This window comes from Xyrauchen texanus, chromosome 15 (assembly GCF_025860055.1).
Source record: "Xyrauchen texanus isolate HMW12.3.18 chromosome 15, RBS_HiC_50CHRs, whole genome shotgun sequence".
NCBI lineage: Eukaryota > Metazoa > Chordata > Actinopteri > Cypriniformes > Catostomidae > Xyrauchen > Xyrauchen texanus.
Window position 1 is genome coordinate 18,334,486 of NC_068290.1, and position 131,990 is coordinate 18,466,475.

Genomic DNA, 131,990 nt, shown 5'->3' on the forward strand with positions numbered 1-131,990 from the left:
CTGGTTCCGCCCTGATAGTAAAACAAAGCATGATTGGTTGAAGATAGAATGTGCTATGATTGGTCCGAGTAATGTGGCCATTATCTGACTGGCTTGAGTAGACAATGTGTGGAGTCCACCTATTTGTAGATTTGTGTACACGCCTTGATGCTAGATTTGTTTCAAATTCGACAAATGCTTGTAGCGATCCGCAAAATGCACAGGAAGAAATCCACAAATAAATGTGAGAGTCACAAATAAACACTGGACAGAGTAGTGTTTGTGAGTTAAACAATATATTTGTCAATCATCTTTTTATTTACAAATCTCATGTTATTTATTTGTGAATTCACTTTATTTTTGTGAAACTCCTAACATATATTTATAAATCTCGTTCTTTTTATGTGTGAATTCATTTCATTTTTGTGAAATTCCTTACATTTATTTGTGGATCTCATTCAATTTATTTGTGAACCAGCTTTCTATTTGTTAATCTTTACATTTGTATATTAATATGAAGCAATTCCATCTCCATAGAAAGCTGACAATGCTTCGGGTAATGCACAGTAATGCGAACGCCTGTTTCCCGAAGCGGCCTCTGCGACCTTCGTAAAGACGCGAGGGGGCAAAGACATGCCGAAGGGGAGGACCTTGTACTGATACGCCTTGCCGTCGAACGCGAACCTTAGAAAGGGTGGATGTTGAGGCAAGATTGAGACATGGAAGTACGCGTCCTTCAGGTCTACTGCTGTGAACCAATCTAGATGCCGGACGCAAGTTAAGATGTGTCTTTGCGTGAGCATTTTGAACGGAAGTTTGTGCAAGGCCCGGTTGAAAACTCGCAAATCCAAGATCGGTCGTCAGCCGCCGGGGGGCAGAGGCCTGGCAAACTGAATTGCATAACCGAGTCGGATGGTCCTGGCCAGCCAGCGTGATGGATTGGGAAGTGAAAGCCACACATCCAAGCTCCGTGCTAGGGGCACTACGATCGTTTTTGACGTACCCGGCGGGGCAGAGCAGCGAGGCAGAGCAGGTAATACGGCGTCCCGAGGCTCTGGTGCTGAGTGAAGGCTCGAAGCACTTACCTTGCACCGCACACCCGGCCCCATGGAGGCATCCTCTAGACTTGTCAGAACCGGCCAGCCGGGGGGAAACAGTCGTGGGTCTGGAGGCGGGAGGTCCGCATCCGATGTGCTGGGACTGTTGAGGTGTGGCAACGGGGGTGCCGTGAGAATGGCATTTGCGGGCCAGGTGACCCAGAGAAAGAGGAAATTGCTCCTTTATTGAGAATGTGGGTACTACAGCCTGAAGGAGGTGCGGCAAAGAAAACAAACTGAACTGAGGTTTCTCCTCCCGGCCCTCCACCGGGGGACGGAGTGGTCTACTTACCAGCTCTGAAGCAAACGTCTCGATCTCTGGGTCGTCCGTCTCAGGAATGCTTGAGAGCCTTCTGGGTCCTGGAGAATGTTCATGAGACGGGGGGCGTACGCTTCCTGCAGGGTGCTCGACGCTGGAGCTGAGAGCTGGGCGTGACTGTGAGCGGCACCCAGACACGAGAAACCAATCATCCAGCCGCGAAGGCTGTGGGGAGGACGGAGGGTTCCAGTCCAACCCCACGCTGACGGCAGCCTGGGCAAGCATGTTGGCCATCTGGGCGTCAGCCTCTGACTAGGCGTGCTGACCCGAGGGTGGCAGCCCAATCGGGTCTTTTGCGTCAGACGCTTGAACACTCTCCGATGCAGCGGCGAGCTCATCATCCAGCTCAGGGGGGCTCAAGAGGATAGACAGACACTGGCCGTGAGGCAAGCCGTTGTCACCCCGAGCCCGGGTGGAAGTCAACGAGCGTGTCGGGGAGCTGGTGGTTCGTGGGGATGTCCCTGGTGAAACCGAGGCCGCTGCCATCCCCAAATCGCCTCCATCGCCAGCCAGGTCGTCCTCAATCCCGTGGGAAGGAGCGATGCGGGGGGCAGCTTGAGTGGCGTTCCTTTTTAGAAAAGGAAAGCCGCGACCGGAACGTTGCTAGGTAAGGTTCTCGCAGTGAGAACACGAAACATCCACAAACGCTGCCTCGGTGTGATCATGGCCCAGACACACGAGGCAGCGCCTGTGACCGTCAGGAGCGGAGAGAACTTGACCGCATCCAGGAACTACACAAGGGCGGAAGAGCATCTTTATAAAGACAAGTCCTGAAAAGGACGTTCAATGCCGTTGTGTATTGCTTTTTTAGAGAATCAAACTCTTTTACAAAATTCTCTTTTAGACAACGCTGTCGACGCGCACAGGGGCAAAGCTGCACTGCCGTGCAGAGAAGGAGAAAGCCGCTGATATGCGCCGTAGATCCAACAGCATACGCTCTTAGAGATTAGGTGAACAGTTTCGTGAATCGCAGCTTGCTGCTCACACAACCGGTTGCACAACCGGTGTACAGAGCATAAATTCTTATATTTCAATCAAAAATTGTCAGTGGCCACACAAATACATCAAGTTAGATTATAAATAAAATGACTAAATAAAAAATTTATTAAAACCTTATTCTGTACAAAAATGTTGCTGATGCGAGAGAGGAGGTAAAAAAATTTTGCCTTGGTATCAGACTAGCAAAACAGCAAGTTCAGTTTGGTCCTCAGGTTGCCACTTCCTCTTATATATATATATATTTTTTTTTTGTTATAATTTTGTATTATGCATGACACTTGTGTTGAATGCCTGTATTTATTCAATTACTATAACAACAGAAATCTGGATGCAAATGTTGTATCTCCTTTATGTTGTGATTGTTTACATTATACTTTTGCATTGACTGTTTGATGAACACTGCATTATTGCCATAAAACACATACTTTGCTATGGTAAACTGCAACAAATCAGATAAACTCAAGTGACCTAAATAAAACCTGTTAACACTTAAACGCCCAAAGACACACACCTACATTCAGGAAAGCCCACATACATTTGCGCTCGCACATGCTCACACTTGTAAACACACAGAGATGGAAGATAAACCAGGAAGCAGACACAAGCATGACATACCATTTGAACTACTTGGTGTAATCCTATGCTGTGATTTAAAATACTCAGTTCAAACGCTACAAAGAGACAAATAAGTTCAAATGAATTATTAGTGATCAAGAACACAAATGTAATATAATGTGAAAAAGTAACTCAAACAGAAGAAAATTAGAGAGTCTTTGTCCCAGATTTGGGTATGCAGACGTTCACATTTATCTCTGGCTTCTAACTTAGCTAAGTATCTAACATGTTTTTCACTCTATTTCTGTAAAACATTACAACAGAGACTATTTAGCAGAGACAGGGCACTTCTATTTAAATGAATTGGAGAAATTGGAATGTCAAACCAAGGATCTCTAGTGCACAATGGTCATCGCTTGAAGAAAGTAAGTCCTGCCTTACTGGTAAAAGAGCCAATCAACTTTTAGATACAGAGATTGCCTGTCAATCAACTCAAGAACGCACATGTGCATTAGCTATACAAGCCGGGAATGTGAGGTAAAGAAGCACATTTTATAATACCAGAGTTGTCAGATTTTACGGCTGATTTAAAATATGCTCTTTGATCATAATCTTGACCAACCGTTTTTGAGATTTCGATGTTCCCCCATACAAGTAGATAGGAGCTGCACTAGCATGACTAGAAATAGCCTCCTGGGAACATTCTGAAGATGGCTAACAGTGGACTGACTTGCTAGAAAGACTTTCCTTGTGCACACACAACATGTCAGATATCATTCAGCATATCACTAAGCGATAAAGAGGAAGCATCAGGAAACCGCTTAAGTGAAACTTCCTGCCTGTTGCCTTGGAGACAAGCTTAATTCTTTCTTTGCCTGAACACTCTAAGCTTTGCAGAACACGGATATATTGTTTTCAAAAGTTGTCTGTCCCATCATTTGTTTAAATTTACACAACTGGGTAAGATATCTATTCTAACATTAGAATGCTGTAAATTCAGCTGAGGTGAGGATCAATCCTACAGCTTGTAAACAATCTTTATTTTCAGAGCCAAGCATAGATTTTTTTTATAGTCCATATGCATTAGTGCTCAAGCCCATATGGTTTCCATTCAGATAGCAGGCAGATAAATAGCCAACTTTAGTATGGAGACTGGGCTTCCATTACTAATGTACACACATTAGCCCTAAGGATGACTTTGTATAGCACTGCACCAATTCATTGTACAGACATTTCTAATTTTAGTGACTAAACAAATATTCGATTACATTAGATGGGGAAAATAAACTGCTCTTACCACTCAGGTTTCCATCAGTGACCACACTTCACCCCTCCTATGTATTTTGTGGCATGCTTGTGTAATATATGGATGTTGTTGGTTATATAGTATACAGTTATATAACAATTATTTTGTTGGTTTGATAAAACAGATCATAAAAATCCATAAACTAAGACCAAAAATTCAGATTGTAACTCATCCTAGAACTTCAGGATGCATGTACAGTACCAAACTCGGCACAGTCCTTCAGACTGCTCTTACTCGGGTTGCTATTCTGTCTTTTCTAACTGATCAGACTTACAGTTGTCCCGAAGCAGCTTTCAAAATTTGCACATGCTTACATTGACGGAATGTTAAACTCTGACTGTTAAAAAGTTTAAACAATCATCACATCTATCGATCCATCCATCCATCCAACTAACCAACACCTTAAAATTATATTTTAGACAAGACTTTGTAAAGCCAATATCAACATACCTATATAGTTTCAATTGAGATTATTATTTTATTATTTTATTATTATGCATCCAACATGCTCTTAACAAAAATTCACAAACACAACATTCTATGAACTGAGACTGTCAAGACAAACTTAATGTGGTAAAACTATGTGTATTCATTAACCTGTTTGAACAATTATTAAAAAGGTCTTCTGTATTAACAGAGTAAGATAAATCATAAATGAATCAGTTATTTCTAATTGGTTTGTGTGCATCTGCATTGCCTGATAACAGGAAAAAGTGCCCTATACCTCCAAGATATAGATTTGTTTACTAGATTAACTAGTCAAAAAATCTATAACAGTGTATTAACCCTCCGATGCAGTTGTAAACAGCCACAACCAAAATGTCCGGACCTTCCATTTGCATAAAATCAGATACATTTCTGTGTGCTTTTGATAGGTAAACAAATAGCTGTCCAGGTCATGCAAAGTGGGTGTATTTATTTTATTCTTTTTTTTTTTTTTCGCATTAAAATAAAGCTGATTGAAACGCACATTATCGCTAAAATGTCGACGTAATATTTTTATATTTTGTAATGTCGATACATCAAATATCACGAAAAACTGGTTTGGAAACACATTGTATGTGATTATGGATTGATCTTTACGGCATATAAAGCCGATCTTCAAACGTGACACTTCCTGGAGTGCCAACCGATATATCTTGTGCACATTGAACAATGAATGGCCACTGTTTGCGACTCATTTAAATCGCAGTATCCATCCGTTTATTTATTAAAGTTGCTTTTTCTCACCATTAAAAAATAGATGGCAGTCATGGAATTAGCTCGCAAAACATAAAACAAATTATTTCTGTGCACAAAGATGTTTTAAATTAAAAACAAATACACAATACTAGGAGAAAAGCATCATTGCTTTTTATTTTTTTTTTGGAACACTTACAGCCCAATTCTATTAAATTATTGTTTAGATTTACTTTTGAAAAATTAAATAAAATAAATTACCAAACGAATAAAAAATATATATATTTTTAGACCTATATATGCCTTTTCTTTACACAAACTTAAATTGGTTTTACCCTGTTCTGTAGATGAAAACAATCGGCTGAATGCCGTTCTCATAATGTTCTGCACTTTTATCAAGACTATAAACTATCAGAACTATTTGTCCAATGCTGAATTCACTTTCAGAAAACAAACTTTTGAACATTTTAAAATGTTTAAATACTTTAAATCTAACCATCTTTACATCGGATCACATTTACTGCTTCTTCAGAAAATGTAAATTTGCATTATGAAGCTAAAATAAACGTATTACAGGGACAATTCCCCCGGAGCAACCTGGAGTTAAGTGCCTTGCTCAAGGACTCAATGGTGGTGGCTGTGGGGATCGAACCAACAACCTTCTGCTTAACAGTTTAGTGCTTTAGCCCACTACGCCACCACTATTCCCGTTTATTGTCAAAGGAATGAGCGTTACACCGAGGCCTGTACTCTGGAGTGGTATCGATCTGGAGGTAGAGGGTGCATCATGGTCTGGGGCGGTGTGTCACAGCATCATCGGACTGAGCTTGTTGTCATTGCAGGCAATCTCAACGCTGTGCGTTACAGGAAAGACACCCTCCTCCCTCATGTGGTACCCTTCCTGCAGGCTCATCTTGACATGACCCTCCATCATGACAATACTGCCAGCCACACTGCTCATTCTGTGCGTGATTTCCTGCAAGACAGGAGTGTCAGTGTTCTGCCATGGCCAACAAAGAGCACAGATCTCAATCCCGTTGAGCACGTCCTGGACCTGTTGGACTGGAGGGTGAGGGCTAGGGCCATTCCCCCCAGAAATATTTGGGAACTTGCAAATGCCTTGGTGGGGTAACATCTCACAGCAAGAACTGGAAAATCTGGTGCAATCCATGAGGAGGAGATTCGCTGAAATAATTAATGCAGCTGGTGACCACACCAGATACTGACTGTTCCTTTTGATTTTGACCCCCCTTTATTATTCCATTTCTGTTAGTCACATGTCTGTGAAACTTGTTCAGTTTATGTCTTAGTTGTTGAATCTTTTTATGTTCATACAAATATTTACACGTTAAGTTTGCTAAAAATAAAAGCGAGAACATTTTATTGAAAGTGAGAGGATGTTTTTTGCTGAGTTTATACACATATACATGATTATGTTAAGTGAAAAAGACATGCAATGATAGTGATTACAGTGGCTGCATACCAGATCACAAAGAGACTAAAACCTCCCCTTTCACTGGGCCGCATCCAGGATTACTGAATTCTTTACAAGGGTTGCACTTGTTAGGGCAAGCAGATGCACCATGTCAGCAGCTAACACACACACACACACACACACACACAGAGAGAGAGAGAGAGAGAGAGAGAGAGAGAGAGAGAGAGAGAGAGAGAGAGAGAGAGAAGAGAGAGAGAGAGAGAGGCACACTCAGGGGTGTGTCTTACACATTTAGTTCCTCAAGGAAGTACAAGTCAAATAATTTTGTTACAGTGGTGTGAGCACAAGATAGTGTTTGTGTAAAGGATTTGGGTCTGCTTTTACCTGTCCAGGGAGATTATTTCATCAGTCGGGCAGTGGATTTTAACCACTTGATCTGAACACAGGCGAAGGAGAGAGAGAGAGTTTGAAAGGAAGTGGAAGAGTGAACTAGAGAAAAGGCAGGTGAGTTCTCCTAGGTCTTGACCTCTGCCCTCTTCTCCATCATATTTAAGACAACTGTGATACTGTACACATAGGCAGAGAAAGAGCTGATGTTACTTAAAGTGACCTTATAAACTTAAAAAACTAGCACTCTGTTAAAGGGGCTGATATAAAAGTATGCTGATATCTTTTTCTTTTTTTTATCTCATCACCAATAGAGTTACTTGTAATGTTAAGATGATAAAGATTTGCTTTGGTTGAAAGTGTCCACTTTAAAAAAAAAAACATGGAAGTTTGTAGACAATCATTTTAAGTTGAAACCTGTTTTTCTGTTCAACCACTCCCATGTTAAACATATAAAAGGCTTGGATAGTTGATGTTTCATTGGGTGGATCGTTCATAAATCTCATTATACTGTATCTTCAGTCTTTTTAAATTCTTTTGAGCCATTTAGATTACAGTGATTTAAAGAAAGCACACCTTATAGTGGAGTTGATTCCAATTATATAAAACGTGTGATACCTCCGTAACTCCATCATTCCAAACACTGAATTATCCTGGGTCAACAGTTTCCAAACCTCAATGAACTCACAGTAGCAGAACGTTTGTGAGTCTTATTGGTGACAGTCAGAAGAGATAAGCTATTATGTGTTTAACTGAAAATTTTCAGGGTAAAAGCTGTGTCAAACAAGGAGTTTCACTTCCTTTGCAATAATTTATGCACATGGTTTGGTCACCTAAAAAACTGCAGTTGAGACTCAGTGAAAGTGTCATACACAAGCAAAAGACTGTTAACATTAGAAATGGAGCCAATATACTGGAAGTTTTACTAAAACATACAATATAAATGTCAGCAAATTAAACTGTGAAAAAACAGTCAGTATTGTTTATAAAAGCAAATTTAGCACAATAAGTGACATCACCACATCGGATCTCTCTGTTCATGTGCTGTGCAGAGACACATTACAAACAAGCTGAGAATAAACACCAAAGACCACTTTTTTATGAGCTGTGTTAGGGTGCTGAAATGATCAAAAAAGTCGGGGAAACATTACAGGAGTAGTTCTGGAAAAGGTAATTATCTTTCATAATTTACTCGCAATTATGTTTCTCCAAATCCGAATGACTGTGGAACACCAAAGGAGAAATTCTGAGAAAATGTGCTGTCTGCTGTTTTTATGCAATTACTGAAACCGTAAGCTTCAAAAAAGACATAAAAAGTGCTTATAAAAGTGGTCCAAATGTGCTATATTCCAAGTTTTTGAAGTAATTTAATAGCTTTCAGAAAAGAACAGGCCCAAGTTTAAGGTGTTATTCGCTGATCATCTGCAACAGGATCATGGAATCAGAACTCAATTTTAAGCTTTTTTGTTCCACCGAAGAAAGTCAATGGATTTGGAATGACACCTGGTTGAATAAATAACAAAATAATTTTCATTTCTGGGTAACCTAGTTCTTTAAGGCATTGGACTTTGAGAAGTCAGGTTTTGCTAATGTCATGTTGTCCCAAAAGCCTGTTGTCACTGCATAGGCTTTGGTCCCTCTCCTAATCACATTGAAACATGCACAACTAGCCTCGAGCCAAACAGAGACAAATTTCTCCCCACTCACACATAAAACAGGACTTTACGCACTCTTGTTTTGTTGCTGTAAAAGTTAGGTATGTCCCCTTTGAATAAAACACACACACACACACACACACACACACACACACACACACACACACACACACACACACACACACACACACACAGAGTGGGCTGCAAGCAGCTAGAAGCTGAAATGCAATGTAACTCAGAAGCAGGTTTTGACCTGTCCCTTTTATGATGTCACTGGGGCTTGAGCTGTGACTTGCTGCATGGTTGTGACAGGGTATACTGTGGTCTCCAGGATGGTGAAACAGCGTGATTACTCACATCCTGTAAATCCCCTGGGATTTATTTTCATAAATACACACACACTTACACTTAGAGCCCCAGGCCATGCACTTAAGTCATCTATGGAATGCTAAATATTTTCCTTGTCTGCGACAAACCTTTCAGTCAGAAGAGAGGATACAGGAGGTTATTTCAGCTCATGGTAAATGTAAATTAAACAATCACAGGACTGTGGAGTTAAAAGAAATATGAATTTGCTTGACCTCAACTAACTTACTCTTTAGCAAGGGGTTTATAATAGAAAGTCAATTTGTTTATCACATTGAGGTAATGATGTCCATATCTCAATTGTCAGGTTGAAACAGGAACCTGGTCTAGGCCTTATGAATACAGTTTAAGTCAGAAGTTTACAAACACTTAGGTTGAAGTCATTAAAACTCATTTTTTTAACCACTCCTCATATTTCATATTAGCAAACTATAGTTTTGGCAAGTCGTTTAGGACATCAACTTTGTGCATGACATGAGTAATTTTTCCAACAATTGTTTACAGACAGATTGTTTCACTTTTTATTGACTATATCACAATTCCAGTGGGTCAGAAGTTTACATACATTAAGTTATCTGTGCCATTAAGCAGCTTGGAAAATTCCAGAAAATTAGGTCAAGCCTTTAGGCAATTAGCCAATTAGATTCTGATTGGATAAATATAATCAACTGGAGGTGTTCCTGTGGATGTATTTTAAGGTCTAACATCAAACTCAGTGCCTCTTTGCTTAACATCATGGGAAAATCAAATGAAATCAACCAAGGCCTTAGAAAAACAATTGTGGGCCTCCACAAGTCTATTTCATCCTTGGGAGCAATTTCCATATGCCTAAAGGTACCACGGTCATCTGTACAAACAATAGCATGCAAGTATAAACACCATGAGACCACACAGATATCATCCCACTCAGGAAGGAGATGCATTCTGTCTCCTAGAGATGAATGTAGTTTGGATCCAAAAGTGCAAATCAATCCCAGAACAACAGCAAATTACCTTGTGAAGATGCTGGAGGAAACAGGTTGACAAGTATCTATATCCACAGTAAATTGAGTCCTATATCGACATAACCTGAAAGGCTGCTCAGCAAGGAAGAAGCCACTGCTCCAAAATCGGCATAAAAAGCCTTACTTAGATCATACTTTTTGGAGAAATGTCCTCTGGTCTGATGAAACAAAAATGTAACTGTTTGGTCATAATGACCATCGTTATATTCGGAGGAAAAAGGGTGCGGCTTGCAAGCCGAAGAACATCATCCCAACCGTGAAGCATGGGGGTGGCAAAATCATGTTGTGGGGGTGATTTGCTGCAGGAGGGACTGTTGCACTTCACTAAATAGATGGCATCATGAGGAAGGAAAATGATGTGTATGCATTGAAGCAACATCTCAAGACACAAGCCAGGAAGTTAAAGCTCGGTCACAAATGGGTCTTCCAAATGGACAATGACCCCAAGCATCCCTCCAAAGTTGTGGCAAAATGGCTTAAGGACAACAAAGTCAATGTATTGGAGTGGCCATCACAAAGATATATATATGGTCTTCTGCTGTTGTAGCCCATCCACCTCATGGTTCGATGTGTTTTACAATCTGAGATGCTATTTTGCTCATTACAATTTAACAAAAAGTTATCCGAGTTACCATAGCCTTTCTGTCAGCTCAAACAAGTCTTGGCATTCTCACTGACCTCTCTCGTTAACAAGGCATTTCCGTCAGCACTTTTGTTTTTTGCACCATTATGAGTAAACTCTAGAGACTGTTGCGTGTCAAAATCCCAGGAGATCAGCAGTTAAAGAAATACTCAAACCAGCCCGTTTGGCACCAACAAGCAAGACAGAGTCGAAATGACTGAGATCAAATCTTTCCCCATTCTGATGGTTGATGTGAACATTAATTGAAGGTCCTGAACCGTATCTGCTTAATTTCATGCATTGCAGTACTGCCACACGATTGGCTAATTAGATAAATAAAAGTACCCACTAAATATGATATAGCAACAGACATTAGATCAATTACACTGTAACCAGATATACTAACAGAATAAATAAGAAGTTGTTAGTGATAAAACTCCAGGATTATGTTGCTTTTACAGTTCTACAGGAGTGTACAAAATGCGGGTTTGTTCAAATCTGCATTCATGCAGTTGTGATGTTCCATTACATATAACTGATTGGGTGTTCTAATGCACTTAGAGCTTGTTATTGAAGATAATTAATTAAATTAATTAAAGTTTATTTTAATTAATAAAAGGACCAAAGGTTGGTCCTCCATAAAACAGAATTGGATTTAAAAACAAAACACAGCTGCTGGCCGCCTAGAGATTTTACTACTTTTCGCTTCACATTTTTGTATTGTTTAATTAACTGTGTAAAAGAATACACAGTGCATTTTTACATTAATGTACTTTTCAGTTGTTGTATTAGTTCATCTACGTAGCTTTAATAAATGCTACGCAAAAAGCTAATTAACAATGACAAGCACCTCTTGGCTTTTTGCACTCTACAGTATAAAAGAAGGTATTAACACTGAAGAAAGGAAGACATTCTCTAAGCACATAGATGTCTTTACACTATCTGTAGATTCATGTAGAAACTTGTGAGTACAATGCAATGAGCTTCTCTCTCATACTTGTCTTTGCACGTTCAACTAAAGAAACGACTACAAAAACTCTGAAGCACTTCTAAGCTATGCTGTGTTAGAATACTTAGAGACTACAGCCTAACTGGAAAATATAAGTGAATATAAATGGAGATATTTCATGAAACTGGAAACATATTTTTATCTAATTATACCTATTGCAATCGGTATTGAAGCACCTGCATTATCATGAAATATTTAGCATTATGTAAACACACTGATCACAGATATTTGGATGTCATTGTGTCTGTGTAGTGCTGTTGATGATGACATGTCATAAGAGTCTTGAGAACAATTTGTTTTGTTTATGTGTGGGCAATGATGGCAGGAGCTTCACCCTGATGAGCATGTGTTAAACTAAGGGTACTTCCCTATGGTGGGACTCTAAAGGGAACTTCTCCCAGGCTAAAAATCTTACCAACACACAAACAGAAAAGAGAGTACTAAGGGAAATGTACAGAAAATCATAAATAATATTTACTTCAGGACAAAGATTTAATATTGGGCATTACGTGGCAACCCAACACTGTAACAAAACATTCCCTTAAAATTAAACATAACAATGTATTGATTGGTTTAATATTTATTCCTAAATTACAATTTAATTTGGATGGTTTCATGCCCTCAGCAGACAATAAGTAAATTCACAAAACCATGTTTATCTTATTTGCATTTGACCCATGTTTAATGTTGTCTAGGTTAGGTTTTCTTCTACATTAGTAAGTTCAATTCATACGTTTCGATGATGTGGACATATCAGCCAGCTTGTCCAAGTTGGGATCAAACTAATTTATATAGCTTCTACCAGGTTACCAGGCAAATCTGAGCCAAAAAAACCATAGTGTTTGATTGATCACACAGCCTTTGACATCACCAACAATAGACAAGCAAAGCATTTTCTTCTTTCTTTTAAATGTTACTAAGCCTATTTAATTTGCTATCCAAACTATGCACAATTACAGAGTTAGTTGCATTTGAATTATTTGCTTTTAGCATTGTTTTACCAAGCTTTCTGTGACCCTATCAGAATAGACTACCTGTTGCGAGACACTGCCATAAACATCTCAAAAACTGGTGTTAAGTCATAGGCATATGCCATTTTACATACAACATAATATTCAAAGACTTTTAAATCATGTTTCTCATTGTTTCATCGTGTTTTATTGATGAAATCACTCAGGTTCACTGAGATACAACAATAAATATTAAATTGCTTGAATTACTGTTAATCTCCTTCTTCTTAAGACATGGAGACGTTCAACTCCAAGGAAATGGCTCTGAAGGCCCAGAAAAAGATCCTGAGCCAAATGGCCAGCAGGTCTATGGTGCAGATGTTCATCGATGACAACAGCAGTGAGATTCTAGATGAGCTTTACCGCGTGTCAAAAGAGTACTCTGGAAACCGTTCAGAGGCCCGGAAAGTGGTAAAAGACCTCATTAAAGTGGTGGTGAAGATTGCAGTCCTTTTCAGTCACAATCGCTTCAGTGATGAGGAGCTAAAGTTGGCTCAGACCTTCAAAAAGAAACTGCACCAGGGAGCCATGACAGCCATCAGCTTCCATGAGGTAAACAACACTCACATCTACCTTACACTTTTGATCAGTATTATTTGAGTTTTATGCTGTATCTGCAATGAAATGTCTGGGTGGACATGTACTGTAGCTACTACTAACTCAGTTAGTTCTCTTTAAATGGAGTTCATGTAAAAAGGTAATTGGGGCAATTCTTTGTAAATTTCATTTATAATTGGCCTACTAATTGATTGTAAACTGTTGCAGCCTATGAATGCCATGACACAAGGTGATTAGACAATGATAAATTAAGTGACCAATTAAACATCAATAATCAATTAATAAAATGTTTATCAACAACTGCTTCACTAAGCTGCAAAGAAAAATCAGATATAGAATCAGATGATAAGCTACCGCACCTGTCAGTGACCTCTACAAATGCAAACATAACTGTGAGAGATAGTATCATCAACCAGCTATGACCATTGACAGCTTATTTAGTCTCGTGTAGCATGCCAGACCTTTGACTAAAGACAAAAATATAGTTTGTTATTTATGCATACGCTAGTGTATGTGTACAGTCGTCGAATGCTATAGCCTTTCAAAATATACTCCATTTGACCATGTGTGCAAACACTGGCTCTCGAGACATTCTCCTCAGGGGTTTAGAGTCTTTAAAGATGTTTTTATAGACTTTCAGGCTCTAGTTATGCAAATGCATGTATCTACTGACCTCCTCACCGATGCACTCTTGACTTGCACATCCACTGTTGTTGTTTGGGGTAAGTTAGTGGGTAAGCTGACCAACTAAATTTTTCCAGTGAAACACTGAATAAAATTCCACAATAATTTTTTATCTATAATTTGTAGTCTATAATCGATTTATTTATCAATTATAATCTCCTACTTTACTATTGTTTACTTTAAAGGAATATTTCCGGTTTCAATACAAGTTGAGCTAAATCGACAGCATTTGTGGCATAATACTGATTACCACAAACATTTATTTTTATATTCTTTAAAAATATATATATATATATATATATTTAATCTTGGTTCAGTGAGGCACTTATAATGGTAATGAATGGCGGCCAGTTTTTTTACATTAAAATACTCACTGTTTTAAAAGTATAGCCACGAGACATAAAGATATGTGTGTAAAAATTATTTTTATTTGATAAAATCACTTACTAACCTTTTCTGTGTAAAGTTATAGCCAATTTTACAACTTCGTTACCATGATGATGCAATGTCAACAAACCCTAAAATGACTGTGAAAATGACAATTTAAACAACTTTACAGCTCAAATAATACACAAACTTTAACGAAGAATTACTGCATTCTTTTATAAAATGATAAGCTTCACATTTCTGTATTTAAACCCTTAAAATATTGGCCACATTCACTTTTATTGACCCCATTCACTTCCATTGTAAGAGCCTCACTGAAAAGAGGGAGGAGTCCAAAATAAATTTGTGGTAATCAACATTGCGCCACAAAGGGAGGCCGTTGTGGCTCAGCATGTAAAGACTTGAATTCGCAAGTTCGACTCCAGGGCATGCTAAGTGACTCCAGTCAGGCTTCCTAAGCAACCAGTTGGCCCAGTTGCTAGGGTGGGTAGAGTCACATTGGGTTAACCTCATCGTGGTCGCTATTATGTGGTTCTCGGTCTCTGTGGGGCACGTGGTGAGTTGTGCGTGAAGCCTCCAAACGCGCTAGTTCTCTGAGGTAACACGCTCAACAAGCCAAGTGATAAGATGTGCGGATTGACGGTCTCAGATGCGGAGGCAACTGAGATTCACCTTCCGCCACCCTGATTTAGGTGAGTCAATATGTCACTGCGAGGACTTAGAGTGCATTGGGAATTGAGCATTCCAAATTGGGTAGAAAATCCAAAAAATAAAAACATTGTAACAAATGCAGCCGATTGAGATTATCTTGTATTGAATTCGGAACATTCCTTTAACATTGAGGATTGTTATTGCATGTAAATGATGGAATGATTTGGATCAATCACTTACTATAGCCTACAATAAATACTAATAAATACTATAAATAAGTATTTACCACAAGATATCAAATCTACAGGTATTGTTTTAACTTTTAACATTATATGAAAAGACATTTTGTTTTAGAACAAATTCGTTTCGGTAAAAACCAGTGGCTCAACTTTCCCCAGACTGTGTGGTTTATTTTGCACCATAGTGATGATTTTTGATTAGCACAATATTGGCTAATATTGTGCTAATCAAATAAAGGGTATTTTTAGGGCGAATTCCAAACTTCATTTTTGCACACTTGAATGGCAAGGGGGACACCACACAAAGGGGTGTTCCAAATGAAAGTGTGTATTTCAAGCCCTCCATGAAGGGCCCTTCCACAACGCTGGGACTGTTAGCTAAGGGTGCATGCGCTGGTTTTCTACTTCTTCTATTTTATGTAGGATTTCAACTTAACAGTGCATTACTGGCACCTACTGTTGGCATGGACCAGAATCCCTTAACATCCTCTAACTATCCTCTCTCCCCTGCCTTTTGACTTGACAGAGCCAAAACTTTTCTCAAAAGTTTCTACTAAAGTTTCTGTTTATCCATCAATATCTTCATCTTTAATATATTCCCATCACTTAAATCCAACCAATAAACCTGTGCTTTCCAGGATAAGGGATTGGGAACCGCTTTTGTATATGACACGTTGTTGTTTTCCCTCCCTTTCTGCACTTCAATTGCTCTCTTTCTGATCTCACATTCTCCATAAGCAACACTATGTGCTCCACCACAATTGCAACACTTCAGCACCCTCTTTATATTTCCCTTAGGCATGCTCTTCTCCAACACGTGAGCATCTCTTTTTGAACTTGCATACCTTAGCAATATGTCCATATCTTTGACAATTGTAGCACCTTAAAAGCTTATTTGCATATGCTCTCACAGGATAACTGATATAACCTATCATAATCCTAACTGGCATAACACCGCTGTTTCGAACCTCAACACAACAGAAAAGCTATCCAGTTTGTTACCTTCTCTAGTCACCAGCAAAGGCCTTGCATCTACTACCTTACCTCTCTCTATATTTCCTTTAAATTCCTCCATAGATACTCCCAAAGCTACTCCTGTGATCATTCCAATAACCCATAACTTTTCACCAACTGGCTTACAACTCACTACCTTTTGATTACACACTTTTCAATCTCATTGCTTTATTTCTCTGATCATTGCTACTACATGACACCAACAATGCCCCATCCTGCAGTAATTTAGCATACTTAATAGCACCTATTATCTTTCCCAACTCCTTAGTCAATGCAATTGGGCTAATCCTTCCATATCCTTCTTTAAATCTTACCACCATTTTAAATTCCTCACTCATATCACCCTTTCCACCACTATCCCCAATGCTACTTACCGACTCTTCCCCACTATCTTTTTCCTTTTCGTTATTACTTTTTTGTGAATCTTTCCTCCTTCCTTTACCTTTGTCTATCCTATATCCATCCAATCCTCTTCCTTCTGTAAATTATTAAATTTTTTTCACTTCGATTTGGAATTAATCTATAATACACTGGATACACACACTGATGTATATACAGAACTGGATTGCTTATGACGTCAAATCAGTGAAGCCACTGCGCCACCATATTTCTATGCCCAAACATTCCAATGTCCCTATCGACTTAATAGGTAAACATTAGTCATTCAATCAATGATTTTATATGTATATGTATATGTATATCCCTACAACACAAATGTCCTACACATGTAATTATTTATTTATTTAAAGTCTGGAATTTTTCCTGTTTCTTGAAAGCCCAAGCAAGTTATGGGTGTCTAGTCAAGTCAAGTGGTTTTTATTGTCGTTTCAACCATATACAGTTCTCTTACGAGAGGTTCTCTCATATTGCGTAAGCTAGCTTACGCTACGGGAAAGATTAATCTTTTCTGAGATATTGAAGCCAAAAAATTATCCTTAATTTTGTATCCATTGTCAACGCAGTGCAGCAGCTGCATGCCTTGAGCGGGCTAGCTAACGAGCTCATTAGTTGCTCTGCGGCAACTGCTGCAGCCTATAGACGAACTTGAGTGAACTTGCGTCCAATGAGAGGCGCCCGCGCCGTCACTGTATCAAAGCCTGCCAGAATGGGCGTGGCTAGAGTGCATATAAGCGTAAGTTCGTAGGCTGGAACCCTGATTTTCATCTATTCAGCGAAGCTCTTCGCATCTCTGAACTGCAGAAGCCGCGTCGCCGTTCGAGGGGCATCTAGCAAGCTTGGACAGCGCTCGAAGAAGCCGGCCGTCTTCGCCACCTTCAACCATCCTGCGAGCTATGCCATCCGGCGACGTATCCTTTTTAGAGCAAGCTAGTTCCTCAGCGAACTTCACAAAAAGAGCAACGAGCGTCTTTTTAAAGATGCCTCGCACCACCTGCGCCTCATGCCGCGCCCCTCTCAGCGCTGGAGACCGCCACCTCATCTGCGCTCTCTGCCTGGGACTGGAACATGCAGAGCTCGCCCTCGCTGACGGCGGATGCGACCTCTGCGAGGAGCTTCCGATGTCAACCCTGCGGGCTCGACTCTAAGCACTCAAGACCGAAGCCGCCGCGCTGCCTTTCGTTTCGCCGCGCAGAAAGAAGCGCCGCTCCCAAAGGCTGCCGGAACCAGTGTTAGAAGTGACTACCTCGCCAGAGCCTCTCCCTCGAGCCTCGCTTTCACCCTCCCCGCCCCCCCGGGACGCGCAGTTGCCGCCGAGCGGCCGCACTGCTGCCATCTCGGATGACGAGGTGGAGGATAAGGGCTGCTGTTCCATCATGGCTTCGGACAGCGAGGAGTGGTCAGGCTCCCAAGCCTCCTCCTCGGCCCAGGAATCCAGCAGGACCCGCGCCGGAGTAGAAGAAGAACTAACGCGCCTCCTCACACAGGCCGTCGACCGCCTCGGGCTCGAGTGGTCACCGCCCTCTGAGCAGGCTCCCAACAGACTCGACGGCTGCTTTCTTCAGAGCCGTCGCCGCGGCGCCAGCGGCCGGCCGCTCCCTTCCTGCCGGAACTCCACGCCGAGCTCTCTAAATCATGGAACGCGCCTCTCTCGGCCAGGAACCGATCCCATGTCTCCACCTCTCTCGCTTCAGTGGACGGCGCCACCGAGAGGGGCTACTCTTCCATCCCCCCGGTCGAGGATTCGGTAGCAGCACACCTTTGCCCGCCCTCCGCAAGATGGCGGTCTAAGCCAGTGCTCCCGTCTAAGGCCTGCAGAACTACTTCCGCCTGTGTTGGCCGCGCCTATGCCACCGCTGGCCAAGCCGCATCTGCTCTGCATTCCATGGCCGTCTTACAGATCCTCCAAGCGGACCTTCTTCGAGAGTGGGATGAAAAAGGCAGGCACCCAGAGGCTGTTTCAGATCTAAGGAGCGCGACGGATCTCGCCCTTCGCGCCACCAAAGCTGCAGCTCAAGCCCTAGGGAAGTGCATGGCCACGCTGACTGTGACCGAGAGACACCTATGGCTAATGCTAGCCGACATGGGAGAAGCTGAACGCTCCACGTTCCTCAACGCACCGCTCTCTCCGTCCGGTCTCTTCGGTTCCGTGGTGAGTGGCATTGTTGACCATTTCTCGGAAGTCCAGAAAGCCATCCAAGCCATGAATCTCTTCCTGCCTCGTCGCGCTAGCTCCTCTGTAGGCCGCCCACGTGACCAGCCTCCTGCACGAGCCTCTTCACAGCGCCCAGCTCAGCAAAGCCAGACTTCTCAGTGTCGACAGGGCGGCCGCCCTAGATCGCGCTCAGACAGCCGCCGCAGACCGCCGCCCCCCCGCGGGCTTCGGCCTAAGATTGCGCTGAAACCTGAGCAACCGAAGTCCTCCTAGCTTTGTTGAGGAAACGACGGCTCAGTCCCGCCGCGGCCGGACCACCGTCAAAGCTTCGCCCCCTGTCAGTCCCCTTCTCTCAGGCTACTGCAGTGGTGGATTCAGCAGCCAACAAGCCAGTGATACTACCCGCTTGCCTGCACTCAAATGCCGTTTTCACGGCGACCCAAAGAAATCTTGTAAAAAGCAAACATGCCTTATGTGTAGAAAATGTGCCCATAATCCAGTGTTCACCCATACACACAAGCATTACTCTTCCCGTGTCCCTATCAGAGCCCACTCACATAAAGCGGGCACAGCCAGCTCGAGTGTTAGAGTCAATAAACGCGCCCACGAGTCCGTGCGCGTGCCCCTTCTCTGCCCGCTCTGTCACACGGCCAGCAAACACCTCTCTGTAAGTCCCATGCCCGTGACTATGCTCGCGCATCACTTAACAGATGTGACTCTTTCCCCATTCACCTCAATCGGGAAGTCACTCACAGAACAGCCTGTCCCTGCTGTCTGCGAGCAGTCATGCATAAGCACAGTAAGCGCGCTCACACATTCTGTTCAGCTCGCTGTGTGCGGCAATCAGGGCGACTTGGCCATTCACCCTCTAGCGTTACGCTTCAAAGCGTGGAAAGCTATCCCAGGGATATCCAAATGGGTGTTAAGCACAATAAAACAGGGCTATTAGCTACAGTTCGATCGCCACCCTCCCCACTTCAGAGTGCGGCTCGAAACTACTGTGAACACGGAAGCAGCCTGCATGCTTCGTTCAGAAATAGCAAACCTTCTGTGCAAAAGGGCCATAGAGAGAGTGCCACCTTCTCTGAGCGAGTTGGGGTTTTACAGCCGTTATTTTCTTGTCCCCAAGAAAGACGGTGGCCTCAGACCAATATTAGATCTCAGGGTTTTGAACAAGGTGCTCGCAAAAAGACCGTTCAAAATGCTTACAATCAGGAAACTCCTCGCGATGCAGGGACTGGTTTATCTCTCGATCTGAAGATGCCACTTCAGATTCAGATAAACCCGTCACAGGCCATTCTTGAGATTCGCCGACGGCCAGGTTTATCAATACACCGTCCTTCCGTTCGGCCTGTCTTTAGCACCCCGTACTTTCACGAAGTGCATGGATGCGGCGCTCGCACCCCTCGCGGAGTCAGGGCTTGCGAATTCTGAACTATTTGGACGATTGGCTGATTTTGGCACAGTCACATACGGAGCTTCTGTCTCACAGGACAGTTCTCCTCAGTCATCTGAACAGTTTGGGTCTTGCAGTCAATTGGACCAAGAGCTCACTACAGCCCAGTCAGGCAATTTCCTTCCTTGGAATAGAACTAGACTCCATGGCGATGGCGGCTAGCTTATCTACACAGCGCAGCGCCGTGTTCAGCTGACTAGTCGCGTCCTTTCAGATGAACAGCCTCACGCCTCTGAAAAAATTTCAGAGAATGCTAGGTTACATGGCCTCAGCCGCAGCAGTACTTCAGCTGGGTTTACTGTGCATGCGCCCGCTTCAGCATTGGCTAAACACCGGCGCGTCTCGCCGGGCTTGGGCCACGGGCCGCCAGCCGATCAGAGTGACTCAGACCTGTATCTCAGCTCTGCAGCCCTGGGCAGTGGCCGAATGGTATCAGCGGGGAGTGACGATGGGAGCTGTATCTCGGCGAAAAGTCATCTCGACAGACGCGTCCAACACGGGTTGGGGCGCGGTCTGCGCAGGGCTCTCCGGTTTTTGGCCTATGGTCAGTTCAGGAAAAGCTCCTTCACATAAATTGTCTGGAAATGATAGTGGTCGAGTACGACCACTCCCGGTCATTCAGGGTCACCACGTCCTGGTCCGTTCGGACAACAGATCTGTGGTATCCTATCTAAACCGTCAGGGCGGTGTCAGATCCAGGAACCTCTTCCATCTGACAAAACGCATACTGAGTTGGTCCCAGTGCCACCTGCGCTCGCTGAGGGCGACGCACGTGCCAGGCCACCTGAACGACGGCCCAGACAGACTGTCCAGAGACAATATTTCCCCAGGGGAATGGTCCCTGCACGCTCAAACAGTCCAGAAGTTATGGAGCATATTCGCAGAGCAGAGCAGAGATAGACCTCTTTAGCGTCAGAAGAGAACTCTCACTGCCCAGTATTTTTCTCAAAGCGAGGACGCGCTGGCCCAGGACTGGCCCAACCGCCCACTTTATGCCTTCCCTCCCATCTCGCTATTGCCACAGGTAATGCAGAGGATCAGGAAACGCGTCACTCGGTGCTCCTCATAGCCCAGCTGGGAGAATCAGACATGGTTCCCGGAGCTTACGCAGCTGTCACTGACAGCCCCGTGGCCCATTCCAGTGAGAGCAGATCTCCTCTCTCAAGCTCGCGGCACGATCTGGCATCCCCACCCAGAGCGCTGGGCTGCACGCGTGGGTGATCAGCGACTACCCGTCGCTTTGCCAGAAGGAGTAATAAACACTATCATACACGCTAGAGCCCCTTCCACGAGAAGACTCTATGCGTCCAAATGGTCTGTGTTTTCAAAATGGTGCACCGACAGAGACCTGGACCCACGGACATGGGAACCGTCGGTTCCCATCTGGGATCTTTCTGTAGTTCTCGAAGCTATGAAAGCCCCCCCTTTCGAACCGCTTCAATCCGTGGATTTGAAATACCTTTCACTCAAAACCGTTTTTCTAACTTCCCTGTCATCAGTTAAATGTGTGGGAGACCTTCACGCGCTGTCTGTCAGCGCTGCGTGTCTTGAGTTTGGACCAAGTGACTCCAAGGTCATTTTAAAGCCTAGACACGGCTATGTCCCCAAGGTGATCAGTACTCCTTTCAGAGCACAAATCATTTCCCTATCGGCGCTGCCAGCATCCGATAGCGAACGCGATGCCAATCTCCTTTGCCCAGTCAGAGCACTGAGATTGTAAACTGCGCACTCTGCCTCTTTCAGACGCTCTGAGCAGCTTTTCGTTTCGTTCGGAGGGCGCACCAAAGGTTTCGCCGCCTCGAAACAGACACTGTCTAGATGGATAGTGGACGCTATTGCTGCCGCGTACGCGTCAAAAGACCTACCATGCCCGTTAGGCATTAGGGCTCACTCCACTAGAGGCATGGCCTCCTTGTGGGCATGGTCCAGCGGGATTTCCATTCACGACATATGTGTGGCAGCGGGCTGGGCTTCCCCCTCCACCTTTGTCAGATTTTACAATCTGAAAGTGCCCGCCCTGCAGGCAAAACTACTAGCAGTTTAATACGCTACAGCTCCCCTGGTGAGCTGCACTGACGGGACACGTTCCACACAGACCGGCACCGCCGCTCTGTTTTTCCCTTCCCACTATGTGCTTATGTATTACACACACACTGGCCCGCACTCTTGCCGGCCAAATATTATTCCCCCACTCACAAGGGCTCCCCGGGTCCCCCCCCCGGGGCTCATGCAGTGAATGCTTGGCGCGCACGGCGTTGACAATGGGTTCCCGTAGCGTAAGCTAGCTTACGCAATACGAGAGAACCTCTTGTAAGAGAACGAATCGGTTACCTAACGTAACCTCGGTTCTCTCTAGATGAGGAACGAGTATTGCGTAGCCGGCCGTGCTAGCGCCACGGCGACTTTCGCTTCATTCAATGAAAACCAGGGTTCCAGCCTACGAACTTACACTTATATGCACTCTAGCCACGCCCATTCTGGCGCGCTTTGATACAGTGACGGCGCGGGCGCCTCTCATTGGACGCGAGTTCACTCAAGTTCGTCTATAGGCTGCAGCAGTTGCCGCAGAGCAACCAATGAGCTCGCTAGCTAGCCTGCTCAAGGTATGCAGCTGCTGCACTGCGTTGACAATGGATACAAAATTAAGGATAATTTTTTGGCTTCAATATCTCAGAAAAGATGAATCTTTCCCGTAGCGTAAGCTAGCTTACGCAATACTCGTTCCCTCATCTAGAGAGAACCGAGGTTATGTTAGGTAACCGATTCGTTAGTACAGTACACAGCGAAACAAGACAACGTTCCTCCAGGACCATGGTGCTACATAAAGCAACATAGGACAAACCCAGAACCACATGAGACTACACAGACTAAATAACATACCTATATAATGTGCATGCGCAAACGTGTGCAAAAAGTACGGGACAGTACAATAAATTACTAACAATGAACAGGACAATAGGCTCAGTGAAAGACAGTGCAGCTCCGACCAGAACACAGTAGTGCAAAAAGATGACAGTTTCTAAAAATGCCAAATGTAAACATAATATACTATGAGATAGTGCTCTATTCACATAGCAGTTATTGAGGTAGCAGCCAGTTATAATAGTGACAAAATTAAAGTGCAACTCAGGACACGTGTGTGTGTGTGTGTGTGTGTGTGTGTGTGTGTGTGTGTGTGTGTGTGTGTGTGTGTGTGTGTGTGTCAAACCAGTCTCTGAGTTTTTCGGAGTCTGATGCTTGGGGGAAGAAGCTGTTACACAGTCTGGCCGTGAGGGCCCGAATGCTTCGGTACCTCTTGCCAGACGGCAGGAGGGTGAAGAGTTAGTGTGAGGGGTGTGTGGGGTCGTCCACAATGCTGGTTGCTTTGCGGATGCAGCTGCTCCTGTTTATCAAACAGTCTACCTCCTCTATATCAAACAGTCTACCTCTAACAAACTTCATCGGCGAACAGATCAGCTGAATGCTCAATTGAAGTTCAGTTAAACTGTGGTAGATACAATCATACATTTTCAGAACATCAAACATCGAATTGTTTGTTCAGAGTTACTTGTTTTATATTTTCAATAAGAAGTGACTTGTTATCGCGGTCACTTAAATAAGAGCAATCACGCTCTTCCTCTATAATAACACGCACAGTGGGCATGCGCTGAGATTGAGGGAGAGACACGCAAAGCACTGATGCTAGATTTAAATGGCAAATGAACACATAATTATGGCATGTATCCATCTATGACTACAGAGAGCACTTCAATATGAAAACAAACAAATTCCGGGAATTTAATGCAATTTATAAATCCAAGTCTGACTATTTTTAAGTCCCTTTCAGGGGTAAGGACGTACTGTCACCCTAAACAAGCAGATATTACAGCTTTTCCAACTTACATTACAACTTGAGGACAGTTTTCCCTCTTCTTTGGTGATTGTTGTGCTACACTGATAGACTGAACACCAGGGCAGGTAAATGCTCTGACATCGCAATCCGCATATATCTTCTCCCTCGTAACGAATATTATCCATAAAAAGCTAATTAAACATTAAACGTGATTGACACTAGAGGACGAAATGCAACTGTCATATCCGCAGGTCGGAGAAGTTGAAACGGGGCCTTTTCGCCAGTCAGTCATTGATGCTCTATGAGAGTTTGGGCATACTAAGATTGAACACTTCCGGTGGCTTCACCTCCTGCTAGCACTTTACCATTGCATCAGTGGTTTATTCACCATTATGCATTATATGTAATTGTGTCTCTTAATACATTTGCTTTGGCACAAATCCAAGTCTGACTATTTTTAAGTCCCTTTCAGGGGTAAGGACCAAGAAATTGTGGGGGGTCAGGACCCAAAATAAAATAATACAAATGCAAATGGGGCAACAACTAAAAACCAGCTGGTGTCCCCTTCAAAAATTGCTCTTGAGAATTGTTATGTTTATTGTCCCCGCCCAACATTCTCATGACATTTTCGCCCCTGGGCACAACAATCAATAAACCTCAAATGTAAAACAAATACTTTGGCCAGCAGAAAGCTTGTGGATATCCACTTAACTTGCAGTTACATGCCTCAAATTAAACACTGAATATATTAAAAAGATGTCACTAACTTAGAAAAGCTGTGTGCTTTGGAAAATCCCATACATGGAAAACACCTCACTCTCCATCAGATGTTAGTCTACTTATTAGATTGATAAAGACAAAATTCCGGTTTTGAGTGCAATATGCATTCAACGGTAATGGACGACATCTTATGTAACATCTTGAAAATTAGAGGATTGCTGTTTGGATGCCACCTTCTGATACAGTAAATCAATAATAAAAACGATTTTATATATTGGCAAATACAAATTCAGAAATAATTAAATTGCAATATAAAACATTGATTATTTTAATTTTTTTTTTTTTTACTTTTGTGTTCTCAAATTATTTTACTTTATAAGTAAGGGATAATCCACGGCTAGCCATGCATTAAAGGATTTTAATGCACGACGTAGAGGCGAAGAACCACCCGACGCGAAGCGGAGATTATCCCGCTTATACCACGGTTATTTGCCAAGTTAAAAATAAGTTAAAGTTAAAAAAAGCTCTTTATTGATTAGCAAATTGATATCTTTACTACTTTATCCACAACCATTAATTTTATTATTTTATTTTGCTTTTACTTTGATCCAAATCTGATTAATTAATAATGTATTTGTCTATTGCATAAATGGGCCCCCATTAAAGTCCAGATTTCAACAAGCCAAATCATTAATGATGCTGAACACAGCAGGAAGATTTGTCAAATATCGATGAAATGTACTTCATGCTGACTGAAGTCTCTTCTCTTTGCCACTTTCAGGTAGACTTCACATTTGACAAGGCTGTTATGTCAGAAATCCTGAAAGAGTGTAGGGACATGCTGCTGAAGCTTGTAAACATTCACCTCACACCAAAATCTCATGGACGCATCAACCATGTTTTCAACCATTACTCTGACCCTGAGCTCCTCACCCAGCTTTACAACCCATCTGGGCCCCTCAAGCCCCACCTTACCAAAATCTGCAATGGGCTTAACAAACTGCTGGAGGACGGGACATTATGAAAATAGTGAAGAACTGACAGACTTTTTACAGGTTGGCATGGGGAGCCACCTGTGATCTTAATCTGCATACAATGCAATGAAAGAGGCAGATTGTGAGAACACTGTGAACTGACAGAAGGCACTGAACTTCAGTGACCTTTAAAAAAGTGTTGCTGTGCTGTTAATGAATATTCAAATTCATTCAGTGGCCTGATACTGTTAACAAGGTGATGCGAGCCACTGTCACTGTCTGGGTGAGCTCAGATCAAAATAATTTTATCTGAACACATTTTTTTTTTTTAATCTGCATTGCTCCAGCTGTGTTGCATGGAGGTTTTTCTAGACTACTTCTTTTAATAATGATGTTTAGCCACTGAGGTTCTACCACTAGATAACACTGTATTACCCAATGTTAAACATTTTTGAGCTGAATGCTTACTTCTCAGGACAAAAAATGAACAAACAAACAAACACATATTTTATTTGAGCACTCTTGTACACTGCCATCTATTGTTACCCTAGGCTTGTGGCCATGACATACAAATCTAAACTTAGTACCAAACAGTAGACAAATCTATAGTGATATGAAACACAACACTTAACACCTCTAAGGGGATCTATGTTTTAAATGGAACAACCACTGAATAAATAATTACTTACAGCTCCTTCAATTGCTTTTTATATACTTTACATGTGGTGTTGCAATGGATAAGTTTAGAAACAGAACAAGTTTTTGGCCATCTGAGGTCTAGTATTGGCATCGAGTGAATCTGATATAACAGTTGGATGTCTGCACTGTAAAAATGTCTGTAATTTTAACAGTAAAAGACTGTAAAAATGCTACAGAAATAAAATGTTATTTGATTAATGAATATTAACAGTAAAATATATAAAGTAAAACAATTTTATATATATTTTAAAAGACAATACAGTAGTTTTTACAATAAAATGTAACTTTTTAGATGTAAAAAGACTTTCCTGTATAATTAATGGTAAAAATTTACATTGTTTAACAAGAGAGTATGTGTACTTTTTACAGTAAATTATTGTTAGAATTACAGTAAAAAAACTGTAATCAGTTGTTCCCAGAATTCCCTGCGTGACACATTACATTTCATTTTATGGGAATAGTTATGTTTAATATTATTTTTAATATCAGTTACGTATATTGGGGTGTTCTGTTTTATATTTGATGTAGTTTAGTTAATGTTTACTGCATTATTTAGATTTCACGTGTTACCCTGATGGTGTTTAGTGTTTGTGTGAGTGACACTGAGCACCGTCTCTACATGTTATTGGTCATTGCTGCTGGAAAAGCAATATTGGTGAACTTCATATCATCATGTGCCCTTCTGTAGTTACATTGATTAACATATACCTTATAAAGTAAATAGCAGATTTATACAGTTTCAGAATTCTAATATCAAGTTTATGATTTTTTTTTTTTTACTGTAAATTTAACAGAATTTGTTTTTACTGTGCCAGCGTGGTCATGTAAATTACAACCATTTAAACTGTAAAATGTACAGGTTGTTTTGTAAAGTTGTTTAAATTTTTACTGTATTTTTTAAATAATTATTCTGGCAACCACAAATGCCAGTTTTTTTGTTTTTTTGTAAAAACAACAGGATTTTTTTTACAGTGTGTAAATTATTTGTACTTATGCCAACAAACACAATGTATATACAAAATACTAAGCAACAGAACTGTAAACACATGACTAGTGGAATACTGGAGCAATTATGTTATTCTGCATTTAACAAAATGAACTCAATTCCTGCTTAAGTTACATTGTTTTCTTCAATCCACACGCAAATGATAATCTTTCAATTTACTGCATTTTTTATTTTAAGAATTTGATACCAAGCTAATACCAAGATCTGTTTGAGTTTATGGCATTTAATGTGTGTTCTACTGCATTTATATTTACAATGGAGAGTTGTGCTTTTGAAGTTAACATATCAATGATGGATCAACCTGCATCCAGGGCAAAAACGAAAAGTCTTTTCAATGTTTTGGAATTCACAAATGTCAAATGGCATTAGACACTTTAGCACATTGCAAAATTAACAGATCAAAACTTAACAGCATGTGACTGAAGTGCAAATCTATGCATTGCATTAAAGGAATATTCCGGGTTCAACACAAGTTAAGCTCAAATCAACAGCATATTTGTGGCATTATTTTGATTAACACAAAAAAAATTTTAACTTGTCCCTCCTTCTTTAAAAAAAAAGAAAAACAAATATGGGATACAGTGTGGCACTTGCAACGGAAGTGAATGGGGCCAATCTATAAACTAAAATACTCACCGTTTCAAAAATATAGCCACAAGACATAAACAATATGCGTGTTCACATTATTGTAGTGTGGTAAAATCACTTACTAAACTTTTCAGTGTAAAGTTGGAGCCAATTTTATAACTTCATTGCCATGATGATGTAATGTCAACAAACCCTAAAACGATCTGTGAAAATAACAATTTAAACAACTTTACAGCACAAATAATACATGAGTTTTAGAAGAATTAATTTTATAAAATGATAAGCTTCCCATTTCTGCCTTTAATTGGCCGCATTCACTTCCATTGTAAGTGCCTCACTATAACCTAGATTTTTGCTTTTTTTTTAAAGAAAAGGAGACAAGTCATTTTTTGTGGTAATCAACGTTTTGCCACAAATGCAGTCAATTGCTCTTGACTTGATTTTATCCCAGAATATTCCTTTAACAAGTATGACAATTTTGTATCTAAAAGACATCTATTGGCTCATTCCCAAAACAAATACTTATTTAATTTTCTAAAACTTACTCTTCCTTATATTATGTATTTGTGGGAGAGTATTAAATATAAATTAGCAAGTGTACTATTTGTTCAAGCTAAATTCCTGAACAGTTCTATTGCTCAAATGCAGTGGTAAGCGAGTGCCAAAACCACCACTCCTGTCATTACTTTAACTACATTATAAAAATAAAAACAGCAGTAGGCTGTAGTGTTGTATGGTTCTAATACATGTGCATGTCTAAAGCTTTTGGTAGCAGTTTTATAAGAGCACAACTATAAATCACTATCATCAGATGTAAACTGATAACAATTGAAAGGCATGAAATAAGATGTGAGCACTCTAAAATTGGTCAGTTTTTCTCAAATTGCAAATAACAGTCAGAAGAGCCTTAATGAGCAACCTAGATTAGAGCTGAAAGATCTCATCCTCTCTGTGCCTTAAATTCCTGGTCCGTTTGGTGATGGTAATGGGAACAGCTCCATGTACTGCCTGTTGGGAGGAAGCTTTGCTGGAAGCCAGATTGCCATAATGGAGTTGTTCCATAGAGGAGAACCTATAAACACAGCCAAAGTCAAGGCTTAGGTGATCAATTCATTGATTTCGAAGGTGAACAATGATAAACAGGTGTAGCGAGTTTGTAATGGACTGATACGCATTGTATTAGTAAAACAAAGACAAATGAGTCATGGCACTTCCACTGAATTCTTGTTGAATCTTTTGAAGCACTTGAGTGATGGCAGACAAGCTCCCAAACAATGCAAATAATGGAATCCTGTAATGCCATTATAAAAAAACTGCCGTCATAATTCCATTCAACCAACTTACTGTTTCTCTCCCTCCTGACACGTTTTCACAGCTGCTTGTTTGGACTGACTGATCAAGCTGTCTATCTTTTTCAGGTACTCCACTGGAGAGAGATCAGTATTCTCTTCATGACAAATAGAGTCTGTTTGGCTTGTATGGGTCTCATCAGAAGTCTTTGTGTGTGTTTGTGTTGGACTTGTCTCCTCAGTCAATTTTACTCCATTGCTGAAAGAAGCAGACTCCGTCAACACAGGGATGAAGAGGGACTCCTTTAGGAATATTGAATCATTTGTGTACAGTCTGTTTGCCCTTTTGATTTGCTCCATCTAGAAAACAAAATAAACTGCATTCTATGTTATATTGTTATGCAATAACAATTCATCGATCTGAAAGTTTACAACCTTTTTCTACAAGATAAGATAAAAAAAAAAAAAAAAAAAAAAAGTCAGTAGAACTCCTCGTATTTCTGTTTACTTACAGAAACGCCATACTTCAGTGACAGTCCTTGCAAAGTCTCACCGGGCTGAACATTGTGATTAATTCGTCTTTGTCTAATGGGTGACAGTGAGGACACGAGACTGCCGTAAGACCGAGTCCGCTGGCCGCGGAGGAGGCCATGAGTCCCTGTTGGAGTTTTATCCGCGGACATAACCCGAGCTCATGCGGGATCAAGCCTTAAACCAATAATCAACTGGCAAACTGTAACACACCATCTCCGGCTAGTGAATTCATGAGAATAACATATGTTTTGATACGTCAAATCAATGATAGCAGGTATTACATCAATCCTATTTCAGCAACAACGCGAAATAACCCAGATGTCATGAACTCACCCTGCTGTTTGCATAAACTGGTCATCGAACGATATTACGAACTAGAATGATGCCTTCTAACTCAACTGAACCATTAGCTAAATAACACTAAATTATACTTCCGTACTACCCATTCAATTCTAACACTTTGGCGAATTACTTAGCTAACTTTACTTATATTACAGCAGCATTTTCAAAATGAAAAATGACTGCCATAAAAACGTACATTAACAATTAATCCCAACGAGGACATCTTAACGTACTAAATTCAGGCAATCTGAAAAACGTATAACATCTAAGCTCTAAGCACATTAGCTTAGCTTATGTTGCCATGGCGTCGGGCTGTGTCTTGAAGGTAACAGAGACTACTTTATTATCGTAATAACAACCTCCGAGGCTCTATTGCTAGAGATAGTAACAGTCAACTAACGCGTTACGACAGTAAGTAACCGTTTGCGGATACTATACTAATTAATGGAGAGAGAGTCATAAACTGACACATAACTGTCGCAAAATTGTCCGTGGCTTCTCTTAAAAACAGCTATCGTAGTAAACTCCAACATAGTTCACTCCAAAAGTATTGTTTAGTGTAAACGTGTTGAAGATTGGCGGACAGGCGGTCAATTCATTACGTGACGAGCTTTTACCAAAAGCAGCCTATAACACACTGAAGCTCCATACTTCATAAAAAAAAGGCCTCTAGTCTCCTCGCCAGTTTACCGCCCATTGATCATTGAATGTCTATAGCGTAGGATTTACAGGTATATACGTTATTAGCTGCTTTTTCTATGGACCGCGATACCTTTCTCCAATTCAAAAGCAAAATAAAACTTTATTTTGAATCACTGCATGGACTTTCAAGCCGTAAAGCTATCAGGACTATGGACATCTACACAGGGTTGGGGAGTAACAGAATACTTGTAACGGGGTTACTTATTTAAAAATACAAAATATAAGTTACTGTATTCCACTACAGTTAACATTTAAATCATTGGCAATTAGAATAGTTACATTCAAAAATTATTTTGATTACTGAAGAGATTACTTTGCATTTTATTGTCATTTGTTTCATTTAATATTTAGTCCTTTCAGATGGAAAACATTTATAATGCATATAAATGATGCAATCCAAAGTGCATTTGAACAGTGGTGAAACACTTTCTTATGATGTGTATTCATACGAGCAGACAGAGAAGTTAGATTGGTGTAAATTTGGAGCAGAAGAAATAGAAATAAACCTTGTGTAGATTGTCAGCTTTGCGCTAAGCTAAAATGCTATTTCTAGCCATTTTACATGCCCATGTTACCAGGCACCATCATATTTTTTTATCAACAAAATTCACATTGGATCATAATTTCTTTATTTCTAATAAGACCTTTGATATTAGGGCAAAAATCATATTCTTGATAATAATCTTTGTATTCCTGTAAAAATATCTAAAAATCCTTAAAACAAGATCAAATTGATTTATCTTGTTTTAGAAACAAATATTTAGGTTTTTCAGAGAGTGTATTTTTAACATGTGTAACAGTACTGGCAGACTTTTTATAGTCAAAACAAGTGAAAAAACATCTACCAGTGTTGAAGAAGTAATCCAAAGTATTTAGAATATGTTACTGGCCTTGAGTAATCTAACGGGATACGTTAAATATTACATTTTACAGCAAGTATTCTGTAAACTGATTGTCCAGCCGAATGAGGAATCTACATTGTAGAAGGGCTCTGTAAGGTAATTACCCGGCAGCCTAAGTCTCGCGAGAGTCTCATTCAGTTTAAGATAGGCCCCGCCTATATCAACCCCACAATGCTTCTGTGTAAAACAGGAAATAAACTCTGTTTGTGTTAGAAGTGTGGGATCATCAATGACAGCAAAATAAAAAGCTTAATTAAAAAAAAAAAAACTGGTAGAAAAAGAGAAGAGTCCAAGTCGGCAGAGATGTCTTTCAAAAGGGAGGGTGATGATCAAAGTCAACTAAATATACTGAAGGTACTTTAACATGCTCACTTGTGCACAATACATTCCCATCGCACGTATCTGTGTGTGTGTGTATATATATATATATATATATATATATATATATATATATATATATATATATATATATATTCTGTACATAATTGTGATATTCTTTGTCTGTGTCTTTCTATAAATATATTATTTTATGAATGTGTGTGTGTGTGTGTGTGTGTGTGTGTGTGTGTGTGTGTGTGTGTGTGTGTGTGTGTGAGAGAGAGAGAGAGAGAGAGAGAGAGAGAGAGAGAGAGAGAGAGAGAGAGAGAGCGCGAGCGAGCATTAAAGCTAATTCTGATTCTAATTTAAACACATTCAAACAACATTATATCACCTGTGTACAACATACACAGCCAAACAGCCCCTTTTTTTGTCTCACTGTGTTACTCTGTCTTTCTAAAACAAGAAACGTCGTGTTGCAGATCTTCTATCTAACTTCATTCCAGATGATGAAGCTGCTTTATTGAAAAATGGAAGGTGATTCTTTACTGCTGGTTGATTAAAACATTTCAGAGTTGGACTGTTTACCATGTTCAAGTGTGTATGGCTGTATTTTCTATCCCATTCACTGAATAATATTGTGTCTGTTTGATCCTTCACTGCAGATATACCTGCACTGTGTGTTCTCACCGTCCTGTGTTCGACACTGTTGATATGCTCACGGTACACAGGAAGGGAAAGCGGCACCTTGAAGGTGAGATTGTGTCTATATTTATTCAGTCATTGTATAAAGTGGCACTCAGTATTTAAAGGAATATTCAGTGTTTTATACAAGTTAAGCTGTATCGTTGGTATTTGTGGCATAATATTGATTACCACCAGGGGTTTAAAATAACAAATTACAAATACTCACATTACTGTAATTAACTACTTTTTCCCAAGAATTGTACTTTCTTTAAGTAGTTTAAAAATGGTATACTTAAGTGCTGTAACTGTACTTTTAATGTGCTATTTTCCCACTGTCTGTGTTTGCTACTTCCCTGTCCTGGGAAAGATTGACTACCGGTATATATTTCCTGACGTCTGTAGCTGTACGCTGTTTGATTGATGGGCTATTGTGGGTTTGCGACTACATTATCAAATTCACTTTATAATTCTGCCAATGCCCGTCTTGATGAAGCATTAATGTAAACACAGTCGGTTTTGTCTAAAGTAAACGTATGTTGTTGGACATATCAAATGTTTGACTTGAAGTGTACATTATTGAGCACTGTCTAGTAGGCTGTGTCATATAAAGTCTATTAATCAAACAACAATAACAAGGAAATGAGAAAACCACTCACTACTTTTGGCTGAATAACTGAATAGCTCTAAAAGTATTAATGGAATAAAACGGTGACATTTTTAATAAAAATATTTTTTAATAATATTGATTTATTGAATTTTTTTATAATACCGACCCCTGATGTAGAGATTGTGTTAATTTGTATAATAAATTACCTGGAAAGTAGAGATGATAAAATAATTCATAATTATTCTTGGCCTTTATCATGTTTTTTCTAATACCTGGTGGAAAAGTGTCAACCTTTGTAGAGCAATATTTCAGGCATAACATTCCACCAGTCACAAACTTCAGAAAATTGTACATCATGCATTAGAATGAGAACACAACTATTGCTGGTCTTAAAAGATACAAGAACTAAATCAATGTGGAACACTGTATCTCAAAAGGAGGAAAATGTGGAGATTGACTGAGCAGGGAGAATTTCTAGACAATTTGACTTAAATATTGATCTGTTTCTCACCCAACCTGTCATATATCTTCTGAACACATGGATTAAACCACTGGAGTCACATGTATTAGGCTACTTTATGCTGCCTTGTGTGATTTTTGGAGCTTCAAAATGTTGGGTACTCATTCACTTGCATTGTATTGACCAAAAGAGCTGAGATGTTCTTCTTAATTTGTGTTCTGCTGATGAAAGAAATAATTTACATTTTTGTGTACATTATTTTTTAAAGCCTGATGTGGCCTTGTACCAAACAACTGCTCTACCGCCTCTATTGTGCCAAGTGACCCTGCTTTTTTAGTGTGTTTTTTTTTGTTTTTGTGGCATTCCTTGCATTGTTTTGAACATGTTTTATGTGCAACAGTAACTCTCTCAGTTGGCATTAAGGGAAATTTACACCCTGCACATAAACTGATTTGAATGTAATTTGTTTCATACATTTATGATATTGCAAAAAAAATATCTTATCATTTCTGTAATCATTTATTAAAAAAAATTTAAAAAATCAGATTAATGTAGTGTTTATAGTATGTATTTTAAAATTTGTCAGTCACAAACACCTATAAAACACCTATAATTTATTATAAAGGGGCATAGCCTTCACAACTCAGTACTCAATACTCACTACTCATGAGTTCTTTTAAAATAGCTACTTTTGTACTATTACTCGAGTAGTTTTTAGGACAGGCATTTTTACTCAACTCAAATTAAAAATTTTAAGAAGTAACTATTTTTACTTGAGTATTATTTTTTCAGTACTCTGACCCCTTTCCACCCCTGATTTACACAAAAATTAATTTTGACTTCCACCTAAAGCACAAATCTGGGTTCCAGTGAGGCACGTGCAATGGAAGTGAATGGGACTAATCTATAAACATTAAAATACTCACTGTTTCAAAAGTATAGCCACAAGACATAAACAATATTTGTGTTAACATTATTTTAGTGTGATAAAATCACTTACTAACCTTTTCTGTCTAAAGTTATAGTAAATTTTACAATTTACGATGTAATGTCCACAAAACCTAAACAATGGTAAAAATTGTGAATTAAACAAATTTACAGCTCAAATAATACATGAGTTTTAATAGAATAATGAATGTAAGTGCTTTTTATGAGATTCACATTTCTGCCTTTAAACCCAACACCAAAATTGGCCCCCATTCACTTCCATTGTAAGTGCCTCACTGTAACCTCAATTATTCCTTCTTTTTTTTTGGTAATCAACATTATGCCACAAATGCTATCGATTGGCCTTAAATTGTATTGAACCTGGAATATTCCTTTAATTCTTCCTTAATCTATTTCTTTCTAGGAATGATATGGTTTTATGGCAAAAAGAATAAACTGCAGTGTGAAATTGATAAAAGAAGGCATCAAGACTATGTCAAAGCAGAAGATGATCATCAGGTGACTGAATGCTATCGTGGCACGTACATACACATACTGTAGGCCACATGGAAAATCTGATATTTATGTAATTTAAACTTGAAAATAAAAGTTTTCTGTTTTAAAAGAATTACAACAAAGAAATGTAATGACATAAAATGGGTAAGAAATATTTAAGATTCTGCACATTTTCTAGGCCACTATCAAATAAACAATTTTGTGACATTGACCATGTTAAATCCTTTGTATGGATGGACAGATTTCCTTGCTTATTTTGAAGCACTCAGAATGCTCTTTGGAACATTCACAAATCATGCTGCCATTCTAATGATATAATAGGGAAAAATTGTTTCAACTCCACTGTAACCCTCATTAAAAGCATGGTTATAGACTCAATATTTTATGCTTGTCCTCAGGAACCATCGAGTTCAGCTCCTCTACTCACCCAAACACGTAAAATCACCCATCATGCCTTACTCAGAACTGCTCCATACAGTAGCTGTCATAAGAAGGCCAGGTAATGTTTTGGCATTTAATTGTCCTTAGGTTTACCTTTGCTGTAATATGTCAGTACATTTTTCAAATAAGCCATTCTAGACTGAATATTAGATTATTTGATTACTGTTCACTGTTTTTTCCCCCATTGATTGTAACATCAATGTCTTTGTCATTTTAGTGAACGATCTGAATCCTCTGGATATGGCCAAGAGGACATATATTGTCAAGTCAACAAGATCACCTCAGCATGTAACCATGAACCTACTATTATTAGCACATCAACTGCTGACACAAAATCAGCCACCAGCACAACAGGTACAACACAAATATAGAGTTAATTTTAAGGCAAGTCTCATGTTGTTTTTATTTGTCACCTGCATAGTGTGTAATTGTCATCTGTAGTCCATCAGGACCAGACTGAAGGGAAAGGAGAGACAACAAAAAGGAAAAAAGGATCCAAAACTGTGAACTCCACTGAATGTGAGCCTCTAACAGAGCAGAGACGTAGGGAACTGGAAAGCTACCTTAAATTAAAGAGGTATGACAACACTCCACACAATGACTCCCTTTACCCATGATTTATGTCACTTGCATGACTATATATCTCAAATTTGTACAGCAAATTAATAGTGTTATAGCTTAAAAATGTATTATGTTTTAGACTTTTGTTCTGTGTAAATGAAACACTGCATTAGATCTGCTTTCCTTTAGCGTGTGTCTTGTTTTCTCTCAGCTGTGCATAATAATCATAATGAGTCATGAGACACAGTTGATGATTAAATGCAAAAAAAACCAACATCAGTCATAATAGACCTTTTTCATAGACCGTGATGATGTATTTCCATCTTATTGGTTTTAAAAAATGAATCACTACAGCCATGAGGGTGTTTCTATTACAGCTGCTGAGAGAGTGACATTAAATTTGTCATCTTCTTCCATCTGACTGTCTTAATCCACTGCTTTCTATTTTTTTCCACTTCTGGAAATGGAAACGTTAGAGACAATTTGTATAGGAATTTTTTTTCTTTTGGTCTTGGAGCAAATGGGTAAGTGAAAATAATATTTGCTGTGATCTCCCATTCACTGCTGTCGAAGTTTACCCTGCAAACGTTTACTTCTGCCTTCCAAAACCCATAATGTGAAAAAGGTCTATTCATTATTCAAAATCACAATGATGTAATCTGTCGGTTATATTTTGAATCACATAACTTCTATGAATATAAGTTTGAAAATCTCTCAATTACTTTACATTTACTGAAAGTATAGTGTGTGTGTGTATATAACACACACACACACACACATCACATCTAAGGCTGTATAAAAAAAACAAAGCTGCACATTAGATTCTCACTGTGAGATCATTAAATTACTGTATTCTCCTTATCTAATAATATTTTGGTCATCTTTATCTTTCTCTCTTTTTCTCCTTTTTTATTCCATTGGTCCAGTTCCGGGTGGTTGCAGGACAGAAGTGGTAAATGGGTAAAAGATGAGAATGTCGAGTTTGACTCCGATGAAGAAGAACCAGCTCTGTTGCCTCCTTGCGGTGAATCATCATAGCAGATTCTGCTAAAACAGCTGTCAAGACTGATGATGTTCCATACTATTCAACCACTGCCAAATAAGCTACAGGCTACATTTAAACTGCATGTAGGATGACAAGAACGTTTGGATGGTCGCAGCTCTCATATGACATCTTTACATTTAGGCCTCTGTGACCCAATTTATATACTATTTTAGAAAACGTTTACCTCTTGCACATTGCAGTTTTTATAAGTATTGTGTACCTGGGATCTCATTTAAAAACAATTCCACCAAATTGAGGGGGGTTTCTTTTAGAAAATGCAAAAATAATTTGCATAATACTTTGTAAATAATGTTTTAACTTCCCCAAAGTAAAAAGGCATTTGTTGATTCTTATGCGGTGTAGTTTTACAAATCATTTTGCCTTCATTGTCAGAATATTGTTTGCATGATTGAAAAGGTCCAGTTCCAAATCTAGAACACAATGTGGAATGACTGCATTCTGTGGGTCCTTTGCCAAAAGCAATTAGAGTGAGCTTGGTGTAGTGTGACTCCACATACTGCAGTAGACCTGTGAAGTTTAATCAGCCACGGAAATGACAAGCACTCACACCCAAAAACATCTGTTAACTTACAGTAAGTGCTTGCAGTTCTTTTAAGCAAATTCACCTAATACACTGTCTAACACCTAACACACTGTCTTTTTTAAAACCGAAGTAACATCTAGGGGTTAATTGCTTTATTTGGAGCTTTGTAACTCAAACCCATGAGGCTGAGTTTCATGACTGTGTGGTTTGTGTGTATAAATAGGTTGGTGAAAAGTGGGGTATTGAATAGTTCCACTTGAGTTGTGCAACTGTGTTTGGGTCAGGTTAATCACATAATCGAAGCTATTACCGTTTTTCATAGTTGTATATTTATATAATCAAAACTCAGTAAGTTGTTTGTTTTCATACAGTCAGTCTGTTGACATCTTTTTGTTCAGAAGAGCTGTCTTAAAGGGATAGTTCTCCCAAAAATGAAAAATCTCTCATCATATACTCACCCTCATGTTGTTCCAAACCTGACTTTTATTTCCTCTTCCATGGAACTCATAAGACAGAATGTTACGGACCGACAACTTCAGTAACCATTTACTTTTATTACATATCCTGTCCTTACAATGAAGTTGAAGGTGGCTGTCAGTCCTTAATGTTCTGCCTAACATCTATTACACTTCGCTGTTGACTATGTCGCTGTTTTGGTAGAACAGACCTGGATTAAATGACACTTTTGTAATTTAATAAATCTTTAAAATCTGATTTGACAATATAGAATAAAATATTTTATTTAAAGTATTTACAATTGGGAGCACCATATTGTAAGGAAATGCTTGAATGACACAGTGCCTTTTGTCAAGTTTGTAAACAGAGGGATTTAGGAGCAGGTCAAGTTTATTAGATCAGAGCATTTGATTTGATGAAATCCACAAAAAGCAATGAATGCTTATCAAGATGGCGATAATGATATCCACAATGGCCGTTGATAGAGTTTGTCCTGGATGTTAATGGGGAGTCTGGGACATCACATTAGATCGAGACCTTCGATTCCACTGAGATGAATAACTCTGTCCTCTTTTCATCTTACTCTCTGCTGACGAACTGAACATGGGAAAAATGTGACAAATATCAAGTTCATTGCAGCTGTAAGTGAATGAAATAATGTTCCTGTTTTTGATGAGAGCAATATGAGTACACTTACGAACGTCGTTGTTTCTGGTGATGGCTATGGCAGCTCTTGCCCGTGGACCCTGCTGAGTGAAGTGATAGCCAAACTTGATGATGCTGGGGTTGTTCTCCAACATGGATGCAATCTCCATCTCAACTGAATCACCCAGTTTCTGTCTCTACAAGAACACACGTGACATTAAATGCAAGTTATTTTCAGAGTTAAACAAAATAGTTATTTTGTTATTTTACACCTCTTTCCAGCACATCATATATTTTGGCTAGGAGTTGGAAGTGAGTGTTTTAGTCTCTTACTTGGTTATCGATCTTAATCTCGGTCAGGGTGGAGTTCTCACCCAGTGCCTTGATGATGCCCATCATGCCTTGTGCAGTAATGAAATTAGACTCAATGTTGAGCATCTGCAGGGTTGTGTTAGTTTGTAACATCTCAGCTACAGCCTGACCCACAAGAACAGAGCAAGAGAAACAAGAGGTTAACATCAGCATTCCAAAGTCTTCCATAATATAAACAGAATAATGAGCAATAATTTCATTAAGAATTTGCAACAGGATGAAAATCACATAAGGGTTTTAAAGTTTAAATTAGTAAAATATATTTATTTACTTTATATTTAGATCTAAATATCTCTGAGTGAATGAATCAATGCCAAAAGCCGAGACAAGGCAGCACACTTCAGTACTTACATAGGCCACAGGATCATTACTGCGTGTCCCAGCAATGCTGAGGCTCACCACGTGTGTGTTATGCTTCATGGCTTCAAAAATCTCTTTCAGAGTTGGGATGGGAATGTCCTACAGCAACACAAAACCGTTATTACTATCACTGTTGAATTGATGAAGCAATCCTAAATCTATAGTAATGCTGCCATGTTGTCTACTTGTTCTATTCTTACTGTTAGAGGTATCAGTACAGTTAACATTCTTACCGGGATGTTGTTCAAGTTAACCTCTGTCAACCTGTTGTCATTTTGCTGGATGCAGCAAAGAGTGTCCTCCACATCGGTGTCATTTGGCAGTTCATCAGGATATTCCTTATACACATCTGGTTTCACCACACCTAAAAGAGAATAGACCTGCTTATGGGATAGAGATTTATATAGTTTCTGTTTATGATTCAATACAAGTGACCGTGTTTGAGGATTTGGGCTAGTTCAGGAGTGTCACTACTAACTATTTAACATTGACAATAAATACAATTGACCTCATGTTATGTGTCCATTTTATTGTGTAAATATACAGTATAGCTATATATTGATGCATACATACTGTTGATGCCTTCTGTGTTGGCAATCGAGCCAGTGGTGTTCAGGGCATCATAATACTGCTTGTTGCTCATGAGTGTGTACATCCCCAGGATGGCTGTGAAGAATCAAGCAATTAGTTAATCATTTAAACATCTCATACATTGGGACTGTAAGTATGGGACTTTATTGCAGTATAAATAAAAGTTATGTATTGACATTATTATAAATTAATATTTCGTTTATTTATAATATTTAGGTATCACAAAGGTATTGTTCTTTGCAAGCTCATGTGAACTATTTAGTTAACTGACGTTAATGTATACAACCTTATTGCAAAGTTTTGCCTTTTAAATGAATAGTAATAATACTTTTATTGAAAAGTTTATTTTCTTATTTTATTTAATAATCATGTGTAGCTTGTGAGCAATACTGGCACAAATAATGTAAACTGGGCTTGCTGCAGTGATCTGAATAGATGTGTTTTTTTTTTTTATCTATATGGCTGCAGATGCACAGCAGGTGGCGCTAGTTCACAAGGAAGCCCCACCATTAAAAACTTCCTCCTAAAAACCCTGAAGACAATTAGCATTTTGGAGCCATGGGTTCCATCAGGAATTTCCTGTGGGTTTTTTATAATGGATGTTCAGATTTATAAATAAATAATGCCTGTGGTAAGAATAACTTGAAGAGATTTTAAGTTTTGTTCTAGAACATAAATTACACACAGTTAACCTCAAAAGTTAATTTTGAAGCTACTGTGTTTTTAAAAAATGCATATTGCTATCACAATGCTAATTAAGGACTACAACTACTATCAGCATGTGAGCTAAGTGCCTTACAAAATGAAAGACTGTTGTAGTCCTTCTTTAGCAACATGTTAGCAGCATGCACTTTTAAAAGACACAACGGCTTCAAAATCCACGATTGAGGAATGACTGTATAATATAAGTTCTGGAACAAAGCATACATGTCCCGTCATGTAATTTTAACCACAGATCTTATTTTGCTTGTACTTCTAAAAACCAATGGGAAATTCCTGAGGGAACCCATGGCGAATTGGCCTTTCGGGTTTGCATACAAATTGACATCATGGTGAACAGCTCTATTGGACTGGACTGGCATAGGACACTAGCAGAAAAGACATATAAAAAAATAACACTTGGGCAAGACAAATGCTCTAGATCAGACAGCACCTCTGAATAGCACTCAATGCTCTAAATATCCCTCTTACTTACATTAACTATATTTAAACCTCCAGCACAATTTAGGATCAATTAGACAATCTGTATCGGTTCAATTTCCACTTAGCTGCCCAGCAGCTCAGCAAAAGTGGATTCATCCGTAAAAATAGCAACGGCAGAGTGGCAGACCCCACTGACAGTTTAATCCTGAACTGGATGTGTTCCAGTGATAAAACTGTTCTGAAAGAGGGCTTTGCTGGGTAATCTGCACCCAGTGATATGCTCCAAAACACACGTGTGTGCTACATCAAGACAAAAGCTTTAAATGTGCTTAGAGGGAAAGGCTGTTTATGAAGTGTTCCAACTGTAGTTTTAAATGAACAGCTCAAGGACAGTCAGACCCAATTACCATCACTTTACTATGTTACTTTCTGAGGGTTCTGTAATTAGTGCAGGAGGCACAGATGGATCGCAACATTTGATCTGTTGTATTGCTTGAATATTGATTGGAAAACAAAAAAGCTACACTGCAAAAATTATGAAATTGTAAAAATCCATGAACCATGGCCAATAAACCTGTACTGGACAGAGCAGTGTTAAAAACATCAGAGAAACACATGCCAATAAATTATTGTGGTACACATTCACAAAACAACATATAAATGGAACATAAAACACCACAATGTGCATAACCGATAACAAAAATAATACAACATATGACTATTTAAATAAAAAAGAATCAAATGTGATGCATTACACAGGAAATTCTGGGTACCTTTTTCTATTTTATTACAAAAAACATGATTATAACAATATTTTTCTGTAAGAGTACATGTGTTGTCTCATTAAAAATATATAAATAATAAATGAAATTCTTTTTATATTTTTTTATATATATAAATGAGAAGAAAATCATACCTTTTTCCTTAAAAAAACAGTAATTTACAGTAAAATTACAGGTACTGTCCTTTTAAATGGAATTTCATTTTTCACCATATATGGTGTATATGGAGTAATATAAAGCTAATTTACAGGTAATCCATGTCCAGCAAAGATAAGTAAGTCAATATAGGCACATTCTCAATTCACAAAGAATGACAGGGAGGATATGAATTATGTGTCCCTCGTGTTGCATTTATATGGCCACAGTACGGCATCTGAGTTTCGTGCTTTGTCAGATGCTGTCAACATGCTTTTTGTTGTTTGTATTTTTGCAGTGTCTCTGGCCTACACACCATTCGGCATCAAACCCAACATACAAGCACACACACTTTCTCTTCGTCTTTGCTCATGTTGACTAGTTGGCCCTTGGTGATCTTATTTTGGTGAACTGCTGAGCTTGGAGAAATAGATACTGTGTGGTATAATTCGATGCATGAGTGGGATTTGACCTACACAGTACATGAATCCACATATGAAGTCATCTGGGCTGCTTCTATGAAATGTATTGAAATGTTGCCATATGAGACACTGATTGTTGAACACAAATAGAGCAGATAAAATCAGAAAGGTCTTTGGGTTTGATTGACAGCTGTTGTGCAGGGGATTTTGTGATCAACTGTTAACAGTAGTAAATACGTGATTAGTCCTAAATCAAGGATAAAAATTATGGTCAGAGCCATTAAAGGACATTACAAGTTATAAAGTGAGGATTAGTGTTAGGAGAGTTGTGAGAAGAGCATGTCTTTAGAGCACACCAGTCTTTGGACTAGATGTTATTAACTATTTTATATCATGTGAATTGAAACAGCAGATACAGAGCTGAAATGTTATCTTAACCTCAGTAAATGTTACTGCTTCATGCCCACCTGCAATGTCACACATTTCAGCATCTGTTGCATTCCTCAGTGCCTCCTCAAGCTCAGGTTCCAAAGTGATCTGTTCCTCCTTAGGGATTTGTCCTGCACCACGTTTAGGAACAAATGTTTTACCTACGGAAAGCAGTGAGAGAGAGATTGTTACAGTGCCCACATAAGTCACAGTGCCACAAAGTCTAGTCTGTTTTATTTGTAGAGCACTTTTGACAACACAAATTGTTTCAAAGCAGCTGTACAGAAAATAGTCAAGTCATCTATATGCTAGTGTACTCCTAAACATTGACAAAATTAACTTCTAGCTGACATACACATTTTAAAACACACACTGGTGGCCAAAGTTTTGGAATAATGTACAGATTTTGAACTTATGGAAAGAAATTGGTACTTTTATTCACCAAAGTGACATTCAATTGATCACAATATATAGTCAGGACATTAATAACATGAAAAATTACTATTAGAACTTAAACTACTTCAACGAGTTTTCATCAACAAATCCTCCATGTGCATCAATGAAAGCTTTGCAGATCCTTGGCATTCTAGCTGTCAGTTTGTCCAGATGCTCATGTGACATTTCACCCCACGGTTCCTGTTGCACTTGCCATAGATGTGGCTGTCTTGTCGGGCACTTCTCACGCACCTTACAGTCTAGCTGATCCCACAAAAGCTCAACGGTGTTAAGATCCATAACACTCTTATCCAATGTCTGTGTTTCTTTGCCCACTCTAAACTTTTTGTTTTTCTGTTTAAAAAGTGTTTTTTTCTTTGCAATTCTTCCCAATAAGGCCTGCACCCCTAAGTCTTCTCTTTACTGTTGTACATGAAACTGGTGTTGAGCAGGTAAAATTCAATGAAGCTATCAGCTGAGGACATGTGAGGCGTCTATTTCTCAAACTAGAGACTCTGATGTACTTATACTCTTGTTTAGTTGTACATCTGGCCTTCCACATCTCTTTCTGTCCTTGTTAGAGTCAGTTGTCCTTTGTCTTTGAAGACTGTAATGTACACTTTTGTATGAACTCATCAGTTTTTGGCAATTTCAAGCATTGTATAACCTTCATTCCTCATAACAATAATTGACTGACGAGTTTCTAGAGAAAGCTGTTTCTTTTTTGCCATTTTTGACCTAATATTGACCTTAAGATATGCCAGTCTATTGCATACTGTGGCAACTCAAAAACAAACACAAAGACAAAGACAATGTGAAGCTTCATTTAACAAACCAAATAGCTTTCAAATGTGTTTGATATTATGGAAAATTATTTTCTAGTACCAATTTAGCAATTTAGCATGATTACTCAAGAATAAGGTGTTGGAGTGATGGTGCTGTTTTTTACATCAGTAATGTCCTTATTATATTTTGTGATCAGTTGAATGCCACTTTGGTGAATTAAAGTACCGATTTCCTTCAGAAACAGCTAAATCTGTACATTATTCCAAACTTTTGGCCACCAGTGTACACATTTTAAAACAGACCAAAATAACTGATGACTCATTTTACACATATATTGATCCAATCAAATGCTTTCTAGAATTAGGTTGTTCCTCCCCCTGCAACAGACCTGCAAATAGCAAATCATGGTTCATGGCTGTGATGTAATGAAAGTCTATTGGCTATTTTTTTATTTTTATTTTGTTTGGATATGTCCCATTCAATCTTCCTGTTTCAATAGGTAATAAGTCAACACAGTAAATGTGCTCGAGTTCGGACACGAGTCTGAGTCACAAGTCCAATTTTAATGGACTTGGACTTGTCACGGACTCGGATGCATTTTTACTTGTACTTCACTCGGACTCGAGCCTTTCGGACTTTGTATTTTATTCAGAGTCCAGCTGAGTACATGGCTTTTGTGATGCAATGAAAACAAACAAACAAACAAACAAAAATTATATAACAGGTTGACCATACATCCTCAATTCCCCAGACATGTCCTCTTTTTCAGACCTGAAAAAAGCATCTGGCAGGGATTTAAAAATTACCTCTAAATGTCTGGGATTTGTCTTGGTTTTCATATTGATGTGCTCTCTATTACTATCATACATTCTGTGTATTTGATACTATGCATCAGTTTTCATATGTGTATGTCCTCACGTGTGATTATTCTGGCTGAGAGCAGCAGCACACACTCTTTCAAAGTATTTTTTGAACACTTTCGTCCACGAGCCCGTGCTGTATGTGTGTGCGGGAAAGACATCGCCATTTGCCAGACGTGCTCTGCTTCTCTCATCCAGAAATATCAATAACGTAAGTACACTTTAAAAATTGTTCCCCAACTCTGCAAATGATTAAATAGAACACGTTTTATCAGACTCATGCTTACTACGCAAAGTAATTTCTAACTGAAAATGTATCGAGACAAAATCAGGATTGTATCAGGGACATTTAAACTAGTATGATGAATGAAATAAACCATGATGGAAATTGTACAACTCAGCTCATCACATATTTGTAGCACAAACTTTGTGTGTTACCTGTAAAGCTGGCACTTGTGTTTCAATTGCAAAAAAGTCAGAAAATACAATGAAGAACACAAGTGAGGGGATAAGTCTCTATTCACCTATTATCCATCCTTAATATAATGTGAAAAGAATTAAACGTCAGCCCAAAGTGAGTTTGATCTTGACCTTAGGGATGTAGGCTACACCTGGACACAGCAGGAGGACTGAAAAGTGTGAAGTGTAGTACTGTAGTATATAAATATATTTTTATTTGATCTTTCTGTATTTATTGTATGTTGTTTTTCCATTAAATTTTATGGGTATTATTAAATATTTTAATATTACCATTTATTAAATGTATTTAATCCATAATGTTAGATAAAAGTAAACTTAATTGAATGGACAAATTGAAGATGAAGTAGAAATAAAAACTAAATAAACATTCTAAATAATAATAACTCTGGTTTTAATGACTAGCGCAGCTTTCACTTTCTTTGGTGTATGTTTGTGTGGAGGGGAAAAGCAACTAATAATTGAAAATGTCAACAGAACGCAATAATAAATGTGTTGAAGGATATTTTTGCCTTCACACAGCTAAAGCATATACTTTCATTCTGAAACCACTTTTAAATTTGTTCAGCAGGATACTAATAATTGTATTTTTGCATTTATATTGACAAATTGTTTTTCTTAGTTGATAAGGGTAAAATAAGTTTAAAATATTTATGTTGAGTTTACAGTTACAATTTTAATTCAGATTCTTGAACAGATTAATTCAGACTCGGCTCAGACTCGGTCTTGAGTCTGACTCTGCCTCTTTTGGACTCAGACTTGACTCAGACTTGATTGTTTAAAGACTCGGACTTGACTCTAACTCGAACCCAACACTAAAAGAAACAGCAAAGATATCCAGTTGCCAGCTCATTAATCAAATTTAATGTCTGTTTTTCAATAAATCAACCAAATGATAATGTTAATTGAAGTAAAATGGGACTGTGTGCCTGTGGTACCTCTCTTTTCGCCTGTAAAAGGCACCAGGTCATCTCTGTCCTTGTGTTCTATGGCCTCCTTCTCTAGGTAATCCATTAGGGCGAAGCGATCGAAGGGGCCTGTAGGACTTTTCTTTGTATGGTCACGCTGGCGGAACCCAGCTGGGAGCATGGCGTTCTGAAATACAAAGGGCAAGAGCATTATATGTCAATTTAATAAATGTGCTCAGTGAAACACAAATGATTGTTACTGCTAAAGGCAATTCCCTATTAAATGTTGTGATACAGTATAGCTAACAACCAAAGGCAAAGCATACAAAATGTCAATTTAGTAACTGTTTCCAAAATGTGTATTTGCTTATGAACATTAAAGGTCCATTTAAAGCACATTTTCAGTGTGCAATTTCTGTGTCACTAGTGTCACCAAACAGAATTTCAATTATATTGCTGTTTTCAAACATATTTCAGGAAACTCTTCTCATCTTTCTTTTGTTGTAAAATATGATAGTCCCGCCCCAAACTCACACCAATGGTTGAGCCAACGTTGCTGTATCAAGCTGGACAGGCCACTCAATTAAACAGAGGAATATTTGAAAGCACCACAGAACCAAAAGATTACACTTTTTGGGGGAATTAACTTACAAATGGTTCACCTATACTTGTGTCAGTTTTATTTTTTTCAATACTAGAATTCATGCAACATTGTTGATTTATGATTGTTGGTACACCTAAATTACTGACATAAAATAATTGTTTATTTTAGAACTAAACCATCACTAGGGGTTAATTAAACTGCATACATTTAATATGCACATAGTTTTGCTGGTAATTATCTAGCGCTACATGTTAGCTCGCTAATCAAACAGTTGGTATGTTTTTTTTCCATGGATACTATGTGGAAAAATCTCTTTGTCCATCTATTTTGCTGTACCTGTGATAAGTGGGCCCTCTCTCAATATCTTTAAATACACAACAATGATTGTTTTTGTAATTGTTATTTATAGCTCTACCATACACTATGCACTATGTGGGTTAAGGGGACCCCCAAGAGTTCTGAACAGCTGTCTGGGACATGGGAAAGAATTTTAACATTGAAAAAAAAAAAAAAAAAACACATCAGCTCTACTAATAGGTTACCTAGTTAAAATGAAGTCAACACATAACAGCATTCACAACCACTTCTATAATGTGAGGTATTTCAGTGTGAAACAAGATATTCAACAAGATATTTTTTTTAAGGATGGAACTTGTTTTTATTCACTGTAACACTCAAAAATGCAACTGTATGTTGAAATGGCAGTATAGCGCTGTTCAGCTGTAACATGAATTTTGAAGCTGCCGTGTGTTTTTTGAAAAAAGTATGCAATTCAGTTTGGCTTCAAAATTCATTTTTGAGGTGTGAAAGTGTATTATTTATGCTGTAGAACAAAAACGTCCACGTATCATGAAGTAATGTTTACCACAGACCTTAGTTTACTCATAAATTGAAAACCCCCATTATAAAACCCCTATAGGAAAATCCAAATGGTACCCATGGGGAATTCTCTTCTGGGTTTTTGGACTACAACCTCAACAGCTCTATAGTATCTACAGTATTGTACCTCTGGGTCCATTTCCTGCAGTTCACACTCCAGCAGATCCAACTCCTCAGCACTGAGGCCCCTGAGGATGGCATCCTCGTCAATGTCTCGAGGATCGCTCTTCGACATGCTGGCTGCTTGGTGGTACTCTCACTTCACACAGCTAGCCCAGAGACAGCGAGCCCTGAGGCAGAAAGATACAAAAAAAGTGAGAAATAGATGAGTGAGCCAAATACAGTCTTCAATTACAATGCAATTCAATAGCACAAGAAAACAAAACCGACATTTTCAGAATGCAAAAGAAGGAAAGTTTGCATTAAGATTATATTTGGCTTGCAAAACCCACAATAATGACTTGTTGTTTTATTTCGTTGCCCAAAGCTTTCTGTAGAAGTTCAGAATGAATGGTAAAACCTGCTTTCCAGTCTAAGTCACTTTCAGTCCAGCTAAAAGAGCCAGCACTGAAAGGGCATGATAGGGAACTGCTTACATTGTTAAATGCCACAAAGCCCAACTGAATTAAAAGAACAAGGCTAGCATTTGTTTACAGGACAAACATTTAGGGTTCTGAGGGTACTGTGTATTTAGAGAAACTAGGTGGGCCCTTCTGACATGGTCTGGTTACAGTAGAAGCACCAAATGATCATACTGGACATTTCAAAGGTACTCCCTACTTCTGTTATTTCAAGGCAGATGGAGAGAATCTTGGTTATTTTTAGTTTCTGAATTAAACTTGGGTTTTGGGTTGCAGTAAGGAGAAGGTTAGAGCTGAAGAGTCACTGGCTATCCCTTGTCTAGGTGGCCCAGCCCGCCTGTGAAGCAAACTGATATCATGGGCTAGTTTCAGACCCCACACCCAAACTGGATCTGCAACTACAGACAATACCTCCTAACACATTTTGTGTAACAGATGATGGCACATCCATATGTGAGAAACTACATGTTGGAAATATTGTCTTTAGAGCCAATGTGGTTCTATAGGAACATTAAAGCTGAAGTGTGTAATTTCTGTGGCATTAGCTTCACCATTGGAATATCCAAAAATAATGACATATTCCAGAAAACTCCCCTTTCGTCAATTGGTTGTACAAGCAGATAGTCTTGCCTCTAAACTCATACCATTGGCCAAGCCAATGTTGCTTTGTCAGGCTGGACCTATTAGAGGGTCTACAACCAGGGTAGTGTGGCTCTAATTTGTTAAGCCAGTGACACAAACAGGATCAGAGAGCTAAAGACAGAAAAAAAATTCTAGCTCAAGATTGTAGACATCAATAAAGCCATCACAAGATCATGTGGTACAGCAGATTTACTGTGTCTAGAACCATTATGATCATCACAGACAAAACCTTATCCATTTCAAGACTATCTTTGAGCACACATTGTTTGCAGATTTTGTTGCTCCAACTGTCCTTAGCTGGTGCATTTAAAGGTGCTATAAGTGATTTTTTTTCATGGAAAGGTATGCACAACAATTTGCTAATCCCTGAAATATATGAATGACATAAGTGTCGTATCTGTGACCGCTCTACACTCTGTAAACAGCAAACACTTTCTGCCTGACAATCATTTTGTGCATTCTTGTAGTATTCTAGCTGCAGCAAATTATTGAGGCTTAATGCCAATTTTATGCCATGTTGCTCATAACAGTTGTCAGTTGAGGGTGCTATTTTGCTTCTGTTGTTTTTAACAACTGTTACTGCTCGATTTTAGTCTCGGGCTTATTTGTATTTTTGGAGTGCGGTGTTTAGGAAAGACAGGACATGGCTAATCCAACAGCTTAGCTTTTGGAAATTCTAGAATGCTAAAATCACTTACAGCACCTTTGATTTTGTAATGAGCCACACAATTGCTAAACAAGTCTCAGTTCTTTAACAAAAAGGAATAACATTAACTGATTATCACAAAAATATCTCCCATTATTCCAGTGAGTTTTATAAGGACCCACTCCTAACTGACCTTGTTCTCAGAAATGGACGAAGCTTACACTGGTCTTTCAGGAACTTGTCGGTCAAAAAGATTGATGGCTCAGGGATTATAAATAGCCATTAACAAGTTTGTTTCTTCAATATTACAATAAATATATACACCAAAGCAGATGTTCCACTAGCCAGGTGACTTCTTTTTGTGTCATGCACATATCCCAGGAAAGAGCGGCTGTCGGTCTGTTTTGCACACCTGTTCTCACAACTCCCAAGCGACATCAACACAACTCTAAAAAAAATTATTTGTTGAGTGTCACCTGTTCAGCCTAGCTGGCTTTGAAGAGGGTCTTTTAAATTAGTCCTTCAACGTGGAATCCTTGATAGTCCACTCTTGCAAGGCAGCAGCCAATACATGACATTTCCAAAATGAGATTTCTTTAAACAAATGTATTTTCGTTCATTATTAAAAACAGAAAAAAGAATCATCATTATACTTATAATTGTACTTCATAATTAGTCACTTCTTAGTAATCTTTCTAGACTTTGATATTTTGCAAACATAACTTTTTGGAGTTCTGTTGAAATGACTTGTGTTTATTGACCAGGTCCAAAAATAATTAGTAAAATGTCAAAATCATAATTAGTATTAAAATGTGCAAGTTATTAAATAAAATAATAATGTTTACAAGCTGAACTCCCATTCCTTACTTGTTTCTACTTGTTGCTTCTTGTAAGACAAGATAAATATCTTACAATCTGACCTTCACTTCAGAATAAAACAGAATGCATTTTCAAAAGCAACCTGACCCTGCTCACTACTTTCTTTTTGGAAGTCAAGCTGTTATTATCGACCATATGACAAAACTTTTGGTTGGGTTTCAGAATCCCAATTCCACTTTGGTATTGCACAGAATTAATATTGACACTGACAAGTCAGATACAACAGACTCATATTCAACAAACCCTGAATATGATTCTGACAAGTTGTCTGTAGAGGTCAGTACTCTCAAGAAAGACTAAAAAGACTACTTTATTTATATTTGGGTAAACTCACTGTGGCAGATCAGAGAATAGCTAGAGTTGACCTGCAGCTCTTAAGATTTCACAATATTTGTGGGTTAAATTCAAGTCTCACCGCCCAAGTGTAAAATTCCAAATCAACCCCATATTAATGTTATATTCACAAGTCAGCTTCTTCCAACTGTCTGCAAAACTGCATTACTGTACACAGTAACACTCATAGCCAATGCAAGCAAAGACAGAATATCTGGCTGTAATATACAATATCATGCCTAATAACAATATATCTCTCTGAGGGATAAGAGTCAGCATGTTCACAAATCAACATTTAATTCTTGGTATTTTCTTCAAAAAGAAAGATATGATTAAACCTGCTTAAGGCCCCAAATTGGACATAATCCATAAACTTCAGAAACTAATCAAAGGCATCTCCAGTGGGGATATCATGCAAAACTTCCACCGTCTCACTGTTTGCCATAAAGCCTAATGTTAAACTCTAATCCAAAATTTTTATTCTAATACCAACTCTAGCTTTTATCTAAACAATATAATAACTGTACTCAGGGTTGGGGAGAAACTGAATGTTGCGTATTTAAAATACAAAATGTAAGTAAATGTATTCCACTAAAATTACAATTTAAATCATTGTTAATTAGAAAACAGTAAATTCAAAAAGTTTTTTGATTACTGAAGAGATTACTTTGCATTTTATAGTCATTTGTTTAATTTACTATTTAGTCCTATGCGATCCAACACTTTCTTATGATGAGTTTGAAGTCAGCTTGGAGCAAAAGAAATAGAAATAAACCTTGTGTAAATTGTCAGCTTTACACAAGGCTAAAATGCTATTTCTATCCATTTTACATGCACATGTTACAAGGCACCATCATATTTTTTATCAAGAAAATTCACATTAGATCATAATTTATTTTTTTCTAGTAAGACCTTTGATATTAGGGCAAAAATCATATTCTTCATAATAATTTCTGTATTGTTTTCCTGTAATAAAATGTCTAAAAATCCTTAAAACAAGATACATTTGATTTATTTTGTTTTAGAAACAACAATGCATAAGGTTTAGGTTAGGTTAGGTTTTTTAGAGAATGTATTTTTAACATGTGTATTTTGTCTTACAGTACTGGCAGAGTTTTTATCCAAAGTATTTAGAATACATTACTGACCTTGAGTAATCTAACAGATTACATTACAAATTACATTTTACATCATGTATTCTGTAATCTGTAGTGGAATACATTTCAAAAGTAACCCTCCCAACCCTGACTATACTCCTAATGCTTTACATTATTGGGTTCCCATCTATTAACTACACAAATTGATTGTTTCAGCATAATCAGCAATTCATAAATAATGCAATCAGCAGCTGACTGCAATAATAAGAGCATTTTACACTTGATGAATTCAAACCTAACCACATTATATTCTCATTTAAATAGTCAGTAAAAATACAATTAATCAAAGTGCATAATGCACATAAATTACACATAATAATAGTCAATATTATGTCCATATCATAACAAATGATACAGGCCCTAAAAGACACACAGAGAGACAGATTACAGAAAGAGAGGTTGTGTGCTTCCTACCCTCAGTAAGTGTCAGAGCTGCTGGGATCTTCTGCACAGCAACCCTATGTTTGAAATCAGAGAATCACCCCTCTCCCTCCCTCACTGGTATTTGCCCCCTTTACCCCTCCTCTCGTATTAGCCAGCCTTCATTCTGGGCTGTGCTGAGACAGGGATACTACAACTATTCACAAGGTCAGCATTTCAGTATTTTGGCTTTAAGTGAGTAGTGACTGAATCAAATAGAGAGAGGCTTGGAGTGCCAAGAGGGCACCTGCAGGAGCGAGAATTTCATAAAAATGTTGGGGGGGGGGGGACAATAAACATAACAATTCTCAAGAGCAATTTTTGAAGGGGTTTTTTGTTGTTGCCCCGTTTGCGTTTGTATTATTTTATTTCTTAAACAATTATTTTAAGAATATATCATTATATTATTTACAATACACATATTTTTATGATATTTTAGGGGGGGACAACCCTCAGATGGGGGGTCCTGACCCTCCCGACCCCCCCCCTTTTGGTAGCCCAGGTTTACTTGATAAACTTGTCAGATTTTGGTAGGTGAATGTGTCCTCTAGTGTATAGTGGTGGTATTGCAAGGCAGAGAGACCCTCACTCAATCAGTAGTTTTGATGTATTTGAAGGCTGACATCAGCTATCTCTGTTCATAACTTTAATGTAAAAAGTTGGACATATTCATTATTAGATGCATATCATTAGTAATAGTAATTAGCATTAGTAATATTGATTCCTCCAAAATAAGCAATACTGTTGATTAATCAAATCTGGAACCTTGTAAAATATTTGTAAGATCAAATAATAGTGATCTACAATGCTATTTTGAATACTATTATATATATATATATATATATATATATATATATATATATATATATATATATATATATATATATACAGTGTTGGGAGAGTTACTTTTGAAATTTATTCCACTTCAGAATACATGCTTTAAAATGTACTTTGTAACCTTTTTCAGTTAGATTGAATACTTTCAAAAGTAACTCTCCCAACACTGTATATATATATATATATATACATATATATATATACATACATACATACATACATACATACATATATATATATAGAGCATTGTAGATCACTATTATTTTATCTTACAAATATTACGTCTTCAACACTGGTAGATTTTTTCACTTGTTTTGACTATAAAAAGTCTGCCAGTACAGTAAGACAAAATACACATGATAAAAATGCATTCTCTGAAAAGACTTAATATCTTATGCATTGTTGTTTCTAAAACAAGATTAATCAAATTTATCTTGTTTTAAGGATTTTTAGATATTTTTACAGGAGTGCAAAAATTATTATCAAGAATATGATTTTTGCCGTAAGATCAAAGGTCTTTCTAGAAAAAAAGAAATTATGATCCAATGTGAATTTTCTTGATAAAAAATATGATGGTGCCTGGTAACGTGCATGTAAAATGGCTAGAAATAGCATTTTAGCTTAGCAAAAGCTGACAATTTACACAAGCTTTATTTCTATTTCTTCTGCTCCAAACTTACACCAAACGTACTTCTCTGTCTGCTCGTATGACCGCTGTTCAAATGCACTTTGGATCGCATCATTTATATGCATTATAAATGTTTTCCATCTGAACGGACTAAATATTAAATGAAACAAATTACCATAAAATTCCAAGTAATCTCTTTGGTAATCAAAATACTTTTTGAATGTAACGGTATTCTAATTACAAATTATTTCAAATATAACTGTATTGGAACAGAGTTAAATATATTTTGTATTTTAAATACGTAATCCTGTTGGCCCATATTGATAGGATAGCATCTTGCAGTTGATGGAGATTTGTGGGATGCACATCCAGGGCACGAAGCTCCCGTTCCACCACATCCCAAAGATGCTCTATTGGGTTGAGATCTGGTGACTGTGGGGGACATTTTAGTACAGTGAACTCATTGTCATGTTCAAGAAACCAATTTGAAATGATTCAAGCTTTGTGACATGGTGCATTATCCTGCTGGAAGTAGCCATCAGAGGATGGGTACATGGTGGCCATAAAGGGATGGACATGGTCAGAAACAATGCTCAGGTAGGCCGTGGCATTTAAACGATGCCCAATTGGCACTAAGGGGCCTAAAGTGTGCCAAGAAAACATCCCCCACACCATTACACCACCACCACCAGCCTGCACAGTGGTAACAAGGCATGATGGATCCATGTTCTCATTCTGTTTACGCCAAATTCTAACTCTACCATCTGAATGTCTCAACAGAAATCGAGACTCATCAGACCAGGCAACATTTTTCCAGTCTTCAACTGTCCAATTTTGGTGAGCTCTTGCAAATTGTAGCCTCTTTTTCCTATTTGTAGTGGAGATGAGTGGTACCCGGTGGGGTTTTCTGCTGTTGTAGCCCATCCGCCTCAAGGTTGTGCATGTTGTGGCTTCACAAATGCTTTGCTGAATACTTCGGTTGTAACGAGTGGTTATTTCAGGCAAAGTTGCTCTTCTATCAGCTTGAATCAGTCGGCCCATTCTCCTCTGACCTCTAGCATCAACAAGGCATTTTCGCCCACAGGACTGCCGCATACTGGATGTTTTTCCCTTTTCACACCATTCTTTGTAAACCCTAGAAATGGTTGTGCGTGAAAATCCCAGTAACTGAGCAGATTGTGAAATACTCAGACCGGCCCGTCTGGCACAAACAACCATGCCACGCTCAAAATTGCTTAAATCACATTTCTTTCCCATTCTGACATTCAGTTTGGATTTCAGGAGATTGTCTTGACCAGGACCACACCCCTAAATGCATTGAAGCAACTGCCATGTGATTGGTTGATTAGATAATTGCATTAATGAGAAATTGAACAGGTGTTCCTAATAATCCTTTAGGTGAGTGTATATACAGTGGGTACGGAAAGTATTCAGACCCCCTTAAATTTTTCACTCTTTGTTATATTGCAGCCATTTGCTATAATCATTTAAGTTCATTTTTTTTCCTCATTATTGTACACACAGCACCACATATTGACAGAAAAGCACAGAATTGTTGACATTTTTGCACATGTATTAAAAAAGAAAAACTGAAATATCACATGGTCCTAAGTATTCAGACTCTTTGCTGTGACACTCATATATTTAATTCAGGTGCTGTCCATTTCTTCTGATCATCCTTGAGATGGTTCTACACCTTCAATTGAGTCCAGCTGTGTTTGATTATACTGATTGGACTTGATTAGGAAAGCCACACACCTGTCTATATAAGACCTTACAGCTCACAGTGCATGTCAGAGCAAATGAGAATCATGAGGTCAAAGGAACTGCCTGAAGAGCTCAGAGACAGAATTGTGGCAAGGCACAGATCTGGCCAAGGTTACAAAAAATTTCTGCTGCCCTTAAGGTTCATAAGAGCACAGTGGCCTCCATAATCCTTAAATGGAAGACGCTTGGGACAACCAGAACCCTTCCTAGAGCTGGCCGTCCGCCAAACTGAGCTATCGGGGAGAAGAGCCTTGGTGAGAGAGATAAAGAAGAACCCAAAGATCACTGTGGCTGAGCTCCAGAGATGCAGTCGGGAGATGGGAGAAAGTTGTAGTAAGTCAACCATCACTGCAGCCATCCACCAGTCGGGGCTTTATGGCAGAGTGGCCCGACGGAAGCCTCTCCTCAGTGCAAGACACATGAAAGCCTGCATGGAGTTTGCTAAAAAACACCTGAAGGACTCCAAGATGGTGATAAATAAGATTCTCTGCTGAGACCAGATAGAACTTTTGGCCTTAATTCTAAGCGGTATGTGTGGAGAAAACCAGGCACTGCTCATCACCTGTCCAATACAGTCTCAACAGTGAAGCATGGTGGTGGCAGCATCATGCTGTGGGGGTGTTTTTCAGCTGCAGGGACAGGACGACTGGTTGCAATCGAGGGAAAGATGAATGCGCCAAGTACAGGGATATCCTGGATCTGAAAACCTTCTCCAGAGTGCTCTGGACCTCAGACTGGGCCAAGGTTCACCTTCCAACAAGACAATGACCCTAAGCACACCGCTAAAATAACGAAGGAGTGGCTTCACAACAACTCCGTGACTGTTCTTGAATGGCCCAGCCAGAGCCCTGACTTAAACCCAATTGAGCATCTCTGGAGAGACCTGAAAATGGCTGTCCACTCAACGCTTACTCATCCAACCTGACAGAACTGGAGAGGATCTGCAAGGAGGAATGGCAGAGGATACCCAAATCCAGATGTGAAAAACTTGTTGCATCTTTCCCAAAAAGACTCATGGCTGTATTAGATCAAAAGGGTGCTTCTACTAAATACTGAACAAAGGGTCTGAATACTTAGGACCATGTGATATTTCAGTTTTTCTTTTTAATAAATGTGCAAAAATGTCAACAATTCTGTGTTTTTCTGTCAATATGGGGTGCTGTGTGTAAAATAATAAGGAAAAAAATGAACTTAAATGATTTTAGCAAATGGCTGCAATATAACAAAGAGTGAAAAATTTAAGGGGTCTGAATACTTTCCGTACCCACTGTATATATATATATATATATATATATATATATATATATACTACCATTCAAAAGTTTAGAAATGTTTATTATTCTAAAATGTAGAATTTTCTACATTTTAGAATAATAGTAAATTCATCACAACTATGGAATAATAGAAATGGAAATATGGGAATTATGTTGTGATTAAAAAAATCCAAAATAAATCAAAACTATGTTATATTTGAGCATCTTTTCTGCTCCTCTTAATTATTCAGTCCAAGTCATCAATTTCTATACACAAAAACATTTTTTTTATATAAAATTTTAGTTTTATAATGAAATAAATTAAAAGGTGGCACAATTATATTTTTGTCAACAAAACTAATTTCATACATTTAAGCATACACCTTTACATCAAAAGATTTTTAAGATCATGAGAAACATTTCAGGCAAGTGACCCCAAACTTTTGTGTATATATATACAGTATATATATATATATATATATATTATATAACATAACAGTATGGCAGCAAAATATCAATATTAAAATAAACAATACATTCAAAATGTTTTAGTTGGAATAACACATTAAAAAATGCAGATCAATACACTTACGAATACACTGACAAAACAGACATTTACAGCACACATTTTGACATAGTTGTATATCATCAGTCAAGGAAGGAGGTATTGCCCCAAGTGAAGGAGTTCAATTACCTCGGGGTCTTGTTCACGAGTGAGGGGACAATGGAGTGGGAGGTTGGCCGGAGAATCAGGGCAGCGGGGTGGTATTGTACTCACTCTATCGCAACGTTGTCACGAAAAGAGAGCTGAGCCAGAAGGCAAAGCTCTGATTCTACTGGTCAATTTTTGTTCCTACCCTCACCTATGGTCATGAAGGCTGGGTCATGACCGAAAGAACTAGGTCACGAGTACAAGCGGCCGAAATGGGCTTCCTCAGAAGGGTGACGGGCTTCTCCCTTAGAGATAGGGTGAGGAGCTCAGTCATCCGTGAGGAGCTCGGAGTAGAGCCGCTGCTCCTTTGCGTCGAAAGGAGTCAGTTGAGGTGGTTTGGGCATCTGGTAAGGATGCCCCCTGGCCGCCTCCCTAGGGAGGAGTTTCAGGCAGGTCCAGCTGGGAGGAGGCCTCGGGGAAGACCCAGGATTAGGTGGAGAGATTACATCTCCACACTGGCCTGGGAACGCCTCGGGGTTCCCCAGTCAGAGCTGGTTAATGTGGCTCGGGATAGGGAAGTTTGGGGCCCCCTGCTGGAGCAGCTGCCCCCACGACCCGACTACGGATAAGCGGTTGAAGATGGATGGATGGATGGATGTATATCATCAGAGATGATAGATAGATTTTTATCCTTTATTCTCCATCTCTATCCATTGTCCAGCTTGTGAATTTTTCTACATGCCTTGTTTAATAATGATCTTCTGGCGTAGATTCTTTGCAGTGGTCTCAGTTGGGGTTGTAGTGCCAGTGCAGGGCAGCCCGTGAGCAGCCACATACTTTTTATAGGCCTCCCGGATTATCCTAAATGCCTGTACATTAGCGTATGGAATGTCTGTGATGGGGTCTCGGTAGAGCGCAGGCTTATGGGTAACAGGGCACACCTCTTGGGTAGGTATGCGAGGAGCCTGGGAATGGGAGAAAAAGCGCTGGAAGGTTTCATCATCACTGAATGTGATGTAGGTGCGGGAGCATTTGGCAGCCCCTGGTGGCACAGAAGCGTTTACTGCAGCTGCATTGGATAGGGCACTATGTTTAGTAAGGATTGAGTCTGATTGAGAAGAAGCTTGTGTAGGCTGGGAGCCTGGATTCTGCTGGGCATCTTGGTCCAACCTGTCCATGAGATATAAAGAAATAAAGAACTAAAGAACAGTAAACATTTGAAACGTTATTTTGTTTTTGTTCAAATCCTTTTTCTATCCCAGCTTAATATCTATAAGTAAGCCTTTCATTGGTTAAATAATTTGGTGATGTTAAATACTCATATATTGTTGGTTCTGCCAATTTAGATCAAATGAAAGGATGGTGAAGTATTTGTAAACATAAAGAACACTTTGTTATTTATCTTTGGAGATAAAGTAGATAAAGAACACTTTATCTACACATTTTCACATGCCAGGCAATATAAAAGTTGATGTGTGTCAGCAAAGCACACCCCACTTAACAAAATTAAAGTCTAAAGTTTAATGTTAAGAGAGGTGTGCATCTCTAAAGTCTTAAGCCAAGAGCAGTATACATGTATATTAAGTCATTATAATAAGATGAGAAAGTACCCCTCCACATCCACATTCTCCTCTTTGAGACTGACATCAGACACCAGGGGCATTAGCACAGATTGATACCGGATAACAGAACCCACACACTGACGCTTCATATGGACCTGTCTCTTCTTTTTGGCCTCCAAACGCTCATAATTTTCTGCAAAATAAATACAAATATAGACACTTCACACAGTGCTATTAGCCTTCAAGTTTTAGACAAAAACAATCAATTAACAAAACAATACTCTGTCTTACAGTAATTAATCCTTTAAGCTCAAATGGGCCCGCGAGAAAATAATTATTATGAAAATATTAATAACTACATTCTTGACCAACACAAAACACATTTGAAAGCGTACAAGCTATACTTTCAATGCATGTAGGCATTATGACGAATAATGAAAAAGAGCTTTGAAATTTGCAAATAAATCAGAAGTGTTACATTTGAAAATTAAAAACAAACAAAACATTTCTAAAAACATATTATTGCAATCTCACAAAAAAATAAATTTAAGTAACAGCTAAGTATATAAAAGTCTTTGACAGTTACGTTGTATATGCCGCATTTCGCTTATAATTTCATGAAAAATAAAAAGAACATAAAATCTCACATACCACTAAGAGGAGGCGATTATCTTTTAAATGAGCCCACACACTAGGTAATCAGATGCATAGATCATTTAGATAACCCACAGAAAGCACAATGTTACATATGGCCACCAGGAGATTGCACCAAGTAACTGACACAAACACAATGATGCAGACTCATTGAGTCAAAAGGCACTGATTCTGTGAAATCACATTACTAAAATCATGTCTGCATGCTATGCAAACCTTAAGTCATTGTTGTGTTTGCAGGTGTAATTAGTTTTTATGTACAATTATTGTTACATTTGTTTCGAGATGTTTTTGGACACTATGATCAATTATTTTTGTAATGCTAACTTTTGATTGCTTTGTCATATGAACACAGATACAGTTAACATGACAGGCACAAAACAAAAGCAGTTTTTTGGAGACACCTTATTTATGCCCACAGATATAGAAAGTCAAATAATAAAAATAATAAAAAATGTTTTGGTGATTTTTCAGCAGTTTTGAAGTCTCAGAATGTATCATAATCTATATCATTAAAACACTTGAAAAGTTTTCTTTATAATGTTACCAAACACTTGACCCTCCTTGTGTTCTTTTCTTTTTTTTTTTTTTTGTCAAGTTATATGCCTTTTAATTTTGGGTTTGCCACTGAAATGTGAAATCTTTAAAAACACCTTCAGAGCTTAAACGGTTAATGCATATTTGTGCTGGCAAGTCAAGAGCCAATGTGCCACAAATGTCATGATGTCATGAAATCGATACAATATTAGCAATTGATTCTTACTGTTCCAGTCAAACTTTCTGAAATAACAATGCCAATGTAATTTTTCTGTTCATGTCTGCTTCTCACCCAGTGATCGGAGATTAATCTCTGCTGTGACCTTGGCCTCTGCCAAAAGTTCAGCCTGGGTCAAAGGTCGCTCATGTCTCGTACCTTTCCTTCGGCGGGGAGCAACCTGTCTTTCTTGCAGCCTTAGGTATGTCAGTCGTGTGTGTTCAGTTGTGGACTGACGAACCGACTTCCTGTCTAAGAAAGAGATAATTCATTTACAATTCATTTACAATTCAATTACAACTGAATTACAATCCATCAAACACAGACTCATTTAAGTTCACTCAAACTGAATGTTTTGGTCATTTTACAAACTCTCCAAATGTGATGGAGTTGCAGGGACATATACTGAAATTGCCAAATTTGCTGTTCCAAGTAGAGATATAAACATGACTCATAAACAACTTAGCAAAGGCATTTACATCTTTATTAGTCCACATGCAAATTTTATAGCACTGGATATAATCTAAATCATCTGAAAAACAATGACTTCAGGACTTAATGCTATGTTTATACATACCTGGACTGAAAATTAAATATGCAGTAGGTGGTTTATCTCAAATGTATTCTGATTGGAAAACTCTGTTATCACACTCTATTTACATCCAATTACTTCCTTGTTTTTCATACGAAATATTTTTAAGGCTGTCACTTCCTGGGAAAGGGAGGGCTGGAGAAAAGAATGGCACAACCACAAAAGTCTGTCTTTGGTAATGTCTTTTTACACACAGGATAAACAGTGGAACTAAAGCACAAGACAGCTCTTACTCTTGCTGATGTCCTCTTGTAGTTCAGGGGGATTGTATTTGTTAATCTTTGTCTTGTCTATCCTTCTGGGCAGCTCAGTCGGTTTACGTGGTTTTGGTTTCTGTTTTACCACTTTAACTGGCTCCTACACAAGCACAAAGAATGAGGAACACAGCAGCACAAAGTAAATTAAATGTAAAAAATATTTCTAGGATGACAAGAAAATCTATGGTTTAGTAATTACTTGGCAATGCACCAAATCTGTACAAACTTGTAGCTGCACAGACAGTTTCACCTAAACTCAGTCTTAGTCCTCTCTTTACTCAGGATTGTATATCAGTGTTTAGGGACATTACATAATGTTGTTTGTCTGGTCACAATGTAATAAACACTTTTTATGAAACACTTAATTTTACACAGTTGACACACTGAGATGACTCTAACTGTTTGGTTTCATTAAACCACACAGACTCTCCAAGAATACCTTGTAAGCTTTGGTCACCACTCTGCTCTTCCTCCGTGGTCCATCCTCTTCCAGCTCGCTGTCGGGTTCATCACCTTCATCAATGTCAAAGTCGCTGTCCACCTCATCCTCTGTTTCAGACAGGTCGCCTTTATACTCCTCATCACCTGATTCCTGCAGAAATCAAGTTTTGATGACTAAGTCTCTGATAGTGGAGATACTAGACAGGTTGCATGTTACATATAATGAGACAAAGAACTGAATGTGATGGGAAGGCTGTAAAATTCAGCATTTACCCAAATTATAGTAATGTTTTCATCCTGAAACCAAAGTAAAAAACGTTTTATAAATATAGTGTTTAGTACATTTGATTTTTTCTTCAGAGGATGTCAGGACCCAAATAGTATGAAAATTATGGATGGTTTGTCCATTCACAAATAAAATTTGAGGTTTTGAGCTAATTTTCTTCTTTAACAAAATATGCTTTTAGTTTTTACCCTATTCCCATGTGGTATCACCCAATATTTGACAACTCATGTACTGAGTCTTGATGTTCCTTAGCAAAGGGTTTTCTTGTAAAAGAAAATCAGAAAACTCACTAACTTTTTCTTATGTTTATTTACAAGAAAAGGTTGAAAATGTATCAAATACTAATGATAATTACAAAATAATACATAAAATGTGCTGAATTGTGGTCAAACTGCCAAATTTGGTATGTTTGAAAAGCCAGGGAGACCTCTTTAAAGGAATACTTCACCCAGAAATAAACATTCTCTCATAATTTACTTACTTTCATGCCATGTGTATGACTTTCTTCTGCTGAATATTATTAAGAATATTTCAGCTCTGTAGGTCCTTCCAATGCAAGTGAATAGTGACCAAACCTTTGAAGCTCCAAAATTCACATAAAGGCAGCATAAAAGTAATCCATACGATGACCATTGTACAAAGAGGCCTCAATTTGTTCCTGGAAGGCAGCATATGTCCTAACCAACACCCTAATCCTAACCAACTGTTAATCAGAAGGTTGCTGGTTCGATCCCCACAGCCACCACCATTGTGTCCTTGAGAAGGCACTTAAGGTTGCTCTGGGGGGATTGTCCCTGTAATAACTGTAAGTCGCTTTGGATAAAAGTGTCTGCCAAATGCATAAATGTAAATGTAAATATGGAGCCTGTAAAACTGAGTACCCTGCAAGGAAAAAACAGTCACTTTTCTCCAACCACACCATACAACTCCAGTGGTTTAATTTATGTCTTCTGAATTGATGCAATCACTTTGTGTGAGAAGCAGATCAACATTTCAATAGTTTTTTACTATAAAACTCCACTTTGATCATTGAAATTTTCAACATTGATCTGTTTCTCACCCACACCTATCACATAAATTCTGAAGAGATTAAAACGCTGGAGTCATATGGATAACTTTTATGCTGCCTTTATGTCATTTTTGGAGCTTGAAAGGTCTGGTCACCATTAACTTGCATTGTATGGACCTACAGAGCTCAAATGTTATTCTAAAAATCTTAGTTTGTATTCTGCAGAAGAAAGAAAGTCATAAACATTTGGGATGGCATGAGGGTGAGTAAATGATGAGAGAATCTTCCTTTTGGGGCGAACTACCCCTTTAAGATACACTAGGATTTACAATGGTATGGGCTAAGAGAAATTTAAATAATAAAATGGCCTCTACATAAGACAAACACGAATGGCTGGGTCTCAGGGGGGTTTAAATGGAATAAATAAAAAGCTAAAAGACTCTGTGCCTTGAAATATACCAGAGAATCTTCAACTGTCTGATAGGCTCATTTCAAGAATACAGATCACGGTGACATGATTCTTAAATTTTTCCAAGCTGCATAAATATGTCAGTGCAAGCCGCGCGCGCAGGTTATATTCCATCACTCACATCGTGAAATCCTCCATAGGTGGTCTTGTAGAACTCATCCTCCTCTTCTGCATCCAGCAGTCTGGACATGCGGTTGCCCGCAGTCTTCCGGGGAGCCCTGCTGAAAGCTAAACTCATTCTGACATATGGATGTGTTCCAGTATCAGCTAGGTGCAAATAATACAAATAAATGTATGTCGTGAAAAGTTAAAGGAGTTAAAAATGGACCAGATTTCAATCTGTTGCGTAGCTGTATAAACTCAACCAAATAATTATATCACCGTACATGTTGATCTTTCTAAATATTATTAGAGAGCACAACAGTGCGAAAGATAAAGGCATGACAGCGGAATAAACATCAGACTTACTAGTCTAATGGGCATTGAATGAGTAGTCGATGTAGGGGATCTCGTTCAGACCAAACCAATAGAATTAAGAGATTTATCGCACGGCCGCCAGGGGGAGACACAAGTTCAGTCAGCCTGAAAACCACCGCACTACAATACCCCTGTGTTAAGAAACGATTATTCAAGTTCATCTTCTGAACGTTTTATGACAGTCAACTGTAAACACAGCCCATCGAAATGATCAGGAAAGCATATATAACATTTGAATAGCCCATTTGCTTGTTAAATGTTATGGTTGGCAATGACAATTTGCCAATATGCTAATGTAAACAAAGCTCTTATCTCAAATTAAATCTCAAGGAAACAATTAAATGGAATGTAAGATAAAGTTCTTCAGATATTTTTCACGTGAATTCAACACAAATGAGAGAACACATGTTGGAAATCATGTTGGGGTTTGACATGCCCTGAATCAGTGGTTTCCTTTTCGTGAAGTGAAAGAACTATGATGTCTGAAAAGCACAGATCTATAGTTACATCTGGGAGAATGATTGTTAGTTTAGCAGAACTGTGGAGGATGGGCTGCTCATTCATTCATTTATTTAAAAGGGGTTGAATTGTGAAGAATGATCCACACTTGAGGGCAGAGACCAGTTTTTAGACTGGCCTTGGTACTGCTCTTATTTACTACATGGAAAATTGCTGTCGGTTGATATGGCCTACAGTGACATAGGCCTACATGGGACTTTTAAAAGGCCAAATAGTTTCACCAAAAAATGAAAACCGGACATTTTAATGTCAGGGTACTTTTATTTTTATTTTTTCTTTCTGGGTGTATAACAACAACAAAAGTTTGTAAAAGTCCTATGGGGGGAAACCGAGAAAGGATATGGTCAATAATTTTATTGAGCTGTTGAATTCATTAAAGACAACAAAACAACATAGGTCAAACTCTGTCATCTTTGGATGAGAAAAGGGAACTCATCACTGGGATAAAAAAAAAACTATCTTGAACATTTATTGTATTTTGGCAATGATTTAAAATACCAGTTGTAGATTGCAGGAAGAATTTCCCAAAAGGTCAAGCTTGTGTGTATTCCAAGGTCCCATGTTTGTTTTCCCAATCCTGCTGTGGGAAAGATTGAAGTACACATCTGATTGGCCACACCTGCATTTTCTCTCTCTTTCTCTCTCTCTCACTCACTCACACACACACACAAAGAGAAGTGGTGAATGGCATTCATATGTTCAATATTTCCTTGATGTCCAGTGAAAAAGTAAGGAATTCCAGTTGAGTTCCAGGTTTTTAAAAGAATATACAAATTCATTTCAATAGAGCCAAACATATTTTTTCATCACCTATTTATCATAGACATTAGGGTTTATTTGCTGGGAAATGAATGCAGTGTTGACAGAATGTGGTTGTCCTTGGAACAAAGATGAAGTGTGTGTTTTGTGCAAACATTAAATGTCATTCCGTCTCTACACATTTACATTCATTTGAAAACCAAAAGTAAAACATGTACACACCCACAAACACTGCGTTTTACTCTCCCAACCTGAACTGAAATTGCTTTCCTGGTCTTACATTTACATTTCATTTATGCATTTGGCAGACACTTTTATCCAAAGCAACTTACAGTGCACTTATTACAGGGAAAATCCCCCCCAGAGCAAGCTGGAGTTAAGTGCCTTGCTCAAGGGCCCAACAGTGGCATGTTGGTGGTGCTGGGGCTTGAACCCCTGACCTTCTGGTCAGTAACCCTGAGCCACCACTGAGCCACCACTGCCCCTGGTCTGTCATATATATATATATATATATGACAGACCAGGGAATCCACCATGTGTGGAATAATTATATTTAGGTAACATATATATATATAACTAACTGTATTGAAAGTAAACATACCGCAGTATACCCAAAATAAGTTAACTGAATGTTTTAAATACTTTGAAATCTTCAAGGTTTAAATCATCTGCATGTTCTAAACTATACAGCTTGTAGATTTGCTGAGTGAACGTTGGTGGTTAAACATTTCTTGTTTATGACCATGATTAACAGAGAAAGCATGCTTTTATTTCCTCCCACGCTGATGCTTATTGAAGTTAGAGGTGTGTTTGCATTGTTTCAGAGAAGAAAGAAGGGACAAAGTATAATAATATAATCTCTAACATACAGTGAATCTAATGCAGATGTAATCCTTCTCTGTACCAGTTTACAAAATTTCTCAGAACAAGGTTTTGAAGGTTCTAAAAATGCTATGTGGAGAATGAGCAAGTTTCAGCTTAAAGTAAAAATATGGATGGAGCCATGCCCACAAAGAGAGCTTTGTGTTTGGAAGGGTATTCCGTTTCTTTTTTCTTTGATGTCTGGTTTTCCTGCTCCCTGTCTCTGTCTTCACCCCCATGCAGTCCTGCTCTGTCTTTAGAATACAAAAACGTCTGTGAAACAGAGAGGGGGCACTCTCATTCGCAAAAGAAATAGAAGCATTTCCTAACAATGATGCATTATATTGCATTTTGCATAAATACTGTTTACAGAATGAATTGTGTTTGTTGTTTTGTGGCACAGGGCTCAAAGGCTCTTTAGTGGGCAGTATGATTGGTACCATATGAAGTAGTTGTTTGGGCCTCTCTGAACACAGACATTATTCTAAGAGCTACAGTGGGAGATGATCTCACAGCTTGGGAATGTGAAAACACACTGCTGCTGGTAATCAATCTTTGTGGGGGTGTTACATATCTGTTCCCTCTAAAAACCTGGAATCTGGTATGCAGCCCACATGATACTGAAATAAAACAGAGATGAGGTGAGACAGGACGAGATTAGATTAGAATAGAGGAAAGGAAAGGAGATAAGGTCAGAAGAGAATAGACGGAAATCAAAAACCTCCAGAAATTAGAAACAGACAAGAAAAGTGTTTTTACACAAAGATGTGTGTCCAGCACTGTAATCAAAGGGTGTGAGAGGATCGTTATTTTTAATTAGTGGAACACAATGGACATTATAATCTCAATCCAGTTTAACAAGAATGCATAAATGCATGACCCAAATAGCATAACACATAAGTCAAAATGGGACACGCATATTTCAAGATGTTTAAGTTATGTAACGTTAATGACTCTATACCTATATTGTGCTTTTGTCTTCCTTTGTTTGGCCTGTCTTTCCCTTTTTGCATGCATCCATCTCAAGTGCATTACATCATTGTGTTACACAAGGACAGGGATCCTGTTTGGGCATGTTGAGAGACCAATGTTTTGACCTCAGAACAGAATGTTCTTGTCTGAGAAACCATGGTGACGTTTCTCAGACGTCCAGCCTCCCGCTCACATCATGACCTAATTTTGTCCTGAAACAGAGTAGAATACACCCAAGAGTGCATCAATATCTTAGAGACTTGTCTATTAGTAACAGAAAATGTAATGGAAAAAAACAGACATGTGTGGAATAATTATATTTAGGTAACAGAATCTTTATCACATGAAATGTGTGAAATCACAACATGATGTAAAACTGTTTCATATTTTCAGCCAAGCTTGAATGAAAGACTGACTTTTAATTCCTTTTAAATTTATTGTCTTGTGTTTTTGAACATACAGTTTTAGCTATACATTGTATTAATACAGAAAAAAAGGAATATTAACAAAAACTAGACTTCATAAGTGGCAGTGATATGTTAACATCATTATTGGTTATTACGAGAACAATATACTTATTTGTTATAATTTAAAAAGACCTCTAAACCACACCCATACAACATCCAAAATATACAGAGAAGATTTACTGTCAAACTAGATGGTGCTTGGTCATTGCTTGGGTCTGGCTGGTTGCAAAGTGTTGCTAGGGCGTTCTGGCTGGTTGCTGAGCTGTTCTGGCTTGTTGCAAGGCATTGACAGGTTATTTTCTACCAATTAACACTTTTTATTTATTGACATAGAAAAGAAAAAAATATATTCACAGAATAAATTTAACCCCATTATTCCCTTTCCCCCTCTCAATCCCCAACCCCACCCTGACCCTCAACAATATCCCTGTGCTCACACTTGAGTATATATATATATATATATATATATATATATATATCACACACATTTAAACTACACTTCTCTCACCACTGCCCCTCCCCTAGAGCCCTCCAAAAAGGCTGTAAAGGGATTAATGGAAAAGAGGAGGCGAGAACCGGCTTGACGATATAAATAATAGTTTAATGAAGAACTAAACAAAAAGACAAACACACAAAAGTGTAGGAAAGCTGTCTGTAAATCTCTCTGTCTCTCACTGCAGCTTCCAGTCGACCTTTATCCCTCTCAGAGGCTTGATTAGCCTGATCAGCTAATCCCTAAGCACTCTGCCCTGTCACATTCTTCTCTCATTCTCTCAGGCCGGGGAGCCCCCGGCATGATGTACACGTCCTCTCTCCATGGGGAGGGGCGTGCCTTCCATTCCGTCTACCGGCAGGTCATCCCAGTCTACCTGGATGAGGGAGGGGACAAGGGGACGGAAACTGTGTTGAAAAAATAATTGTGTGGCACCTACACTCAGTAACGGCGATTGTGCCAAATTAACAAAAACTTTTAAAAAATAGAGGGAAAGGCCAACATGGACCGGCAGTGGAAGAGAGAGAGGAGAGACAGAAAAAAAACACGTACTCGCCGGTTCACCGATACGCCGTAGCTTGGTCACTTCTCGGCCACTCCTCCACCCTCTAATGGACGACAGCCGTGCCTCCCTGGACAGATTGGAGGCAGACCTCCGGCCCCTGGCGGACAGAATGCCCTGCCGCGTTTTTGGTGGACGGTAGGGGTAGCAGTGCTGCAGATGGCAGCAGTAACCGCTCCAGGCGGTTGGTTGGGAACCCCTCCTCCCCTCGTGGTTGGTGGCCATTCCTCTGCTTAGAGGCGGCCAGGCTCCTTCATCCTCCAGTGGATGGCCATGTCTGCTCCATTGGGGTGGATGTTAGTGGCAAGAACTCTACTATGACGCATTCCTCATCCTTCCCGGATTTCGGCACCTGTGTAAAGGGATTAATGGAAAGGAGGAGGCGAGAACCGGCTTGACGATATAAATAATAGTTTAATGAAGAACTAAACAAAAAGACAAACACACAAAAGTGTCGGACAGCTGTCCGTAAACCTCTCTTTTTCTCCATCTCTCTCTCACTGCAGCTTCCAGTCAGACTTTATCCCTCTCTGAGGCTTGATTAGCATGATTAGGGGACGGGTGTGCAGACTTGGCCCCGCCCTCCGCCCTGTCACAAACGCCAAATAGCTGCCCCATTTTTTATTAAATGAATCTGAAGTTGAATTTGCTTAGCCTTCTACATGACATTTCCTAAAAATGCTACTTCCCTCCACATCTTTGTGCACCACTCTTGCAATGAGGGCGCTCCAGCCGACTGCTATCCCCTAAGAATAATCTGTCTGCCGATCATAACACTGGCTAGGACCCAATTTATTATGCATGTATCCCCTATATTACTGGCCACCCCATTGCCTAAGAGTCTGGGGCAAAATGAAATTTAAGTGCCCAATAAGTCACACATAAAACTCTGAACACTCAACCAAAATTCTTGGATCTTAACACACCACCAAAAAACATGGGATGTGTCCCCATCTTCTGGTTGACATCGCCAGCATGTGGGTGTTTCTTTAAGACCAAGCCTACACAATATAGAGGGGGTCCAATAGAATCAATGTAAAATCTTAAATTGCATAAGGCGCGCCCTTGCATCTCTAGATGTAGCCTTGATGTTTTTTAGAATCCTAGCCCACACTCCCTCCTCTAAAACAAAGTTGTAATCTTTCTCCCATAATCTCTTGAGAGAAGTGGGACTCCATCCCCCAGAATTAGCAGGGAGGAACATATCTATGCCTCATGACCTTTTCCAAATGCAGTAATCACCACTCCCAGTGTATCTGCCACTTTTGGGGGGTGGGTGTATGCTACTCCCAAAAATAGTACAGAGCAGTTGGTGCAGCTGTAAATACCTGAAGAATTGAGACCTGGGAATCCCAAAATGTTGAACCATATTTTCAAAGGATCAAAACACTCCACTCTCATATATGTCACTGAGCATATTAATCTCCATCATAATCCACTCTGTCCAGCAGAAATGTGACTTCTTAATACATAATTTTGGGTTCAGCTATATACTCGAAGGAATATTTAAATAACTGTCCAAATTAAACACTCTGGACACTTTTGTCCATACCGCTTGCAAATGTGAGATAACGGGGTGAAACTGTAGTTTCAGGGTGAAAATGCCCAAAGAAGGGTGCTATAAGCGAGTTGTAAAACAAGTTTTTAGCTGTAAAGGATGTAATACAATGAAGAGGAGTGTTTATTTTATTAACTATACTCCCAAACCAAAACCTAAACCTATCTATCAATAAAGTAACAATGTAATCTTAGAGTAAAAATGGAACCTCCAAATCACAGTTTTCACACATTATGCGAAAAATATATCTTCCTGGTTTCAATGCGGGATAAGTCCCCGGGTTGCAATGCGCTACTAGTCACACCACAGGAGAAGGTAAACACATTTGAACAGATGCAAAAATGTCTAATGTGAGATGGCCCTTGTCAGTAAGTCAGCACGATGATGCTAATGTCAGGGTATTGGAAAACACAGAGGCAATATGGCAACTGTGATTATGTTTTGACTGTTGGGCTGTATCCAAAAGCTGGAAAATGCTGCCATCGGATACTGTATATGGAGATGGGATGATAAGGTGCCTTTCAAACGGTTCTGAGATCAGTTTCCTTAAGAGTTCCATTTATTCAAAAACACTGTTGGTTAAGCCATTAACAGATTAGGCATTAAGTCAGCTGCCCGAATTTTAGGATGAAGCCTTGGAGTTTGAAATTATAAAGTAATTTTTATTTGCATAGCGCTTTTCACAAAACACATCGCTTCAAAGCAGCTTTACAGAAATTATGCTGTAACAGAAAATGAAGCTGTAATGTCTGAAATGTTTTAAAATCTTCATTGTGCTGTTAGAAAAAAACTTGATTGTGGATTATGCCATAAAAATAGTATTTGTCTTTACACCCACATTGACCAAGCCAAAGGCAACTGTGGCAAGGAACACAAAACTCCACAAGATGTAAGTTAATGGAGAAAACACTGTAAACTTGAGGGAACCCAGGCTCACCAGGGGGCCAGTTCCCCTCTGGCTAAATTCTGTGACAGAGGCATGTTTGAACATTTCATCAATGAAAGTCAATGTGATTTTGGGGCTTTTCAATTGTCAGTCTCTGGAAAACCGCAAGTCTGATAAGTAAGAAAATACATGACACACCAAGTCAGAACAGTCTGAATGTCAGCCAGAGTTGATGGCTTTGGTCTTGGTTTAGGGATTTTGGCAAAATCCTAAACCAAGCCTGTAGAATAACAATATTTTGATTTGTCAAGCCAACATAATAAGCTCATAAACGGCAACATAAACTCACTTATCAACATAAACAGCATATATTTGCAAGTATAAATCTTCATGTTATGATACCCCAAACTGTGAAAAGGTGTCATAAATCAATTTAAAAGTGTCCAACATCAAAGAGTGTGAAACATGCTAGGTACAGAAGTAAACACCACTGCAGGGGAATCTGGCGCATGTGACTGAACCGTGGGCAGTGAAACTGACACGCAGGTGGTTCTATGACTGCAAAAGATATCACAGGCAAACATACATAAATAAATGTACACCCAGTAATGACAATACAGAGTTTACAGTGTGTCAAGCACATACAAACACTCTTAAACACATAACCTGCCATTTATGCAAGTGTTAATGTTGAATAAACAGTGAATTGCTTGAAAAGCTAAAAGCAAGAGTACATTTTACTGTTGAATTAGTTTGTAATTTTCCGTATTTGGATATTTTATTTGAATAAAATTTGCTTTACTACGTCTGCAAAAAGGATCAAACATCCTCACTCTTCTGCAGTCCAGGAATAGGAGTGCCTTTACTCACCTTGAAAAATCTAGATTATTTTAAAAGGGTACGGTATGCTTCCTTACCTTAGTACATACAGGAAGAGACTAAGCACAGGTGTTAGCTATATCTTCAAACTCACATGTGATGATTATCAACAAACAATACTCATGTATCTATTAACAGCTATGGAATGAGAATTTTGAGTAACATGTTAATCTTTAGGGTTTGCCGTCTTACCTTTTGATATAAAAAATAACTCACACACCTATTAGAGCTTATTTTCATTTTTTGTTTGTCTAATGACTGACCACCTGCAAATAACTTTCTTGATAGAATTGGCTTGGTTGGTAAGAAACTGGTTGTTTTTTCTTCTGACATACAGAGTATCCAAAATGTGTCAATACTTGAATATATATAAACATGTATACAACCATACCAACATTATAAGGGATAGTTCACCCATAAATGAAAATTCTGTCAAAATTTACACAAACCTGAATGATTTTCTTTCTTCTGTGGAACACAAATGAGAAGCTGGTTACTTTTGAGAGAATGGTGACCAGGGGCTGTCCTTCAAATAGGTATTAAAGTGGTCGATATTACTCGTAAGCTACATTTAAGACTTCTGAAGCCATATGATAGCATTGGTTGCGAAACAGACTTAAATTTGTCATTATTCACTAAAAATCTTTTCTTGAAAGTCTTGCTTGACAGTATGGTCACCATTTACTTTAATTGTATGGAAAAGAGCAGCTCAGACATTTTGCTCTAAGTAACTACATACAGTCATACAGATTTCAAAAGGAATGTTGGTGAGTAAATGATGATGGAATGTTGATTTTTGGGTGAAGTATTACTTTAAAACACTGGCCAATGCATGTAATCCTTCAGATAACTATGATGAAACAGTGTTATGTAATGGTTCTGCCTTTGATGGAAAACAAGATAAAAGACAAGGGAAACCATGGAATGGTAGGAATGGCAGGCAGGAAGCCAACACATTCTGAAAAATAAAGAAAAGAAGTTCTACAATTACAACTAAATTGTAAAAATGAATCCCTGAAAGGAAAGCAAAGGTTTTACTTTTGAGTGATGTCTTAGTTTTACCTGTTGTTGCCAAGTTTTTTTTATGTTTTGCAAATCTCCCAGGTTGAAGTAGAAAGATTTTTCACATGGGAACAAGATCAATGTCATGCTACAATGCCATCAAATCATCAGGGCGTCACTGCAGACAGGGATAGATTTAAAACAGAACAACCCTGCTGGTATCTTCCTACTTAACAAACAGGACAAGCTGTGTCATGCAGACGTGTTTTTGCAATTTTGCTGCATCATTTCTGCAGCCTATGAAAGAATTCAAGATGCATAAGGTGAGAATGAAAACAAAACCCATGCTGAAAATCATTTTTTAAGTAACTGAGCCCTGCCTGGGAAAATGGATGAGCTGAAAAAAGATTAGTTCATGGGAACTGAACAGTGACAAGTTCCCACGTGTTTATAGTTGACCATTTCACTGTCAAGGTCGAGGTCAATGTCCTAGCGGAGTATAAATGAGATAAGCTCCATGCTTTTGAACACACAGGGAATGAGTTCACAGCACAAAATCATATAATCATAGTCATTTTGGGGGTTTTCTTATAGCCTTGTTAAAGGGGTAGTTTACCCAAAAATTTACATTTTGTCATCATTTACTCATGTTCCAAACCCGTATAAAAAAAAAAAAAACTTGCATGTAAAGCTCCCACAGTCACCATTCACTTTCATAATATGGAAACGGATACAATGGAAGTGGTGACAATGAAAAATATGGCCCAACATCTTTTATGGAAGTTTTTTTTACACAATACTGTAAATAATAATTTTTTTATATTTGGGTGAACTATCCCTTTACGTATTTAAACAATTACTATATTTTCCAGGCTGTAAAACACGAGACATGCATCTGAACTAGCCCTCCATTTTTTCTGTACCTAATTTAGGGAGCTACTTTAGCCAATGGGCACAAAAGTCCTTCGGGAACTATGAAAATCTTGCCTTTTAAATCTGATTTGCCTATACTGAATCTGAGACAGGTAATCAGACACTGTACTCAAGCTGAAAAGGTGGATCAGGATGAAAAACTTCAGCTGAAACTGTTTACATATGTCAAATAAGATCCTTAGGAAATTGTTGATAACCTTGTGTACACAGACTAGAGTGTTTAATAATACACTGCTGCTCTACTTGAAAATGAAAGAAAATTGCGTAATTTGCGTAGGTAGTGGAACCTGTAATACCAGGTTTTTGAAATGTGAAAATCTCCACAACATTAATAAAAAAATATAATTATGCAGTAGAAATATATAATCATAATACTTTTCACACAGTCCCAGTGTTATAAAAGCAGAAACAGTTAAATACTCTAAATATATTTCATAATAATAACAACAACACAAAGAAGTTGATCTAGAATTGTTACCAAAGTCTGCAGATGTTTCTGTCTGTGAACCAACTTTACATGTGGACATTTGCTATAATATGTATTTGGGGATCCTTTACCTTTTTTTTTTTTTTTTAGCTTTACATTATTTGAATTCAGCCTTCAGCAGCACAAAACCCCAGGGCTACAACATTATTCAACATATGCAAAAAAACAGAGACAAGGTGAAAAGGTGGCTTGACAACAATCCCTCTATTTCTCATGTCTCTTTGCATGTGCAAACATTTTATCATGTGCATGTAACATAGAATCTCTATCTTTTGGAGATTTTTTCAGTAGACATAGTTAAATTGTTTTCCGCATTTCTTCACAAGCAAGTAATCTTACCCAGCCCGGAAGAAACCTGCTGCAGAACAAGAACTTTATTGTTTGTCTATTTCAAACCATGACACTTTGCATTTGGACTGCATGCATGGTTATTTCGTCACATTGATGAATGTGTACCTGCACATAGGTATATCTGTTTAAAGAGACAATGAAAAAGTTATAATCTTGCCCACAGATGTAAATAATCACAAATTATATGCTGGGAATTTCTGGTTTTCATTGCTTCCTGAAAGAAGAGTAAAAGGGCATGTTGTTTGGCTTTATACACAGAAATTCCTAAATGTTTAATAGACTGCAAATAGAATCAACCATCTCTTAATTTTACATGCATTTAACAAAATAATGGAACAAATGAAGCTTGTATAAGCTTAAACAATAAAAACTTATAAACACAATTTCTATTTCTCTTTTTTCACATGACAGTATGTGGCAAAACTCCTAATGAGAACCTCAACAATTCCCAGAGGATTGTATTTTTTGTGTTTCGCATTCTAACATGATCAGTCATAACAGTCATATACTAAGAAACAAACAAACATAAAAAATCTATTATGAGTGTCAATGTCATTAATGAATTGTTTTGTTTCATACTAGACTCTCTCTGTCAAGGTTCCTCCCTTTGCAGATTACAAACATTCTCCTTAAGTTCCATTAAAAGCATACATTTAAACATGAGGACAAGCAAGACAAATTTATACAGAAAGCAGCATTTATTGAAAAGTCTTGTAATAAATCAGGGTACAGTCCATCATTTAAATGCTTCTGTGACAAAAGCTGTCAATTGCCATTTACTGTATGTGTTTGTTGGACATTCAAAATACCATTTTATTATTTAACAGAATGCAAGAGCAAGAGACCTGCCTGATTGCTGCTTTGCCTGCAATCAGTCAACATTTTTAGCTGCGATCTTGGTGAAACTTTTATACATCCCACAGACAGACAACTGAACAATTTAAATACAACTCAAAGGAACTTACAGATGTCTGTCGTTGTGTATTTCCCAGAAAAGTGGAGAATTGTACAACTGTACCAATAGTCAAATACAGTTGCATGTTAATCTAAATGTTTTAACACAACAGATGTATACACAAGTCTTATGGTCTTACACATTTGGTTAAGATCTGATATAAGAGTATGTTCTTGTAAACGTCTGTGGTAAAAAAAAGTACCATGAAGTTGATTATCACTTTCATTTAAATAAAAGTGAAAGTTAACAGCTGAACTCAATAGATCTTGATTAAATGTCATCTACCTACGCTAAAGGACTGAAATTAAAAGCGATTGTTATTTGAAAAACTGTTTCTGAAAACCCCAGCGGTTCTATCCCAGGGGTGTAAAAAGTACTCAGAAATTATACTTGAGTGGATACTGAGTGAAACTTTTACTTAAGGAAAAATCCAAGTATCTAGCCAAAAGCTACTTGAGTGAAAGTATGCACATTAAATTGTACTTAAGTATTAAAAAAATAAAAGTTATTTTTTTTCATTTGCAACCTGGTCAACTAATCATGTTACAATTACCAAATTTTTGCAAAATTATTTTTATGTGGTCTGTTGCAGGTAACAGCAATTTCCTGGTGAACACTAGAGGCACTAAAACAACAATGACTTTTATCCCTTTTCACTAAAATCAAGATTAAAACTGCAGATTAACAGTTCATAAACATGTCCATTTCGCTCTGTTCCTCACACAATGCTATCTTATGTCATCTTAACACTTTTACTATAATAGATGACTTATTTTATCATTTGTATTACATAAGCTTGTTCAAGTGTGATCTAATTGTGTGGAAGCTCAACTGATAGTGTTGCACTTGCAATACAATGGACCAAGTTACGAGTCTTAAGAGCACGTGAGTCAACACATGATCCCAAAGTGTCATAGAAGCACCACAAAATTACATTAATTGTGTTTTTCATCTAACTTATGCTCATTTATGACACTATCAGTTAGGTTTAGGATTAAGGTTTAAGATAGGGAGGTTGGTTTTGTTGATTTAAAACTTAACAGAACATTAACATTAAAATCTGTTCTAATCTGTTCGGGAGAACATTTGACTCGCTTTTAGAGCCACAAAGTGGACATTTCACTTGTAAACTGCTCCGAGACGTGTAATGAACCACATCATTTTATTTTTCAAAAATGATGTCACAGTCCCGCAATGTTTGTTGCATGGGAGAAGGCGCTCACAAATTGTGATGTCAGAGCACCCAGCCCCTTGAGACAGAGAAAGATAAAAAAAAAAAAATTAAATGAAGCTTTAAAAAAAGGCAGTAATATTGTTGGTTTTGTGAATTGTTTTCTGAGATTTGCTACCAAAACTTGCTATTGAGCAAATTCATGAATTCAATAAAATTCATAATTAATTTTTACTATTTTTATTATCATCATTATCATTTCTGATTTTATAGTTATGTTTTATATATTATTATAATTAATATTTGCCTAACAACAACAACAATAATAATTCAACAAATGGGATTAGAAATTCAAAGCTATTAGTTAAATATGAAGGCAAGTGTTAAAATAAATGACATGTACACATTTACAAAATTATTTTATATATATATATATATATATATATATATATATATATATATATATAGTAACCACTAAGTTTAAAAATGTGTTATATAAGTGCAGACCATTTACATATATGCATGCAACATGAATTATAATTTTTGACTTCATAACTGTCCAATCTGTAGAAGTAGCAGGTGTTTAGAATAAAGTTTAGGACAAAAAAACATCAGTGTTTCTCACTTCATGCTTGTAGTTTTGAATGAATACATCATATTCAGTTGGGCGGTTTAAAACACGTGTTTAAAACACATACATGAGCAAAATATATCGGGGGGAAAAAACAGGGGCCACAAGCGTATGTTGTGTTTTGGATGTTAGTCCCCTGCATTGGTGTCACCACAAGTGGCCTTAATTAGCTTAAGCATCAAAACCTCCAGCAAACCACCTTCACCAGAAAAAAAAACAGGCTGGTTGACCAGCACTAAACAAGTGCTAACCAGCATAAAATAGCATGGACCTACAAATCGATGCTGTTATAAACAGGGATGCCAAAAAACAGACAAGCTAAATGTATAGTGTATGCCAATTGACAGCTACTCTCGTACTACTCCTTCAGTTGAGTCTTACCTCATGCATTTGTGTACAAATCACATAAAGCCAAGAACACAAAGTGCAAGAAACACAAGTCAAGAGACCCCAGTGAGTCACTTTTCCAGTAATCAGGTGACTGATATAAATAATTAGGAACTTATTACTATTCAATCTAGAAGGTGTATTTAAAATACTTAAATACACAAATCACACATAAAACTATTCCAGTTACCAGGGGTTAGAGGCTGACACTCATTTTCTGACTTCAGAGCTGTTTAGTTTATGACAGAATGCGAAAGTGTCACTATTTTCCCTCTTGAGGAAAGGGCATAGATCTGCTTATTCTCTAACTGCCTACAATGACTAGCAGATATTTCACACTTCCAGTTACTAGTGTACTAAACATGAAACCTAAACTTCCAGAGATGACATGGAAAAAAAAGAAAAAAGGGAAATACAAATAAGCAATAATAACCCCTAAAATTAAATCTTGGCTCTGGGTCTTTTTATGTTTAGATCATATATGTTGGATCTGAGACCTACTGTAAGCAGGATCAACCAACAGTTAAATAACAACATCAAAATTTGGACACATCTTTAACCAGTTCAATCAAAGATACAGTGAGATCCAAAAGTCACACATTAAAAAGAAACCACATTTAAAAGTGAAAATAAAAATCTTGTTTAAGTATTTTTTTTAAAAGATCAACAATGAAACATTACGACTTAAAAGGAAAAAGATATACTTTAAATTCTGCTCTTTTCAAGTCCATTTAAGTTCATTGACCATGTTAACTCACAATGATGTTCAAAGGGTCAGATTTACAGGTTTGGATGCACACAGGATGCACTTTTTAACATTCTCAGCGCCATGTTGTTTTGTCACATGACTCCGTACGTCGAAAGCGTACCCCTTTACTGACAGCCCAGAGTCTCGTGAACTAAGATCAGTCAATTTAAATGAAATTAAATTATGTGTTGCGTATAGCAAAGACAAAATACCACGTCAATGCAGGTGTACGCGGGGTCTCAAGAGGGTTTAGATACTATACACTATATATCTTTTATTCTGTGACAGCATGTTTGTTTGATGTTGCTAATGCTCTTTTAACCTTATCACTGAAGAAGTTTTTGAAAAATAAATTAAAATCTGTGTCCAGAACTTCAGCTGAAACTCCCAGCAATATAATAAATAGAATGTCAAAAAAAAAAAAAAAAAAAAAAAAATTATAAATAGATAAATTCTTGCTTGCTTTTCCCCACAGGAAGCTTCAGGTTTTTCTACTGTGCAAAAGACTACACAGATTAACATGCATTGTCACATGGCTTTACCTGTATTCCACAGAGTTTAACAACTTGTGCTGGCTGGCTCAGGTAACTACAGCAGGTGCTGCTAGTGAGCTAGAGGATCAGGTGAGGCCCTGTGTGTCATTACCATGGTCCTCAGCAGACCCCACCGATGGCCTGTTACCAGACACGAAGCCAACTGAGCAAACAAGCACACTCACACAAATAAATTAAGGAACCTTACCCTTTATTGTAATTTTTACCATTTAAAACAAAATAGCACAGCATGAAGCACACCTGTACTAGGTTTGATGAACTATTATTCAAACAGCACATAATAACATCCAACTAGTCTCTTTCTATTGAGGAAACAAAGAATATTCTCTGTTGGTAAATTGAATACCTGTCTTCTCATTGGACCCTCACTGGAAATCCACAGTCTGGTTCATGGTTCATCAGACACCTGCAGGGATACTTTCCATCATCACACTTTTCAACAGACCTTTCATTATCACAGTATGACTCACACAAATGCAAAATACTCCAAAAGTATTTACGGAATGTCCATGCATTGTGAATCCCCATTCAACTATGGAAATAAAGATTCTTTGTGATCTTTTTATTAAGCTGTAGAAGTTGTTCACTAAGGAAGTAACGCAAGCCCCTAACGTGTTTTGTAGTAATCGATGTAGGTTTTAATTTTTTTTAAGGTATAATCGGACACAGGTTAAGAAACAAGATAACATTCCTAAGACTTATTTTGGGAATACAAAATATTCGTAACTTTATTAAGTTCGAAAAAAAATAAGAAAATAATTGTTAAGAAAAAATGTATTCTTAAAAATGTTTGTAAATCCAACTCCTGGAGTCTTTACTTTTAAATTAGGAAAAGGTGCCTTTTACTGCATATCTAAAGGTTCAATAACATGGTGTGAATAGCTGTCAGGGGGTTGTTAACTGCTAATGTTTCATTGTGCCTTGTGATCTTGAAACAATGAGCATTCAGCATTAAAAGGCGAGTCATACTAAGGAAGTGCATGTCAGTTGAGTAAATCACACGATTCCATTAGGTGACAGTCATAATGTTAACAAAAGCCATGACTTCCACATTACACCAAAAACTAGCTACATCCAGCACCTTCAGTAAAAGTACAGCAAACAGAAAGATTAAGAAATCAATTGAGAAACTTCCCATATAAAAGGAAAGAACATAAACCAATGACAATATAGAGGTCACATTCACTATATCACAGATCTTGTTGATTAGAACAAATAGTCTAAAATCACAATCAAATGCCCTTTCCTTACTAATAAACAGAACAAATTAATAAAAGATGAAAAAAAAAAAAATACTACCGCAGATGTGTGTTTCACATTTTGTGCTTATGTATGCTTCACAAAATAAAACTATTTTTGGGCCAAAACCAGATTATGGAGAGAGGACAGTCCAAGTTAGCAGCTGTTGAGAAGTTTGGTTTCAACAGCAACTAGATACTGGGTCTTGTATTGATGTGGATGGCCAGAAGGGTGGGAGGAGTTTGTATATTAGAATGAAGTATTAATATCATTGGGTCCCCTGGGTGGAGAGTAAATCAACAGTATGGGAGTGAAGCAACACAATGCCCTCTTTGAAATAAGATATGTGCATTTTCCACTCATTAAACGGCCCTTCACAAACATCAATGAATTTCAGTGTCTGTCCTAAAATAGTCCCACAGCATAGTGCCACTTCCTTTTTCCAAAGGATGGAAACCTGATTCTAGTACGACAGCGGTTTACACTGTAAGCTATAGAAAGATTACAAAGACTCTTTGAGCAGTTATACAGCATTGCTACAATAAAACTTCATGACAACAAAAAAAAAATAAAAAATTGAAAAACTTAAGACATGATTAATGGGCCACATAAATAAAAATTATCTTGTCACATATTAAACTGTGCACTGGGGTGGCTAAACTGAAAAGTATAAAAATAAAGTGAACTTTGTTGGAAAAGGATTAAATGTAATCTTCATCCAAGGAATTAAATCCAATACTCCTAAAACCACACAGCAGATTCCAGTATTCTCAAAAGACTTGGTTTAATGTACAGTATTCAATGAACAGCAAATTCAAATGTTGAGTGACATATATTAGCATATTAAATTAATGTGTATCAAAATATGTTTCTCTCTATATATAAAAAGATCCAGAATGTCAAATCCAAGCTAAAGAAAATGAATATTTAGCAGCCTTTTGTGGCAATAAATTGATATCATAGTCCCACATGAGTTATTTTTAGAACAATCAATCAAGCTCGAAGGACTCAAAAAATTCAGATAAAAAGCCTTTAAGACTTATTTAGCAGGTAAAGCCAGATGAAAGTCGACGAAAACTCTGCTCTAAATTAAACATTGTGTGGATTATTATTATTATTACATGATAGAACAAAGACTCCATTCTAGAATAAGATTGTGACATCAAGAAAGTGTTATTACACAATCTTTCAGGCATTTCCCATTTCTAGTTCTTGCCACAAGACGCTTGTGAGTTTTAAAACATGATAGTCTTTCAAAACAGAAGTATTTCAGTTAAACAAAAATTAAATTAAAAAAATGTGTGAACAGAACACATAGAACTCTGAAATTAATGTAATTCTTGTGAAAACATTAAACTATAAACAACTGGTATTGAAAGTCTTCTGGCAGGTCAGCATTTCAGATGTGCACAGCTGAAAAGTATTTTACATTTTCATAAAAAAATAGTTCACCAGATTTTATATACAGGTGCCATGAATGTTGTGGAGAACAATATATTCACAAAAACAAAGACTTTTATCCGTTTTAAAAAAAATGTTTTTGTTTGAAGTCCTGAATCCTTTCAGTTTTTCAAAATTGCTAAGAAAATCCAAATAGATTCACCGTATCCAAAAGGCAAGTGCAGCTCCCAAAGTAGCCACACTACCAAAGGCCATCAGTGCGTTTCTCACAGCTACCTCTGTATCCGGGACATGAAAAAATTCCACAAAACCATCCTAAGGAGAAAAATAATATCCAAGGATTAATGTTAGAATCAGTCATAAAACAACGGCAAAATGCTGAGACCTTAAAACCAAATAACATGAATGGTGCCAAAATTTTAAATTAGAGTAGCCAACATAATGGCCCTGAGACATGAAAACACACTCACCCATGCATTGTTTTTTAGCAGCCAGTCCCGTTGGGCTGAAAGAAGATAGGAAGAGATCTCTTCCGCCATGAGACTCACACACTGGCTCTGTCCTCGGTCATTTTGATACTTGCACACCAGTGCTCCGAAAGCCAGCAAGCTGGCAATACGACCCCAGTTAGTGATTCCGTCGCTGAAGAGCTCCTTTGCTACATTCTTGACGAAGCTCACATCATCTCCTTTCTCCTCCAGATTCAGACGCGTGATCATACCTGAAAGAGCCAAATGTTAGTCTACATCTGAAGTAATATTTAACCAAGCTCGAATCATTATTATGGATATATGTGGCGTGAAGTGTAAGGTGAGGCGGACATATGCCACTTGGCTCTGTTAACAGTGGTTAAACTGCTCATATCAATCGCTGTACAGAATTTAGGGGCATTTCACACAGAACGGGTCCTTGTACTTTAAAAAGGTACGAATACGGCAGAACGCGGTGTCTCTCGAAATGCATTTTTAACAGTTCTTTTTAACTTGACATGGCGTCTACAATGTACATAAAAAACGTTTACAAATAATAGCAGCGAGGACTGACGCAAAAACGATTTACAATTTACAAGCAAAGCGAAAGAAAATCAGCATAAGCAAAATACACAACACTGACTTCTGACATTACCTTTATACGCAATTTCATGCTTTACAACCAGGCTCTCCACAACACTCTTCATCGTTGACAAAACTTGTTTTTTCCCACCCTTAGCATGAGAGAGTCCGGCAAAATCTTTGAAGAAAATGTTAATAATTTCTCGTGTGTCCATAATCAGGGCTGTGTCGGGGGTGGGTGTAAAAACATCATCCATTTCCTCGCCGTCCAACCCAGGAGTGGATTGTTCCGAACCTTGGAGACCGCCCCCTGTCAATCGGTTCTGATTTTGAGGTTTCAGTTCTGGAATTTTCAGTGGATTTCCAACAAACCCACATGACTTAAACGCGTTAAACGTTGCTATTCCGATGCATGGCCATAGCCCGCTGCTGCTCGAATCTTTACTTCCAGTATCCATTTTTGCAAATTCACATCAGTGCCTTTGACCCAGTAAAGCGAAGATGCAGTAGGGGTTGAGGAAAAAAAGTTCGTTCTTCAAAATTTGCTCTTACACGCAAGTCACTACATTTTACACGTTAAAGCGTAAAGCTAAAGTTCCTGGTGTTTTTATAGTCTGCCCAGAGGCTCTGAGCCTGCCTAAAAGAGGCCCGTCTCTAGAAGATACCACCCCCTGGTCTCGCGAGAGTATCATTTTCGCTGTTACTAATGTTCGGTTTAGGTTTAGATTCAGTGATAGGGTTAAGGTTGGGGTTGGATTTACGTTGGGTAGGTGTTAGATTTCTGTTAGACTCCAAAAATAAAAAACACAATAAACACTGTGTGAGTCGCATGGGGTAACCGGAAGTATCCCTTCTGGAGACGAGAGTTGAAGGGGGCTGTCTGTTTCTGGCCAATAACAGGCTCCTCACGTTCTAAACGGTTGGTAGCCGCCTCTGGGAACAGTCAGTGAAAAAACAAGACTTTCGGAACATTGTGTACGTCGAAGTCTGCACGTCATAAACGCAACAAATTCGTGTGTATCCCTCAAATCAGTTACATTGAGAATATTTATACGATCCCCGTGAAACTGCATCAGATTGCATGAACAAGAGGCAATGATGTTTAAAACTGATTTAATATAAAATTGTTTTACCGTTAGGAGAGCAATAGGATTTTATGACCATGTTGCCACAATGCAGACCTAGTCACAAGCGCAGGGTTACTCAGCTTCGGAAAGGTCAGGGGCTGCAAAACAGTTTCCCTGTACCCTCGAGGGCCACACTCTTAATTTGTTGTATATACACAAACTAGTGGCCAAATGTTTGGAATAATGTACAGATTTTGCTTTTATGAAACTAAGTGTGTACTTTTATTTATCAAAGTGGCATTCAACTAATCACAATATATAGTCAGGACATTAATAACGTGAAAAATCACAATTTGGGGAAAAAATAAAAAAATTATTCTTCAGTTCTAATCAAAATATCTTCCACTGTATTCGTGGAGTTGCTTCTTATTCGTGGAGTTGCTTCTCAAACAAAAAAAAAACCAAAGTCCTAAGTTACCTAAAAAATACGCAAGCTGATATATGTCTTCTACAGGAAACACATTTCTCACAATCTACACAAAACAGTTTAAAAACTACACATTTTAACCACTGTTTTTCCTCCTACTTTAATTCAAAACAAAGAGGAGTGTGCATCTTAATAAACAAAAAAATACAATTTAACCACCATACAACCATTTCAGACCCTGAAGGCCGTTTTATCATTATTAACATTTCAATCAATAATAATCCAATCACAATTGGCAACATTTATGGACCAAACTCTGATGATCCCTCCTGCTTTTTAAATTTCTTTTCCTCTTTTTCAAACTTTTCCAGCGGTCCAATAATTATAGGGGGAGACTATAACACTGTAATCAATCCATCATTGGACAGGTCAAAACATACAGGGAAATCCTGGCAGTCCTCCAAAACAATAAAACAGTTCATGAGTGATTTTGGTCTTGGTGATGGTTGGAGGCTACAACACCCACTCGCCAGAGAATACACTTTTTATTCTAATGTCCACAAAACCTACTCCCGCATTGATTTCTTTCTAACCAGTAATTCAATCATACCAAATGTCATAGAAACCAAAATTCATCCCATCATTATTAGTGATCATTCTCCGGTAACTCTCACATGGATCCCACCTGCAATACAGAGGCACCCCACCAGATGGCGTTTTAATACAGCTCTCTTGAAAGATCTAGAATTTGACAGCTACTTCAGGAGAGAGTGGACATCCTTCCTTGAAATAAATGACTCTCCAAAGTCACCAGCATCACTGCTCTGGGAAACATGGAAAGTAGTATTACGGGGAAAAATTATATCATATTCAGTCCATAAAAAAAAGAAGGACAAAGAAAAAGAAGTCCAACTGGAAGAAAAAATAAAAAATGTAGAAATTTTACATGCAAATAACCAATCAAAAACCATCTATAAAGAACTAAGAAAAAATAAATTTTTGCTTAATGAAATAATAAACAAAAGAAACCAGTTTCTGATTCACAGACTTCCTCAAGAAACTTTCCACCATAGCAATAAATCCGGAAAATATCTAGCCAGTCAAATTAAAAGAAATAAAGAAAAAACAGCTATAACATCCATTAGAAACTCAGCAGGGAAGCTAACTAATTCACCAATTGAGATAAATAAAATATTTAAAGAATACTATACAAAATTATATTCATCTGATCTGGACCCAAACCAAGAAGACATAACCCAATTCCTTGATAACACCATTCTACCAAAACTTAATCTGGAACAAATGAACTCTCTCAAATTACCAATCACTGAAAAAGAACTTCACTCTGCGCTAAAACACATGCAAAATAATAAAGCACCAGGACCGGATGGCTTCCCTGCTGAGTTCTACGAACATTTTTGGTCAATTTTATACCCACTATTTAGTAGAACAATAACGGAAATAAAACATAATGCAAAATTCCCATTCCACATGAATACAGCGCTCATATCACTCATTCCTAAACCTAACAAAGACCACACCCTTACATCTAACTACTGTCCTATTTCACTTATAAATGTCGACATAAAAATTATTAGCAAAGCATTATCCCATAGAATTAAAAAAATTATACCTTATATCATCCACCCTGATCAGACCGGCTTTATAAAAGGCAGACACGCATCCAACAATACCCGCAGGTTATTCAATTTAATGCATTACTCATCAGTACAACAGAAAGATACTTTCATTGCCACATTAGACACTGAAAAAGCTTTTGATAGGGTCAACTGGAAATTTTTATTTTATTCACACTGTACAGGGGGACGAGGCAGGGATGTCCACTCTCTCCATCCCTATTCACTATTTTTATTGAACCCTTAGCAGCAGCTATCCGCCAAAACCCAGCAATCAAAGGTATTGAAACACTACAACAAACACATAAAATTTCACTTTATGCAGATGATATTCTACTATTTATACAAGAACCTCTAACATCTACTCAAGAAATAATTAAAACGATCCAGTCCTTTTCAAAAATATCAGATTATGCAATAAACTGGAATAAATCTTCCGTCCTCCCTTTACATAAAACCAAATGGGATGTGGCACCCCACCAATCACCTATACCTATATGTCATGATTACATCACTTACTTAGGCATTAAGATTTCCTCCAGACTGTCAGAGTTGGTAACACTCAACTTCACACCACTGCTAAAAAAAATAGAAGACGATTTGCTTCGATGGCTCAACCTTCCAATCTCCATAATTGACAGGATAGCAGTAATAAAAATGACGACTTTACCAAAAATTAATTATCTATTTTCAATGATTCCAACCCACCCCACACTCACCGGGTTTAAATCACTAGACTCCATTATCACTCACTTCTACTGGAAAAATAAAACACCAAGGATAAAACTCACTACACTACAAAAAAACAAGGTTCAAGGAGGACTAGAAGCACCAAATTGTTATTATTACTCAATGGCTAACCAACTGCAATACATATACAAATGTATCCACCCCACCCAATCCGATACTATATGGCTAGATATAGAACAATCACTATGCAAAGAATTTAAATAGCTGACATACCATTCCTCACCAAATCAATCAAACAACACACATGTTTTAATGCAGTAACTATAGCTGCCACTCTGACAGCCTGGTGGAAATTTCACCAAATCACAAATTCTATACTAGCTCCATCTAACCTCACCCCACTGTGGAATAACCGTGACTTCATAAGCAATAAGAAAACACTGAATTTTGGCACATGGGCTGAAAGGGGTATCACCCACATTAACCATATTTTCAAAACTAACACATTAACAACATTTCCGCAATTGGCCGAGGAGTTTGGCATCGGGAGCAATGAATTTTTAAAATACTTACAACTCAAATCTTCTGTTCTGGCAAAAATAAACATCAGAGCCACAAATTTAGAACTTCCACCGGCAATATCAGACTTGGTTAACAGTTCCTCTCCAAAGAAACGTCTCTCTAAAATATACAAAATTATTTCAAATCAACTTCAGACCATAGACTTACCAACAATAAAATGGGAAAACGATCTTTCAATAGCTCCTGATACCAACTTCTGGACCCAAATCTGTAAAAACATCTTTCTCATGTCCAAAAATGCAAATCTTCAATTAATACAATACAAAACACTTCATAGAACATATTACACGGGCAATAGATTAGCCAAAATGGGTTTCACATCAGAAGTTTGCACACATTGCAATCACAATTCTATAGATACATACATCCATGCAACCTGGCACTGCACTCCAATCAAGCACTTTTGGGAAGAGGTCACACAGTCACTATCCACTATGGTCGGCTACCACATCCCATTATCGCCCTCTCTTTGCTTGTTGGGGACCTCACAATAATCACTGATAAAACTATAAACTCTAAAATGCTCCTCATAGCTCTAACCATCGCAAAGAAAACTATCCTCATGAACTGGAAAACTCAGTAACAAAATACACATTAACCATTGGAAAAATCTTATTACAGACTTCATTACAATGGAATACACATCTCCCCTTATAATTACGCATCTGAAACCGACCTCTGCCATCCAACACTTTCTGATCTCTTACAACTATGAATCCTCTCTCTCCTTTCAACTTCGACTCCTCCCTCCTTTTTAATCAACCCACGGATATTACTATATTTTTGTCATCATTGCCATTATTATCATTATTGTTACTGTTATGATTACTATATATATATAATTTTTTTTTTTTTTTCCTGTTGTTATTGTCTTTGCTCTCATCATTGCTATCACCATTGCCATCATTGTCATCAGTATCATTATTGTTATTATTAATACTATTATTATTATTACCATTGTTAGTACTGTTTTGGAATTACTAACCTGGTGTTTTCACTACTGCTGTAGTTAAATTAATTGATTGTTTCCAAAATTCCCCCCTAATCTTTTCATGTGTTTTTAATGCATCACAACGTAGAATAGAGAGGAAAAGTTTCATTTTAAAATAAAATGTATGTATGTATATATACACTGAAAAACCTCAAACACTTAGGCAGGCAAGACAGGAGAGAAGTGGTTTCCATGGGACAGCATCTCTGTCCCAAGTTGAGACACTCTCACACTGTACCCCTTGTTTTAATGCACATTAAACACTACACATAACATACAGAGAGGAAAAAAAATTAAAATAAATAAATAAAAAAAATAAATAATAAAAATTTTTTAGGAGAAAATAGGGATTGAAGAGATGTGGGGGGAGGGTTATCTTATATTATCTTATTAAAGTATCTTTTATTTTTGAAGAGTGCTGACAATGGTAATTGTTACATAGGAGGAAAGATGGAAATAAGAATAGAAATAAAAATTGACTGATACAATGTTGGCAGCATGTTGGTAGTGAGGAGTGGTGGTGGTGATGGTAATGATGATGGTAATAAATAATAAATGGTTATTTTGCTTATGCACACACACACACACACACACACACACCACACACACACGTTATTTTCACTTCTGGAATTATGGAATTACTATATTGTTCGTTAATGCACTATTTTGGTTTGTATGTCTGTCTGTTAATAAAAAAAAAAAAAAAAATATCTTCCACGTGCAGCAACGACAGTTTTGCAGATCCTTTGCCTACCAGCTGTCAGTTTGTCCAGAAACTCAGGTGACATTTCACCCCACACTTCCTGTAGTACTTGTATTGTCAGGCACTTCTCATGCACGTTACAGTCTAGCTGATCCCACCAATGCTCTATGGGGTTAAGATCCATAACACTCTTTTCCAATTACCTGTTGTCCAATGTCTGCACTCTAACCTTTTCTTTTTGTTTTTCTGTTACAAAAGTGGCTTTTTCTTTGCAATTCTTCCCAATAAGGCCTGCACCCCTAAGTCTTCTCTTTACTGTTGTACATGAAACTGGTGTTGAGCGGGTAGAATTCAATGAAGCTATCAGCTGAGGACATGTGAGGCATCTATTTCTCAAACTAGAGACTCCAATGTACTTATCCTCTTGTTTAGTTGTACATCTGGCCTTCCACATCTCTTTCTGACCTTGTTAGAGCCAGTTGTCCCTTGTCTTTGAAGACGGTAGTCTACACTTTTGTATGAAATTTCTTTTCAGGAAGTTTCAAGCATTTTATAGCCTTCATTCCTCAAAACGATTGATTGACTGATAAGTTTCTAGAGAAAGCCGTTTCTTTTTTGCCATTTTTGAACTAATATTGACCTTAAGATATGCCAGTCTATTGCATACTGTGGCAACTCAAAAACAAACACAAAGACAATGTTAAGCTTCATTTAACAAACCAAATAGCTTTCAACTGTGTTTGTTATAATGGAAAGTGATTTTCTAGTACCAAATTAGCAATTTAGCATGATTACTCAAGGATAAGTTGTTGGAGTGGTGGCTGCTGGAAATGGGGCCTGTCTATATTTGATCAAAAATGACATTTTTCAAATAGTGTTGGTGCTGTTTTTTACATCAGTAATGTCCTGTCTATATTTTGTGTTCAGTTGAATACCAATTTGGTAAATTAAAGTACCAATTTCCTTCTGAAACAGCTAAATCTGTACATTATTCCAAACTTTTGACCACCCGTGTGTGTGTATATATATATATATAAAAAATGTAATCGATTGACAGCCCTAATATATATATAGATATATATATATTAGGGCTGTCAATCGATTAAATTTTTTAATCGAATTAATTACATGGTGTCCCGATTAATTAATCACGATTAATCGCATTTAATCGTGTATACAAATATTTGAGAAAGCCCTCATATAACAATAATGCTATATATAATGATGAAATAATTATACATAGATATCTTTAAATATTTAAAAATTATATGTACTATATTTATTCAGATAATTAAAATGCATTACATTCTTGTAGCATAAGAGTTAATAATTGATAAGACAATACAAAAAGTGGCTTTAGAATACAATGTATTGTTTACTACCATATTATTGAACATAAGCCAATCATTGGCATACAGTTCACAGCAATCCATTTCACAAGTGAATTTGTCAATCAGTTGAAGATTTATTATGAGGGCTTGTTTAAGGACCCATCAATCTACACCTGCGTCAGACATGCGTGTGTAGCTTCTTGGATGCGTTGCATCATAAACATAAAATTTTTAGATCACTGTGTCAAGTTAAATATAGTTTCATACTTAGAACACATATTGAGATCCCTTAGTTCGGATTTGCGCTCCATCAAGTGTTTTGAACACAAGAACGTAACGCATGTCTGTGTTGTTCTGCTGCTCAAGGGTGTTTTTCTTCGCTGTATAAACTGCGCATGGCCACGCTGCTGAAGTTTCACTTACTGCCCTCTGGAGTAAACAGGTGGTACTACAAGCTAGCATTTCTCAGTAATCTTCCATATTAAGGTCCGGGGCATGAAATTAATGGTGTTAATTTTGCTGCTGTTTGTTGGCGGCACGATAGGGACCTACACAATATTACGCAGGGAGTTTTAATGTTGTGGCTGATCGTGTATATATATATATATATATATATATATATATATATATATATATATATATATATATATATATATATATATATACAGTATCTCACAAAAGTGAGATATAGAGTGTATCTAACAAATCTTTTGATCTGAAGGTGTATGATTAAATGTTTGAAATTATTTTTGTAGACCAAAATATAATTGTGCCACCATATTCATTTATTTCATTATAAAACAAAAATTTTAATAAAATAAAAAAGTTTTTAAATTGATGATTTGGACCAAACAATAAAGAAAAGCAGCCAATAAGTGCCCAACATAGATGGGAACTACTTCAATACTGTTTAAAAAGCATCCCAGAGTGATACCTCAAGATGTTGGTTGAGAAAATGTCAAGAGTGTCTGCAAATTCTAGGCAAAGGGTGACTACTTTGAAGATGCTAAAATATAACCGTTTTTATTTATTTTGGATCTTGTTTAGTCGCAACATAATTCCCATTTCTATTAATACATAGTTTTGATAACTTTATTATTATTCTAAATTGTGATATATATGTTATATATATAATAAAGAACGAGTAAGTGTTTCAAAACTTTTGACCGGTAGTGTATATATAAAATGATAGGTTAACATTTTTATAGGAATGTTGGAATGTTAGTTTATGGGTAAGTTGGATAGTTCACCTAAAAAAAAATATTTTCTCATAATTTTCTCACTTTCATGCCAACCCAGATGTGTATAACAATATTTTTTTCTATAGATTTTCTAACAAAATATTTTTTACTAGAAATCTCCAATTTCAAATGTAAAAAGTGAAACTAAACAGGAGCCACTTGTGGCTTACAGATGTGAAAGTGGAGATTTATAGTAAATAAGGACCTAAAATATATCTGTTTCTCACCCACACCTATAATTTACTTCTAAAGACATAGATTTAACCACTGAAGTCATATGGATTATTTTATGCTGCCTTTATGTGCTTTTTAGAGCTTCTATGTTCTGGACGCCATTCACTTGCACTGCATTGGCGTACAAAACTGAGATATTCTTAAAATCTTCGTTTGTGTTCTGACGAAGAAAGTCATCTGGGCTGGCATGAGGGTGAGTTAATGATAAAGTACCTTTTTGGGTGAAATAGCCCTTTTATTATTTTTTTAATCATAAGGGGTGTAACAGTTCGATTTTCTGATATAGATCAGTTCTGTTGTCACTGCGATTGTCAACAAACAAACATCATGAGTGTTTAACATCACATACACCAGAGATATATCCCAAATTTGCACAAAAGTCCTTCAGTAACAAGTCATAAATATTTGCGCAATTGAAAGTAGATCGATAAAATATTTGCGTGAAGGCGTCTCAATGCCGTCACTGCCGGAAAAACGATCCTGGAAATACCATTGCCATGACGAGTACATATCTCTGACGAGCTGTTCAAGAGATTGGACAGATTCGCTCTGTGTTGAGTAACTCTCAAGTGAGATTGTGAGCGCGCATGTACTGTGTATGAACGCGCGCTCAGACCGACCGCCGCTCTCACATCAGCCATGCTTAGATATGATTTGTTGTTTTTATTTATATAACATCCTCTTGCAATTGTATTTTCAGTCTAAGGTGATTCAGCAATGTAGAGAACTAGCGTAAATCTTCATGAAAATTGGCACCTTACATTTCATACAGGTTTGATAGGCTGCTAATAAATAGATTTCTGATGATTATATATTAACGCAAAAGACCGCTCGAGGACCGCATGCGGCACGCGTGTTGAGTAGCGCTGACGTATTTGAGTTAAAAAAAATCGCCTTAGCTCCACATTTATTTTTTTAAGCATAGTGCTCCCCCTAGTGATAAGCACGGAAGACGTCTCTGTAATAGCCTTAGGCCTATATAGGATTTATTGCACTTTTAATTAATTCTATCCACCTAGCCATCGCTCTATTAGTGGTCTCCTTACAACCAGTGCACGCATAAAACAAAACATAAATTGATATTTCGTTAGAACAATCGCAACATATGCTATAATTAAAAAGCTTCACAAATTCCACAATGCTACTTCTGCTATTAATGTAAAATTTTATTTGAGGTTCTGACATTGCTCCAACATTTATTTTAAACATCTATTTGCTTTGAGTCCCCATCTTTCCATGTAAATATAATTTTGAACTGCCCAGATGACACTGTAACCTTTTCAAACAAATAATTCAAGTAAAAAATCTGAAACAATAATGCATTTATAAAGTGAACACAAAAATTATATAACAAATGCTTCATAAAGTATTTAAGTCATGAATAAATATTTGTGTGTCTGTTTATAGAGCTTTAAGTTGAGTTTACAAGTAGATACAAAGGATATTACATTGCAGTATAGTGGAAGGTTTAACATCATGATGGTTTTTAGTTTATAACTGTCTGATTTTAATCAAACAATTTAAAAGTGTGTGTGTGTGGGGGGATTGAAACAGATATTCAACACAAACTTTGTGAATAGTAGAAAGCATATTTTCTAAAGACAATGGAGTCTGATACTGCAAGACAAATGCACAATTATGACACCAGATGCAGTTTAATTATTTACAATTTGGCTGCAGCACAAATAAGATTATCTCCTAGCATTGTGCAATAATGCATTCCTCAAAGGAACATTGTACATCCACACATACCATCAAGTCTAACTGTAAAACCATCATATTTCCCTGATGTATTGCCAACTTCTGCCAGCACAACCTTATTTGAAAATAATAATAATAATAATAATAATAATAATTAAATCCCTAGTAAATTCCCTTATAGTTAGATAAGTATTTTTTATTTTTGTACCCTAAAATAACATGCAGTAATATACATGTTTTTAAATTAACCTTCAGGCCATGTGTAGGTAAAATTTGGTTTTTAATTAGACTATGCAAATACTGAAACAACCCACACAAAAATGGGTCAAATGATATAAAATTCCCCAAAGCCATTGGTACGTCTCATGTTTGTTCATAACTCTCATCTCATGTCACCAATGAAATGTTTCATGGTGCAAAAGCAATAGATAGGTAATATTTTCCAATACTCAGAGGATGTTTAAACAAGTTTGAACATGCAATTCCAGTGACAAGTTCAAGTAGATAAACACTATCCAGATTATTTTGTAATTATTCTGCACCTCAGACCTCAGGATACTCACTAAGATCAGTCCTTTTGATAAAACAAGCCAGATGCTCTGATCCTATTATCTCAGATGATTAAATGGGACATCACACTACATAAGAAAAGCATAGGATTTCACAAAATAATCCCATTAATAAATAAACAGTAGTTAGTTTAAAAGGAACATTGAATGGCCTATGATTCAACATATAAAGTAACTAATTTTCATGAACATACATAAAGAGACTGCAAACTTTTTATGCAGTTATAAGCAGGCATGCTTGGGCTTCAAAAGAGAAACCATATCCCATGATGAGATTATTTTCCTAAGGCCCTTTGATTATCATACCACATACAAAGACCATTTCAGCTCTTTTCTATTATCAATTAATTACAACGTTCTCGGTTTACACCCAAAAGCTGTGATTACAATATTCTAATCAGGCTGGTTGGAACCGCTTTCTCAGATCCTACCATGGTGGGTGAAGGCTGTGAATAGTAAAATAATCACGCCTGTAAGCAGCTGTTATTTGGTTCAACTGAGCCATCCTGAAAGGAGTGAAAGGTAGAAGAGTGGATGAAGGCTATACAACTACCCTCACACGTTTTTACCAATATCAATCTGACCATTAAGTAATTCTTAGAAAACATTCATACTTTTGTCGTGTCACTGTAAGTAGAGGGCTGCTGATGTACATCTGGGACCAATGGCTATCAAGTATTATCTCTATAAAACAATGCCTCTAAAAACAATCTCAAATTGTCATTAGTTGTGAATAATTTGACACATTAATTAAATATTTAAAAGCATCTAACAGAATTGAATAAAGTCTTCAGGGGTTTGTTCTTAATTTTACTGATGTACAGGGTACACAGAGTAAAGTGCATCATGCTCCACTGGGGCCTGGAATACTGAGAGTTTAGTTTTTGCTTCCCTATTTGGGACACTGAAAAGGCAATTATAGGTTGGTTGGAGAGACCTATTGAAGTGGAAGGGAAAGGAGAGCAAAACTCTACACCCTGACAAATCAAACTAAAAATGGATAACCAGTCCTGATGAAGCTGTTCAGGCAGAGCTGGGGAGGTTTTGGGAAACATTTTGGAAGTTTGGTCGGAGGGTTTATTTAGAACCTATGGGTGACGTTAGCCAGCCAGTTTACTTGTAACCAGTGAGGACTTTCTTTGTGGAAGATCTTGTGGGGTTGGAATGTGATCTCCAGTGACGATGTTCTTGTCTGGACCAGCAGCAGCAGGCAACTGTTTGTTCTTCATCTTTGCCTTGGCCATGTTGTAATCTCCTGAGTCAAAATACTTTTGCTGAAAAACAAAAAATAATTCATGACTTGGGCTATTTAAAAATGCTATACATGCTTATGTATACACACCAAAAAAAAAATGATTTACCTTTATGTTAATTAGGGTTGTTAACGCTAATAAAAATGATCCTAACAAATTTAGACTCTGTCTTGTTTGTTTAGTTAGTTCATTGTGCTTTGGTTATGTTGCATATTTATTTATTTTTTTTAATGTTTTTTACACAATACTCCTGTATTCTGTATTGTATACTCCGGTGTATTTTTCAATTGTTTCTCTGCTTACCCCTTTCTGCAGCCTCTTCATCAGGAAGTCAGAGCCGCCTGGCTTTTGACCCAAGTTGGGATACTTGGCTTTCAATTTGGCCTCCTCGGTCTGCACAGGGTTTGAGTTTGTGTCCTGAGATTCCTGAGAAAGATTTTTTGATTGTAATCAGTGGAGAGTACACATAAGTACCAAAATGAGTGGCGTTCACATGAAACACCCTTGTTTAAAAAGGTGAACTTACATTTCTTCCTCATTAAAAAAATTTGATTTTTTTTTTATTTATTTTTTAAAATAGTATATAAATCATGCAACTCATTTGAGATGAAGACTCCAGTCATATCGGTCATGGCTCCTTTAAGACTTCAACAGCACCATCATGGCATCATGACAACAAACATGATTCAGCAGTAACTTAAGAATGATGCAGTGGGAAAGGTATGGCGAATATGAAAAGTTAATGCACTGTCCTGTTAATTTAGCATTCCACATGCGACATGGCAAAGGGAAAACGGAGCAAGCTGTGATAGTCCATATCATCATTCCAGGTGGCTACTGGTTATCTCTTCTGAGCATAAGCATCTCAGTAATAACACAAGTAACAAGATGTGGTGTAATTCAAAAAAATGTATTAAATATTTCCCAATTAATCTATTAACAATAGTAGCACCCGTAGAGTCCAGAAACATGCACTCTTTCTCCACTTTGCTTTCGTCTCTTGCCCTCATGAAAGAGCGCATGTTCCCCTCATTAAAGTTCAAGCAGCAACAAGTGAAAAATTAACTATTAATACAATCATCCAACAAAATGAAAAGACAAGGAAGGAATTTATAAATACAATAATTAATTATACAACATTAAGATACCACAATATAATGTGTTAAATATGATGCAAAAATTAAACAAGGATTAATAATAATTATATGAAATAATGACAATGAATCGAAAAACAAAAATGTAAAATTGTGTTTAATTGCACAAATTGGTTATCAGTTTACCTTTAGTTTGACACTACGCTTCATTTTTATAGGGTTATCAATCTTAATATAGAGAATATTTTGTTAGTCTATACTTGTTTTAATGGCTTATTTTATGTTTTAATAAGCCTTTTAAACTTTTTTTTGTCAGCAAATGCTAGGCAAAGTGATATTACTGGGAAGAGAAAAAAATAAATAATAGTGACAGTTTGCCAAAAACTTACATACATCCCAAATCAGAAGTTTACATACCCCTTAGCCAAATACATTTAAACTCAGTTTTTTACAATTCCTGACATTTAATCGTAGAAAACATTCTGTCTTAGGTCAGTTAGGATCACTACTTTATTTAAAAAATGTGAAATGTCAGAATAATAGTAGAGTGAATGATTTATTTCAGCTATTATTTCTTTCATCACATTCCCAGTGGGTCAGAAGTTTACATACACTTTGTTAGTATTTGGTACCATTACCTTTAATTTGTTTAACTTGGGCACTTACAAACTAGTCTGGCTTTTTTATGGTGGCTTCCTTGCTGAAGAGCCTTTCAGGTTATGTTGATATATGAAACATTAAGATACTTGTCTACCTGATTCCTCCAGCATCTTAACAAGGTCCTTTGCTGTTGTTCTGGGCATGATTTGCACTTTTCGCACCAAACTAAGTTCAACTCTAGGAAACATACCTTCCTGAGCGGTATGATGGCTGCGTGGTCCCATGATGTTTATACTTGCGTAATATTCTTTGTACAGATGAGCGTGCTACCTTCAAGCATTTGGAAATTGCTCCCAAGTAGGAATCAGACTAGTGGAGGTCCACAATTTTTTCTGAGGTCTGGGCTAGGGCTGGGCGATAAAACGATATCAATATTTATCGCGATAAAAAAAAACACTCCATGACATCGACGATAAGCTTTTGAGTAATTTTCGATATTTAGGCTGTGTTCTACATCTAGACATGCGTGTTGCTAAAAACGCTAGCAGTTTGGCTTTCTTATCGTATGTTTTGGATTGTAAAATTGACAGCAGTGCGGGGCAAGTGGTTCCCTAGCGTTGGGAGTGGCTTGAGCAGATTTCTTCCGCGTCAGTGGAAACGCAGCCTCAGAATGTTGCTATAGCCCCCGCTACGCAGGTCACCACTTTCCGGATCCCAAATTGATTCCATCTTGATTGCAAGACATCATGACGCCAGTTACGCCCACTCGTTGTTTCTAGTGAAAAGCGGAACAAAACAAGTGCCGGTTACATCATATCTGATCTTTCTGCGCTGTATTCTTGAATATTTTTCTCTAGCACTGAAACACGCTTCACTGATGCCCCGTCCCGGTCCGCACCCACTTCCTCTTTTCCCCACATGCGAGTAAACATGAGTTGCGTGTTTCCAGGGCGTCTTTAGACCATAAAGATTTTTCTAAATTTAGTTTTATTAATCAGCATGTTCCAAGCCTTTAATAATAAAGAAATAGATTTTTGTTCTAATTTTGTGAAACAGATTTCATCATCTCTGACAAGGATGAATGACAAAACAATTACTAGTTTATAGCAAAGTCTTTCTCCATTTAATGAAAATAGAAAAATGGTCCATTCAGACTTTTACATTTTTAAAAGTTTCTCTCTAGAGGTACCCCTGAACCTCCATACAGTATCATTCCTCAGTCACAAGGGCTTCTATGCCCCCATACTTGGATATCTGTATGTAAAGGAATATAAAAATAATTTGAAATGTAATATAATCACGCACACACACACACACACACACACACACACACACACACACACACACACACACACACACACACACACACACACACACACACACACACACACACCTTCATTATGATTCAAAATGAACAGATCATCTAATAACACTCATATCCAACTGCACTCAATTGATAAACTATAAAATATTGTAATATTTTCATAGAAGATCCCTCAGACACCACTGCATTGGTGGTGTCTGGGTCCCCAACGCAGTTTTGTAAAGACTATTTAGATGGTTTAGGATTTTGTTTTCTCTTCTTTTTTTGGAAATTATAAAAATTTGCAAATGTGATTGAATATCGTGATAAATATAGATATCGAATGATATGAAAAAGAATATTGTGATAATATTTTTTGCCATTTCACCCAGCCCTAGTCTGGGCTGATTTCTTTTGATTTCTCCATGATGTCTAGCAGAGGCACTGCATTTGAAGGTAGGCATTAAAATACATCCACAGGAATACCTCCAATCAGAAGCTAATTGTCTAAAATTTGCCATCATTTTGAGGAATTTTCCAAGCCGTTTAAAAGCAAAGATAACTTAGTGAATGTAAACTTCTGACCCACTGGAATTGTGATATAGTCAAATAAAAGTGAAACAATCAGTCTGTAAACAATTGTTGGAAAAATTACTCAAGTCATGCACAAAGTTGATGTCCTAAACGACTTGCCAAAACTATAGTGAGCTAATATTAAATCTGTGGAGTAGTTAAACATTTTTTTTTTATTGAATTCAACCCAAGTGTATATAAACGGACTCTAAACTTCTGACTTTATTAATCCCCTTTATCACCAGTTATGACCGAGATCCTGATAAAAGGTGAAATGATCGATATCAGGATCGGTATCAGCCGATCAGGTGACAAGAACATCTGTGATCTTATCTGCGGTAAAGATCCTGATCGGTGTATCCCTGCAATCACCATCAACTTTGCCATAAATCTTACAGCAGGGTTGTATATTATTGTTGTTTTATTATATTAATATACAACCCCTTTCAACAGGATATTGTTCTTCCTGCAATTCCCTAAAGGTGTGGTCGCTTTATCAAATATCAGGGCAAGGTACAACTGCAATGTTTATCTTGGTGTACAACCAAGCTCAAGGCGTTTAGGCGTTTTTATTTCTAATGCTTTGCTAACCTTAAAACATAACAGAAATACAGCTGGACAGAAATTAAAACGGTCAATGAGAATGGTATTGCATGTAGTATCACTACATATACAAATTCTGTTACCACTGCAACTAAATTTAAAGCTGAAGTATATAACTTTTTCAATGTTAAAATACTTTCTTCTGTCCAAGCTTTATATGCAGAGAAAACTATATGCCAGCCATTGATATGTAAATGTTCTCGAAAACTGTAAACATGGTGTCTCTCTAGTGCAATAAAATTCTGTGTTTGTTTTGAGTGACTGCTTAGACCCCACCCAACAACGTTACTCAACCAATGGTGTAAGTTGGGGCTGAACTATTTGAACAACAGCAGATGAGAGGCTTATTCACAAAGCTGTTTTGGAAACATTGTTTCTTTTTGTAATTCGGTTTGGTGGCGCTAGTGTCTCAGAAATTACACACTTTAGATTGTTATTTTAAACATCTTCAAACACCTCAATTTTGATGTGGGGTAAAATGACTTGGAAACTTACTAGTCGTGTGGCTGTTTTGAATGACAGGAAAAGGACCGATTAAAAGGACTGAGGTCTGGACAAAACAACGTGAATGAACAAAACACTACCTTGAGGGAAGGCTAATGATGTGAAATAATGACGCTTTTATATGCTTTCATTTAGGACTGCATGGCTGGAGATAAAGGCCATTTTTTGCAAATACCAAGACCGGGCCTCAACAAGTGGCATGTTCCTGAACACATGCAAGGCTTGCTAAAAGAAACATTTGCATGACTGTAAAAGGCAATTCCCCAGAAAAACAGGTTTGCAAGACCTCACTTGCATGGCTACCAGTTCATGTGCTACATGATACACCCTATGAGTCAAACAAATCATAGAACGGTATTTTAAAACACAAAAGCAGAATCTATATGGTTTCTCATACCAGTTTAACACAAACTCTACAAAGTCTTAAAAAGATGCTATTAAAAACACATTTACAGAGCTCTAGTATGGCCAAGGCAGATCAATTAAAGTTTATTCCCGCATGCACATTGAGATGTCTAACCAGAGAGAAAAACGACGCCAGAATTGTATGATCATAATCAAGTGTTAAAAATGATTTCTTCTAGACACAGTTATTTGTGAAGAAACAGACTCTTCTGAGTTCCTGTCCTCAGAGAGAGATGTTCTCAGTAGAGAGGTTTAATCGAGTATGCTGATTCACTACTATCTATAAAAATACTTTTTTGGGCTGCTATATTCAGTACCACCTGGTGAAAATGCATGCTAGGCTGAGAAGTTGCCAAGGTCAAAACTAGTTTTTTTTTTTTTACGTGTGACTTTTTTTCCCTTGCTGATGAATACCATTCCATCTCAATATTATCAATAAACTGTCTTTATATGTATGCAGGTCTTTCTAATTCGATCATGGTTTCTACGACACTGAATGAATATCAGACGCAGTTATAAAAAATCCTACAACCAGTTATAAACAATCATATTACTGTTACAGAACAACTTTGCAAAAAATCATTTAAAAGTGTCACATCAGGTTGGTACAGGTGTGACGAATCCGAAAATGACAGGATGGACCAATCAAAAGCCGCTATTTCGTGACGTCTGCACAAATTAACGAATCAAAAAGAAACTCGTGCTTGCAAAATGCTCGGCCATCACATTCTTCAACTCATTCAGATGACAGTTCAGTGTATCAACAAGCAGAGAATCCGATAAAATATAGGTTGACTTCGTCAGTTAGCAGTGAGACAGCAGCTATTTTAATATAAACAGCGCATTAATCATGATGCCAGTCTAAAGACACCACAAGAGACTAAAGAGCGAGGCGCAGCCCCAAACGAATCCCCACCTGATTCTCGTCTAGCTGCTCCGTATGTGTCTCTGTGTCCTGGTTGTCAGATGACATGGCTGTTCAGCTTTTGCTGACCAATCAATCAAAGTATTGGAGACCTAAATTTGCTGTATATCCGTGCTCGATCTGATCCACCCACGGTGTTGAGTATCAAAATGGCGTTAGCTGCAGTGACGTTACATTGTAGGACGGAAACGCAGTGGAAAAGCCAATAGAAACCTGGCTTTATATTTGAGAGACAGGTGAAGCAGCCAGTACATTTTTAAGAAACGTTTCAAAATAAACAAGTGACCAATGATTGTGTACAATTGTTTTTTGCGAGCGCACCAAATTAAATGATACAGGGACGAAGTTAATATTATTTCTTAATGATTTTCAGTATGTTACACGTATTGTTATCTAAGAAGAGAGAGTTATGCTATGCTGGAAACTTCTCAAGGCCTACTTCATATACAGTTATGCAAATATACAAGCAAATATGCAAGCAAGCAAATATATTATAATCTGTGGAAAATTATGACAATTTAGCTTATGTTCTTCACAAACTCACTATGTTCAACGTTTTAGGCAAGAATGGTGGTCATTTAATAATTTTAACGATGACAATTTTTTTTAATGCATAGGCTATAGTATCACATCATATTGAAGTATATTATGATATTAATGTTTCGACACCTCTTTTCCTTCTTTTTGCAAGACGTCACGCAGTACGCTTATGGCGGGAGTGATGGGGGGAATAACGGTAGAGATGAGGCAGGACAGCACAATTGCTCTTATCGTTGTTTAGAATATATTTATGTTTCTTTTGCAATTTAGCTGGCCGCCAAAGTCATTAAAAAACTTTTATCTTGTAGGAAATATTTATTTATTACACTAATATAAATTTGACATAAAAGAGTCTCAGATTGTATTTGTTCCGATGCCAAAGCAGTAGCCAGTAGCTCTCACTCACACATTATATTTGTAGATAGCCTTCTGATTGTTTACTCTTATGTCTATTTAGACTTTGACTAAGAAACTGTCTCAAACATCATGACAAGTGAACAGAAACGGTGCCTCTTTCCGGTAAAGATTTTATTTGAACTGTTAACACAATACCACAAACTGAATGACACTAACTAAACTTAGCTAACATATTTTTGATTGTCAATTTGTAAATGTCAATAAGTGGATATGTGTTTGTGTGTTTTTCAGAGCTGCCATATGTTGCCTGATGTGGTGTCCACTGAACACCAGTCTCTGGTGCTTGTGAAGACTTCTAGCCATTGCTATTTCAAGCATCACTTACTTGTGGGGTCTGTTTCCAGAAAAGGCCCAAGGAAACAAATATGTTGGAGATAAAAGTGATACATGAAACGGACCAAACAAAATAATCCATGATCCACTAATGGCTAGATTAAAGGGATAGTTCACCCCAAATGAAAATTCTCTCATCACTTACTCACCCTCATGCCATCCCAGATGTGTATGATTTTCTTTCCTCTGAAGAACACAAACAAAGATTTTTAGAAGAATATCTCAGCTCTGTTGGTACATACAATGCTGGTTAATGGTGACCAGCTCCCAAAATTACATAAAGGCCACATAAATGTAATTCATACAACTACAGTGGTTTAATCCTTGTCTTCAGAATTGATATGATAGGTGTGGGTGAAAACAGAGCAATATTTAATTCCTTTTCTTTATTATAAATGTGAAAGAATTTGAAATTGAAATTGGAGATTATAGTTAATAGGGTTACACACACTTATCATATCACTTCTGAGGATATGGATTTAACCACTGGAGTTGTATGGATTACTTTTATGTTGCCTTTATGTGCTTTTTGGAGATTCAAAGGTCTGGACCTACAAAGCTGATATATTGTTCTATAAAAAAAAATTGTGTTTTGCAGAAGAAAGTCATACACATCTGGGATTGATGAATGTGATGGCCAAAGTGATAGTTACAACTATACATTTGTTTATGTGTGTGAATAGGTGGATGACAATGTGGTAGTATGTGGGAGTACAAAATGGTCTTTGAAATTGTTTGAGAATGGAATGATGTCTGATACCTCCGTTCAGCAGGTGGAGCCCTTTTAATAGTTGGCAGAGGCTTACTATTTCCTTTTCTGCAATAGATTTACCTTAAAAGGATAGTTTATCCAAAAATAAAAATTATTTCATCATTTACCCACCCTCATGCCATCCTAGAGAAGTATGACTTTCTTTATTCAGCAGAATACAAACGAAGATTTTTAGATGAATATCTTAGCTCTGTAGGTCCATAAAATGCAAGTGGATGGTGATCAGTATACTTAAAAGCTCCAAAAACCACAAAAAATCATAATAAAATTAATCCCTCCTGGAAATGCAGTGGAGAGCGACCTAAAGTAAACAATTATAGTGAAAAAGACTTAAATATTGATCTGTTTCTCACCCAAAGCGACAGTTTTGCTTTAAGACAACAATTTAACTACTGGAGATGTATGGATTACTTTAACTACAATTATCTGTGCTTTTTGGAGCTTTAAAGTGCTGATCACAATCACTTGATTTGTATGGATCTAAAGAGCTGAGATATTTTTCTAAAAATCTTACACATCTAGGATGGTGTGAGGGTGAGTAAATTATGAGATAATTAACATTTTTGTGTGAACTAAACCTTTAAATGAATAGTTCACCCCCCAAAAATATTTCTGTTATTATATAGTCATCCTAAGGCAGTTTCAAACATATATGCCTTTCTTTCTTCAGTGGAACACAAAAGGTCAATATTTAAAGAATATCCTGGCTACTCTGTCCAGTAAAATGAAAGTGAATGCGGGTGGTCAAGCTCCAATGAGAAAAAAATCACCATAAAAGTGGTCCACATGAAGTATGTGCTATCTTCCAAGTCTTCTGAAGCCACACAGTAGCTTTGTGTGAAAAACAGACTAAAATTTTTTTTTTCCTTCTTTTTTTATCCCCTTTTCTCCCAATTTGGAATGTCCAATTCCCACTACTTAGTGGTTCTTGTGGTGGCGCGGTTACTCACTTCAATCTCAGTTGCCTCTGCTTCTGAGACAGTCAATCCGCGCATCTTATCATGTGGCTCGTTGTGCATGACACCGCAGAGACTCTCAGTATAGAAAGTTTATGCTACTCTCTGTGATCCACGCACAACTTACCACGCATCCCATTGAGAGCGAAAACCCCTTATCGTGACCACGAGAAAGTTACCCCATGTGACTCTATCCTCTACCCAAGGATATTCTTTAAAAATTTCAGCTTTTATGTCCTACAGAATGCCATACAGGTTTGGAACGGGTGCGAAAATTATGGAAAAAATATCCCCATTTTTGGGTGAATTTCATCTCAAATGTTGAGCTTTTCTGCTGACAGAAGTACATGACAAAGGAGAAAGTAATCACTGATGCTGAAATTGAATACTCAGGTGATTGTTAGACTTTATGTTGCCAGTTTAATTACCTTGACATGAAGTGAAGGAAATCACTGCCAACTCTTAGCAACAAACTCTTATGGTCTGTCACTTTCACAAAAACTCAAGAAAGCTCACAACAGGCTCACAGGAGTAACAAGGAGAATCTTATAACAGATGCAAAGAAAACACTACAGAATTTATCACCCACACAGGTAAGATACAAGTCTGCTGTTGCAGCCTGTGTGACAGGAGGTGGTGTATATTTATGTGATATGTATTTCAGATGGACAATCTGGTTAGGAAATCTGATCTTAAGGGGGGGTGCAAGGAAGACCAGGAGTGGACACGTCTTTGAGCCTCAGGTAGGAATAAGCGGAATAATTTTTTTTCTCCCCTTTTCTGCCAATATGGAATCCCCAATTCCCACTACTTAATAGGTCCTCTTGGTGGTGTGGTTACTCGCCTCAATCTAGGTAGTGGAGAACAAGTCTCAGTTGCCTCTTCTTCTGAGACAGTCAATCTGCACATTTTATCACATTGCTCGCTGTGCATGACACTGCAGAGACTCACAGCATGTGGAGGCTCATGCTACTCTCCCCGATCCTTGCACAAATTTCCACGTGCCCCAATGAGAGCGAGAACCCCTAATCATGACCACGATGAGGTTACTCCATGTGACTCTGCCCTCCCTAGCAACTGGGCCAATTTGGTTGCTTAGGAGACCTGGCAGGAGTCACTCAGCATGCCCTGGATTCAAACTCCCAACTCCAGGGTTGGTAGTCAGCGTCAATATTCACTGAGCTAATCAGGCCCCCGAAAATTTCTATACATAAATATTCGTTTCTTTCTAATAAAAAAGTTTGCTTTCATAAACTCCTGTCCATGCCCTGTGTTGTCGTGTTGGTTGGTTGGACTGCAGTGATTCAACAGTATTATGACTGGTGTGACTAACTTTGTGAATAGCTTCTCAATAATTGTTCAGTTTGTGTTTATGAAATAGACAAGAGGTAGTTCAAAAGTAATATTTACAGTTTGTGGCTTCATTCATACGCATCCATAACATGTTTCACTTAGATGGCTCCTAAAGCCTCTCACTGTGATCATAGCCAAAAGATAGTGTTAAAGGGATAGTCACCCAAAAATGAAAATTCTCTCATTTACTCACCCTCATACCATCCCAGATATGTATGAATTTCTTTCTTCTGTTGAACACAAATTAATGTTTTTAGAAGAATATAACAGTTCTGTAGGTCCATACAAAGAAAGTGAATGGTGACTAGAACTCCAAAGGCCCCTAAAAGGAGGTAAAGTAAACATAAAAGTAATCCATCTGACTCTAGTGGTTTAATCAGTGTCTTCTGATGTGATCCATTTGGTTTTGTGTGAGAACAGACCAAAAAAGAACTCCTTTTTCACTCTACATCATGTAATTGTATTCTCTTGGCACAATCATGATTTCAAGCTCTATTACACTTCCAAGCTCTTGGCGCTCTGCAGATGGCGCTAAAGTAAGTGAAATTGAGCTTGAAATTGAGTTATATTTTGGTCTGTTCTCACCCAAAACCAACTGGATCACTTCAGAAGACATTTATTAAACCACTGGAGTCTGAAGGATTACTTTTATGTTGACTTTTTCTCCTTTTTTGGAGTTCTGGTCACCATTCACTTGTATTGTATGAATCTACATAACTGAGATATTCTTCTATTATTTTTGGGTGAACTAGCCCTTTAAGTATAAGACAAAATTTTAAACCTGGTTGTTCTAGTGTTCTTGTTCTTGCATCTAAATTAAGTTCCTTTCTGTAGATCTTACAGTTTGAGTTCCCGCTAAGCCAAGATCCCCAGCCATCTGTCCGGAAGAGGCGCAAATTCAGTGTATCTAAATGACACTAGTGACACATTCACAATACTTATATTACAGCCTCATAGCAACATACTGGCACATGCTACATGCTGTGTTGTTTAATTTTGTATTGATGTTTCAGTTGCGGAAATGCATCATAAAGGTAATTTCAATATACACTCACCTAAAGGATTATTAGGAACACCTGTTCAGTTTCTCATTAATGCAATTATCTAATCAACCAATCACATGGCAGTTGCTTCAATGCATTTAGGGGTGTGGTCCTGGTCAAGACAATCTCCTGAACTCCAAACTGAATGTCAGAATGGGAAAGAAAGGTGATTTAAGCCATTTTGAGCGTGGCATGGTTGTTGGTGCCAGACGGGCCGGTCTGAGTATTTCACAATCTGCTCAGTTACTGGGATTTTCACGCACAACCATTTCTAGGGTTTACAAAGAATGGTGTGAAAAGGGAAAAACATCCAGTATGCGGCAGTCCTGTGGGCAAAAATGCCTTGTTGATGCTAGAGGTCAGAGGAGAATGGGCCGACTGATTCAAGCTGATAGAAGAGCAACTTTGCCTGAAATAACCACTCGTTACTACCGAGGTATGCAGCAAAGCATTTGTGAAGCCACAACACGCACAACCTTGAGGCGGATGGGCTACAACAACAGAAGACCCCACCGGGTACCACTCATCTCCACTACAAATAGGAAAAAGAGGCTCACCAAAATTGGCAAGAGCTCACCAAAATTGGACAGTTGAAGACTGGAAAAATGTTGCCTGGTCTGATGAGTCTCGATTTCTGTTGAGACATTCAGATGGTAGAGTCAGAATTTGGTGTAAACAGAATGAGAACATGGATCCATCATGCAGGCTGGTGGTGGTGGTGGTTTAATGGTGTGGGGGATGTTTTCTTGGCACACTTTAGGCCCCTTAGTGCCAATTGGGCATTGTTTAAATGCCACGGCCTACCTGAGCATTGTTTCTGACCATGTCCATCCCTTTATGGCCACCATGTACCCATCCTCTGATGGCTTCTTCCAGCAGGATAATGCACCATGTCACAAAGCTCGAATCATTTCAAATTGGTTTCTTGAACATGACAATGAGTTCACTGTAGTAAAATGGCCCCCACAGTCACCAGATCTCAACCCAATAGAGCATCTTTGGGATGTGGTGGAATGGGAGCTTCGTGCCCTGGATGTGCATCCCACAAATCTCCATCAACTGCAAGATGCTATCCTATCAATATGGGCCAACATTTCTAAAGAATGCTTTCAGCACCTTGTTGAATCAATGCCACGTAGAATTAAGGCAGTTCTGAAGGTGAAAGGGGGTCAAACACAGTATTAGTATTGTGTTCCTAATAATCCTTTTGGTGAGTGTATGTAAAACAGGCTTGTAGGCACTGCAGCCTCTATGTAAAGGTGTTATTAGCCCACTAGATGGCAGCAAGCACATTGTAGAGAGTGAGAACAGATACACTTTTATACAGAATAAACTGCATATTTGTATTAAAACAAAGATTCTAATAAAATAACATTGTGAAAGCAGACATTTTTAATTGCTGTGCTTTAAATTAGGTCTTAAAATTAATAAATGACTTCACTTTGGATATATATATCTGTAGAAATATGCACATGTAATCTATTGAGCTGATAGAACTAGATTTGGCTTTGTTTCCACATGCTTATCAGTTAAGCACAGCACATTTTCAGCACATCAGTTTTAAATTGCTGTGTCTGGTAACTCAGGCTTGCACAGCCAGTGTGAGAGACATACTTAGTTAAATGAAGTTACAAATGTAAGTTTGGGAGGATCATGTTCATCTAGACCTGTCAGTCATATCCTAAGGATATTTAAGCGGCTACTTCCCTCACAGTGGTGATGATTCATACGGCATCCCTCCACCTCCATTTCCACCTTTATTTTTTAGAATGCCTATACCTGTGCTCGAGCCCTTCCTTATGGACAGCATGCTAAATCTGTTTCTGTGTATGCACACCCTTTAAATACATTTTGCTGTGCTTTCCTTAAGGCAGGAAATTTGTAAATAATATAAATCTAATTATAAAACAAACAAACAAAAAACATTTGAACAGAAAAGTTTCTAGAGCTTATGTTGGATGTAAAGTGTAATGGTGACCTGAGCCCTGCTGTATTTGTGCTAGAGTTTACCAGTACTATCAAAGTACCGTGATACCAAAAAAGTTACCATATCAGTTTCGATACCATATTACAGTATGCTGTCATTAGCAAAATTATTTTAGATGTGACAGTTTTGAGAAGAAATAATTGACAATTTGAAAATAAAATAAAAAACCTCTAGATATGGTCAAGTGTGATCTTTAAACAGCAGAAGGATGTAATTTAACTAAATAATATACAGTCACATGTGCTGCATGCTACAGAATGACCAATATGTGCCGCTCTGCTCTGTCATATGATTCACACACAACCGCAACACACATGCTCTGTTATAAGATTCTCACACACTCGGGCGCACGCACACATGTGCACACACTCACAACCGCAATGCATACGGCTGGTGTTAAATTTTCATGCAGTGTGTTTAGAGTTAATACTTAAATGAACTCCTTGGGTGCAGCTTGAATATTTCAGTTAGATATTTGTGATGGGAGTATCCAAGCATTAATGTGTAGCTTGATATAACTAACCAGTCAAAAACAGGAAGAACTCCAAGGTCTGTCAAAATAAAAGTCCATGAAAAGCTCTATTCAAATGGATGCATGTAATTGAAGACAGAAAATATAACTACTGTATAAAAATATAATATTCATAAAGTAGCAATAATACTCATAATAACAATTGTTGTAATATTGTAATAATAAATTGGTGTATTATTAAAATAATCTGTAAGCAATATCACAAACACAAGCAGCCTTGTGCCACAGGTAAACTGATGTTTTCATTTTACCAAAAAAAAAAAAAAAATTGGGGTAAAAATTATTATATAATATATTAATATATTTAATATATATATATATATATATATATATATATATATATATATATATATATATATATATATATATATATATTATTTGATTAAAACTGTATGTATCAATTTGCTTAAATACAATTTGATCATAATGTTTAAATAAAACTTGAAAATTTAACATGAAATTTAAATAGAAAACACATAATTTGCATCTGAGTGACTTTATAGTTCTTTTAATCAAGTCATTTTCTGTGTAATTTCATAAAAAATCGGAGGCTTTTTATTTGTTGATTATAGTATCTATATGTTGATTTAGTGTCCATACAGAGGTACCAGGGCTGGTATCGTACAGAAGCCAACATTTTGGTGTCGGAGCAACACTAGTTTGTGCAGATGGTAAATTCACATAATGTAAACAAGGTAATCAAGTCACTTGGTAAACAAGTCTTGATACTTGTTTTTTCTTAATCAGTTGACTTAAAAGACATACACACAAAAATATTCATCAGCAAACTATTCTATAGCTCCATAGCAACCATAATATAATCAATAGTCCAAACACTATTTAAGACAAAATGCCCTGAACTTCAGAGACCTGCACACAAGTGCAGTTTCAGAATATTTAGTCATTTGTTGGCTCACTGACCAAATGTACTAAGAAGTCAGCTAAAGATAAATGTGCTTCCACTATAATTCTATATCTCAAACTCCAATTCCTGATCTGCAATTTCAGGTCTGGCTATGAAACAGTTTTTGGAACCTGATCTGTCACTGATTAGAGACAGCAGAAGCCCCTCTACCCATTCAGAGACCTTGGCTGCTGCCAGTCTGCTGTGTATCTATGTAATGGGGGGGATATTACCCCTTAGGGCTACTGCGGGGGCAGAACTTCGGACATTTAGCAGGGGACTGTGATCCCCTGACCTTGCCAGAAGGGTAGAAAATGTTTTGTTGCTGATTAGCAATTCTTTGTTTATAAAAGAAGGCCAACAAAAATACTGGAAGTTTATTTAAAAAAATGTTTTTGTCTATAACATCGTCATTTTTATTTGTATAGCGCTTTTCACAATACAAATAGTTTCAAAGTGGTTTTACAGAAGCTCATGCCTTAATGCCTCTGTTGAACAGATTTATGGAGATCATACCTTAATATCTTTTAGAAGCATTTTAAAAATACAGACACAGATTTTTCTTTTATTTCTTATTACCTCATTCTGTAATCTAAAGAGTTTAAAATAAGAGTCTAATTTTAATATAAAGTCCATCCAAAATAATTTAGACCACCTTATTGCTGTTTAATAGAGAAATCATACACATATCCACTCTTATTGTGGCATCAGGCTCTTCTGACAACTCAAGATAAATCATGTATGGAACAGTACCTTCAAACAGCACCTTCAGCTGTCATATCTTACATCTTTAAAAAAATGTATGTTGCATTATTGGTCAGGTCTTTCATTTTAGATAGCATTACTGTTTACAAATAATCCTCCAAGAATATAAAACATTTACCAATAGTTGAATTCTTCAGAGTGGCTTCCACTTTTACAATATTGATTGGTATTCAAAACTGGAGATAAAATGCTGCTGAATTTGGTCTTGGCATCTCTCAACAAGACAGAGTGTTTTACACATGTGTTCCTTCAGAAATAGCAGTGCCGTACACTTGACCTTGTGCTGGATGTATGTGTCTGTGTGCTGTGTACCATCACTCCTGTCAATGGAGTGTGTGTCTGACCTTGGGGTGTAGTTACAGACTTGGCACTGACTAATTCCAGCACTAAACTTCATATTGACACTGCAATCACTAATATGTTAGATGATAAATAACTATTGACTTTGAAGTGAATGGAGCTCCTGGACAGGGCAGAGTTGCTCACTAACATAGACTTTGAGTTGAATACAGAAGCTGCCCACACACAAAATCAGGACCAGTGCTATCTGTCTTACATTACACTACAACATGCATTTTAAAATACTAAAATGAATTTAAGTCAGTATCTATTCAACTTTTGTTTTACACAGGGTCAAGATTAGCAATAGCCTCAAGGTTGGAGCTCTTTACATCTTTACTCTTTACAAACCCACAAAATTACGAGTTATCATGTAATTTTTTCTAAGGTAAAACTTTAGCACCTACATTTCAATATCTGTTTATACCGATAGGAACTGTACATCTGAATGTGATAATCATTTCCTATGATTAATTCAGCAATGCAAATGAGTGCTTTCAGAGCAAAGGGAACCCAATTAATAACTATTCTCTACACAATATGTAGGCAGGCAAATCTCATATTGGAGAGCCAAGAACTGAAGGCACTGTGGCTGACAAATCTTGTGAATCATAAATCTCAAATCAAGCTTGTATTAGGATGCAGTATGCACGTCTGCTCCATAAAGTTTTGAAGTGTGCTGCCAAGTTCACTTCAGGCTCTCACTCACACAACATATGCAGAACGCTTGAGGCAGAGAAAACTTTCCCTCCATCACTCCTCTCTCCCACATGCCCGGTCCCACAGCTGCTGACTTCTGCCCCGTTGCTGCTGTGCCTCTCTGAGTGGATGGGTTTTCATCTCGCAGGGATGCGAGGGCAGCCACTCCGCTCCCCCTCACACTCCATCCCCGTGGAGCACAAATTTACATTTGTGCCGTGGCACAGAGCTCAGTACTTCAGGCAAAACCACCAAATCCATGCAGCACTGATACACACAAGAACAGCTTGAGCGACTTATGGCTCCTACACACTACACGACTTTCAAAGATGGCGGATCGTGGTACCGTTCATATTACAAACTGTCTGTCTTGTCACTGAAGTCGTAGCAAATTACACGACGAATCTGTGACAGGGGTGAACACATTACAAGACATTTTACTATTGACGAATCCCCGACGACTCTGACTCTCAAATTAAGTTTCACAACAGAGTACACGCGAGAAGTGATACGAGATAGGAAAACAAATGCATGATCTTATGTTATGCATTTCAGAATATGATGTGCATGTTTTAAATCGCATCAAGGCATCATATATTTTATTTGGTTACAATATGAAAAAGTACCTCCCACTGTAAAATCTGCCTATTTGCTTACCTGACTGTCCAAGAGAATTGGCAATTTCTCTCCAACTCTTCTCTTTCTCCACCTGGTTGTGTAAGGTTCAGATGAAACATCAAACAGGCACTGGTGCTCCTGCCAATGTTCCACAAATTTGTCCTCCATTTCTTCGGTCCAATTAAAGTTTCTTGATATCGCAGCCATAATAGTTAATGTTCTGTTGCAGGTACATCAGGACTCCTCCCACTGAAACTTCCCGTGCTCTGTTTCTTGCTCTCTCATTGGCTGTAGGTCAACGCTGCAGTTGTATTCAGTCAAAACATATTTCACATTGCACGATTTGGAGTCGCAGACAGGTCCAGATATTTAACATTCTAGATAATTCGCTGACATCGGCAACATGTCGTCGATTCTCTCAAATCGGGTCTTTGGTAATTCATACATTGTGATTGTTGCTCATGGGAGCGAGCTCCGATTTGCCCGCAATTTCAGGCTTTTGTCGGCGATCTCCACAAAACTGTCGGCGAGTGAAAATCGGGCTTAAAATTGTGTAGTGTTAACTCGGCATTAGAGATGGAGGACTGCTCATAATGCGATGACGAAACCACCTATTTTGTTTTTCATAGGTCTGTAATGTAAATAAGTATATGTTTGTTATTTATGTTTGTACTATCATTCAACATGAGCGACATTCTGAGGAAACATATGAAGAGTCCTCCAAAAAAAGTTTCTCACAAAAATGAAAATTCTGTCATCATTTACTCACCTTTTTTTTTATTTATTTTTTTATTCCATGCAGTAAATTAAATAGACATAACAGAAAATGCAGAATCAAATTATATGAAATTTTAACTCAATTTTTTTATGTATTATCCCCTATATTTATGACCACCCCATTGCCTAAAATACAGAGTCTGGGGCAAAATGAACTTTGAGTGCCCAAAACATCACACATAAAACCTGAACCCTCAGCCAAAATTCTTGGATCTTAACACACCACCAAAAAACATGGGTTGTGTCCCCATCTTCTGATTGGCATCGCCAGCAGGTGGGTGTGACTTTAAGACCAAGCCTATACAATCTAGAGGGAGTACAATAGAATCAATGTAAAATCTTAAATTGCATAAGGTGCAGCCTTACATCTCTAGATGTAGACTTGATGTTTTTTAGAATCCTAGCCCACACTCCCTCCTCCAATAGCAAGTTTAAATCTTTATCCCACAATCTCTTGAGAGAATTTGAAGATCTGTCCTGCAGACACTGAATTAGCCAGGAGTAATACACTGATGCCTCATGACCTTTTCCAAAAGCAGTAATCAGCACTCCCAGAGTATCTACCGCTTTAGGGGGATGCATGCTACTCCCAAAATAATACAAAGCAGGTGGCGCAGCTGTAAATACCTAAAGAATTGAGACCTGGGGATCCCAAAATGTTGAACCATATTTTCAAAGGATCTCAACACTTCATTCTCATATAGGTCACCGAGCGTATTAACCTCCCTCACAATACACTTTGTCCAGTATCTTTAAATATTAAAAAATTATATATATTCAGATAATTAAAATGCATTAAATTCTTGTAGCAGAAGAGTGGCACCGGAGCCTTGTCTGTAGGCAAGGCCTTAATTACCTCGCCAAGCTCCTCCAAGTTTATCTCAGAATCAAGAGAATTGTTTTGCTCAGTCGTCAGTTTAGGAAGTTCTAATGGTTCCACAAAGATAATATCCTCATCAGTAGACGAAGACATGGAACTATAGAGATCAAGATAGGATTCTTTAAAAGCATTATTAATATCATTGGCCAAGGTAAATATTTCACCACCAGCAGATTTCACTGAGGGAATGGTAGAAAAAGACTCTCTCTGTTTTATATATCTAGACAGAAGTTTCCCTGCCTTGTCCCCCGACTCAAAGTATGACCACCTTGCCCTGAATAGCCAAAATTCCACCTTCTGCCACCAAATATTATTATATCTGTATTTCAATCGGTCAATTCCTTGAGGCCATTTGATGACATTCAGTGCTTAAGCGCTGCCTCAGCATTTTTTATATTCCATTCCAATTCCACGAGTTCTTGTGCTTTGGATTTTTTGGGTGAATGAGTCATACTGTATGATCTGGCCCCTAAGAACCGCCTTATGTACCTCCCAAGCCACACCCACAGAGGATACTGAGGACCAGTTGGTCTCCATATAGACATTGATTTCTGCCTTTATCATTTGTTGAATTTTGCAAAAAGGGATACATTAAAGCAACAACTATATGATTTATTTTTCTCCATATGTGGCAACACCTCTAAACACACCAAGGTTGTGATCTGAGACTAAAATGTTTCCAATTGAGCAATCAACATCAAATTAAATGAGGGACTTAGATATTTTAAAAAAATCTATTCTAGAGTAAATCTTATGTACTGATGAAAAATATGTATCGTCCCTACCAAAAGGGTTAAAAAGTCTCCAAATATCTGTAAGACCTAGATTTTTACACATCCTTTGAAGCAGTATTTTCGCCCTAGGTGGCTTGCACACTTTTGCTTCACTATGATCAAGGATGTCCATCAAACAATTAAAGTCTCCTACCAATATTATATCATGAGGGGTGCCAGCGGCTTGCAACATCAAGATCTACAAAAAAGATCTACAAAAAAGATCTACAAGATCTTCAAGATCTACAAAAAAGGCCTGATCTTCAATGTTAGGTGTATAAAGATTATCCAAAATAAAACTTTGTCCCTGAATTTCAGCTAAAACTATAATGACTCTTCCTAATAAATCTGTTTTTTACTCTGTTTGAGACTGTCACTGTCTGTCTCCCTCGTGTTTTCTAGGACTCTTATTTTGAAGTGTTTCCCCTGGACTACGTTAACCAGTATGCACTGCCCTCAACACTGCCATCTGTTCCTTTTTGTTCTCACCTGTTTCCCATTCCCTCATTAGCTTTGATATGTATAAATATTTTTTAGTTTTTGCATTCCTTTGTCAGTTCATGTTTGTTGTTGTTTTGAGTTCCCGTTTGTTGTTTCACTATCATCATTTTTTTAAATCCTGCCAATAGATCCTACGTCTCTTACCTCATCTCAGGAACCAGTCTCGACAGAAGAACTGACCCCACATGGATCTAGCGGCTGTCCAAATTCTGCTGCTCAAGCAAGGGGACCGTCCAGTTGAGGATCACGTCTGTGAGTTCTTAGAACTAGTGAATTTAGTGCACTATCCAGACCGCTCTCTGGTGGTTTTCTTCCAGACTGATGCCTCTGGCTGATCCTCACTGGACACTCTATGTCCACACTATGTTGAGAAAGCTCTGGAAATTTGCGGTTCCCCTTTCACAGTGGAATATGGCAGGAAACCTGGGCCAAAACCCGAATGTTTGGCTCCTTGCTCCAAGACTGCCACAGCCAACATGCCAGCGCCCATGCCTGCCACGGCCAACGAGCCAGCGCCTGTAGTCTCAACAGTCCCAGAGCCTATGCTTGTGGTCTCGCCTGCTCCCGTAACTATGCTCCCAGCTGTCCGGAAAAGAAGGAAAAGGACATCTTCTCCCCAGTCTCTCCATGGATGTCGTTCCCCAGTCTCTGCCCATGCTCATGACAATGTAGGTCATTCCCCAGTTGCTGCCAGCTCTCATCAAGCCTCCCATTGCTGCTCCTTCCATGGCTTTGCCCCTCGAGCCTTCCATGGCTTTGCCCCTCGAGTCTTCGTCAAGCCACTCCTGACTCCGCCCTCAGAGCCTTCCATGGCTCCACCCCTCGAGCCTTCCACGGCTCCACCTTCTGTGGCTCTGTCCCTCAAGCCTCCCATGGCTCTGCCCTTTGAGCCTTCCATGGCTCTGCCTGTCTTCATCAAGCCCCTCCTGGCTCCACCCTCAGAGTCTTCCACGGCTCCGCCTACTCCCCCAGAGACTCCTCCTTCAGTGGTTCCGCCCGCTCCCCCAGAGACTCCTCCAATGGATCCACCTATTCCTCAGAGACTCCTTTTCCAGCGGTTCTGCCCGCTCTACCAGCGACTCCTATTACAGAGGTTCTGCCCGCCCCTCCTCAAGCAGCTATGCCACCTGACCAAGTCCCTGCCCTCTGGCCACCTCCCAGGCCTCCTGACCCTGTCCCCACTCTGTGGCCACCTCCCAGGCCTCCTGATGCTATCTCAGCCCTGAGGCCACCTCCTGACACAGTCCTTACCCTAGGGTCTACTCCCTGGCCACCTGGTCATCTTCCTGCTCTCCTCAGCCATCTTTGGGGCACCAGGATTCGCCCCTTAAAGGGGGGTTATGTCAGGGGTTATGTTATGTCAGTCTATCTCCTTTGCATTAAATAGGTCTCTTATTTTGAAGTGCTTCCCCTGGACTACGTTAACCAGTATGCACTGCCCTCATCACTGCCATCTGTTCCTTATTGTTCTCACCTTTTTTCCATTCCCTCATTAGCTTTTGTCTGTATAAATACCCTTTAGTTTTTGCATTCCTTTGTCAGTTCTTGTCATAATTTTTATTAAATCCAGCAAATAGATCCTACGTCTCCTGTCTCATCTCAGCAGCCAGTCGTGACAGACACATTTGAATTGTAGATATTTACTTAACAGTGAAATGTCTCCCCTGCTCTTAACCGAGCCAGCACTATAAAAAACATGCCCACACCATATCTTCTCAGCTTCCTGCGGAGAAAGGTGCTTTTCTTGAAGAAACACTATATTATATTTCTTATGCTTAAGAAGAGAAATAACCTTCCTTCTTTTTATGGGATTTCCTAACCCATTCACATTCCTCGGATTGCTCAAGTCTGGTGTTTCTATACAATATTTGTGAGACAGAATTACAGAGCAAAAGATAATCTATAAAACAAACTCCAGCCATTAGGCGGAATAAGCACAAAGTGCATGAAGACTCATGCATGAAACTGTCCTTAAGGTATGATACTCTACAAAATAAACTCCAGCCGCTAGGCGGAACAGCACAAAAAGAGCATGCAGATTCCTCAAACAGTCAAGCGAATGTTCAGTGAGCTGGTCCACTCAGCTACAACGTGAGTGCAACAAGATGACTCACTCACTCCATAGACTTTATGAAGGACATTGCTTGTTGTGGGCATGTGAAGGTTTTACGGCCATCCTTAGCATCTCTTCTCAATATGGCTGGGAATATCAGTGCAAAAGTGAACTTCTGTTGATGTAAATGTTTCCTGCATTCCTTGAATCGTTCAGGTTTGTCTCTTCTTGAATTTGCAATGTCTGGGAACAAGAAAATGCTGTGGTTCTTCTAAGAAACCCTTCCTTTAATCCTCGCCTCATGTAACACAAGATCTTTATTGGATGATCTCAGAAATTTGGCCTGAATTGATCGGGGCCTGTCTCCCCCCGTGGATCGCCCAGCAGGAGCCCTGTGAGCTCTTATGGCTTATTCCAGCTTATGGCTATGTCGATCTGATTCTGAAAGAGCCCATCCAGGAACTTCAACATATCCTGTCCCTCTGCTCTCTCAGGAACTCCGACGATATGGACATTATTCCACCAGCTACGGTTCTCCATGTCCTCCAACTTCTCCCATATATGCTCCAAATCCACCTTGGTCACTAGTGCATTAGCAGATAATTCCCTCTCTGATGACTCCAGGTAATCGATCCGTTTCTTGACATCCCCCACTCTTGTAACCACACCATGGCAGTGATCTATTGACGTATAACAGCAAGATCCTCCAAGTCAGCAGCAACCTTCGCCAGCATTGCCGACATGTTCAGCATCTCTCGGCGAATTTCCTTGCTGACTAAGTCGACTCCCAGGCTTGTTGCCTGCTCGGGGGAGTCAGCTTGAGCACGTAGCTTTCTTTTAATGTCTCCAGAGCCAGGGGATTTTGAATTCTTCAACATATTGTCCTCCTAGAACATTTGTGAAACAGAGTGGATCGAATCTAACCGGTATATGTCATTACAAGTATTAAAACTAGCAAAGTGCACAGAGCTCGCTGTTCACACGTCCGATCCTCGCATGGTGTCACGTGACTCCCACTCACCCCCATGTTGTTCCAAACATGTCTGACATGCTTTCTCAAATGGAACACAAAAGCAGATTGTTAGCCTCAGTCACATTTTACTTTCACTGAATAGATAAAAGATGCATTAAAAGTCATATGGGTTTGTAACAATATAAAAATGTGTACATTTTGACAGACAATATCCCTTTAACAAACATGGGTCTATACTGTTTTGAATAGATTTCACCTGAAAAAATATGTAGACTTTATGAAAATTAGATTTAATTAATTTGGACTGAAATGCAATTCATAATGTAAAAATAATAAAATATTTAGACTCTAGAAGTCATACTGCCCAGTAATTCCCCTTAAACTTACACTGGGGTGTTGCTGGAAAGGAGAGAGGCAAAAAGAAAGATGTAACGTACATCTCAATCATTTAAGTAATTTATCCGAGCAGTGGCCATAAGCAAGGAAAGGGGCTTTGTCCTAGCCCTGCTTTCATTTCCAGCACTGCAGGAATTGTGATGGCTGTGCCTCCGGGCAACAGAGGCACCTTAAGGAGCCCCACCTTTAAATCTAGTGTGCGATGACTCCAACCATGACCCCTAGCTGGAGGGATCCCTCAGGCCAGATTTAAACGAGCTCCCGCAGGTCCTACTCCTTGCCTCACTCTCCTTCACGAGTGCTTGCTTATTCGGTGCAGCCTGGGCTCTCTGGTTGATCTGATTTGTGTAACAGTCAAAGAAATCGCTGGAGTAAATGGTCTCACATTAGGTAAATGGTGTGTGGCTGTTCGCATATGCAGCGAGAGAGATGTGTGGGAGAATCAAATGTGACATTTTGCGTGCTGATTCCACATAGGCTGCACTGTAGAGCCTGTCAGCGGGATGTAGAATTCAAATTAATTCTGGAGTGCCGATGACTATGAATAAAGCAAGCAAAGTGTCATCCTGACTCTCTGTTGTTTTAAAAGAGTGCCTCTTGATCCAAAAAGGAACTGTAGATTTTCCTTTTCATGTGTGACAAATTAGATATGATTTCACCATTGTTTCAGCCTTTATTCTACTTTTTTCCCTCCCCTCTCACAATTATTGCCACTATTTTGGAGGCTATGAGAGACATAAGGCAAAAGAGGCATACAATATCAGGTATTGATCCACACCCATCACCACACAGAGAAAAAACCTGGGTTCAGGAGCTGCACAATTCAGACTGGACAGTGCGATCGATAGGATGCGCTATCAGCTGTTACCATGGCAACTTGCAGAGCAAGGACAGAGCCCCGGCGTTTATTTACACCTGTCTCCTACTCCCTGCCAGCTCGTGGTGCTTTAAGTGCAATCTAAGAAATGTGTGAGTATTATTTATGTAATGTTTACATTATGTATTGTGTATACAGTATCTCAGATTTTTCTTGCCACATTAAAGGAATATTCTGGGTTCAGTAAAAGTTAGGTTCAATTGACAAAATTTATGACAATATTGATTACAACAAAATGTTCAACTCATCCCTCTATTTCTTTATATATAAAAAACAATTAGCAAAAATCGAGGCTACAGTGAGGCACGTAAAATGGAAGTGAATGTGGCCAATTTTTGGAGGGTTTAAAGGCAGAAATGTGAAGCATATAATTTTATAAAAGCCCTTACATTAATTCTTCTTTTAAAACTTGTGTATTATTTGAGTGGTTAAGTTGTTTGCAGCATGGCAATGGCATTGCAACATGGCAATGAAGTTGTAAATTGGATAACTTGAAACAGAACAGCATTTTAACAGGCATATTGTGTTCTTGTTTCCTATGTAACTTTTATTTTAGATTTTTTGTTTGTCTACTGTTTGCCTGTGTTCTTTGCACAAGTGCACGGGTCTTTACTTTGCATTGACCCCAATTTGCAGGTCAAGCAAACATGTTCAGTGCTGCTGCCGTTAACTTGATGAGGTCATAAAAGAGAGCGTGCTAAAGCTTTTGTCAATGAGTGCACGAGTGAGCAAAACACTGCAACAAAGAGCGGATCAGCAGACAACACTAGAAGCCAGACAACTTAACACAAGAAATCCTCTTATCCATGTGAATATGAATCACATTCAAGTCAAGCATCTAAACATGTCTCTTAGTTCTTTATATAAAGTGAAATAACATGCACTGTGACGTTACACCAGTTGAGGTGTAATGAGGAATAATCAACCTGGGTACAATGAGCTTTAGAAGATCTTAGGGATAGTTCACCCAAAAATGAAAGTTCTGTCATCATGTTTTTCCCAAATGTATGACCTTCTTTCCACTGTGGAACACAAAAAGATGATGTTGGCAGAATGTTAGCCAAGTCACCATTCACATTCATTGTAGGGAAAAAAGATGCACTGAAAAGAAAGGTGACTGAAACATTCTGCCATATCATATCATAATGTGTTCCATGGAGGAAAAACGTAATATGGGTTTGGTACAACATAAAGCTGAGTTAATAATGACAGAATTACATTTTTGGATGAACTATACCTTCTCAAAAATCAACAGCTTTAAAATGCACTGTTCCATTTAACAATGGAGAGTATGAGAGCATCTGAGATACATACAAAGGCTTTAGTTTACTGCGATTGGGTGTTTTGAGCTGTGACAGAAAGGTTACAGTGAAATCGAGATCCCTTGCCTCTGCAGTATGTGTGTGTTTGTATCTGTTTAAGTGTGTAAGCATTGTTGAGGCCATTTTGAACTCCCTATTGCAATGCTAAAAATGGAGGTGAGCCCCATAACCTCACAAGCATACAGCTCTGATAGTCAGTGCGCTCCCTACCCCCTTAAATCAATGGTAGTTTCATGTGGCCTCTCAGCCCTGCAGTGACGTGTGCATGTGTGTTGCGTGAGTGACCTATTGATTTATTGACTGTCTGGCTCAGCCCAGCCCATGGTACTGGACAGCCTGGAGCTGTGGATCATTGGACCTGTGCTAGCCCTGCAGTTGCTATAAGTCTGTACACACTGTGCTAACTGTAGCCAGTACGGTAACCTGCTGCAATGTGAACACAGTGCTACACTACTGCTTGTCACTGAGAAAAATAAACAAACCAACAAACAATGTTATTATAATTTTTCCTAGTTGAAACCCCAAAAACTGAACATAAACCTAACCATAAAGTGTAACCCCTTACCAAAACCCTAAATGTTATTTTAATTTTATAATGAACTTGACCGTTGCATTCCATGGAAGAACGTCAGGGTTTTGAACAAGGGCTAACCCAAACCCCTAAACCTTACCATAAAGTGTAATCCACCCAAAACTTTCCATGATTTTATTAGGAAAATTTGTGTACCACAGAGGAAAGAAAGCATTTTAGGAACAAGACAATAATTGCATATTACAGGTTATTAACATACATCAGTCATTTGTAATACATAAATAAATATGAAATGTGTCCAAAATTTTTTTGTAATTGTTAACATTATAATTTGTATTATATTACCCTGGTATTAGTTTATAAAATGATTTACCACATCCGCGATGAGGTTTCTAATATAGCTGCTAAGTGAGTGACATAAAATTAGGCCTCTTTCACTCTTCTGACTGCTGTAATCCACCGCTCTCTATTTTTTTCTTCTTTATTTGGAAATCTATGGAAGCATAATAATTGATTTTTTTTCTTTTGCTGTTTGAGTAAACAGGTAGGCAAAAATTATATTTACTGTTGTCTCCAATTCACTGATATATAGTACAAGTTTACCCAGCTGTCATTTACTTCCGCATTCCAAATCCCGATATGTGAAAAAGGTTCATTGTATTGATTTCGTTGATTGGTTCGTCACTATGGGAGTTAAAACACTTTTATACAATTCAAGTCATACACTATTTTGCCATCTTGTACAAATTATTAAGAGATGACATGACTCACGAGACTGCTAGCACATCATAGAATGGCACAATTTTACACTGTATTTATTTTTTTTTTCAACTTGATATTCTTTATCAGTAATTTAATTGAAACTAGTCAAAAAAGTGCACTATGTGCACAGGTTTTATGAAAATATTTGATTTTACTCTAAAATGTAAGGTTCTTCCATGGAACAGAAAAGGAGATTTTAGGCAGTATGTTAGTCTCAGTGACCATTAATTTACATTATACATAATTTTTCCATACAATTTAAGTGAAAGTTGACTGAGGCTGTCTGTCTGCCAAACATGTCCTTTTGAGTTCTACAGAGGAAAGAAAGTCTAATGGGTTTGGGGCAACATTTGCAGTATCTTAATTTTTGGGTGAACTATCCCTTTAACTTTGCAATCTTAGTGGGTTGAATTGTTATAGTGTACTTTTGTGTTCCAGTGCTTGCAACTCAGAGTCAGTGGTAAATGCAAGTGTGAAAAAAATAAGAGAGAGAGAGAGAGAGAGAGAGAGAGAGAGAGAACAAAAAAATCAAAGGGAGATATAAGGTAGCCAGCCAGCCATCATCCCTAACTTGATGAGAGCCTCATTGGGGGGTCTACGTATAGCAGGCCTTCATGACCAATTTCTTTCTTTTTTTTCAGTTGTTTTACCCAACCTCAAGATCCTGACAAGTACCCCAAACAACACCCCCCCCAAGGAGGCAAGAGAATGGCGAGTGTCCAGCTGTCCTCAACCCCACCCCATTCTCTGCCTTTTTTCACTGGAGCCATTAGCAAAGAACTAGTAGCAGCTGGCCTGAAAGAAGGGATTGAGTGTCACTGACCTGGCCATAGTGTCCAGCTGAGGGTCAATGCTCTGCCCTCCTTTGGGCACGTGCTGACCAGCCATCTGTGTGTGTGTGTGTGTGTGTGTGTGTGTGTGTGTGTGTGTGTGTGTGTGTGTGTGTGTGTGTGTGTGTGTGAAGAACTGCCGTTTCTAGGATTCCTGAATGGAGCGACAGTTGCCTAATCTTTGAGAGCGTTTTTGTGATAAAGAGCAGCTGGCCTGTTAGCTCTTCATGTGACACAAGTGCCATACTTTATAAATCATTTCTGAGATCATCATCACAGTGAAACTGCTGTATAAATTCATCAGGTCATAATTAATTTCTCATACGTTGTGTTGAGATGCTTCCTGTGTCATTCAAAAGTCAGTTTTCAGGAATCAGATATTACATTCTTGGATGATTTCATGCTGAAGGTGTCTGGGATTTCATCACACTGTCAAAAAAAAAGAAGAAAAGAAAAGCATAGCACAGATAGAGGAAAGCTCGATCTTTATTCTTCCTTCTGGCCTTCTTCATCCCTCCATTCAAGGTGGTGCAGGCCCTGATCAAGATACAAATTATCATTGCATCTGCAGGATTCATCCATTCTTTCATCCCTTCCTCCCTCCATTTACTCCACTCCCCTCTTTTCATTACACTTTTCCACCCTGACGTGCTGCCTCGGACTGTTTAAGGTGATTGGATCGTGCCCATCCTCCCCTTATGGTCAGCTGGGGCTAGAGGTCAGTGACCTTTGTTTGATTGGATGAAATGGAATGGTCATCGTTGCCCTTTGTTGTCATTCGGTGGTTAACAAAGGAAGAGATTTCACTGTCAAAAGTGTGTGTGCAAAGAAGACTGCAATTTATCTATTCTTAAGACATTAGGAAGATTTTTTGTTTGTTTTTGTGCTTAAATGCTTTTTAAAATGCTGAGGTTCCTGTGCATGTGCAAGCATGACAGTCATGTGCAAATAATTATTTACCTTTTTCTGCGCAGGAAGACTGAACATAGATTTACAATGACTAAATGTAGGTATAGTATATATATGTGCTCAGAATATTTGATGATGCTGTAACAAACAAGATTTAAAAAATCTAGATGTTAGTGTTTGTAATATCTGTGATAGCTCCAGGTCTCTGACCTCTGACTAGTAGGCCTCTGTTGCTAGGTGACCGCTGCTTTTCTGATGGAGGTTTTGGTGGTGGGGTGACAGTCTAAAGGGGGATCAGGGGGCAGTGGTCACTCTAAACCTCCCTGGGGACACTCGCCACACACACCAACCTCGGAGAGAGCTTTGAGATGAAACTCAAGCTTGCATCAGTACCAGAAATGTGATAGGGCTTTTGTCATATCTGAGCTTCTTGGAATACGGCACTTAGGTTTTTCAATTTTTCATTAATAATTCCAAGCATGTAAATAAGCCACATTTGATGGGCAAATTCTAACAATGCTACATGTTTTGAAATTAAGCATGCATGTCAACCACAGGCAGATATACAGTAACAGCACCTTTGCTGTGCACACAAAGAAGCAACTAAGTAAAGGCAAGCCTGCTGGTCTGCAGTATATCAGCTTTAAATGTGACTCTGTGTTTGTGTTTGCATTTAATGTTTCCCTCCCCAAACACTTTTTTCTGTAAGGGAATTCTCCTTATCCTCTACCATGTCTCCTTTTCCACCCTGTTGGATGGAAGACCTTATAAAAGGGCAAGAACATAAAGATGCCTCATGTGTCGCAAATAATAAATGTCCATGTTTTTCTTTAAAATATAGCTTTTATTTTACAGCTTGAAGTCATGAAAATAACAAAGAAAACGAGGTCAGATTACTTTTCACAAGATGCTGGCATGTTACATTTCAATAAAGATGCCAGAGTTTATGTATAGTCACACTGCCTCAGTATGCAGGGACTCCATTTTCAATATTTTTCACAAAAATTTGACACACTCATTGCTCCTTTCTCCAGCCTCTTAAATGTTTGGTATCCTCTTTGATGTAAAAACCTTTTTAGTTTGAAAGATTTGACATCTCTTCCCTAGCACCAAACAGAACATGAGACGATTTAGTTTGTGCATCGGAAAATCATGAAACTTTAAGTAAAGTGTGGACTTTTACGGAGTGAACATATCTTCTTTTTATTGTATTTGTTTATTCTCAAAATTCTATCTTTTTTTCTTTCTTCTGTTTATTACTCACGGCTCTCACTCAAGTGTGTGTGTGTGTGTGTATGTGTGTGTCAAAGACAGAGAGGAGGGAGGCAGAGATGGTATCAATCGCCAGGCCATTGAATGTATTGATTAGTTACCTTTCTTATTAACATGCTGATTAAAAAGAGCAGGAACAGAAACCAAGTAGCCACACACACTGAGACTGGGAAGACACCACAACGACGGACAGGGAAGAAAAAGCAATGGATTCAGGAAAAATGGTACGGATATACTGCAGATGGATGACATAGAAAGGACTCTCAAGCTGGATAGAAACAAGAGGATTTTTGAAGTCTAGAGAACACTGGCTAATTATAAAATCAAACAGAGATGGAGAACATGGATGCAAGTATCATCACACCCCAGGAACGAAGAGAGAGAGAGAGAGGGGATGGTGACAAAATGGAAGAGAGAGGGGCTGGGAAAAGGATGCTAACCCACTGCATGGCAATATCATCTTCCGCCCACCCACAGAACATCTATTAGACTGGATATACTCTTGAGCAGGACACAAGCTCTTATAAACACAAACACAATGCTGTGAGACCCTCACACCAACACACTCATATACAGGCTGAAGATGTGTGACAATTCTGCATGGACAAAAAGAGCAGATCATGTGTTGCATTGATGTGTGTTTATATTGTTAATTTCTGCAAGTATTAATGCATGTGGATGTGCTACTGTTGTTTTTGTTGTGTTGTTGTTGTTGTTGTTGTGTGCTTCAGATGGAATGAACTATTAGTCATAGAACAGTTGGCCTCAGCCATGTTTGTGTTTACTGGTATGAGGTGTCAAACAAGACTTTAGTGCTGGGAAGAGTGAAAGAAGTGCTGCTTATCCTTTTGGGCCAGATTTAGTATTGTTTTAGACTGGATGCTGGTAAAATTGTTTACTTACTGACCTCCACATTTTCAAAACATTCCTGTGATTTGAAGAAGGCACTTGCTCTTAAATAATTTTACCTTATAGCAAAAATCATACACTGTTGCTGTATTCTTTTTAAACTCATTTTTGTTGAATTATTTAAAGAGGAAACTATGACTATCCTTATTATTCCCAACGAATTAATTTCTGGATTGCATCATCTTTGTACACTGATGGTTTTTTATTGTTAGAAGACTCAAATGCTGACATTTGTTTTACTGCCAAATTTAATTAGGTTCTGTAGAATTTGAACACTATTCAGTAATTTTCTAAATATTAAAATATCATTGCTATAATGAGCTATTTATATTATACATGTATTATTATATATGAGCAAATATTAGACTACGATGGTTAATAATTCACAATGGTAATAATAGATTGCCATCCTGAATATTGGCAGCACGCCCACGTTCTCGATCGATAAACAGGACCAAATACACGGGCGCGCGCCTATTTGAATGCTGCTGAACACTTGCTGTGGCTCAGAGGTTAAATCGTAAAATCATAGAAAAGATTATCCTTTAACACTATGACTGAGTTTGTGAAAGTGACTTGTGAAACGTTACTTAAAGCTGAAAATGGGCATGACTTTGATAGTAATTCACAATACTTTCTGAATATAGTCTACGTTTGACTCTTTGTGAGAATTATAAATCTCACTCACGATTTGTCCGAAAACAGTTATCTTTATTAATTAAGCTCTAACTCTATTAATACTTCTTAATAAAGATCTTGTGAATTTCGAAGTCTACGAATCCAGTTTGCTGATTATCTTACATTAAAAAAAAAAAAAGCATAATGGGTCTTACATGAGAAAAAAACATTATACTGTATGATCTATATACATTATTAACAGCAATATTGCATTCCAACGGACATAAAGATGAAGATACTGTATGAAGGTGCTATAATATAGGTCTATAGGTTTGTATGTAATTTGGGCCCTATAGGCTATATTTTACATAGAGATATAATGTTATGATTTTGATTTTGAAAGTGCAGAAAATCTTCAGAACCATTTCATCTAAAACAGCGAGTAATTTAAACAGTAGCCTAATTTTTATTTGTATTTATTTTTTTATGAATGCTGTTTAGGCTTTCCCCCTAGAACAGTTTGATCAAATACAGAAAATAAAATTATAACAAATGGTTTAAATGTATACAAAAAAATATACATTCAAATTTAAATGTGTTTAAAACATTTATTAAACAATGCTGCTCTAGAAGGTTGTATAATCGTAAAGTTACAGTATTACAATGAGGCGCTCAAAGTTTTATGTTAATGTTATTTTCTTTGCTGTTTCATGGGCCTGCTATCCGAGAGATTCAGTCATGTTAATTGAGTTATTGACTTATTTATCGATCGACTTCTTTTTACTATTCACCATGCGTCCAATTGTTTCGTTTTTTTATCCCCTTTATATTTCACATTAGAATGCGGGATTTAGGTTTGTAGTTTTATTTATTCATTTAGCCTACTATAGACGATATGTTTCCATAACCAAAATATGAACATTAAACAAGAGGTAAAAATTAAGCATGGTAAATTATCTAAAATATTGCTGTGCTACGTAAGCACATGTATCCCAAACGTCGAGGCTCACAGTTTTAGTGGCTTACTTAAACACCTCTCAAATTAATTATATTGGTTAAATTTAAACAAGACATAGCCTAATGGTAGATTAACAGTAGAGTGATATATATATATATATATATATATATATATATATATATATATATATATATATATATATATATATATATATATATATTTATTTATATTTAATATTTTCTTTCAATATTTTTTGCTCAATTTCATCAGCTAGTTTTGCAGAACACATTTGTTCCGGTATAAACCCGAATATACATTTGTATATTGTTACAAATTGCTATACATTTTTTAAAGCGTGTTTTGAAAGCTGATTTTGCTGATTTGTTTTTTTACAGACTAACATATTTAACGCTGCAAGAAAATTACATATTACAAACTTGTATAGGCTACATATGAAAAGCTACTAAAATATTTTAAAACAATATAGGCCTAATTTCAATAAATGTAGCCAAATCCTATAAATAGTATAGGCCTAAACGCTGACTAGATTAACACATGCCAATTTTCGATTAAATATTCATATAAATGTTTCTTTATGCTACATGAAGCTATCAACACATAAATATGCAGCCTATATTTCACAGAAGTCTCCAGCACAAAAATAATACAAATTTTTTGACAAAGGTTTCCAGACCCACACAAGTAAAGCGGTTTGCAAATGTGATCACTAACATTATCAACAGGCCGAAAATCCCAAAGATATTGAAAACTGATCTGAGCCTACCCCGTATTTTTATATATTTCCTGGAATTTTGGCGAGATGACCATATAAGGCTATTCCGCTTTATGCATTAAAAATTATTTGGTCTCTTATAGACATTTTGGAGAATGCAATTTAAAGTCGAACTGTATCTATAGCCTATCTGTCAATCTCTCAAAGTTCTTTCGCATGCGCATAATTTCATTTATTTATTTTTACACATTTAGGCCAACACATGCTTAAAAATTTTGTTTGGATGTGTATTAAATTATAGTTTAAATAACTGTACAGTTTTGTCTGTGATATGAAGGGTCGGTAATAATAACTTTTTAACTGCACGTTTAGCCTCGTAGTAGCCTACGTGTTAACCTGCAGGCCTCTTGATACACACCGGGAGAAGGACGTGGCCTGACCAAAGGCTCAAAGAACTCAATAGACAAGTATAAATAATTTACAAACTCGCTGGCCGCTGTTTTGATTTCCAGTGCTTGTTTTGAACGATGTTTGATCATGTGTCCCAGACAAAGAAAGCGAGAGAATAGGCAAAACAAAAAAAAATCTGATGCTTACACGTTTTTGGACTTGTGGCTCTCAGAAAAGACCCCTATAATGTAGACGAAACAGTTTAGTTTAGTTATTAAAAATGACGAAATATAATAATAATAATAAAGCAACGTACAACGTAATGCCTTGCAACAATTTACATGTCAGAAGGGAACTTCAATGTGACAATAAGGAGGATGTAAGGGTGATGATCATGCTTTCTGTTACCCTTTTATTGCAGCTTTATTGTTAGGCTGTTTTGCCTATTATTATTATTATGCTTTAGCTTTTGATGCTGTTATTACTTCATGTAAGTTAATGTGCCGTTTAATCCACAGGCTGTCCTGTATTACATAAATTATCATTAAAATTTAAATAAAATTATTAAACGGTTTTAATTAAAAATGTTTGTGTGTGTGTGGGTTCGAGTGTTCCATCTTTACTCGAGCTCTCCAGCCGCAGAGAGTGAACTTTCACCTCGACCCTCAAACAGACCTTTTTTGCGGTAAGAGCTGATCATTTTAACTCCAGCAACACACACACACACACACACACACACTCTCTCTCTCTCTCTCCACACGCACACACACACCCTCCCTCCTCTTGCCCTGCGCGGCGCGGATCGATAGTGCAGCATCTGCTGCGGGAAGACAGCGGTCCCACATCGCACTGGAAATTTTTTCAAGCGCTAGAATTGCTCATCTCTAAAAATTAAACTGACAGATAAATATTAATAATATTCAAAGTTTCAAACGCCTCCTACCAGCATCAAGTCCTGTATCTCTGTCTCTGTCTCTCTCTGACACACGGCGAATTAAACGGCACTATTTGGGAAAATGACCGAATTTGTTATTTCGTTGTTTATCGGGTGCTACAAGAAAGGTCGTGTGTAGGCTACTCTCAGAAACAGGGGCATACCCTATGTGCGCATTGATCGTTTTTAAAAATTTTTTTAGCACTTCTGTGATTGAGTAGCAAATTCTTAGGCTATAGGCCTATTAATTGTTAGCTGACAGCCGAAAATAATCTCTTTCTCTGTCACTGCGCGTTGCTTCTGTTAATTTAGCTGGGGGAGGAAATGCAGTTACTTAACAAATAGCCTTCACTGTATATATATATATATAGGCCTATATATATATACATAATTAACTATTTGTAGGTGGTAATGGGAATTATTACCACCAGTACATTTGTTATAAGGATGATGAAAGTAAATAACTAATAAGATGATCTGGCGTAAATCCAGAATTAATATATTATTATTATTATTATTATTATTATTTTGTAAAGCTCATCTCAATCGCCCGAACTAAGACAATAGCCGCAGGAGGGAAGGAGTTAACGAGGTCCGCAGGAGGGAAGGAGTTAACGAGGGTTGTAAATTCACCCCACATCTGTCAGATTTGAAGAATGTGACGTATAGAGAGGGGGAGCTGAGGAGAGAGAGAGAGAGAGAGAGAGAGAGAGAGAGAGAGAGAGAGAGAGAGAGAGAGAGAGAGAGAGAGTTGGGGCCGAGATCGATCGGGATAAAGAAGGAGGAGAAGGGCAAAACCACAGAGATAATGACAGAGAGGGAGTGCGATCCTTAGGCTGAGATCGGCGCTCATTTTTTACTCGGTCACCGCATAACAAAGTCCGGACACTCGTCCGGCATCACGCCCTATTTGTGTTGCATTCTCGACTGTTCTTGTCCAGCGAGAATCTAGCGGATGACGGGGGTGACGGAGGACGTATCGGACCGAGCCATTGCTGCTTTTTTTGAACGCCGAAATGTGCAGATGATACACAAAATTCGCTCTTATCTAAAATCGATTAGTAAAATTGGCATTTCTGGAGGTGTGAGAGTAACCTACCACGTTATCGGCTTTTGATTGTGTATCTCTGGGAAACTGCCACAACTGTTTCGCTTCTGTTCATCCAGTCGTATATGCTTTGTCGTGAGGTAGGTAATTCTAACTTAATTCAGTTCAAACTGTTTTTCCTCCTCGAGGAGATTGCTGACATAAGTTTGAAATGTTAATGGAAAATATAGCCTACTATCAAAACGCTTA

General features: G+C 38.0%; 7 protein-coding genes across 11 annotated transcripts; 2 read left to right on the top strand and 5 right to left on the bottom strand.

Annotated features, from left to right (window-relative positions):
• Positions 1–7,188: 7,188 nt before the first annotated feature.
• LOC127656468 (tumor necrosis factor, alpha-induced protein 8-like protein 2 B) lies at positions 7,189–26,050 on the top strand. Its single transcript, XM_052144810.1, has 3 exons — positions 7,189–7,373; positions 13,155–13,474; positions 25,796–26,050. The coding sequence occupies exons 2-3, from the start codon at positions 13,157–13,159 to the stop codon at positions 26,036–26,038; spliced, it is 561 nt and encodes a 186-aa protein (XP_052000770.1). The 5' UTR covers positions 7,189–7,373; positions 13,155–13,156; the 3' UTR covers positions 26,039–26,050.
• Positions 26,051–29,191: 3,141 nt separating this feature from the next.
• Positions 29,192–30,771, bottom strand: LOC127656467 (lysM and putative peptidoglycan-binding domain-containing protein 1-like). 3 transcript variants are annotated; one of them, XM_052144809.1, is made up of 4 exons: positions 30,438–30,771; positions 30,083–30,303; positions 29,626–29,930; positions 29,192–29,353 (listed from the first exon to the last, which is right to left on the bottom strand). In XM_052144809.1, the coding sequence occupies exons 2-4, from the start codon at positions 30,251–30,253 to the stop codon at positions 29,206–29,208; spliced, it is 624 nt and encodes a 207-aa protein (XP_052000769.1). In that variant the 5' UTR covers positions 30,254–30,303; positions 30,438–30,771; the 3' UTR covers positions 29,192–29,205. The 3 variants fall into 3 exon arrangements, with proteins under 3 accessions (XP_052000769.1, XP_052000768.1, XP_052000767.1); XM_052144808.1 differs by having other exon boundaries at positions 30,083–30,323; XM_052144807.1 differs by having other exon boundaries at positions 30,083–30,771.
• A 1,473-nt stretch (positions 30,772–32,244) lies between these two features.
• On the top strand, positions 32,245–38,606 carry scnm1 (sodium channel modifier 1). Its single transcript, XM_052144075.1, has 8 exons — positions 32,245–32,404; positions 32,835–32,905; positions 33,034–33,122; positions 35,474–35,568; positions 35,964–36,064; positions 36,224–36,360; positions 36,448–36,583; positions 37,494–38,606. The coding sequence occupies exons 1-8, from the start codon at positions 32,354–32,356 to the stop codon at positions 37,603–37,605; spliced, it is 792 nt and encodes a 263-aa protein (XP_052000035.1). The 5' UTR covers positions 32,245–32,353; the 3' UTR covers positions 37,606–38,606.
• A 363-nt stretch (positions 38,607–38,969) lies between these two features.
• On the bottom strand, positions 38,970–53,199 carry LOC127655968 (tropomodulin-4-like). 2 transcript variants are annotated; one of them, XM_052144073.1, is made up of 10 exons: positions 53,093–53,199; positions 48,568–48,730; positions 46,988–47,144; positions 43,530–43,652; positions 40,563–40,655; positions 40,223–40,353; positions 39,981–40,088; positions 39,591–39,734; positions 39,310–39,454; positions 38,970–39,209 (listed from the first exon to the last, which is right to left on the bottom strand). In XM_052144073.1, the coding sequence occupies exons 2-10, from the start codon at positions 48,673–48,675 to the stop codon at positions 39,187–39,189; spliced, it is 1,032 nt and encodes a 343-aa protein (XP_052000033.1). In that variant the 5' UTR covers positions 48,676–48,730; positions 53,093–53,199; the 3' UTR covers positions 38,970–39,186. The 2 variants fall into 2 exon arrangements, with proteins under 2 accessions (XP_052000033.1, XP_052000034.1); XM_052144074.1 differs by lacking the exon at positions 53,093–53,199 and adding an exon at positions 50,786–50,804.
• Positions 53,200–58,050: 4,851 nt separating this feature from the next.
• Positions 58,051–64,705, bottom strand: LOC127655945 (vacuolar protein sorting-associated protein 72 homolog). Of its 2 annotated transcripts, none has more exons than XM_052144043.1 (6): positions 64,381–64,705; positions 62,494–62,646; positions 62,031–62,154; positions 61,365–61,457; positions 59,846–59,990; positions 58,051–59,405 (listed from the first exon to the last, which is right to left on the bottom strand). In XM_052144043.1, exons 1-6 carry the CDS (start codon positions 64,495–64,497, stop codon positions 58,970–58,972), a joined length of 1,068 nt encoding a protein of 355 aa, XP_052000003.1. In that variant the 5' UTR covers positions 64,498–64,705; the 3' UTR covers positions 58,051–58,969. The 2 variants fall into 2 exon arrangements, with proteins under 2 accessions (XP_052000003.1, XP_052000001.1); XM_052144041.1 differs by having other exon boundaries at positions 61,281–61,457.
• Positions 64,706–80,092: 15,387 nt separating this feature from the next.
• LOC127655949 (induced myeloid leukemia cell differentiation protein Mcl-1 homolog) lies at positions 80,093–84,198 on the bottom strand. The gene is made up of 3 exons (XM_052144047.1): positions 83,677–84,198; positions 83,022–83,272; positions 80,093–82,866 (listed from the first exon to the last, which is right to left on the bottom strand). Exons 1-3 carry the CDS (start codon positions 84,059–84,061, stop codon positions 82,750–82,752), a joined length of 753 nt encoding a protein of 250 aa, XP_052000007.1. The 5' UTR covers positions 84,062–84,198; the 3' UTR covers positions 80,093–82,749.
• Positions 84,199–93,633: 9,435 nt separating this feature from the next.
• Positions 93,634–102,185, bottom strand: LOC127655951 (alpha-endosulfine-like). Its single transcript, XM_052144050.1, has 3 exons — positions 102,028–102,185; positions 96,333–96,455; positions 93,634–96,050 (listed from the first exon to the last, which is right to left on the bottom strand). The coding sequence occupies exons 1-3, from the start codon at positions 102,082–102,084 to the stop codon at positions 95,877–95,879; spliced, it is 354 nt and encodes a 117-aa protein (XP_052000010.1). The 5' UTR covers positions 102,085–102,185; the 3' UTR covers positions 93,634–95,876.
• Positions 102,186–131,990: the final 29,805 nt, after the last annotated feature.

Bases quoted from the DNA above. Each gene is read 5' to 3' on its own strand.
- LOC127656468 (XM_052144810.1), top strand. From the start codon at position 13,157: ATGGAGACGTTCAACTCCAAGGAAATGGCTCTGAAGGCCCAGAAAAAG. The intron at 13,475-25,795 runs GTAAACAACACT...TGCCACTTTCAG, and splicing joins CAGCCATCAGCTTCCATGAG to GTAGACTTCACATTTGACAA.
- LOC127656467 (XM_052144809.1), bottom strand. From the start codon at position 30,253: ATGTCCGCGGATAAAACTCCAACAGGGACTCATGGCCTCCTCCGCGGC. The intron at 29,931-30,082 runs GTAAGTAAACAG...TTTGTTTTCTAG, and splicing joins CACTGAAGTATGGCGTTTCT to ATGGAGCAAATCAAAAGGGC. The intron at 29,354-29,625 runs GTAAGTTGGTTG...CTGTGTTTATAG, and splicing joins TGTCAGGAGGGAGAGAAACA to GTTCTCCTCTATGGAACAAC.
- scnm1 (XM_052144075.1), top strand. From the start codon at position 32,354: ATGTCTTTCAAAAGGGAGGGTGATGATCAAAGTCAACTAAATATACTG. The intron at 32,405-32,834 runs GTACTTTAACAT...TTCTAAAACAAG, and splicing joins GTCAACTAAATATACTGAAG to AAACGTCGTGTTGCAGATCT. The intron at 35,569-35,963 runs GTGACTGAATGC...GCTTGTCCTCAG, and splicing joins AAGCAGAAGATGATCATCAG to GAACCATCGAGTTCAGCTCC.
- LOC127655968 (XM_052144073.1), bottom strand. From the start codon at position 48,675: ATGTCGAAGAGCGATCCTCGAGACATTGACGAGGATGCCATCCTCAGG. The intron at 47,145-48,567 runs GTACAATACTGT...TTTGTATTTCAG, and splicing joins TGCAGGAAATGGACCCAGAG to AACGCCATGCTCCCAGCTGG. The intron at 40,656-43,529 runs GTGGGCATGAAG...GATTCTTCACAG, and splicing joins TGAAATGTGTGACATTGCAG to CCATCCTGGGGATGTACACA.
- LOC127655945 (XM_052144041.1), bottom strand. From the start codon at position 64,497: ATGAGTTTAGCTTTCAGCAGGGCTCCCCGGAAGACTGCGGGCAACCGC. The intron at 62,647-64,380 runs GTGAGTGATGGA...TGATTTCTGCAG, and splicing joins CCTATGGAGGATTTCACGAT to GAATCAGGTGATGAGGAGTA. The intron at 59,991-61,280 runs GTGAGAAGCAGA...TTTATTTTGCAG, and splicing joins GATTAATCTCCGATCACTGG to AAAATTATGAGCGTTTGGAG.
- LOC127655949 (XM_052144047.1), bottom strand. From the start codon at position 84,061: ATGGATACTGGAAGTAAAGATTCGAGCAGCAGCGGGCTATGGCCATGC. The intron at 83,273-83,676 runs GTAATGTCAGAA...TGGCTCTTTCAG, and splicing joins GCATGAAATTGCGTATAAAG to GTATGATCACGCGTCTGAAT. The intron at 82,867-83,021 runs GTGAGTGTGTTT...TTTTCTCCTTAG, and splicing joins TGCTAAAAAACAATGCATGG to GATGGTTTTGTGGAATTTTT.
- LOC127655951 (XM_052144050.1), bottom strand. From the start codon at position 102,084: ATGTCATCTGACAACCAGGACACAGAGACACATACGGAGCAGCTAGAC. The intron at 96,456-102,027 runs GTGGGGATTCGT...AATCTTTCTCAG, and splicing joins AGCAGCTAGACGAGAATCAG to GAATCTCAGGACACAAACTC. The intron at 96,051-96,332 runs GTAAGCAGAGAA...TTTGTTTTTCAG, and splicing joins TGAAGAGGCTGCAGAAAGGG to CAAAAGTATTTTGACTCAGG.